The following is a 144,179-nucleotide window of genomic DNA, read 5'->3' as shown; positions in this document are numbered from 1 at the left end:
GTGATGGAGGCAGAAAGGGCAGGGGAAGAGAGAGAACCACAAAAACAGAAAGCGGGTGATAGAAGGAATAGGAGATAAAGAGAATGAGAGACAGAGACGAGAGAGTCGGGGACGGGGAAGCCAGGCAAAAATTGTGACTGGAGAGAGAAAGAAGAAGAAAACAAGATCATGAAAAAAGGGAAGAGAGGACCCAAGAAAGAAAGAGGGTGGAAGAGGAAAAGAGTACTCAGTTAACAGTCTGCCAGGGGCTTGTTCCTGCAGTTAGCGTCCTGGGAGAGCGCTCTGTTCCAGAGCCTGGTGCCCGCCTCCTTCAGCTCTGTAACACCCGCCCTCCCCCACCCCCCACCATGAGCCTGGTGTCAGGGCACAGCTGGCCTAGAATCTCCTCCCATCTTCCAGTCTTTTCTGTCTTGAGGTTCCCACGCCAACTCTTGGCAGCTGCTATCCACTTCCATCCCAGGAAAGGTTGCCTGCTGCCGTTTTTCACCCCAAAAGTCCACAATCTCTCCTTGAGGCTTGAGGCCTCAAGGCCAGTTCCTTTGTATATAACCAGAAAAGGGAAGACCTGCAGAGCTCATCTTCAGGTTTCTGATATAAACCCTTTCTGGGCAGCTCCATAGGCCAGAAATAGGACAAATGATTAGGGGCCACACAGAGAGATTTAGGTATAAGAAATACCCTTTCAATCGACCTGCTGCAAGATGGAATCCACTGTCTCAGGAGGGGGTGAGCTCCCCATCACAGGATGTATGTAATCATGCAAGCAGAAGCTGGATACCAAACCTACCTGTGATTGAGCTAAATGACCCGAGATCTCTTCTGTGACTGATTTCTCCTAAAGCCTTTGAAAAATAGCTTTTAAATCCGTCTTTACCCATGAAATCTTGCCCTATATATGGGATTAGAAAAATCCTTCCTTCACATGGACTTTAAGAGCAAGTTAATCCAAGTCCCTATTCATATACTCACAAATTCTGAATCATTGGGTTTTGAATTAACGGGGTTTCCCAGGGAAATTCAAATGTTCCACCTGGGAGACACAGAAAAGAAGGTTCACGCCTTCCCTGGGAACATAGCCCAAGGAAAGAAGAGGAGATGGCAGGCAGGCTGCCTTCTTTCCAATAGGCCCACTTCTTCGCAGAATCTCAATGTTCCAACCCTGAAACAGTTGGTGGAGACAGAATTTCAGGAAAGGAGTCACACAGAACTGCCAGTCACTCAGACATCTGGTGCCGGGAGGGCCATTTCTCCAGGGAATGTGCCAAGGCTGGGTTTACCCTGATCCTTCTGGAGGCATCAGTAAATGTTATTGCTTCCATACGCCTGTTCTGTCCCCTCTTCCTCTTCCCCCACCAGTACCCGGAGTTCTTGCTCACAGAGCGCTTTTACCCTGGGTGGTTTGTATCTGTCTCTCCGCTAGGCTGGGACAGAAGCCACGAGAGGGCCATTTAATACCAGGAATGGAAACGCTGCATGAGGTTACAGAGCACCAAAAGCAGCAGCAGTAACCCTTTCTCTTTGGGTTCTTTGGAAACTCTGAGTACTTTCTGATCTGACCGGTTTTGGGTTATTTTTAGGTCTTTTCTCCACTCTTCCCCACACAACAGCCTTCCTTACCTCATCTCTGGTTGCCTAGTTATTGTTCTCAGAATTGCCAGATGTCACATTCCCACCCACTGGCTTAGATGACCCTTCCCCTGGGTCTCCAGCCCCCTCGGGATTTGCTTGGCCCCTGTGCTGCCTAAAGGAGAGCTCCCTGAATCCCGGGCTCTGAGCTCTGCCTTCTTGCCCAGAGATAGCAATCAGACCCAGAGACAGCCCAGCTCCTCTCTGTCTGTGCCCCAGCCATCTGGGCACATTCCAAACTCCCCAGTGGCAGAAACTGTCTCGTCCGTCTTTGGGTCCCCAACCTCTACAGCAGTTGCCAGCCGTGAGGAGGTACTCAGGAAAAAATCATCAAATTGAAATTGAACGGAAAGGCAAGGGAAAGTTCATGCTTTCATCTGTAGTATGAGATTTTAGCAAGGAGGGCTTAGGAAAATCTGAGGAGGGAACTAAAAGACGTATTGGTGCCATTTGTTTCTCCCTCTCCTGCACAATAATTGATTAGCTCTATCATTACTTCTTGCAATGGCCCTTGGGATAGCCCAGCAGGGGCCAATTCGCTGGTCCAGGTCGATGAACCAGCTGCTACAGCGCCTGCATCACCTTCCTATTGCATCTTCTGAGTCTCCTCTGGGATTGCCCTAAATGACCCTCTTCATTGTAGGCACATGGGCAGCCACCATCCTGCTTTTCAGACCTCTCACTACTTGCAGGTGTTAGGGGAAGAGAGTGGAGGGAGCCCAACACTGTTATTTATTTGTCCTACAAACATAATCTCACTCTCAATCTGATTTCCATTTGCTAAATGCCCCGACAAATGAGCAGATTTCTGTGTTGCTGCACATCGCACTGAACTTGGTCATCTTCAGAAATACCCCACCGAATATACCTTCTTGCTCACTCACCAGGTCTTTTGTCATTACAACCCTTCCAATGAGCAGCACTGGGTTTATTCTATTCTGTAGTCCTCTCACTTCCTCATATAAAACAAAATCCATATAATCCCTGTGGATACTGGTTTAGATGCAATGAAATAGAATTTCATCATTGACTTCCAGCCCCTTGCTCAATGCACAGGTCCAATTTAGGACAGAATAATATATTGCAGCTGAGTCCAGCTCAAGAAATGTTTGTTGAATGCCTACTGTGGGCCCAGCCCTCTGCCAGAAGCTAGAGAACACAGCTTGTTCAGTGGTTGAGTTTTCTATTGCTTGTATCACAAAGTCCAGGAGCTAGATTAAAGTAGCATTAAGCAAAGGGTGAGTATGAGTATTGTTTGCTGAGGACCTGAAATTGGGTCAACACTCTAGGTTTTTCATTCAATAAAAATATCTTAGACTAGGCCTGGGCTAGTTGCTAGAGAAATGGAGATGAATAAGATAATTCATGTTTGCAAGGAGTTCACGATCTGAGGGTGGGGGAGATGGGTGAATAAAGAGATTACAAGGTTGTATGATGTGTGCTATGATAAAGGAAAATGTAGGATGCTGGGGATCCCTCTTGACACAGACTAGGTAGGACTGACAGGTGTGAGAGAAGGCTTCCCAATGTAGGTGATATTTGAGCTGAATCCTGAGGGGTGAATTAGAGCTTGGCAAGGGGGTACAGACACATGCAAAGTCACAAAAATGAGAGAAAGCCTGGCCAGTTCAGGAATGCTAATTACTTCAGCATCCAAGAGAAGGAAGAGGGAGAGATGCAACTGGAGAGGAAGGCAAGGGTAAAATTACAAGGATTTTTTAGGTTATGTAAGGAATCAGGCTATTGTTCTAAAATGCCAGAGTCCAGGAGATCAGTGAAAAACTGTTGTAATAGCCCTGAAGAGAAATGATGAGGGGCCAAACAAAGGGAGTAGCTATGAGAATAGAGGTAAGGGGGTTCTAAGACATCTTTTGAAAATTTAAACTACAGGACTTGATGAAGCATTAAAAATAGGAAGGGAAAAAGATAAGGGAAAAAATGAGAGATGGCTTAAGTGAAAGGTAGATTGCAAAGGCTTGTAGAACAGAACAAATAATATAATAGTAATAGTAATAATAATAAACATTTTAAAAAAATGACCAATGTAGGGAACTTGGGACTGGAATTTTAACAACTCCTAAATAAAAGAAAAAAGCCAGGATAAAGCAAAGGGGAAAAAGTCATATATGGAGGACAAAAAAAAAAAAATAAAAAAAGGGAACCCAGTTGAAAAATTAATGATATTTCCAAAGATGTATACAGAGTATTTATAACAGAAGCAATAATCAAAGACATAATTGAAAAGAAAAGATGAATAAAGGGAAAACTTTCTGAGCCAAAAACAAAGCTAAATATGTAGATTGAAAATATTTACCAATTTATGAGAAAAAATAAATAAAAGGAGGAATATTGAAATCTCTCACCACAGTTGTATTTCTCATTATTTATTCTTATATTTCTCTTTATTACTGGGCTTCAGCAGTTTCATTAGGATGTGCCTTGGTGTGATTTTCTTGTGTTTATCCTGCAAGACTCATTGAGTTTCTTGGGTTTGGGAGTTCATCAAATTTGAAAAATTTTGACCGCTATTTCTTTAAATACTTTCCTATTCTTCCCCCTGTCCCCACCTTTCTGAGACTCTTATTACATGAGTGTTAAATTTCATATTGTCCCACAGGTCATTAAGCCTCTGTTTAATTTTGTTCAGTCTTTTTTCTCTCTATGCTTCAATTTGGATAGTTTATATTGCTATGCTTTCAAATTCACTGGAGTTTTCTTTTGTACTATATAATCTGTTGTTAATCCCATTCCATGAATATTTCATTTTTATATTATATTTTTAATATCAAGAAGTTCCATATGGTTCTTTTTTAAAATTTTATTTATTTCCTTATTATAGTCGTTTTTCTTTAAATCCTTTAGTATATTCATAAAGTCATAGCTGTTTTAAAATTTTTGTCTGCTAATTCCATGATCTCTGTCATTTCCAGTTTTGTTTTTCATGGTTGGTTTTCTCTTGGTTATGACTCATGTTATCCTGTATTAGTTGTCTAGTAATTTTTTAATTGCATGCTGGAAATTGTGAGTGTTACATTGTTGAGTTCTGAATTTTGTTGTCTTTTAAGGAATTTTAAACTTTGTTCTGGAAGGCAGATAAGTTACTTGCAAATTAGCTTGATCCTTTCAGAGTTGAAGCTTTGTTAGGACAGGTCTAAAGTGAATTTAACTCTGGGCTAGTTTAGCCCTATAACTAAGGCAAGCCTTTCTGGGGTCTCTATTGAATATTTGGGCTATTTGAAAGGCCTCTTCATCCTGAAAGTTCAGAACTCTAACTTATCCTAGCCCTGGGTGAGTTCTCGGAATCATTCGGCTTACAACTCTCTGGTCGTTTTTTGCCCAGCCTTGGTGTAGCTCAGAATTCAGCAACAGACTTAAGGGGAATTACTTGCAGATTTCTGGAGTGCTTTTTCTGTGTTGCTCCCTCATCTATAGTATTCTGCTCTTCAAATTATAACTACTTCAGCCTCTCTCTCTCTCTCTCTCTCTCTCTCTCTCTCTCTCTCTCGTCTGTCTCTTTAACTCAGCAAGATTTAGATTCCCTTCCACAGAACCATGATCCAGAAAACACCTCCAGATAGTAATCTGGAGTAATTGTAGAGCTTACCTTGTTTGTTTTGCCTTTCTCAAGGATCACAGCCCTCTACTACCACTGTCCAATGTTTGACACAGTTATTTCATTTCCTTTATGTATATTTCTAGTTGTTTATAGAGGAAGGGAAGTCTGATCACAGTTACTCCATCATTACCATTAGTGGAAGTTCTACTGCCCTTCTTCCAAGCATGCATTTAGTTGTTAAGCACCCTCCCGCCCACCTTTTTTTTTTTTTTTGCTGTGCATAAATGACAATGTGCTACAGCCCTTTTGGTGCCAAATTGTACTTTTCTCTTAGGTTACGGTAACAGCTTTTTAAATGCTTATTCTCTCTAACTCCAGACTTACTCCATGCTGCTACCAGAGTAATATTTCTAAAACACTAATCAAATTGCATGGCAACAAATGCAAAGTAGAAGTGAATGGATAGCTCTCTCTACCTTTTGCGTTATGCTCTGTTATAAGGACCTCAAGGACATACAGTTGGTTTCTTCTCTTTTTTTTAACCGCATTTTAAGGAAAGTCATCCTTTAAGTCTTTAATTACAGTTTTCATGCTTTCCACAAAATTTAGATTAGAAAAATAACAGGGAATGAGCCAAAAGGAAAATCCCAATAATAGATGACACACTGGCCTAAGAATTAATTTGTCTTCTGGTGACTAAGATTTTTTTTCCAAGTCACACTTATTGCACTTGGTTTCTTTAATGATGAGCCTCCTAAAATCTCAGGCAAAAAGACTTTTGGCACAGGAATGCCTGTTTTCTCATAAGATATGCCTGGCCATATCTCAACCCCCACAGTGGACACAGGTTGAGTTCTTTCCCAAGAGACCCTTCAGCCTCTGTTTACATAAATTTCTGGTGTCCCAAAAGAAATAGTCAGAGGTTTCTGAGTCCTACACAGGCGAACACCAGGACTCTTTCTATGTGAAACAAGACTCTTTTTCTTGTTTAATTCTTTATTGCTCTGAAATATACTTTGTCTGATTAATATTGTGGTCCCTGATTTCTGTTCACCTGGTGTGCTTTTGCCCATCCCTTTTTTAAAAAATTCTTTTTCCTTACTTTGTTGTAGTTGATTGTCGTAGACATCGAATTGAGTTGAATTTTATTTTTTATAAAATCTTAGAGTCTTTATATTTTAATAGAGGAATTCAATACATTTATACACATTGTTATAGCTAGTTGTTTGGGTTTTTTTCCTGTCATCTTGTTATTAACTATTTTGTTTCTTTTTTTATGTGTCTATTGGTAGGTAGATTCTATTTTCTTTCTACTTATTTTCTTTAATGTATTAGAAGATGCATGTTGGCTCTATTGCCACTATTTGTAATCTTGACATTTTTCAAAAATAGTTCTTAATCTACATTTTTCTAATTGCCAGAATCAAGTGTGGATTGGACTCTTTTGAGATCTTTTCATTTAAGTAGTTAAGCGTACTTTACTCTCTTTTTCCAACTCCATTTTTTAAAAACTGAGGTTTTAGGAACATTATTTTATTACATTATTCTCTTTTTACATCATGTAAAACTTCTTTTTCAAGCTAAATGTTAGAAATGTGGCGGGGGGGGGGGGGAGTGTACCGAGACTTTTAACAATTATTTTTATTTATCCCAGTTTTTCTGGTTTCATTGTTCTCCTCCAGACCCTTTATACCATGACTTCTCCATCCTTGAACCCTTAATTTCTTTCACATCTGCGGGTACTGTAGCTCATGTTCAGGTGTTTTTTTGCTTAGCAATTGTGGCAGAGATTGTTAGTTGCCTACTCATTCTTTGCTTTTTCCTTATTAACAGAACACTAGTTTTGTTAAGGACAAAATGCAAAACACTGCAATAGCACACATTTCCCACTTTCTTTGCAGCTGGGGTGACCAATGAAATAAAAGCAAAAGCTTTAGGGGAGGCTTCTAGAAAAGCTCTTCAGCGTGGCTGACTTAGTTGGAAAAGACATTCTTTTTGCCTTTCTTCCCCTCCTCTTTTTTCTTTCCTGGAATGTGGATGTAATGGCTGCAGCTCTAGCATCCATCTTGTGACCATGAGATGACACTGAGGAGGGAAACCACACTAACGATGATGGAACAGAAAGATGGAAGAAGCCGGGTTCCTGATGACACCGCTGTGCTGCTGCTGGCCCTGAATTACTTATCGCTAAACGTCATGTTACGTGAAAGGAAAATAAACCTCTGTCTTGCTTAAGCCACTCTCATTTTGGGCCTCTGTTATTTCAGCTAAACACAATTCTTAGCTTTACAGCGAAGAATGCAGAAGGAACATTCCAGACTGACACACCGCATGAGCAAAAATATGGAGGTGTGAAAATATGGCAAGGTCAGAGAATAACAAAAAGTCCAGTGTGGCTGGAATCCAGCATATATGGCAAGAGAGAGTTACAGAGGATGTTGAAAACACAGGTGGAAGGGCATGTCCCAAATTTATTCTAAAAAGCAGGATAAAATCCAAATCACTTTATCTGGCATTCAAAGTCCTTCACTACTTCGTTCCTACTTCTCCAAACTTATAGGCCATTTCTCATGTACCTGGCATTCCAGACATGTGGAACTACTTGCCGTAGCTGGAATTCATGAATTTTTCTCCTTAGTGTCTTTGTACTTGCTTTTTCCTTTCCTCACCTTTCTGCCTGACTAATGTGTGCTCAGCACTTTAGACGGAGCCCAAGATTATGCCTGCCCCCTGCCCCACCAATCTCGTTGCAATGTTCCTCCTCTGACACCCCCACAGCTTTATATTACTACCTCTGTAAGAGATCTTGTGCTCTACTCAGGGTCTTACTTATCTGACTCTACTCTGAGATCACACGCTTCTAAAGGGTAAGAACTCTCGTATTTAATTACTCTGTTCACTAGATAGAAGACTGTCTACTACAGGCCAAATTCAGTCAGTAGTAGTTCATCAGATACATGGATGAGTATGGGATGAAAAGCTTTGAGTGCCAGGGTAAGGAATTCAGGCTTTCTCTTGCAAGCTATGAGAGGCAGGAGAATGAAATGGGAGGCATATGTTGTATTGTATGTGGTTCTGGAATTCTACTTCCATGACCAGTATGAAAGAGGGTCTGGAAAGCAGGGGAAAGCCCAGAAGTAAGGTGACTTATCAGGAGGCTGAGCTGGAGCAGCTCCGGCGATGGTCCCTGCCCTGTCCTGAAATGGTTAAGGTGACCAAGGCACATGCCTCTGCAGAGGAGAAATTTCCCTGTCCTTGCCTAAGTGAATGGCTGGGATTAAAGTGACAGCCCACCTTAGTGATGGCGGCATAATTGGTTGTTCAGCTCTGTCCTTGTCAGAGCGCTGACAGTTCTGCAGATGTCCTGTTCAGCTCTCCAAAGGTTAGCCTCAGCTGTTGCGGCTGTTCATTAATCATTCCTCCCTGACAGGCATCGGTGCAGCCCACAGCTGCCACACCAGCCCCCGCAGTCCCCACCCCACCCAGCCAGGCTGGAGGCAGCCTGAGCTCCCCTGAGGGGCTGGTCCCCACATGGGAGACAGGCGGTCTGTGTCCCCGCCACCCCGCCTGCTGCTACTGCTGAGCGAGAAACACTGATAAAGAAATTTCCCTGGGTTCCTCCTTCCCGAAACTAGGGTCTGAATCACCTTACAAGCTATCCTGACATCCTTGACTTTATCTGCTCCTCTCCTCCACCCTCACAGAAGCTTCTTACTGAGCTGAGGACAACCCTAGCCCAAGAGTTCCAGAAAGACAAGAAGGCCAGTGGATCTAGGCTACTCATGCTGGGAAGATGCAGAGCCCGGCTTAGGGCCTGAATCCTGGGCAGACGGTGCATTGCATCCAAGCTGTAAATTCCACAAACTGTAAAAGATGCTCATGAATCACTACTTATGACTCAAAACAGGACATGTATTTGTGCATTGGTTGGTTCTAGCCCCTGAATATTAAGGAAAGGACTACTCTTCTCTTTGCCCGCAGATTAAGCTGGCAGCAGCTTGGGGAATCTGATCCCCTGGGTTCAAAAGAGACCAGCCCCTCTCCTCAGCCCTCTCCCTTTCTCTTTCCCTCTAAAGTCAACATGATGGACTGAGCCAAGGATGGTGGTGGGATTCTAGTCATAGCAGAGAGGTTGAAGGAAGGGTTGGAGGTTCAGGCATGGGGGGAAGAATGCACAGAAGACAGGACTTGGGTTGGGGCAGAGCAGAAATTGCAGCTGGGTCAGGAAATATGGTCAGAATGAAGAGTGATGTGGTAGGGTTGGTTAGAAATAGCATTTGCCCGTTCCAAGACCATGACTGCAAAATGCCTCTCTGGGCATCTGCTCTCAGCCTCCAAAATTTCTCAAGACCTCTTCCCATTTTTTTTTCTTTCCTCCCTTTTAGTTTTTCCTAGTTTTCCAGGCCTGCTTTTGGCACTGTGCTTCTTTTCTCCCTCTTCTCTTTGCCACCTGATTTGATGCTCCTAGTGGATCAGAATTTGCTCCCAGACAACCAGATCCAAGATTAAGAATTCCACCACAGTTTTCTGCCCAGCCTCCCTTCAAGAGTAAAAGCATGTTTTCAAGGCCTGGGCCTCAGCTACAGGCTGCCAGTCGGGATGAGCACAAAGCAGGAGTCATCATTTCCCCCCATTGATTAGCTGTCCACCTGTAAAGTTTCCAGAGGAGCAAACAAGGGCATTGGGAGATTAGCATTCATTTAGTCTTTTGGACTCCAAACCACAAACACCTGCATTTTCACATTCAAAGACTCTGCGCACAGTCAGTCCAAAAACCAAGAGAGTGCAAGCTCAGCTCCCTCAGACTCACACCCAGATAAATAATGTTACCATCTCCCACATTACCGGGCACCCTTTCATATACATCGTTCTGCCTCATCTTCCCAATAGCTTCCCAAGGAAGGTAAGATTGTTCTCACTTTATGTTTGAGAAAACGGAGGCTTAGAGAGGCTAAGTGACTTGTTCAAGATTGTGCAGTGGGTTTATAGGCACCTTAACACTTAAAATAAAGTTCCTTGAGTTTGCAAATCTTGTATCCTGCCTTCTCATCATGTTGCTTCTAATGGACTTGCTGTGACTCTAAGCCAGGCTCTTTAAGAGTGGTACTGTTGACATTTGGGGCAGGATAATTCTTTGTTCTGGGCACTGTCCTGTGCACTGTAGGATGTTTAGAAGCATGCCTCGCTTCTACCCACCAGAGGTCAGTAGCATCTCCCCCCCCCCCCAACACTATAAATGTCCCCAGGAATTGCCAAATGTCCTTGGGGGAACGATTTCCCCTTTAATTGAGAACCGCTGTTTTATGCCTTTCCACCCTGTGGCCCTCTTTCAATGTTGTCTACCTGAGACAAGAGGCTGGCTATTTTCCATGTGTGGGCCAGAGATTCCTCACTATGAGAAATCAGAATAGAGCAAGGTCAGACTCCTCTGGAAGACTGTGCTTGACAATGATAATGAAGAATAAGCAGGGCAATTTTTTAGCAGAGATCCAGAAGACATATATTAGAGGGGAAGGGGAGAAATTGGGAAGCTGACCCAACCCTCCATCTTTTTATCTATGCGTCAGTCATTCCCTCCATCTTCCCATCCGTCATATGTCTCTCTGCCCAATCTGCAACTATTGCTTGGTATAAGGCCTGTGCAAGACACCATATGGAGGGAAAACGTCACCTATGGGTGATTCCCATGGAAATATGGAAGGTTGTTGGAGTCTCAGGCCTGCCACTAATAGCCTAAATATCTTGAGCAGACCTCTGAGCTTTAGTTTCCTAAAAGTAAGAATAATAATACATTCATCGCAAAATCACAGTGAAGACATAATGAGCTAATGTATGTGAAAAGTGCAGTATATGCTATACAAGTATTAGTTATTATTATGGGGAATGTTGGACAAGTACAAAACACAGTACAAAATATCAGGCATTAAGGATACAATAAAAAATGGGCAAAGGATTTGAACAAGGAACTCACAGAAAAAGAAATGCAAATGGCCAATAAATATAAAAAGATGCTCAAACTCACTACTATGTAGAGAAATGCAAGTTAAAACCATAAAACATCATTTGTCACCTAGCAGATAAGCAAAATTGTAAAATATTTACATTTAACATCTAAAAGCTGGTGAGAATGTGAGGAAACTCCCATATTTCACTGATGAACTATATCACTACATCCTATCTGGTAGTAACTATAAAAATTAAGTATGTCATACTCTTTCACCCAGAAGTCACACATCTGTGACTCTTTCCTACAGAAAAAAAAAAAAAGCACCATTATGAAAAGATGTGTGTGCGAAGATTGCAGTACAGAAAATAGTTAGGGTTAAATAAATATATGGAATATTATGAAGCCATTAAAATGAATTATATGTATGTGAATTGGCATGAAGGAATGTTCATAATATATTGATAAGTTTTAAAAAGGTAATTGTATATAAAGAGTGTGCCAAAAATATATATACACATTTTAAGGAAGAAAAAACTGTATTAAAATTATGCTGATGGTAACCACTTTGAGTACCTCTTGTAACTGCAGAAGTCAAACGTGACTTGTATTCATCTTTTCTTATCGGTATATATTGAATATTACAATTTTTTAAATTTATTGTGGTGACAATTGTTAGTGAAATTACATAGATTTCAGGTGTACAATTCTGTATTACATCATCTATAAATCCCATTGTGTGTTCACCACCCAGAGTCAGTTCTCCTTCCATCACCATATATTTAACCCCCCTTACCCTCATCACCCACCCCCCACCCCCTTACCCTCTGGTAACCACTAAACTATTGTCTGGGTCTATGAGTTCTTGTTTCTCATTTGTTTGTCTTGTTCTTTTGTTGTTTTTGGTTTATATACTACATATCAGTGAAATCATATGGTTCTCTGCTTTTTCTGTCTGACTTATTTCGCTTAGCATTATACTCTCAAGATCCATCCATGTTGTCACAAATGTTCTTATATCATCTTTTCTTGCCGCCGAATAGTATTCCATTGTGTATATGTACCACAACTTCTTTATCCATTCATCTATCGAAGGACATTTTGGTTATTTCCATGTCTTGGCCACCGTAAACAAAGCTGCAATGAACACTGGAGCACACGTGTCTTTATGGATAAATGTTTTCAGATTTTTTGGGTAGATACCCAGGAGAGGGATTGCTGGATCATATGGTAATTCTATTCGTAATTTTTTGAGGAACCTCCACACTGCCTTCCACAGCGGCTGCACCAGTCTGCATTCCCACCAACAGTGTATGAGGGTTCCTTTTTCTCCACAGCCTCTCCAACACTTGTTACTATTTGTCTTGTTGATGATATCATTCTGACTAATATCTCATTGTGGTTTTTATTTTCATTTCTCTGATGATTAGTGATGTTGAGCATTTTTTCATATGTCTATTTGCCATTGAGTATTACAATTTTAATACAGTTTTTTCCTTTCTTAAAATGTGTATACATTTTTGGCACCCTCTGTATATGTATATATTGTATATATGTATATAATTGTATATATACATATACACACACACATCTATATGTATATATGTAATTGTGTGTGTATATATATACATAAATATGTATATAAAGATATAGATATAGATTTATATCTATACCTTTATGTACATATATCTAGTATGACCCCATTTAAAAATGAGAAGAAAATCCTTTTGTGTATGTGAATATATGAATGAGTATGTTAGTGTGAGCATAAAGAAAGGCATTGGAAGGTGCAGACAAAACAAAACATTGATTACCCAAGGGGATGCAGGGAGGAGGGCAAACTGGAGTGGGAGAGTGGGGAAGATGTTAGCTTTTCCCTTATATAATTTCAGTACATTTTAGACTGGTTATAGTGAGCATTTTTATTTTGTAATGCGAGAAAAGTACTTAAGAGTCACTACGAAAGAACAGAGAAGGGACATGAGCATTCAGAGCCTGAGATTCCTTCTCCATGGGGAAGGTGGCTGGGCTGGACTGGAAAGGATGAGTCAACTTAGGACCTTCTGAAACTCGGGGTGGAGAGAATCAGGACTGAGACGCTGAATGAAAACTCCAACATTTAGACCGTGGAGAAGCTTGCCAAAGTGCAAGGGACCTGAGAGTACTGTCAGCCCTGGCCAGGCTGGGCTTAATCCGACAGAAAAAGAATGGCTGCCCAACAACCAGCCCTGGGGGCTACGAAATCAAGGATGAGGCAAAGTTATGGTCATCCCTAGCTTGATTGAGGGCACCACAGGGAATGTTCCACCCAACACCCTTTTGGAGGAAGCTTTCTCTGCAGCCCCCACCAATGCTGGAGGAGAGGAGAAAAGAAAATTGCAAAGCCAGTTGGAAAACCTTCCTACTTTGTCTTTTGTATTAAAGAAATGCAAAGGTGACGAATTAGGCAAATTGGTTGATGTCAAGTTGTATCCATCAGAATGATTCAGAGCCTGGAATGAGTAATAGTAATGGGGAATAGCTGTTACTAAGAGTAACCAAATTAGCATTATCGAAAAAGACAAAGGAAAAGCAGGCGGCCAGCAGGCACCCCATCCCTGAACCTGCTCCTCAGTCTGCACATCCCAGCTTCTGCACAGAGGCCCACCCTGAACTGAGGGGCTGCTACTCACCTGCTGGATTCTGCAGATGAGGGGGTGCTGGAGCTTCAACAAGAGCAAAGAATGTTTGCGTCCATTTTCTTATTAGAGCCTATTCTAGGCAGGTCCATGGTACTGACTCCATTTCCCAAGAGGGCTGTAGACGAGGTTTGCCGGGGCCATGTTCACGTAGTAGCTGGTTAAGTACCAAACTCTTGCTTTTAAACTTTGGGCCCAAAAATCTGAATGCAGGACCCAAGTCCTTGTACTTTTCACAGAACCTCCACTTAAAAAAAAAAAAAAAAGAAAAAATCTCCTTTTCTTTCCAGCCATTAGCCATGGAAAGTAGGAACTAGACTGATGCATAAAAAGGAAAAGGGGGAGAATGTGCAAGAACTTTCAGGGCCGTCATAGCTCTGTAGACCCTCCCTTTAGGCCCTGCCCAAGATTAGATGGGCTCCGTGGCCAGGACACCTGTGGGAGGTTTGCCCTCTTCTGGCCTTTCTGCTCTGTGCTCTGTGACCCCAACACATCGGTTACAGTTGACAGTCCTAGGGCAGCCCCCGAACCATCAAGGGCTGCTGATTCACAGGACAGCCACAAAAGATGACAGGAGCCACATTCTTTTTGTATCAGGAACTTGAACAAGAAACAAAGAAAGAGGATGCCAGTTGCCAGCAGGTCCCTGGAGGGTAGCTGGGTGTGTTTCCTGGGGCAGTTGTAACAAAGTACTACAAGCTGGTGGCATAAAACAATAGAAACTGTTTCTCTCACAGCTGTGGAGGCTAGAAGTCCAAATCAAGGTGTCAGCAGAGCCTGGAGGGAGAATCCTGCCACACCTCCTAACCCTCCTAACGGCTGGTACATGCTGGCAATCCTTCGCATTCTGTGGCTTCTCGCGGCATCACCCCCATTCTGGCCCCCATCCTCACATGGTCACCTTCCCTCCATGTCTTCTGTGTGTCTCTGTAACCCTTCTTACAAGGACACCTGGGACTGAATTTAGGGCCCACCTAAATTCAGTGTGACCTCATTTGACATTGATTGCATCAGCAAAGACTCGCCAAATAAGGGCACATTGGGGTTAGGACTTCACCATATCTTTTGGGGGGACACAAGTCAACCCACAACACTGGGCCACAATAAGTGTGGCATAGAAGCCCCATGGACAGTTGTTCCGAGGCCCCCAGAGACATCCTCCACTTACAACTCCCTTGAGCTCCAGCCGCAGGGAGGTTGACCGGTCGGCAATAGGTCCCTGTGAAAACCCCACTCTAGAGTGGATGTTCCCACTGTAAGTTTCCTCCCAACATTCCCCCTGTGCCTGTGATGACTTGGTAAGTGTTATTCCCTGCCACCGAAATGAGCCATAAACAAAACTTTATTTATGGTTTAACGTTTATTTTTCTCCCATAAATCTGCTTAATTTTGTAATTAAAACTCTAAAAGAATAAGATGCTTCAGAGATTCCTTTTGTTGGAAAGTAGAACATTTCTCCCATGTGCTGGGCCAGCCTAGTATCACTGTGATACTTTATTTTCTTTTTCTTTCTTCCTTTTTTTTTTTTTTTTTTTTTTTTGCTGACATAGCCACCTCCTGTCACTGGGGTAAACCAAGTATGCCCCCAGACACCTAGAGGAAACCCGAATTAACATCACCAGTGCATTTCTAAGAGAACTTAGGTTAGACCCCAAAAAAGACAGACCAGGCAGCACAGTATTCTGGTTGCAAGACATGAAAAGGCTGCCCTCAGTGGGGCTGGCCTGCCTGAGTCATCACTGTGTGGGAAGGACTGGAGCCAGCTGTCCCACCGCCAGCAGGGGTTTGAATTTCTCTGCAAAGTCACACTTCATGCAAGTCAAACAGCCCCTCAGCGATGGCTGGGGTCAGAATGGCAGCTCTGCTCTTCCACCCTTCCTTCTCTTCCCTAGTCACCCTCCCAGGCAGAGACCTCTCAGGGGACAATTCCCTCACCTCTCTGTGCTAAAAGTCCTCCCAAGGGGCAGATGCCCTTGGGGATGGTGCTGGTGGTGAATATTCTGACCAAGTGCTAAGAGATGGGAAGGGACACAAGGTCCTTGCACTCTGAGACGATCAGCTGCCATGACTGTGCTAATTAGATAAATTCTATAGCTCAGCATGTGTCTGTTAAGAAGACTGAGGTATGTATGTGTGTGTATATGGGGGGAGGGGTCAGCATTACACAGTGTCGAGGTTCACAAAACCCCCCTATCCTGTCCTTTCCTGACTTCAGGAGGCCCTCCCACCCAGTTGAGCACCCCAGAGTACCCCCGATGTCCTGGAAAAATTTCAGATCTAATGCTTGCAGCGATCCTGCTGCTTCCCCTATATGAGCTCTGTGCTTTTGTGGACAACTATGTACACATCATACTGCTTATCCCTTTCCAAGGGAAGTACAAGCCACAAATGCTTGGAGCAAGAGGGAAATTTGAGAATTGAGCAGGGAGCTATCAACCTCTGCTCCTATCTCCCATCTCAACTCCCATCTCCTTTCATGGCCCTGCTCATCCTCATTTGTACCCTCAGCCTCTGTGCCTCCATTTAACAGGCCTGCCTAATCCTGAGCTCAGGCAGCGGGAATTTAAGACACTGTAGCCAATGTTTGGGACTCACACCCACATTGTTGTCAAGTCAGGCCTTGACCTTGTTTCCCAGTTTTCAGCTGGTCTCATGCCTTGCTCCCTGAGCCTGAGCTACTCATATAATCCTGTGTGCGACCACCAAACCCTCTTGGATTGGAATCCAGCTTATTTTTATTGTCTCTCTCCCAGTGACTGCGGTCCTAGGGAAACTCAGATCAGAGACTAGGACATTGTCACCTTACAACAAAGCTCCCTTCCTGTCTGCAGAGTGGGTCAGGAGGGGTGGGGAGGAGGAATGGTTACTCAAAGTCTGCCTCCCAGGCCTCCCCAATCTGACTGTCCTGCTGCAGTGATGGGTGTGTGCCCTACCATACCTCAAGGCAAAACAGATTTCGCAATGTGTGGCCAGCACAGAAGTGAGTTGTCTCTGCTGCCCCTTTCAGGCCCTTTCCCTCAAAAGAATGCAGCACTGAATACTCAACAGCTGGTTGTCAGAATGTTTCACAGCGTGGGAGCGTGGGAATAAAAAGAAAGCCCCCTGCTGTTAGTCCAAAGTTTCTGGACCTAGAAGAGACCTTAACATTATCCAGTCCAATGTGCCATTTTACAGATGAGAAAACTGAGCCTCCAAGTCTGGACAGGGAGGTAAAATCAAAGGCAGAAGCATATTCATCAACTGCATCTGCTGAGAGCTACTCTAGACTAAGCATCAGAGATACAGCCTCTGCTCTTGTGGGGCACAATGTCTAGAGGAGGACAGACCACATGCAAAAATGCAATTCAGTAGAGAAAGTGACTGGATGGTGGACTGTGGAAGCAAGAACAGGGGCCTCTAACTCTGGGGAGCCAGAGAAGGCTGACTGGGGTCCAAGGACATGTGGTTTGCACCTTTGAGACAGTATTTGCCCAGCTTAAGGTGTGAATGTAGTGCATCTCACCTTTTCATTTCCAATACTAACCCAAACTAAATATGGTGAGACTGAACCAGAGAACTAGTTATGAAAATTGCATATTGAACAGTCTGAAATTGATGGCATATAAATAGGAAATGGCTTTATTTTTCTCTAACCTCCAGCCTTCAAACATGCTCTAATTTCCCCTTTCTGTCCCCTGGTACCATTTCAGGCAGAACGCAGAGCTGTCCTTTTCCTTGCAGTCATGAGAACATTCTCTGTTTGGTAATTGAGTCTTAGTTTTAGATATTAAAAATTCCAAAGCTATCCAAATCAAAACCACCCAAATTGAAACTTCAGTCTTGCATGTGATTCAAACGACTTCACTTTGCCCAGCTCAGGACTCATTCCTGGGTCTGAGAATTGCTGTGGCCTATGGAGAAGGGGTGTGGTCTCCTGGCCATGCTGAAGGGGTGTGGTCTCCAGGCCATGGAGAAGGGGTGTGGTCTCCTGGCCATGCTGAAGGGGTGTGGTCTCCTGGCCATGGAGAAGGGGTGTGGTCTCCAGGCCATGGCGAAGGGGTGTGGTCTCCTGGCCATGGAGAAGGGGTGTGGTCTATTCTTTCGCTCTTTGTTCTTCCCCTTCTCATCCTCATCTCTCTGCTGCTCTTGGCTATTCTAGAATCAGGGCAGAAGGAGTGAAGATTGGAAGGAAAGAGCAGAAATCCTCTCTTTAACTAACTGGTGTCATACCTCTCCCTTGGCCATGTGTTGTGCCAACAACAATGATGTCTTTCATGCGATAGGCCTTCAAATACTGGCTTTCCCACTGAGAGTTTCCTTCTGGGATCTCCATTCTGAACAGATTCCTGACATGAGCAGTGTGCCCTCCGGCTGACCTCTTACAATCCTCCTCCACTCCAGGACCTCTCTCTACAGATGAAGTCCCTTACCCGGGAGGCAGAGGGTCTTTACCACCTATGACTGCCTAAGCCCAGCCACACGCTGAAGCCTCCACTTCCCTCATGAAGTACTCATGTGTCCTTGCCACGTTCAACAAGGACATGCAGGTTGACCGTCCATTGTCTTACCTTTGGCCTCACAAATGACTACAACCACCACTTGCCTTCGGAATTCTCTAGGCTCCAATTTCTATATTCATGTATACTCCAGGGGATGAACGCCAAGTTCTCCAAGAGCTCTACCACTGTGCTCCACTCCTGGGCCTTACCCGGTAGGCTTGGAAGTTTCTGCTGCTTGGCAGTTATCCAGCCAGAGTGAAATGCTCATTTGCACTTTTAGTGGCACCTCAGGCTTGGAGTAATTCTCTTGGAATTGTTGTTACTTGGTTTGAGGGAAAAGGAACACCCTCTTCCCTTGTCTTCACCACGGGGTACAGAGGGGAATGGCACAGCTCTCCTTATAGCCAACAGCTCACTACTCCTCCAAATTCCCTTCTTCAATGAGCTTGTCCTTCTGTCTGTATGGGCTGAAGATGGATGGCAGAGAAAAAACTGGGGACCAAGTTCATCCCTCTTTCTGGAAGCTCCAGACAGGGCATCTGGCAGCAACTACTGTTTCCATCTTTGGTGCTTTTGTCAACATTTCAAGACAGCAGGAAGGTAATTTCACTTACATTATTGTTTTCGTAGATGAGGGTAGCTGGCTCAAGCCCTAGACTTTAGAAATCATCTAGCCCACCTCCCTATGTAGCAGATGAGAACCTGAGGTCCAGTAAGGCGAAGAACTTGGAAAAGAGGGGGTCAGGGCAAATCTGGGGCAGATTGGACTACGTCCAGAGAGCCTGACCTGAGACTTGTACTTCGCCTCATGCTTTTCCCTGGCTCACTTCCACCAGACCAGTGAATCACCTCCCTTTGGAAAGAGTATCCAGTACAAATTCTATGCTTACTGACAGTCAGGACTTCTGGAAAAGCCCAAAGCATGGAGTTATGGTGCCGACTGGGGGTTGGGAGTATAGAGTGGATCTCTGGCTCCAGGAAAGGGAGCAAAAAGCTAATGCCAAGCGGGTCAAGAGCCCTGAAGGGGAAATGTGACAGTAATTAAGGAGGAAGCTGGCCTTCTCGTCCCGGGTCATGACCACTCCCTGTAGTCGCCGTCGAGGTCACTTGAAGTGGAAGATTGTATCCGGCCAGACACTGGAAGCACAAGCCCAGTAAAATGTTCGGGACAGCTTTATTTAATTCCCTGCCCATATGGAAATGCCCTCCACTAACGGTTTGGAAGCCACAATTGCATTAACCGTCTGGAGCTCCCATAAGCTCAATCAAGCCATAATCAAGGATCTTCTATGATTGTCCATTATCTGCCTCTCAGCCAGAGAGGCACGTTCTTGGGGGAAAGTAATGAGAGAGCTGTGTTCCTGGCACTAATTACATGCTAGCCTGCATCTGTGTCCCGCCCGCGGCTGTCAGGAGTCATTGTGGACGCCCGGGGACATCTCACCCGCTTCTGCGCAGGTGACCCTGAGCACGCTCCGAACCCAAATAGTCCGCGCAGATCAGTCTGAATATGGCTTCCCAGGCAGACAAGGTCTTGCAGGTTTAAACGTGGCCGTATGTTTTACATTGAGAGCACCTCGGGTACTCAGGAAGGCGCTACTGCTGGGTCAGCAGATAATTGATGGCGGGAGCCCAGAGAACATCTGGAGATGCAGCAAAAACAGCCAGATGGGCACCTCGTGAGTACAGCAAGGAGGGAGAGGAGGCCGGCCCCGCCCAAAGAAAGGCCATCCTGTGGGGTGGGGAGCAGGGGCGAATGGAGAAGAAGCCCTGCCACGATCTGACTTCGGCTGATTTCAAGAAACATTCTCGCTCACCCCCCCCACTTCATGTGTCCTCAGCTCCAACCAAAGGGGCTCCTGCACTTTCTCTTCTCTCTGCCTGGTTGCTTGCTCATCCTCAGCGCTGCATGTCCCAGCTTTATCTGGACCTCATTTCCAGGTCCCGCTTCTAATGCCACCGCTGCTCTGAAGCCTTGCGTGTTCACCCAAGCGTGATGTGGCCTCTCCCTCTATTGAATTCCCAGGGCACTCAGCACAGCACTGGGTCTGTGCTGTGGCCACGGAGCCAGCAAACTGAGGACTCCTGGAGAGCAGAAGCTGTCCCCAGCTTTATTTTTCCTTTAAGAAATACGAAAAAAATCACACAAAAGGTCAGGGAATAATAAGACGATCACCCATGTACCCCCTCATAGGATCAAATGATTGTTAAATTTTTATTATAGTTGTTTCACTTTGCTGTTTAAAGATGAGAATCTTACAGATAAGGTTGATATTACATTAGTATAGCTAGTAAGAGGCTATAAAACTAGTCTGTGGCTTTGGAGCTTGGTTCTCTGGGTCCACATCCCAGGTCTGCCACTTATTAGCCAGGTGACCACAGACAAGTTGCTTAACCCTCTGTGCCTCAGTTTCCACACCTGTTGAATGGGTGTGGAATGTTGTCATGGAAATTCAGTAAGTTAATACGTGTAAAAGTCTTAGAACAGTGCCTGTCTGGCACATGGTAAGCACTCAATAAACACTGTTATTCGTCTTCTATCCCTGGACTTATTCCTCAGTGCTTCTCCCCTACCATCCAACAGCCAACCCTGTCATGAATTGAGTATATATGCTTTCAGTCCCTGCTTCGTACTTTTACTTCCATATGTATATATATTCATGGAAAGTATACAGTGTTTTTTGGTATGTGTGATTTAATTTGCATAGTATATTGGTTAGTACGCTTTGAGTTGCAAATAGAGAAAGCCCAACTCTAACTGACTTAAGTCTTAAGGAGGATTTACTAACTCTCATAACTGAAAAGTTGAGTGGCAAGGAGGACTTCATGATTTACCAGCTCAGCCATGTCATTGAGGACCCCGTTTCTTTTGTCTCCTGGCTCTTGTGTCCCTGGTGTTAACTTCATTCCAGGCCAGCTCCTCCTCTAGGACCCCATGCATCTAGGGACAGGGAGTCAGTCAGCAAGGGCTCTAAGAAGAGAGAGGAAACCTCTTCCCCAGAAGCTCCGAAAAACTTCTCAGTTCTCATGGCCTAAAATGGTTCATGCAACCATCCCTGAAACAGACATTATGGCAATGGATGGGATTATATTGGTCACCCTTGGCCTGGGACACAACCCCCACTGTAAGTGGAGGGTAGAGTCAGCTTCTTTCAAAGCACACAAGCTGCACAGGTTGCTGTGGAAACCTGCACAAAATTATATCAAGAGAAAGGAATAGATGCTGGTGAGGCAACAAGGTCTTCTACAGATGACACCTACCACTTATTAGCCAAGCATATATTGTTCTGCATCTTGCTTTTCTGCTTCAGTGTTTTGTTTCGACATCTATCCATTTAGTACATAGAGATATAGTTTATTTCTTTTAACTGAGTACTATTCTATCATATAAATAGGCCACATTTATTTGGCCATTTCCCCATTGATGGATTTTTAATTGTTTCCACTGCAAACAAGGCTGCTGGGAACACCTGTGCACATGTCTTCTTATGGATTGTTCCAATCATCCTCATGTTTGTCTCTGGTGCCTTCTCCAGTGGTCAAGCCCATGGGAGAACTTCACAAATACTTATGGAAAGAATGAATAAGTGAGTGGCTGAATGGATGTTCCTTTCTCCCCCAGCTATTGAAATGGTCGTTACAGGACGCTTGTCATGGAATCCTGCTCTTCTAGAGTCCAAACAGGACCTTTAATTTCACAGAGGACCAAATGAAAGCTCAGAGAGGGAAATGGCTGACCTGAAGACATCCCATATATCTGGGTAGAGCTAGACTTGAACTCAAAGTCACTGATTCCAGTAAAAAGTGCTCTTCATTCCCCTCCATTGTATCCCCTACTGCTCTGGGCTGCCCAGTTGCTCCTTTATTCAGCTTCTTGCACTCTTATGATCTATCTGCTCTACAAATTCCCCTGTAAATTACCTACAGCTTCGCATGTGCTTTTCTCCCTGATGGGTGTATGACTTCCCATGGATGAGGCTCAGGTCTGATACTTCTGTATTAGCCAAGAACAAGGCAGAGTGCAAATATGCCCCCCATACTGTCCTTGAAGAAGACCTACCTGAAGGGGGATGGCCAGGATCCACAGTACCTCTGGTGGGCGGAGCTGCCAAAGACTGTCTAGCCCAACTCCCTGGCAATTATCACACTACACACACCTTCTTATGTGTTCCTTCTTGGCCTCTCCTGTAATAAGGCACGTACAGCTCCCTCAGTAGTCAATGTGCTTTAGGACAGCTCTGTTTGAAAGCCCCACCTGCTTCTCACACTTACCCAGTGCTATCACCCTGCCTTCTGATGTCACTAAGAATAAAGCCAAATCCATTTTATATGTGTTAGTCTTTCAAATACCTAAGGGAGTCCGAGTCTGCTCTTCCTCAGGGGCAAAAATCCCCAGTTCCCAAATCCAACCTATATAAAATAGTTTCTACACATACACACACACACACTCACACACTCACACTCACACACAGATTGCACTTGCACGCTGGCTTTCTCCTTTACCCACTTTGGTTTGACTGGCTTCTTGATAGAATGCAGGCACCAGGACAGGACCCCCTCCTGATGGCCTGAGTAGCTTATACTCATTCTTGGGTATCAGCTTAATCATCGTTTACTTTGGGGAGCCTTTCTTGACTACCTAATCTGGGTTTGGTGCTGTTGTAGGTGCCTTCCCTGCATCCTGCCATTCATTCCCTATCCCAACAATAATCACCGGAAAGTGCACAGCCCATATATCCTTGTATGTACCCCACAACATGGAAGCTCCATGATGGCAAGGATAATGTCTATTGTATCCACCACTTCATGCCCAGAGCCCCGTATACTGCTGGGCAACTTGATGTATATTTATTAAACAAATTAATGAGTGACATCATTTTAAAATGGAAGAGAAAGTGAAAGGATAAAAAAAACTAAACAAAAAATTATTTTTAAAGGCATCTAGGGAAAAAATAAAAATGGAAAAGAAAAAATACGATTTGATTGGTGAAAAACAAAGAGAATTATCCCTTCCCTTGCTCCAACCTTAGTATGCCTATTCAGGAAGTCTGAAATGCCCTTGGCTTCAAGGCATTCCACAGTCTCTCATACTGTCAGCTGCTCCTGGTCTTACAGCAACTCGCTCCTGGAAGCCTTTCACTGGAACAGCTGGTCTCTTAATTTACTAGGAAAGTCAAGGCAAGAGCAAGACAAAGAGCAGTGTGTGTGATGGTATGCCAGGTGTACAGGAGGCCACAAGGTAACAGGGAGCATTGACCTGGAGCATCGATTTTACTTGAAATTTTGGTCGGGGTGTAGGGGAATTAATACAAAGTCTTTTTTAATATTAACATAAAATTGGATATGTATTATAGAGTAGAATGCAAAATCTGGATTCCTTTTAAAGATAAAACATAAGGCAGCAATGAAATGCCATTGTTGTATAAAATGAAACCACTATTTCTTCGTTCATTCATTCATTCATTCATTCATTCATTCATTCATTCATCATTCCTCTATGCCAGGCACTGTTCCAGGCATTGAAGATACAATAGTAAACAAAACAAACAGAAAGCATTGCCTTCGGGAGCTTACATTTTAGCAAAGGGAGGTCGGCAACAAACAAAATGCATAAGAAAAATATATGGTATGTCAGATGGTGATAAGTGGTATGAAGAAAAATAAGCCAGGGAAGGAAAGGAAATAGGAATGTTGGCAGTAATGTGTGAATGAGTGTGTATAGGAAGAGGACATTTGGGAAAGAACTAAGGAAGGGAGGAAAGCACAGAAGGCATGGGAGTGGACTGCAAAGGAGGAGCAGGTTTGGGTAAGGGTGAAGAAGAGGTCAGCTTAGACCTGTTAAGTTTGACTGACATGCCTGGGGGAAATCCAGGTAGGATCAAGAAAAAAGCCGAAAAAATATAGAGCTCAGAAAACAAGTAGAGTTGAAGGTAGAAATGTGTCGTGTCAGCAGGGAGGAGATAGTTAATCCAGAAGAGTAGTGAGCTTTCTAAGAGAATCCAGGGCATGGGTTGAAACTGGCAACCCATGGACTCAATCTGGCATATGCATGTGGTATTTGTTTGGTCTAATAACTGTCTGGAATATAGGGGTTCAGAGCTTAGTTTCTGGAATCAGACTATCTAGATTCCAGATGCTGCTCAACATTGACTAACTATGTGGCTTTGAGCAACTTACTTAACTCCTCTGTGCTTCAGTTTATTTGTCTGTAACAATAGTACATGTCACATAGGGTGTTGTAAGGATTCAATGACTAATTTCATAGATTCAATTAGTAAATTCATGTAAAGTGATGGCAAAAGTGGCTGGCTCTACAAATGTTAGCTGCTGCTATTATGGTTATAATTGTAATTATTAGGTATTTACCTTGGATCAAATGCTTTCCAGGTTACCAAGTCCTTGCAAGACCATTCTGTTTATTTAGATGACTTATCTGGTCCTCGTCAGTATCTGGCTTTGTGACAACTGGTGTGGAAAGAGGACAAGGACAATAATTGAGGGTCAACTATAATTTATGGGACCAAAGACAGAAGCCTATTTTCAACATTTAGACCTTGAATCCATTTAGAAATGTATTGGTACATGGTGTGAGACAGGGGTCCAATTCAGTGTTTTTTCCAAAGAGCAAGCCAGTTATCCTGATATCACATACTGAATCATCGGTGTTTCTCTACTGTTTTTACACGTCTCCTGTATAATATTGGCACGTTTTTCGTATACTTGAACCCATAGCGGAATTTTTTTATTGAGTTCCGTGGATCTGGGCTCCTGCAGCAAGTAGTACAGCTCCATGAGGAGAGGGATGTTATTTTATATCATCGCTGTATTCACCGTGTTAGAAAGTGCTTGGCACATTGTAGATTCTCAAATAATCATTGAAATGGTGAATAAATAAATGTTATTGTACTTTTGTAATTTTTAAAAATATCTGGTTGGGCAAGTTCCACATTTTTAACTCTGCTTTTACAAAACACCCAGGGCTAGACTCATGCCTTTATTGCCCCTAAAAGAACCCAGAATGAGGAGAGGAAATCAGCAGGAGCTGAAGCTAGAGAGGTAGAAGGGACAAACCGTCAAGGTCCTGTCCCCAAGCCACAGAGATCAGATTCCACTCTGTAAGCCATTGAAGGGTTGTAGGCAGGACAGAAATGGTCAGATAGATGGTTTCAGTAGATCCCTCTGGTCAGGCCCTGGGGTGAGTAAATGTGAGGAGACAAGCCTGGAGATTTAGGCTCAGAAGTCATTGCTAAGAGGAAGGAATGGACTTGAAAGCCACTTAGCAGGTACAACCAACAGGCTACGGAACCTATTCTGAACTGCATGGTAGATGTAAGGTTGGAGGAGAGGAGGATGAGCTCCAGTTGCCTGGCTGGAGTGACTGGGTGAAGAGTCCTTGATGCATTAGGGACCAGAGAAGAAGGGTTGGGTTGGGGGAAATGCACAATTCTGTTGTGGACTTGGTAAGTTTGAGGCACCATGGGTTGTGTATAGAACGCAGTTGGGTCTGAAATGCAGATGAGAGATTCGGACACAAAGGTTTCAGGCCATGAGAGGTTAAAATCCTGCATGAGATGAGGCGGCCAGGACAATGTGTTATCCAAAGATAAACTATGGAAAACATCTTTTAAAAAATGTTTGTTGAGCGCTTACTAGGAAAAGGGCACTGAGCTAAGTGCTTCGTATGCGTTATCCCACTTAATTCTTGCAGTAACTATCGTTACTCCTATTTTAGTGATGAAGAAACTGAAACTGAGTTTAAATAACCTTCCCAGAGTTACACAGCTAAGAAAAAGCAATTCTGTTTCAAGATCAAGTTCATGCCTTTAACTGCTAGGGCTAGTCTTTCGCTGAAGTCTTTCGTAGCATCTCCAAAGAGGTACTCTCACCCCATTCTGGGGTTTCAACTGCTACCTGACTCCATGCCCAGCAATGGATTTATTTTATAGGTTCAGAGATAAACTCCCAGCCCAGGTATGGCAGGGGACGGTGGGGTGGGAAGGTACTCCGCAGCCCTCTCCTTTTTAAATAACCAGAGACTCAAAGTCCTGAAGACGCCAGCAAGTTCCTATGTCATCTAAACCAAGTCACAGGGCTCCAGCTAGCTCTCTGCCTCATCACCCTTAAGCAGGTTCGGCCTGTGTGGGCTGTGTAGGCAGAAGAGCCGGTGAGAAGGGAACTGACACCCCTAAGCTTCTCTCTCAGTGACCCACAGCCGCCTGCCTCATAAATGTTAGAAAATTACCCCTGAGCATCCAGCCTACTCGCTCTTGCATTATATTTAATAGATGCAAATGCATGATTAATATTTTCCTTTACTGATTCTGATTTCATTCTGTTAGTGATTATACTGATGGCAACAGTTGAGGGGATTAAAAATCCCGTTTAATTCACATTAGATTTTTTTTTTAACTTTGCTGATAAATTTTAAATGTCAAGTGCTTTGGCGTCTTCCACAAGATGCAGAGGCCAAATGAAGAGGCCAACAGTCGTAGCAGGGAGCTAGGAAACAGCTCAGAGAAAGTCGGAACTCGACCGGATGACCCATATTCCGCACAGTCCATGAAAACAGCACCGAGCGTGACCTGGAGTAAGTCCTCAGCTAGCAGGGGCTCCTGAACCTAATACTCACTGTATCTTTTCCACTTAATGATTCACAATAACGAAGGCTCTAGGGAGACCTTGCCATTGAAAGACACTCCTTAGGGAATCCTTTCAGAAGGAACCCCTTGGTTGATCTCTTTATAAGTTTAGTGTGTTTTTTCAAAACTGAGTAAAGCGGTGCTGAGCGAGAAAAGATGAAACCTATAATCTTCTCCTTTCTACATTCCTTCCTTCACACCCCAAATTCTAGTAGTCTGTTCCTCAGCCCCTGATGAAAGTTCCATGAGAAGAACCCAGATCCTCTATGTACTCCCCAGTGTTCCCACTCTGGGAGTTGTGTTATTGAGGATCCCTGTAGCAAGTGAATACCGGAGAAATGAGTTTTTGTTTTTTAGCTTACCCACCAATCCAGAGCACTGCTCCTATTTTATTCCACTGATGACCAACCTGCCCAGAGAAAAGGTGACTTAGCCAGAAACATGCTCACTAATTCAGACTTGCTTTGGGTGAGATGGGCAGGAGCCTGAAAGTCGGTCTGATTTAGTAAAGTCCCACCTCAAAACTTCCTGGCCTCCCATTGTTGCCCTCCTCCTTCAGTCTCTGGGATGGCCCTGCTCATTTCCTGAGGTTTTCTTCTACCAATTCTCTGTGTCCACACCTTGTGGAGGTCAGGGACAGCCAGTCACTCATGACACAGCCCGCTGAGGAATAAAGTGGTTCCATCGATTGTCATCAGCTAGGCTCTGGGGCTAAAATCCCTGGAATCAGGCCTTGACCTCTCCTCCCTGTCAAGCATCTCCCCTTCCCCCAAACACCAGGAGCCCTTTGTGAGAAGTTTCCTCCCCCCAGCAGCAGCCCTGATTTTTTTATATCTATTATTACAATTACTTGTGTACAAGCGTCTGGTACAAGCTTGTACTGGTGTACAAGCGTCTGGTACAAGCGTCTGGTTTCCACTATTGTACTGACAGTTCCTCGGGGTACTTTCTATATAACACCCAATCCATCACCACCTTTTGCTATTTGCAACTTTTTTCAGGGTGCAACACAATCATCTATGTAAGTTAAACAAACAAACAAACAAACCAATAGGGTCAGACTTCACCTCAGACCAGTTGGTGAGAGAGGGCACTTCTTACAGACACTCTCACTCCACAGGTGATTCTGATGTAACCTCTAGGTTACAAACCTCTGCCCAAGGGCATGTTGGGCTCAGAAAGAGAGAGAAGAGGGAGACAGAGAGAAAAAAGAAGACGCATAAAGTAACTAATTGGAATTACTTTTAGTCTCCACATGCTCCCAACTTCATTTCATGTGCCTGTCCTTCCTTGATCAGGTACAAGACCTGCTTCTTCTCTTACCCCTTGATCACTTGTCCTCTACAAAGCTCTGAGAGTATCTTTCAAAGACACAAATTGGAGCATGTCTTCGCCCTGCTTAAACCCACGCCTGGTTGCCATCACATTTAGGATGCAGTATTCCTCACCATGGCCTTACCACTTAGCTGGCCCCTGCTCATGTTTTCCACTCCAGCCACACCACCCTCCCGCTTTCTTACTATGCTCCACACAACAGAGTTGCTGGTCCTTGAGCTAGCTGTTCTTTGTAGTGTGCCTCGCTCTTCCTTATGCCAACCTTGAGCATTTGCCTTAGAATGTTCTGCTCAGAGTGAGTCACACCATTGGTTCTGTCTCTATTCCTAGTATCAGTTCAAACGTCACCTCAAATAGATCCTCCACGACTACTAATCTAGGTGGCAAGCACCCCCACTCACACTGTCATGTGACCCTGTTTTACTGCTTCCATAATGCTTGTCACTATCTGAAATCATCATATTCCTTGAGCTGTTGTGTCTAGAACTATCTGTCTCCTATCCACTAAGAGGTAAGCTCTAGGAGAAGAGGGAGTTTGTGTGTCATGTCTATTATGTATTACTTTTGGTGCCGTGCACAATGCCTGGCACATAGTAGGTGCTTGATAAAATATTTGATGGATGAATGATTTACGTTGTTCTCACTGGTAAATATGATTTACTTTACAATAATTCACTCAGGAACTTGTAGCAAAAAATGGAAATTTTTATGTTTAAATTGCAAAGGAAAAGAAATGTAATTTTGCTAATTTAAAGTATATACTTTGTTAACCAATATTTCTAAATAGAAGTTCTAACCAGGTTACTTTAATTAGTAGACAAACATATCTATAATTAGTACATTGATTATATTCAAATGAAACTGCCAATATCCTTGAATACGTGTTGTCCCCTTAAGCAGTTGAAACATCCTGCCCCCACTTTTGTTTATAGGATTATTTTGCTTAGCAGTCTCTTAATTCATAAGCAGTATAACAATAACTATCAGTCTTGCACCAGATGAATTATCACACATCGCAAATCACTGAAAACCCAGTTATTAAGTGGTGGAATCATCTCTGAATATATGAAAAGTGTAGGATAGATTAGCCACGAGATAAGCCTAAATCACACTTGGGAAACATAAAGCTGTTTTAAGGCCATGATTTTATGTTTGAACACTTCCAGCACTTTCTTTATACATTGGTGGTAGCACGGAGAATGACATCTTAAAGAACGACATTATAAATAAGCAATCACCAGGAAGAAGATAACCTTCTGACATTAAAGGTAAAGATCAGCTCTCACCAACTGGAACAAGCTTCCCAGCGCTTGAGGGCCGGGGACTAACTAAAGATAATCCTTAGAGTTTGCAGACTTCCGGATACAGAAGAGTGAGCAGTGGACAAATGGAAGAATGTGATTTCCCAAAGAGGGTCCAAGTCATGGGGACATCGTAATATAACTTTATGTTGAAGAGATATTTACACATTCATGTTCATAGCAACATTATTTACAATAGCCAAGAGGTGGAAGGAACCCAAATGTCCACCAATGGATGAATAGATAAACAAAATGTGGTATATATACAATGAAATATTATGCAGCTTGAAAAAAGAAGAAAATTCTGACATGCTACAACACCAATGAATCTTGAGGACATTATGCTAAGTGCCAGTCCCAAAAATCACTGTTTGATTTCACTTATATGAGGTATTTAAAGTTGTCAAATTCTTAGAAACAGAAAATAGAATTATAGTTGCCAGGGGTTGAGGGGTTGGGGAAATAGGGAGCTATGGTTTAATGGGTACAGAGTTGCAGTTTTGTGAGATAAAAAATTTCTGGAGCTCTGTTGCACAACTGTGTGAATGTACTTAATGCTAGTGTGCTATACACTTAAAAATGATAAAGATAGTAAATTTTACATTATGGGTTGTTTTTTTTTTTTACCACAATTAAAGATAAAAAATAACTATAAGAAATAACTTTAAATTTAAGGAAAACCAACTGTAACCAAGATTTCAGAGGATCAGCATTACTGTACACTATTATAGAACTATTTAGACTTTTCAACCTCCAGAAGAAATATTTGCATGTTTGGTTTCTACCAATGTGACAGATTTTCTCAACCTAATGATTTGGTCACATAATTGTTCCCAGTAGGGGGTCCTAAAATCCTATTGGTTAAGCTGAGAAACATTGTGTTTGTATTTATTCTTTTGTCTCCAAGAAAATTCTTGACTTTAAAAAGCTCACTATTATTTTTTAAACTACAATGTAATAACATTAAACCTGGGAAAGGAAAACCTCACCCCATCATCTCTCCCCTTACATAACAACTATTCACCATTTACGTATTTACCCTTCCAGCCCTCATCCAAATGCAGGCATACAGTAAGGCCTCACTTAACCTCATCTATAGGTTGTTGAAAATTGTGACTTTAAGCGAAACAATGTATAATGAAGCCAATTTACCATGGCTAATTCGTATTAACAAAAGTTAAGTTGCTATGGCATAAATTTAGTTCTGGCCACAAACACATCACCAAACTTCTAAATAAGGACCCCAAACACTTCTAACATTAAACACTGAAATAAATGTGAGCTACCCATACATTTAAGAAAGATTAATAAAAATAAGTAAGATTAATATTTTTCAACTCACTAATTCCAGTTCAGGGTCAAGCATGGCCAGAGCTTCTCCTGGCAGCTCAGGGCACCAGGTGGGAACCAGCCCTGAACACGATGCCCCTCCTTGGTTGGGCACTCAGACACACCAGTTCACCTCACGGGCACATCTTTGGGATGTGGGAGGAAATCGGAGTGCCAGGAAAAAACTTACACAGACATGGGGAGAATGTGCAAACTCCACACAGACAGTGGCGCTAGCTGGGAATCCATTTTTTTCCTCATTAATGTTATTATGAAACAACATTATTTGAGGACCTGCTGTATTTTTATGCCGTTTAGTTATACTGTACATACCTTTTTTCATGTGTTTTATTTTTCATTTGCTATTAAGCTGTAGATATTTTTTCCAAGTGTTACATTTTGGTTGAAATTATTGTTTTTAATTGTTGTATAATATCCCATCGAGTCAATGACCATAATGAGGTTAGCCATTGTCCTATTCTGAGCAATTGTTTCTGTTCTGTTAATACAGATACAACAATCTTGGATATTTAAGCCACTGCTAATGTGCTCGGTATTGAAAGTGATTACTGGTAGAGACACGAGCTATCATACATACAGAATTGGAAGGGCCAAGGGGGCAACCACCCCTATTCCTCACTGAGAAGACTAAACCTATACACTGACCACCACTCATTATCCCAGTCGTATCTTCCTGGCGGCAAGTTCATGACCCCACAAAGGGCCAAGTAGGCTGTGGGGCCATGGACAGTTTTAACTGAACTTTGCTGTGGCATGCATCCAAATGACAGCAGCAACAACAACATGTTTCTGTTTAAATCACACATGTAACAACATTTGAATGCTTCAATTAGTCAATTCCTCCACGCTCCATGGTTCTGGGTTACCTTTGGAACTAGAAGATCCATTTGTAGGACTAGGCTTACTTGGCTATTTATTCCTTTTGTTATTAAGGGTAGATTTTGTTCATCTGTTATGAGGTTGTTCTCTTCCGCCTGGAAAGCAGGGCCTACTCCTGTTTTCCCTGGGCCTACTTCTGCAGTGCACTAGGATAGTGAAAGCCTCACCCCAAAGGCATCTTTTCCAGCCAGGAGACACTCCTTTTGTATTTAGACACACACTAAAAAGTCTCAAAAGGAATATCGAACCCTGGTTCCTTCCAGAGACTCACCAAATGGCAAGAACATGGAGGTAACACATGGACCCAATGGAGTCTACCTCGGGGAAGAGACTCCAATAACTGAAGAATGAGAAGTATTTAGCCTGGAGGAGAGACGTCTCAGAGGCAGATACTATCCGTCTTGAAGATTGCTCCATGGAAGAGGAAGCCTTGGGGTGTAAGTCCATGAAGCATAAGTTACAAGAAGGTAGATTCAGCTCAGTTATAAGAAAAGAACTGCAAGCACATAATACGCAGAATATGCAAGCACATAAAAAACTCATAGAACAATAAGTGATATATAGTAGGTGCTCAATAAACTGTAGCAATCATTATTAACAGATCACCTCAAATTTAGATAACAGACACACATACACACACACCATATACCACCCTGGGCTCTTTGGCACCATTCATCCCTAACACTGAACATTCTCAAAGTATTTCTGTTTTTAATATAGATGCACATAGCATAGCTAGTTAAAAATCAAACAACAACAAAAACTGTCACTAATGAGGAGGGTCTCGGACCCTACTCACTTAGGATAGGATAGCTTGAGACCTGTTTCTTCCTGTGGAGCGGCAGCCACAGCTCTAACGTGGTTCCTCCCATAGCTGGAATCCTCTGACCTTTGATGTCCTGGCAATGACTTCTATGCATTTTGGCAGTGACTGTTCGAATTCTAATTCAACCCCGATCTTAGCCTTTCAGGCTTTCTCTCCTTTAATTCCTTCCACGGATGATGGCCCAGACTTCTGCCACCCCTTCCTTTCCTGGAGCAACCTGTGCTTTTGAAAAAATGACCATGGCAAAGGAGAACTAACACTCCCCGCCTGCGGCAGATCTTGTCAATCTGATTTTTAAATGATGGAGAAGGTTTGAGGACAAGGCTCCTGGTGGCATTAACACTCTCCAGGATGATGCAAAGATCAAGTGAAAAGAAGGAAAAGATCTTTTGAATGTGAGCACATTCGCAAACCCAGAGGACAGAGAGGTATTTAAAGTGAACTGGAACAAACCTGCAACATCAGGTGCGTTCTGCCTTCAAAAATAGCTGCCAGTTAGAAAGGGTTATTTACATATTGATTTCATGCTAACTTTGTAATGGAATGTGCTGCCTGCCTGCCTGAGACCTAACAACTGTCATCATAATTTTTTCTAAAAATATAGTCAGAGAAAAACACTCAGCGAACCCTCCACTGGAAAGTGATTGCCGCGAAAGACCCCAAACCTATTCGACAGACCACTGCCAAGGGCAGGAGTACACTGCTACAGCAGGCCCTCCCTGCCTCCAACCAGCCTGCACTCCAAGCTTTTTTTTTTTTTTTTTTTAATCAAAACCTGTCTTGTTCTAAGGTGAGGGAGATGCTTCTCCCTGCAGGGCAGTCGTAATGGAAACTCCAGCTGGCCCCTTATCAGAAATAATGGATGAGAAAGGGGCCCGAATCAGCCCACCAGCTCCAGGACTCCATCCTGGGTGCGTTCTTGCCGTGGTTTCTCCTGATGTCTTTCTACCAAGGACCCCCCCTTTTCCTATCTCCTAAGCCAGCTTCCAGGGGTTCTCACTTCCTCTCCTTCTGAACACCCCGCCCCCTAGGTTTGTCTCTATGGATCTTACAGAGCTGATCCTTGGCAGGGCTGTCATGGCTCCCCAGTACAATATTAGCAATTTAAATGCCTCTTTGCCAGGCCTGATGGAACTGATTCGGTTGTGATCCTAGGCATATGGATGGCATATTTGCTGCGAGCTAGGTGAGATGAGTCCCAGAAGGATCACTGCCAGCCCTGGCGCTGCCTTCCCCAGCTGCTCCCGGGCAAGTGGCTGTGTGAGCAGTGAAGTCGGCCAGAGCCAGCCGTAACTGCTGCCCACTTTGTTTCCAGCCGGGCCCCCACTGCTGGGGACAAATCTTCCATTCATGAAGAGTAGCTTGTTAGGCCAACTCCGGGACTCTAAAGCTATTCAATTAAATTGTGGAAAGTCGCTTGGCCCATTGGCCCTGGTGGGAAATTTGCACACAAAGACACGGTGTCTGGTGCTGTTTCGCCAAATGGCTCCACAACAAAATTGTGACCGTCCCTGCTCCTCGGCCCCCCAGCTCTTCCTCTCGGCTCTCAGCGCCCCCTCATTAGAGGGTGTTTATTAGGGGATGTTTTCCCAGCAATTCACTGACAGGCCTTTCATTCCTCCCTCGGCAATCAAGGGTGGCAAGTACAGGCTGAGAGCCCTCCAAGGCCTGATTGCTGAAAGAATTTCCAAAAGTAAAGAGTGTAAACAGGTACATTGAAAAAGCCTCTTTTGAACAATTATGTAAACATTCCAAACACTATTTGAAAACTTTCACAGTGGAACTGTCAGATCGAAGCATTCTTGTTTAATTGCCTGGGCACAATGGTTGCTCTCAGGCCATCCCAGTTTCCTGCAGGTCCAGCTCAGAGAAAGGGTTTAGCCAAGACGCAGGGGCTTCAGATAAAGAAGTCAAGGGAACAGGGCCATATACAAATGAGTTTCGGTGTCAGGCCCACAACATCATTCTGTGTGTGTTCTCACTTCTTTGGCTTCTAGAAGAATCTCCTGGGAACGGAGCAAGTGTATTCTTTCTTCTGGCTGGAGTTCTCCGGGACCCGGTCCAGGGCTCTGCACAGGGTCGGTCGTTGGTCCTGGATGCAAGACACTCCCAGACTCACTTCTGTGTCGTTTAAGGTTTTTGTCAAAGCACAGAAGGTTCCTTCTGAGATATTAAGCAGAACTGTTGACAGTGTTGCCCTCACCCTAGGAATGGCTTGTCTTTCTCCTTTTTCTTCTCTCGTTTACTATTTTCCTCTTATCCCATGCAGCTCAGACTCTTAATGATTTTTTAACTTAACTGCCAGTGCCCCTGATTATCTTACCAGGAATTGGAAGAGTTTAGGCCACATGGTCAAAACTCTTTGCTCTCATATTTTACGGAAACACCAAGGTTTCAGAGGACTTTTTATACATGTTCTTCCTTGAACCAGCATAGCCAGTCTCCAGTCATTTGGGGTCTCTTCAGATTTATCTGAATAAGAATATGGTTCTGGCAAAAAGGCATGGCTTATTCTTATTTTTGTTTTGTTTTTAAAATTGTTTCTTAAAAGCTAGCAGGGTTGGTTGCCAGATGGGAGAGGGGTTCTGGGAATGGCTGCAAAAGGTCAAAGGGATTACCTAGTACAAATTGTCAGTTATAAACATAGTCACAGGGATGTAAAGCACAGCACAGGGAATAGAGTCAATAATATTGTAATAACTATGTATAGTGTCAGATGGGTACTAGACTTATTGGGGCGCTTGCTCTGTAAGGTATATAAATGTCTAATCACTATGTTGTACACCTGAGACTAATATACTATTGTATGTCAACTGTAATTGGAAAATAAATTAATTCAAAAGAAAAAAGCCAGGGGGAAAAGCCTAACTGTTCACAAGAGGGGACTGGTACATCAACACAATGAAGACATACTAACAGGTAGTATAAAGGCCAGCTGGAGGCACGGGAAATAGCATGAAAGCAAAGTGAAAAATCAGGCCACAAATCATATTTGCACTATGCTGGCAAACACAAAAACAAACAAACAAAATACAACCAAAACATGTCTGCATGTTGCAAAGGACTGAGAAGGGCTACAGTAGTATGAAAACATTTGTTCTGGGGAGTGGAGGTACCAGCATGTGTTGCTTCGCAAGCCCATCTTTCATGTTATCGCATTGTGTTGTTAAGGCAGGGTCTGGGAATGCTGGAAAGCACCCGTGTACATACAAAGGTGAACATAAAAGGCCACCCCAGTACCCTGCAGAGAGATGTACACACCAGCCTGCAGCACAGTACATCCTTACCAAGCATGTGGGTCACAGCTTCAGAGTAAATTCCTCAGGTCTAAAGAAGGAGCTAAGGCTGCTTGCTGAGTCCCCAGGAGGCAGGCACAGAATCACAACTACAAGATAAATCAGAAATGTGGTCGGTAGAAATGGGGATGATCAACAGGGTCGGTTGCAGAGCAGGAACCAGAGAGAAAAATCACCTGTCTCCATCTCACGGGGCTCCCTGCCTACAGAAGGGCTCAAAAGCTATCTTGAAACAGGACCCCGGTACTATGAATTGAACTAGTTGCTGCAGCTGCATCCAGACTCCAACCTGCCTTGCAAATCACCTCTAGGGCCCCATGTGGCTTTGGCCATAGTCTTCTGAACTCTAGCCTGGGCTGGCTAGAGTGGCAGGCACCGTGTTCAGAGGGTGTCCTGGGCACAGACCCTCCCAAATTTAGATAATCTCCTGAGCCATACCAGCCTATCTGATCAATCCTTGGGCTATCTTCCTAACCTCATCTGCTACCATTCCCACCTTCCTTCATTCCACTCAGGCCACACTGGCCTCCTGTGGGTCCTGCAACAGGCAGCGCGTGCGCCCATTTCAGGGCTTTTGCACTTGCTCTTCTCTGCCTGGAATGGTTCTCTCCCTGATCACATGGCTGTTTCCCTCACTTTATTTAGTTCTTTGCTTAAATATCACCCCTTCACAGAAGTCTTCTCTGACCACCTTTATAAAATAGAACCCTAGTCATATTCTAGCCCTCTGTCCTGCTTGATTTTTCCTTCTTTACGTGCCTTTTGTCTGTAGCCCCCTCCAGAATGGAAGCTCCATGAAGATTGGACACGGTTTTGTTCACGGATGTACCCTCAGCACCTAAGAGAATCTGCTCCCTAGCTGACACTTAATACATATCTATTGAATGAATGAATGAGCAAAAGAAAAAACAATTGATTATTTTATCCCATTTGAATATCCTGACAGCCCCGTGAGAAAAACAGATTATGGGCTTTGTCTTAGCTCTGAGGAATTTAAAGCACAAGGACAATAACTTACTTGTCTGTGTTCACAGAGAGTTGGGGGTGAAAGAGGAACTCAGGGGTATCTCCTGCCCTCTCCATAACGCCAGGGCCATGCCTTCTTCCCCACGTGAAATCCCCTGTTTGGAGACCTCCTGTAAGATTTATGGAAGAACAGCAGAGCCCAGGAGGCCAGCCGGGTCAAGAGGGCATGAGGGAGAGCGGGTCTAGAGAACTGGGACGATGGTACACTCAAAGGGAGGAGCTTAGAATCTCAGCACATACACCTGTCCAGCGGGCCCTGAGTGTGCCTTCCATCAGAGCAAAGCCCTCACTAGGGACTGCTCTGGATATACATGTGAACGTGCTCTACCTTGTTGGTCCTTGAGTAGGTCAAAGGGTCCTTAGAAGTTCCTGGGCATGAAGCTAGAACACCTGTGTCCTAGGCCCAACCTCACCACCTCTGTATACTTATGATAATAGGGCCAGGGTCCCTGTCCTACTGTCTTAGAAAGGAGGATGAAATACAGACGCAAAGCACATTTTAGTAAGTGACCATGACACGGATGGGCCCCTGCTTTCCTGTGGAGAGGTGTGTTGGTATAGTGGGAAGGGCACTTGGTTGGGAACTTTGAAACTCTTGCTGGAGTTCCAGTTCTCATCATTTACAAGCTTTGTAATGGACAACCTTCTAATTCCTCTGAGCCTTGATTTTTCTCAACCATTAAATGGAACTAATAAATGTGCCTCACAGAGAAGCTGTAAGGATTTCAGACACTTGAGCACTGTTAGTTAAAGGTTAATGTGATCTGTGAGAGCATGATACATTTTGTGCACATGACAAGCCTACGAAATCACAGGAATAATAGGGGAAGAAGAAAACTAACCAATCAAAATCAAGAGCACTCACTCCCTGCCTCAATTTTCTCATCTGCAAAGTGGGGATAATAACAGACCACATTGCATGGGATTGTTGTAAAATATTATATATATATATATATATATATATATATATATATATATATATATATATATATATATATAGAGAGAGAGAGAGAGAGAGAGAGAGAGAGAGAGAGAGAGCTCAGAACCCTGTCTGACTCATAGAATGCTCTTAGTGGAAGTTGGAAATTATTATTGCTATTATGATGATTATTATGTATCAGTATTATTACATTCTATAAATAATGGAATATCAATGCTGAGATGTTGACACACCTGCTTCCACTTGGGCCAGGTCAATGAACCATTCTACATCTATGCTCCTTCTCAGGGTCCTGTCACGGAGGCATGACGCACTTGTTATTTCAGCTCCCTCCCTGAACATGCATCCCAGCCAAAACCTGGCTGTGGTTCTCATATATAAAAAGCATTTAAGGGGTAAAATATTATAGTGCCTTTCCATGATAGGACAAGTTTGCTGATTTACATCTCAGTGTGAATTAATAAGGAAGTAGGAAGCTATGAAATAATTGGTTTAATAAAAATTAACTACCCATGAGGTATCCAACTAGAAATTCCAATGGTCCCTGGAGGAAGGGACAAATGATTGCACCCACAGGTTGCTTTTAACTGTAGGAGAGGGACAGATGCATTCTCTGCATCCAAAGGTAGAGCTAGGGCCAGGGCAGCACATATAAGGAGGCAGATTACAGTTCATTAAAAAAACAAAACAAACAAACAAACAAAACCCCACTTTCTACCAAAAGAGCTGCCTAGAAAATGAAATAGTCTGACTCAGGAGGAAGGGTGTTCCCTGTCACTGGATGTGATTAAGAGGACCCCTGATGCAGAGGAGATTAATTCATTGGGTGAAGGTCTGCGTTACATTACTTTAAGGTCTCTTCTAATTCTAAGATTCTACGACTCTGTAAGTGTATAAATTATCTAGATAGGAGAGAAGGAAGCCACGCTGACCAGGATCTCAGATCATGATTATATGTACAGAAAACCAAAAGTTCTCACCAGTTGCCTCTGGCTACCTCCAGTGCACCAGCCAAGGGAAACAGAAAGACCTCTTTCCTCCCCCCTCCAGTGTTGGGATCACATCCTTCTCTCTCTTCCATAGCAGGCCAACTGGAACCAACACACTCCACCAGCTAACTTGCTGCAGGTGAGAATAACTTAGGGGACCATGGTGATGCCTGTCAGCTCAGCTTGTCACAACTTCATTTATTCAGCAAATACTTACTGAGCACTTATTTTCTGCCTGACACTGTGCTGGGTGCTGGTGATACTAAGTCAAATAAGTAATTATGGTCCCTGTCCTCAGGAAGCCTACAGGATGGTGAACTGTTCATAAAAGTCAATGAGTCTCGTAGTACAGTGTAATGAAGATAAAGGGTACAGTGAGGAGGGGCGTCTCACCTAGACTAGAAAGCCTCCCTGGAGAAGGTGACACAAGCTGAATTTCTGAGGTCACATCTGATTTAGCTAGACCAGCATTATCTAATAGGACTTTCTGCAATAAGAGCAACGTTCTATAATTTACCAATATGATAGTCACTAGCCACATGTGGCTAGGGAACACTTGAAATGTAGCTGGCGTGACTGAGGAACTGAATTTTAAATTTCATTAATATTAAAATGTGGCTATGTTGGACAGAACAGATAGGCAAAGGAAGGTTGGAGATGCCATGATATAGAATTTCATGGGGATGGGATTGAGGACAAGCCAATTTAGAGCATGTATATTGGATCAGAGAAGAGAGTACAGAAAAGAGCCCTGGAGAAGGCTGATATTTAAAGGGTTGAACCAAGAAATTTAAGGAAACAAAAAGAAATCTGGAAGATTAGTGGCTCTGTAACAGGGAAGAGCTTCCTGAGAGAAGCCAAGACTGTCAAATGCTATAAGCATTAAAAGGTGACAATGAATCTGCAATTAGGAGACTGGGGGAGTGGGGCAGAAGAAATTTAATCGAGTGTTAGGGGACTTCACACCCATTTGGATTTGGCAATTCAGACCTGTTCCTCCCTGAGATAGCCTGGTCTCTGAAAACCCCAGGAGCTTCCCAGAAGGCGCTGGCTGTTCTGAGCTGTTTAAAAACATTTTGGAGTTTTTAGAAAACATTTTGAAGTCACAAATGCCATTGAAACTTTACCTTCTGTTTCCTGAAAAAATTCAACCACAAATAAAAGGTTGTATTTCGTTTCAGGTACCTCCTAAAGTTCATCCATGGACCCCCTGGTTTTATAAAGTCTAACTTGCTTCGAACTTACTTGCTGAGTTCTCACAGCAGATATCTGAATTGTAACAAAATGGTCAGCTTCCCTAGAATCTAAACCTAGATGGCAACCTTTAGTTCCTGCACCCTGAGGCCCTCTAGCCTCAGTTCAGTCCAGTTCATTCACATTTCTGGGCTTATTGTCCGGCAGCTTGTCAATCAACTCCAAACCATAACACAAATTAGCATCTCTAAAGCCCACCTCTGCAGTCTCTGCCTTGAGATGTGTGACTAGTGTTTCCCAGGGTCCTCAATCTTAGACACAAAGGGGTTACAAAAACAGTTACAAAACCAGAGGAACTGCTTGCCATCCCCCCAGAATGCCAGTGGGGCTAAGAGTAGCCTTGCTCCCTGGCACCTGAGGGCTTGTGGCCCAGGACCAGTGTGTTGCTATGGCCCACTCTTCTAGTTCTTGAACATACCTAGGAATCGCTGAATTAGCTAAAGGTTCACAGCTTCGTCCCAGTTTAGAACCCAGATATGGTTTGGGACATTTAGCCCAAAGAAGGAATGTGAAATCAATGTGTTCTTTCAGGAGAAAAGAGAGAGACCAAGTGGAGACATGGAAGGGAAAGAAGGAAGGAAGAATCACCTTGTCACTATATCTTGGATTCTTAAATCAGTCTTAGTTGTTAAACATTTACAGAATAAGATAAAACAATTGCCAAAACCCAATTAAAATACTACTACTACAATTGCTACTACTAATTATAATAATAATACTAATAATAACAATGGCCTCACGTGTTACCGTTCTTAAAGTAATTCCTTCCCACAACCCCCCCACACCCCTACCCCCGCAAAACAATGCCTCCTGGCTAGATGACTGTGTCCTGGCAGAGCTAAACTGAATGGTGATTCCAGCAAGCTTATGTTTGGCTACTGTTCCTGAAAGCTTGGGAAAGCCAGCAAACTTTCCCACTACCCCACTGCAAACAAATTCACACGTTAATTCCAGGATGCTATCTGCTACAACTTACAGTGTGTCAGTGTAGGATGGGGCTCCCCAGAAGGTGCTGGCTGTTCTGAGCTGCAGCAAGTGTGATATGGCCCTTTAGATTTCACAGACACCGTCTCCAAGTACAAACACACACTCACACACAGAGACACACAGGCACACCCACTCTGTCAGCAGGCTGCGTGGTGTGTGCAGTCAGAAGCCATGTGGGAAATGTGAAATCACACCTCGCTTTCAGAGGCAGTGAAATCTTTCTTGGTTTGGGAACGGCAACAGTTTGCATGCTGAGAGGGTACAGGAGGTTTCCAAGTATCCGTGTGGAGTTCGGTGCTCTGGCACAGTTCACCTAGTTCCCGTTTTGCCAGATCCTTTCTGGAGGCCCCTGCACAGCCTGGGGAAGGCCCTCAACAGAACAGAACATAAATCTGTAGTTCTTGTTAGTTTTCTTTTTCTTTTATTTTAACTACCCAGAGTCGGTTCCTTTTCCAACACCATATATTAGACCCCGTTTACCCTCTTCTCGAGTCCCCCTCCCCCCTTACTCTCTGGTAACCCCTAAACTATTGTCTATGTCTATGAGTTTTTCTTCCTTCATTTGTCTTGTTCTTTTGTTGTTTTCATTTACATACCACATATCAGTAAAATCATATGGTTCTCCACTTTTACTGTTTAATTTATTTCGCTTAGTATTATAATGTCAAGATCCATCCATGTTATCACAAATGGTACTATTTCATCTTTTCTTACTGCCAAATAGTGCTCCATTATGTATATATACCAAACTTCTTTTTCCATTCATCTATCGAAGGACATTTGGGTTGTTTCCATGTCTTGGCCACTGTAAATAAAGTTGCAATGAATATGTCTTTATGGATAAGTGTTTTCAGATTTTTTGGGTAGATACCTAGGAGTGGGATTGCTGGGTCATATGGTAATTCTATTATTAATTTTTTGAGGAACCTCCACACTGCCTTCCATAATGGCTGCACCAGTCTGCATTCGCACCAACAGTGTATGAGGGTTCCTTTTTCTCCACAGCCTCTCCAACACTTGTTACTATTTGTCTTGTTGATGATAGCCATTCTGACTGGGGTGAGGTGATATTTCATTGTGGTTTTTATTTGCATTTCTCTGATGACTAGTGATGTTGAGCATTTTTTCATATCTTGTTAGTTTTTGCAAAGATAATACATAGGTTCGTTTAATATTTGACAGTTTACACAGATTATTTTCATTTCTTATCCCATTTGATTCTCCCAAAGGAACTGGGAGGCATCTTAAACAGGAATTATTGATCCTATCTTGCAGGAGAGGAAAGTGAAGTGCAAAGAGGTCATATGACTTGCTCATGGTCAACGTGATAGTGTGAAAGGAAAAATTATTCTGACACTTGTTAAAAAAACGATAAGGAAAACTTTATTCAAGACTATGGTAACAGGAGAGAGAGATTGAGTTCAACTCCAAATATAGCAAAGACAGCAGGGGATTTATAGCCAAGGAGCAGAGTGAGGGGGTCAGTGGGGGACTCGGTTCCTCTCCAAACTCACCAATCGGTTCATTACCCTCCACCCTGGGGACAAAGTGAATAACATCAATTCAGGGTAAGGATACAGTTGCTGTCCTTTCCCATGGAAACTAAGCTGAGGAAAGGAGGTTCTTCCAACAAATTGTAATAGAAACAAAAACAAAAACAAATATAAAACACCCCTCCCCCACTTACTAAAGGTCTTCAGGAGACTTTATTAAAGGTTTGGGAGTAATGGAAACGTGTTTATAGCCCAGCAAAGCTAATCAATTATAATTCGTTATTAGAAATCTTTTTCTCAGTAGAGTGCCACTTAGTTCTATTGTCCTTTTTCCCCTCCTCCCTCTCCTTTGCCCCTTTTTTCTCTTCTCTGCCTTTTACCTCTCAGGAGCATTCCCCACTCCCTTTCTCCCATTTTATTATGTAGAACATTAAGGTTCTTTTCAACTTCGACCCCTACCCCCAATTTCAGCTGAGATTTTTTTTTTTTAATTTTTCTTCTATCTTCAGAGGATGTATCTCTTCCTATCACATAGAAGAAACTAACTTAAGAGTATGTAGATAATTCCAAGTCCTGAAAACTCCAAATCTCCTATCCTATTACCTCCTCCTATTACCCCTTATCCTTCGTGTCACAAAATAAAAACCTAAAAAAATAATTTTCAATTATGCCTATATTTGACAGGTGTGGAATTTCCCCCACAATATCTTTTTATAAATGTAATTGTTCTAAGCACTAACCCCAGCAAAGCTTAGTGTTCAAAAACACAACTATACAACCTCTGCTCTCCAAAATTAATGTTGATACATTAATCTTTAGAGTCTAGGCATAAGGTAGTCTCATCCTAAATCACTGATTTGCATTTCTCCTCTTCCCCTTATATTAAGAAAACAGTGATAGAAAGCTAAGAAATTCAGAGAAATCTCCAATGATTCTTTCTCCTTAAAGAAAGGGATCCTTTCTAATAGCTTTCAGGAATAACAGCTTGTTTTCCAATGATTAATCATAATCATGATAAATCTGGGGAGAAATGTAAATTTCAGGAAAAGTACACTTTGATACGATGCTAAAAACACATTTTAAACAGGGGATCAATAACATAATTCTGCCAGACAATCCTTTCTAATCCCTCAGGATAATAAAATGTGGAACTGAGGGATACTTTAGAAACCATCAGGTGCCCCTCCTTTGTGAAGACCTGGTTCAAATGGCTCACCCAAGGCCACCCAGGGAGGGAGGGCAGAGGAGGGACTAGAACCCAGGTCTCAATTCCCAGCCCTGTGCCTTCCCCCTTTTCATGCCTGTTGTCAAGTTCAGCTTTAAAATCCACCAGAACATCAGACCAGAAACTGGTATTCTCACCTCCCCTCATGGCCTATGATAATGATATTCTAATCAGTATAATGAAATGACACCCAGAAATAAAACTCGACAAAGTATTTGGAGTAGATGGACTTGGAACCTTTACCTCATTGCTCCCATCTATCCAAGAAGCCGTGTACTCTCCTCGCTGGAGATGTCCATAGAGCCAGCTCCATCCTGCTGATGTATGATGGACCTCTATGCGGAGACCTCCTGCCTCCTTACTTGCGCATAGTTCTAGCAGGTCCACCAGCCCACCCCTCTCAATGCATCACCCTATTTACACCTGCTGCAGGTGAGCGTGGCTTATACGCTTCTCTAGTGAAATGTTCACTCTTGCTTAATGAAGAGAAGAACCTCCCGCTTCATGATAGCTGCTCCTGGGTAAACTGGGGCTATTTCTGCCCCTTGCAGTAGAGATAATATGCTTATTAACTCTTTATTGGACCATGCAAAAGAAAAGCACCATAGAGCATGTACGACACAAGCTTTGTTAGTTCTTTCGATTAATGTCCAATTCCAATGCCCTTAAAGTCAATTTTCACCTAATCAATCTATGAGCTCATTTGTGTATTTGCTCTCAGAAGCATAACATGGATAGAGCAGAAACGAGACCCAATGGCTGCATTACGTGCATATCCTGCTAAAAGTCTAAGTTATCCAAATGCCATCAGATACATCGCATTTAACTTTGGGATCAGGGTCTGGAGTTATTCTTTTCATTTTAGAAGAGGGGAAATAAAGGCAGAGTGAGGAGGTGCATTTTGCCTGAAGTGACTCCCACAGAGGGGAAGCAGAAAAGCCAGTGTTGGAAGCCCAGAGTTCTGCTCCCAATCCAGGACTTAAGCAAAGAGAATTCGCTTCTTCACTTGGTGTCCCCAGACACTGGCTCTGCTGTGATCATGACTTGGGAAGAAGGAGGAAGGGCATAAAGGAGGATGTCACAGACAGTTGTCAAAGAGATAGGGAGTTATACTTGGGGAACAAACACCTTGACTTTGCTGAGGCACAAACTTCACAGCAGGAAACTATTATTTCAGTGACAAAGCTTTGTTCCGTTGACATTATCTCTTAATTATCTGCATAAGAATGCATTTGTCAAGTTTCATGAGATGGGATTGATAACAATAAACTTGCATTTTTGCACAATATTTTAATTCCAAAGGCAAAAAGCAGCATTGCACACAAGGAAAGCACTGTGGGAGGCTCATCTTTGCGGCTGCTGGCTGTGCACCTATTCCATCCCTTAACTATAACAAAGCTTGTCACCCGCCCAGCCAAACAAGGCCACCGGCTGTGTCAGAGTCCTGGGGCTACTAGGCTAAGGTAAGATTCTTGGAATGTCTGGACCAAATGTTCCACTTATTGGGAGACATCCTTTGTTGCCACCCTCCAAAAACACAGAGCCAGTCTGTGTGGCTCTCCTGGCCATGTATGTCACGATGCAACTGAGCGTGGGTGATAATTATAGAGTATTTGACTCCAAGCCATCTTCTGGCCTAAGTCAGGAGGACACAAAAATCTCAGATCCTTCTGCCCCATCCTTTTCCCCAAGTACAAATGGCTCCAGCTTCTTCCTAAACAGCTACAGTGATTTCTCCTTCATGTCACCGAGGTGGTCCTTCTTGCAGTATACTTATCAGGGCAAGAGCCAGCTGTGCTCAGAAACGTGGTAGAACTTCTGAGCTTGGATGACCTGACCTCTATGTGAACACAGCTTCTTCTAGAACTCCCTAAGACGTCTTTGATCCTTTCATTTTGCCAGGGAATTTAAAAGATGTTCCTCGAGGGGCTGGACCACATAATATTCTAGTCTCCACTCAAAGGACATTGAGACTTATGTGCACACCATACTCCAGTGATCTGCTCTGATATTCCACAGTCTGCAGGCTGGATGTGCAGGTAAGCGTCCCAATCTGACCCTCATTACTGGGAGCCAAGGACAGAACCTTAGAGATCAGCAGAATTTAAAGGATAGGCTGGGGGTAAGGAATCCACAAGAGACTGGGAAGGAACATGCATGTCTGCCCAGACCTGCCCTTCCATGCCTGGGTCAGAGAGAGCATCCTAGGGCACCAGGAAACTGTCTCTGACACATTACTGAAGAATGGTCTCCACTTGTTTACCTCTCCCTGTATCCACACCCTTGGGTAGTTCCCTCCCACACTGACTCGAAGCTTGCCCATGTGGCTCGCATTAGCCAAAGAAACTAATAGGATGGTAGCAGAGACCTGAAAAGCGCTTGCACTTGGAGCCCTGTGACTGCTGCCACGAAAAGACATCCTGTCTAGCCTGCTGCATGATGGGAGGCACCTGGCCCATCCTCTGCAGCTGACGGCCTGCTGACCCCCAGACACTTGAGTGAGTCCGTCCTAGATCATTCAGCCATAGCCAGCCTACCCGCTGACTGCAGCTGCGTGACGCTCAGCAGGGATCAGCCTAACAACCCAAACCAGAAGAACCTCACTGAGTGGTTTGTTTTGCACCCATAGATAATAACTGATACACTGACCAAGATCAATTCAGATTAGGGATCCCAGTGTGATGGTTAATTTTATGTGTCAACTTGACGGAGCCATGGGGTACCTAGACATTTGGTGAAATACTATAATGTTACACAAATATTACTGTGTCTGAGAGGGTGTTTCTGGATGAGACTAATAGTGGAATCCTAAGACTAAGTAGAGAAGATTGCCCTCCCCATGTAGATGGGCCTCGTCCAATCAATTGAAGACTCAATAGGACAACAAGGCTAAGTAAGAGGGAACTTCCCTCCAGCACCCCCATAAGTGGTATTCTCTTTTCAGGGCTGCTCCTCTATCTAGTTCTCCCCAGCATGCAACATTCTTCCCCGTCCCCCAAGATGGCTGAGACAGTCTGCAGGTGGAACTGGAACCTTCCTGACGCCTTTGTTCTAATTGCAATCAGCAGTGACTTTCCACTCCCTGGTGCCACCCATTAGCTCCTCTTCGCCTTCTCCTCCATTGTGGGAGTGTAGCCGTCACCCTGGAAATACAGTCCCTCGACTGTGGAGGAAGAAGGACAAAAGGAGGAAGGTTACGTCTGATTTATGTTGCATAGGGGCCATTCTTTTTCCGTCTTTTTCTTCCCCCACAGAACTGAATCCAAAATAAATGAACAGGCTCACCCATTCCTGAGTTTTAATGGAACTAATTATCTGACTGTAGAGTCCCAACTCTGTGACTGCTTCCATTCTGGCTGGCGTTAGATTGCATTACTATTTTCATTTGTTTTCATTATTATTAGCTTTTAGCAATGAAATGGAGTTAAAATTATTACAGTTTGTAACATGCTTTTTGTACTAATAATTCAAGTACTTTCGAGTAGGAGCTGAGAGCATTAATTTGTCAATCACTCCTGCTTTGTATCTAGTCCTACTTGAAATAGACTAAACAAAAGAAATGAACACTATATATTTCCCCAAGGGATAGAACTTGTAAACATTCAGATATGTTAGGCTTTCATGAAATTATAAACGGTAATTCCAAGGTATATTGCACAAATAATAGGGTATTTCAAAATCAGTGCAGCTGACACACAAAAGCTTCAACTCTGGTCCCGATAATAACAAGAGGCAGCCATCTGTGCTCAGAGCCTACTAACCTAGTCAGGAACCAAGGTGAAGGTGAATAAATGCAAACATTTTTGGAGGTTGAACAGAAAGTCCTCAAGAAGCTCTGAGTCAGGGACCTACGCATTAAGGAAAATGAGAGCCTTTTCCAGCTTCTACGCCCACTCAATCGGAAGCAGCATTTCAAAAACAACAACATGGGGATAGCCTGAACTACCACTAAGCAATGCCACATTAATTCTCCCAGGAGTGTTTACAACAAAGAGAAAAGGAAGCAAGATCCAGAGCTAGAAATGAACGTGATAAAAAAGATCAGCTTGTATCAGTGGAATGCCTGGATTACAAGGATGCTTTTTAAATAAAGAAATGCCGTCTTATTACCTTAAAGTACATACAGCACTCAATCAGATTAGGGCAATATTAGTCCTCTAGGACCTACTTTAATGAGTGAATAGGAATGATTTGTAATTATCAAATCAATTGTCTCTTGTAACTAGGCATTTGGGTAGTCTTGTAAACAGTTTATTCTCTTACTAGGTTAAGTGCTCTTGCTTTGAAAATTCTGTGTGTTTTTGTTAAAGCTTTTTTTTTTTTTTAATCCCTGAAGCAAAGGAAATCTTTAACCCAGCTCCATTGTCGATGGTTACAGGTCCTGGATTGGAAGGATCCCCAGAGAACAGGGGGCCTTGGGTGGCTCTTTTTGTCCCCAGGATTGACACAAGTAGGACAACAGAAAGGTCCGTTTCTGCAGATTTGACTTCTAATTGTTTTTATGCCAATTTTTCATCCCACTGGAAAAAGCCAGAATGTCAAACTGGGACCGTAAAATTAAATACTTCCAAGAAAACACAGGAATTGGTATATTACTGGATTTCACTCCCACGGTTGAAGACTGTGATTTTGATAATCTCGTACTTCTGACAAGAATATTTTGTCATTAGTAAGAGGCTGTGTTGCACCTGTTCACTAAACCAGGGAGGATTTTTCAAGCTTGGATTTTCTTTGGCAGAAGAGACCTTGGAAATTGACCAATCGGTTAATCCTGTTGACACTCTGGTCCCCTCCACATGCCCGGCCCCCCACCCCCACCTCTCAGGCTGCTCAAAAAATAGCTTTTGACTGTGGCCTTTAACAATATGATAATTTATTTAAAACAGATACAGTCCTGAAAGTGACCCACTTAAAATTATTAAAGAGATACTGTGTTTATTTTTGCTGTCCATAAAACAGAAAATGGTTTATGAATATGCAAACCGATCTGATGTAATTAGCATGATTGGCTCCTACTGCACTCCGTTTTATGTGGTTAGAAGAGTAGATGCAGAAACTAATGAGGTCATGTTAATGTGCCTGTGAAGAGAGCTTCAGCTGTCAGAACAAGGAAGGCGAATGTCTGGGAGGATCTTTTCCACAAAATCACTGAAAGTGGGTACGCATGGGGTGCTCTCCTGCCTGTGTACTGGGGAGCCACCAAGGCCGGGAGTCACTCTGCCTCCTGTACATGAGGAATGAAGATGCAAAATAAAAATCCATGTCCATTCGGAGTAATGATTAATGTGGTATTTAATTATGTAGAAAGTCTTCAACAAGTGCTAATGACCAAAATTCCTCTGGCATTCGGCACATGCCACACGGTCCCATTAGACACGAGAACACCCATCCCCTGGCCCCTCTTAATTAAAATAAGAGGCAAAAATGTTAATTGTGCACTGGCCACCTCTTGGGATTAATCTGCCCAGATCATTGGGCACTGCTCACCCGAGAAAGCAGGTTTCTCATTCAGGCATGAGGCTAGCTAGCACAAAGGGCTCCTCCTCTAGAAGTACAGCCACCCACTTGGGAGATTCAGGTCCCCGCAGGGGGAAGGGGAAAAGGAAGGGAGACAAGCACGGAATGGGCAGCGCGGCTGTTTAATCAGAATGCTGAAGGCATGTTGCAGAAAGCTTCTTAGATATTGAACAGGACACACAGACCGTCGCTGAGATTTTCTTTCTGCGTCTCTTCTAAAGCATAAGCACATGAACTTGAAAACCTTATTTTCAATTTCTGCCAGCTCCTCTATAGCTCTAAAAATACCCCTTGCCTCTTTGTACCCCCTCTCTCCAACACACACATACACATACACACACACTTTGCAATAGAAACAAAGAGCATCTTGAGAGCTCCAATGTTAAAAGTGGGGAGGAACCAGTTAAAAGTAAAAAATGAGGCTCTGGTGCTAATCAAAGACTCAGTGAGTTCAATGTAAAGGCAGCTGGAGGAGACTCCACTGACTCAGAGCCATGTGACTACAGGGCGTGCACTGGAAAGACACTGAATTGGCTCATTCTAAAGACACTTAAACTAAAAGAAAAAGGAAATTGGTATTCTTTGGCCTGCACCTGGCAGCAACCATGACTTCACCTTTGGAGAAGCAGCTGGTCCATTTGTGGTGGCCTCTCCAGTTACAGGATCTCAAAGAGAAAATTTTTTGAGTGTTTACTATGTGCTTGGCACTTTTCTGGATCTTACAATGTAGGGATTTTTATCACCATTATACAGATGAGGAAACTGAGGCTTACAGAGGGTAAATAACTTGCCATAACCAAAGAGCTGGTAAATGGCAGAGGCAGGCTCCAGATTCAGGTCTGTGTTTCTTAACAGTCCATGTTTTCTTTCTCTTTCTTTTTTTCTATATTATCTCAGGATGTGGGACAAATGGATAGATACAGGTGTGGGTCCCGCCTTATGATACCTAAAGTTTGGCTTGTTTAAGGAAAAGCACAGCATTTAGCCAAAAATGGCTCTACCACCTTGAAAACTGGTTAGAATTTGACAGCGGCAAATGACAGCTTATCTCACCCAAGTTACCCAGGGAAAGGAACTAACATGAAAAATGGAAACTGGATCTTCTTCAGCCTGGCCTCCCAACACTTTCGACCCTTGTACTCTACATCCTGGTCACGGGAAACTCGCCACTTCCCACATGCTGTTCCATCTGGCTGGATTTCCTTCCTTGTGCAGCACCGCTTTCCGCTTCTCCACATAGCAGTCAGCCTCATCCTTCAAGGATGAACCTGAATTTCCCCTTTTCTGTGGGATTACATTGCTACAGAGTCAAGCAGGTTGAACCTACCTCTTTTTTTTTTTACCTCTTTTTTTTTTAAATCATTATTACACTAGATTAGAGCTGCTTATTTATTATATCTATCTTCTTGGCTCGACTGTGTTCTTCGAGAGAAGGGACACGAATGTGTGTCTAGAGCACTTAGCCAGTGTGACGTACATACTAGAAGGCACTCCATAAACGTTTGTTGAATGTATGAATAAGTGGATGAATCAAGGAATAAGTAACATTTTAAGAAGCATCTGATCCCTTTCTTTGGCATTTCCACAGCTTTGGAGAGCATACTTATGAGATCATTTCTTTCCTTTGCTCAAGGGGAGCCCTCCCCATCGCCATGGTGCAGCACCCATTCATGAAAGAAGAGGTGTGACTGCAGAGGTGTCATAGGTCCCATCCCAAACGAAAATCTCTTGCCCACAAAACTGCCTCGTGTCTCAGTTTTCTTCCTAATTTCATGGTACCATGTACCTCTCTCATAAATGTCTGTCAGATATTTAGTTGTAATTTTGCATCTAGAGAGGTGATTCTTTGATTAATAGCTAGTAGCCACCGTCCCCACTGGACGATGAGACACACGACAGCAGGTTGTATCTTTTTTTTCTTCAATCACCATTGTATACGTCACACCTAACCAGGGCCTGGCAATGAGCAAGCTGCTCACAAATATCTGCTGAGCCTTCGTCTTTCCATCTCTGCTGCAGGGGCCCTTCTAACCCCGCCGTTTTGTGATGCTGTGATAGTCCCACATTAAGAGCCACTCCTGGGAGTGAACACTTTAAGTCTCCAGAAGGCCCAGCTTAAAATTCACATCTATGACCCAAGCAAAAGTATGCTAAGACAAGAGCGAATGAGGGCATAGCAGAATGGCCAACTCTCCTGAAGCAGGGCCTTGACAAAGGTAGGGATGGGTGTGGTGGTGGTGGCTGCAAGCACCGATGAGTCAGGGAGGGACCCAGCTGGAGGGCCAGGCCTAGGTGTGGCTGTCAGGGCCCAGGCAGCAGTGTGGTGGCACAACAGAAAGAAAATAAAGAGATGGGGGAGAGAAGTAAGGGTGCTGGCTGAGTTTCTGGGGGCTGCCATAACAAAGTACCACAACCCTGAGGCTTACAACAACAGAAATCTATTGTCTGGCAGTTCTGGAGGCCGGAGGTCTGAAACTAAAGTCCTGGCAAAGCCTGGAGAGGAGGATCCTTCCTGGACTCCTCCAGCTTCTGGGAGGCCCATCATCCCTCGGCTTCGAGCAGACTAACTCCAGTGTCTACCTTCGTCTTCACAGGGCCGGCTTTCCTGTGTCTCCACATCATCTTCCTCCGTTATGTGTTTCTTCTTCTCGTCTTATAAAGACACCAGTCCTACTGGAGTAGGACCCATCCTATTCTACTAGGATTTCCTATTAACGTGATTACATCTGCAAAGACCCTTTTTCCAAAGAAGGTCATATTTACAAGTACCAGAACCAGGGGTTAAAATTTGAACATATCTTTTAGGAGGAGGGACACACTTCAACCCTGAACAGGTATTAAGAGCAGAGTCTTAGTTCAGCAAACCTTGGAACACTACTATGCGCCAGGCTCTGTGCAGGTCTTTATGGAGAAAAAAACCAAAATGAATCAGATGTAAATACAAAGTACGGAAAGGAGACATCCTCAAGGACACTTACTGCTGTGAGGCTTTGAAGAAGGCAAGGTCGTGTGCAGTTGGAGGAACCTGGAAAAACTTTGCCGAGGTGGTTGGGTTTAAGATCACTGCTAAAGGATGGATCAGAGTTCAACAAGTGGCTCTGGAGAAAACAAAGCTGGCCGAGGAAAAAGGAACAGTGCAAGCAAAGCACGCAGCACAGAATGTATGCTCTGCCGGGTGGCAATGGAAGCTTTAAAACCAGGGAGTGTAATGTGATTTGATTTGGGTTTTAGCAAAAATCCCAGCCAACTCAGTAAGGCGTCCAAGGCCCTGCCCGATGAGGAATGCATCAAGTCCTTTCTAGCCACAGTCCTGGAGGCAGCAGACTTGCCAGGTCTGTCCTCTCAGGTACTTGCTGCCTAAAGTCTCCTTGTCACCTCATTGTCAGGCGAACGCCTACTTGCCTTTTATAGCTCAGCTCCAATGTCACTAGTTGGTTTGTTGTGACTTGCTTCATGCTTCCAAAGCAGTGTCAGCTAAACTCAGTTACAGCACTACCGATACCTTGTTGTCACCATCTGTCACAGTCTGAGTCCTCCACCAGACCAGGGGCTTCTGGGGCTCAGGGTCTGGGTCTCATTCCCTTCGGTGTCACCAGTAACCAATTCAGTGTTTGATACATGGTTGGCATTCAATAAATATCACTGGCTGCAGTGCTGAGAAAGGATGGGAGGATATGAAACCAGAACCAGGAAGTCCCATTTAAGTGGCTCTCACAATAGCACTGGCAAGAAACGACAAGGCTTCAAGTATTGCTTCGAGAGGAAGAGGAAAGACACACTCGCCCAAGCCTAGAAAGACAGACTTCATAATTTGGCTTCCTACACCTCAAACATCGCTTTCTAAAGCCCCAAGGACCTGGCATTACCTGAGCTTGTCTGCCCTGGTTCTGGGCTGGAAACACAAACTCTGAGCCTGAGGCTGGTTGGGGAAGTCTTGGGATCTGGCGCAGCCCTGGCCAAGGCCCCATGGAAGCTCTCTGCTGCTAGTCATGGGCCACCCCTTAAAGTCTCCTCTAGAGCCTCAGAATGGCCCTGTAACAGCCCTGTGGTGGGTCAATAGTGACCCCGATTGCCCAGGAGCTAGCCTGCTGGGCTCCCCCCTGCAGATTCTATATAAGGGGAAGTTAGAGCTATGCTCAAGTCTCTTGGTGATTAGCCCTGTGAAGACAGCCAGGAGCCCAGTAAGCACCCAGAGGGCAAGCCTTCCCCATTTAATAAGACCCCAGCCAGACCGGACTCACACAGGCCTTCTCTCTCCCTCCACATCTCTGACGTCTTTTGGGTTGGCCCAGCCTCTCTTGTCTTTTGGTGAATAACAGCCCCCCACCAAGTATCACAGTTTTACTTTCTAAAAAACAAGCCAGCTCTGCTGCACACAGGATGTAATGGGTGTGGAAGGCGGGTTCTGCAGAGGCTGCTGTAGGAGCCATTTGGGTACATTTCCTACAGAGCTCCAGGGGGAGGTCTATGCCAACCTCAACAGCTTGGAGTAAGGAAACCTGCCGCTGCAGTAACGGTGACTGCAGTGACGCAAAGGAAACAAGAGGGAGGAGAGGAGGCTATTGAGAATCCCATCCTTTCAATCTGCATTCACTCATCTGAACACAGTCACTCCTCCCGCTGGGAAAATCCGACTAGGGAAGGGAGTCCTGGAATAAAATCAAATGTTAGCCCTGCAACTCCTTGCATATTCTCTCTCTCTCCCTCTCTTTCTCTCCTTCTTTTAAATTTTTTTTCCTCTTTCTCCCCCCCTTCTTCCTTCCTTCCCTCCTTTTTTCTCTCTAACTCAATCATCCTCATATACCGTTGCCATTAGCTTCAATTGTGGATTCCCCATTTTCTCTGTTTGCAAAGATATTTTGGTATTAAATAAAGGCAGAGTTTCAGACAAGAAGCCAAAAAAAAACAAACAAAAAAAAAAAACGGAATGGGTTTTTCCATTCTGACAATGGCATGGAATTTGCCCTTTGTTCTGACGGTTTTAGGGTGGGAGAGAAAAGACAATTAGAAGACAGGGAAGGGAGGGGGAGCGTCTTGCTCTCCGCGCCCTCAAAAGCCAAGGAAGAGGCTCCCTTTGGCCACACAGACGTGGATACAAAGCCATCCACAGACAGCGGACACACGCCTTCAGCAGGCGTTAACTAAGCATTTATTATATGCCAGTCCCCTTCACACCTATACAGCTGCTAATTCATAAAGTACTTTCACATCTCTTATTTCTTCTGATTCTCACAATGACCTATGAGGCAAGTAGGATTATCCTAACTCCACTCATTAAGAGACTGGAGCCAGGGAGGCCATAAAGCAGAGCCAGGCAAGAAACTCAGGTCTTTTGACTCTTCATCCAGGGCTCTTTCACCAGCCAGAGAGCCATTGGTTTTCAAGTCAGCAGGTACTACAGTTCTCAAAGCCCAACACATCCAATCAGGCTCTGCCATCCTAAACAAAGTCACTGCTCTTCGAGAAGGCCAAAAGAACATAAAGGACAGTGAGAGTGGCTTAGTGTTGAACAAAGGTAGAGCAGGGGACAGACTGAATTGAACCCTACTCAGCAGGGTCGGAAGGCTCAGAAGTGGCAGGTCCCAATCCAGTCACTAAGGGGACTTAGTAAAATCCCACGCTCAGCCACCTTTAGGTACTTGCATTGGGGGTTCCCTCTGACACTTGGAGAAATCAATTTAGAAACAACATGGAGCCCTAACCAAACCAGAAAACACCTTTTGGAGGACACACCTCGGGTTGGAATCTGTCCCCAAATACCCCCTGGAGGCCCAACAAAAAGACAACGTGCCATGTGACTAAACATCCCAGGTTGAATGGCCTCAACTGTAAAATCACTTACGTTCTTTGAGGGTCAGTGTCCAGAAGAGGCACAAATGTATATCCCCTACTTAGCTGCATGTCTTAGAACCAAAGTGGTAGTAAACTGCTTGAAGGTATGGGCTGGCTTTGCAAACTATTGGTTTCCTGACTTTGGAAGTATTACCTAATGACCCTGGGCCTTAGTTTCCTCACTTGTAAAATCAGGAAAACCATACCTACATACACCTCCAGGACTCCTGCAAGGATAAATGAGATAATGAGTGTCAAATTCTTAACACAGTGCCTGGCACATATGCACTCAATACATGATATTATTTTAAAAGTGTATGTTTTTCTGGACTGTGCGTGCTAAATCTGGTTATGAGCCAATGAGATTTGATAAAGAAGCAGAGAGTCCGAAACAGTAGCCACTGAAACCTCTCCAACCTTTCTCATCTGCAGGCCCTTATTTCTAGTTCTAAACTGTATGTCAGAATGACCTGACATTGAAATGCTCATGCTCACTGCTGAATCCCTGAGTTCGTGGGAAGGAGAACCTTCCTGGGAAAAATCACCTGGGACCCGGATGCTGCACAGTCCAGCAATCTGACAAGCATGGCTGTGCGCTGGGGGACCCCCAGCAATGGTTCCAGTTGCAGCCCGAGAATGACATCATAAACTCAAAAGGTGAGCCAATGCACCTTCGTGGGAGGTTGTGGGAAGGGGTAGGGCATGATGTGTGTATTAGTTCCTAGGGCCGTTGTAACAAATTACTACAACTGAGTGGCTTAAAACAATAGAAATTTATTGTGTCATTGTTCTGGGGTGCAGAGGTCCTAAGTCAAGGTGTCATCAGGACTATCCTCCCTCTGAGGGCTCTAGAGGAGAATCCTTCCTTCTTCTATATTCTGCAGCTCCAGCCACTCCTTGGCTTGTTGCTGCGTAACTCCAATCTCTGTCTGCGTCTCAACACGGCCCACTCTTCTTCTCTTCCCTTGTCTCTCCTCCCTCTGTCTCATATAAGGACACTTGTCATTGGATTTAAGGTTCACCTGAATAATACAAGATGATCTCATCTCAAAATCTTTAGCTTAGTTACAACTGCAAAGACACTTTTTCCAAATAAGGTCACGTTCACACGTTCCAGAGATTAGGACATGGACATATCTTTTGGGGAGCCACCATTCAACCCACCATAGTGAGTGTGAAGGGTGGGTCCCAGCTCCTAGAGGCTTCTGGTCACTGATGGCTGTTTACCTACAAATGGACGTCCAGGCAGGCAGCCAGGCAGACAGCCTTTCTGCTTCATTGCTCTCCATCCCATAGCTTACCTTTGTTTGCCCCCACAGTTCCTATCCTTTTGTCCCTTTGCAGGAAGTGTGTAGTGATGGGATGCTAAGATATCCATTTTTCCAGGGTCCCTGACTGTTCCGCCTGAAATTACATAAGCTGTGGACAAATGTGCATCATTTTAAGAAGCCATCCGAAAGCAGGTGGCTTTGCTTTTTCTGAGCCATTCTCACTTAGAAGGGCAGACAAGGGTCTCATTATTTGTGGGGATGAGAAAGATACAGATGAGGAAATATTAATTCAAGGAAAATGTTCATTCTTTGTTTTTTATGTGCACATTATGCAACATAATTGTTTTACAATGATTAACATTATTTCAGGGGTCTAACAAACACCATTTACAATGCAAATCTCCAGGCTGCCGAAAGGTACTTGCAATCAGGAAGGGAGTGATGGCTGCTGGGACGGAGCGAGTGTGAAAGTCACATGGCTCTCCTTTGAACACAGCATCCGAAAGCACGTGTGCCCATGGTGGCTTCTCCCTTTCCCTCCCAGCAAAGGCTTCAGGAAGACTTTCCAGATATACGGAGCATGCCCTGGGAGCAATATGGCAATGTCTCCACTTCTACCTTCCATTCCTGAGGCTTCCCTTTACAAGGTCACCTGCTTTCACTCCTAACCAAGAGAAAGGCACATGACTAGGTGGTGGGAAGATGGGAAATTGGAAAATAACAACATGGGGAAATGTGTCAAAAGTACCCATCTGTTCTAATTTATCCCATCGTTAATAACCTCTCCTCCCCCATCAAGAAAGAGAAAGCAGGAGGCCTCCCTACTGTGCCGAATCCCCCCATCTCCTGGTGTCATCTCAGTCGCTCGTGTGATCTCATGCTTCGATGTCGTTTGATTCCTTCAACGTGTAATTAGCACACATTTTGCACTGCACACCCCATCGTAGTCCTTCCTAGAGCTGCTCACCAGTCAGAACCCGCCAAGCCTCAGCACCGCAGTGTCCTCTGTGAGATGGCTGCTCTCTCTCAATCAGCTTCCTCACGCAGAGGGGCTCCTCATGTAGGATGAAAAATCACCTAGTTCTGCCTATGCCCAAACAGCACAGAACACATCCCAGAGAAATATCCGCTGTCACCCTGGAATCTGATTTCTTTTTACAGCTTCACTCCCATCACTTTCAGTGTCCTGTGTTATAAATGTATAAATTCAATAAGTGTGAAATTTTCTAGAGAGGAAAAAACATTATAGTATGGCATATCCATTGCTGAATCGTTAATTTGTTAGAGCAACAATATCACTGCAATGTTGCAACTGGTTTCCTTAGTAACATGTTCAAGTATACAGGAAAACATTTTGGGGTAATAAAATGTTCCCATTTGAATAAACTTGCACATGAGGTAAGGAAGTGATATTCTAAAAATAACAGATTAAGCAATTGATTAACTTAGTCACTCCACGACACTTTCAAATATGAAAATATTATACTTACCTGAAGATAGGTTGAGCTACCAGAATTGTGTCTGACCGTGCCGGTCAGTTAAATTTCGAAGAATCACTTGGAAATTCTTTCCCATTTAACACTCAGCAATGTATAAATACAGCTCACCTTGGCATTCTGAAACGAAGAGGGTTATTCTTAAGGGTCCAATAATCAAAAACAGACTACTTCCCTCGTGCTAGAATTCAGCTGCCCAGATGTCCAAATCATAACTTCCTAGGGCCGTGGTTTTCAGACTTTGCTGTGCGTCAGAATCCCCGCGAGGGTTCTCCTACCAGTTTCCAATTCAGTAGGGCTGGGGTAGGACCTGAGAATGTGCATTTCTAACCAGTTCCCAGGGGCTGCTTATGCCTCTGGTTCAGGGGCCACACTCTGAGAACCACGTTCTCGGGGAAACCTAAAAATGATCACTCTGGCCTCCTAAACCTGAACAACAAAAAGGTGCTTTTTCATCTCACCCTAAAACAATCTGAGTCCTAAAACAACGTCATGGTCAGAGCGCCTCTTTTATAAAAATCTTAAGAAGATGGGTCCATTCTCCTGGAAGAGAGAGGAATGTGGGTGGGTACGGAGGCTTAATACTTTTGAAGAGGACAGTCAGGAGGTTGGGGACCTGCTAGCATCAGGCCAACATCACAGGCTGCGGATCTGGGCCGCTGTTCGTAATCATCTCTATCCCCAGTGCCCCAGACACCCGTAAAGTTGGTCAGATGTGCTTCCATTCATGAGTTACGGTACAGTCAGTGAATAGCTTGGTTTTGTTATGGATTTTACTAAATGTATTCGCAAAGTCATTGGTGACAGGAAAATGCTTAAATTGCAGTCCTCGCCCTTTGGCTCCTGATTTGATAATCCAGGGCTCCAGGTAGACAATCAGCTTATAAAATGGAAAGTGTCCTGGGCTGGAGTCAGGACACCTTGATCCTGATCCTGAATTTGCCCCAGTTTGCCCCGACTTGCAACTGACCTTGGGCTCTCCTCCATCTCCAGGAGGGTCAGACTAGTGTTCTCTGAGAACGTCTTCCCACTTTTGTAATGCAGGAGCAGTCAACCTCGATCCTACACTTGTTCTTTGTTTTATTTTATTTATTTCTCTTTCTGTATCAAACCTATTTCAGTTTGAGGTAAAGGAAATTCCCAAATTACTGTTTTGTATCTGGCGGAGGATCACTTCCCACAGATGATTTCTCAAGTTCAGGCTCCTTCCTCCAAAAGCTTGCTGTGTCCACATTTCAATTAATTGCCTATTGGCACACACCCGACTCCAAATATTTGTGCAGTCCCCGAGAAAGCCTCATTCAACTAAGTACCTGATCGCGTCAACCTGGTCTCTGGTTCCAACATCTCAGAATATCCGAGCGAGGAAATATGCAAATGCCAAAGTCACCCAGAGAGAATTCATCAGGGGAGACAGTCACTGTAGGCAGGGAGAGAGGCTCCGACGAAAGATATTATCGCTGGCTGGAGATGAGGGAAATTGGGGTGGGGGAAGGGAGAAGGTGAAGAATCTGAACACACTGGAAATGCTCGCACCTTAGAGCAGGGATGCTGTTTCTTTAGAGAGAATCTGAGCAGATCAGCTAAGTTGCAAATATTATAGAAGTACTTGCAGGGAGGCAGGGCTTGTCTTAGAAAAGCCTGCAGGAAAGGGTGTATTATTAAAGAGACTACCCCAAGTCTCTGTGCCAATAAATTCAGCATTCCTACTTGCTGATAAACTCCTACCATTAGAGTCACTCTTCAGTATGTTTGACAACATTGCAAAATGGTTGGGCTATAGTGCTCAGTAACAAAAGTGGTATGTAAAATTATGTAAACATAGGATCTCAAATGCATAGAAAAAAAAGACAGGAAAAATATGCCATCGCTGGTTTGCCTCTGGTAGTGAGATCATCGAAAGTTTGTCTTTTATTTATATTTTCTTCACTTTCCAAGTTTTCTACAATTAAAAAGTGTTGCTCTATTTACTGCTCTTAAAGTTTAAATTTTTTGTTTTGCTTTTTGACAAAAATATATGCTTTAAAGGTAAGCTACTGTCTTCAAAAGGCTCTTGGTAAAATGCAAATCTTCTTAGGGACTAAAAAGGAACTGTGCAGAAATAGTTTTGCATTGCTTAGTGTGTCATCTTGGTGACTGCCATCCTGGAAAGCAGGACAAGGAGTCGGGAATCTTGTTTTAGTCATCTTTGCACCCTGTGAGCTTATCACTGATCTAGGCACAAGATGGGCATCAATGTGGATTGAATTGCACCCAGAACAAAGGAGAGGTCAGACCTCCAAGGAAGTGGAACCCAGAATGAGTTTTGAAAGAACAAGGTAATGTGAAACAGCCTAGGACAGAGGGAGCCCCAGGATACAATGTACTATGGGACTCCCCGTGGAGAAAAAAAAAGTGTGAGGGTCCCTAAGCGTTGGTCTGGGGAGGGGAGTGGAGTCAAAGCAGCGTGAGGGTGGGGGACCACCAAAGCCTATGCCCCCTCACTACAAGCCACCCCTTGTCTTACAGCATCGTTGTTCAAGGGCATTAGAAATTCTCTGTTGAGCTCTGGTTTCAAAGTGACACGAAAAGCAAAATGGAAGTTAAATGAAGGGAAAGATGTGAAGCTTCTTCAAAGCTGGATGGGTCTGTTCCACCTGGACTGATAATGTGGTGCTGCTGCGCGCTAAAGAAATCTCCAAGGAAATGTCAGCAGCTTTCAAGTTTGAGCAGGATCCCACAACAAGACTCGGGAATATAAGGAAGAAACAGGAAGCGCAGCCCGGAAATCTAAGGCACAGAGTGGGAGAAGGACTTCGACAAAACATAGTGACATGATGTCGTCAGATTAACTGCCACTACACTTGGACCCGAGGGAAAGGACTTTCGTCAAGTAAATGGAAAAAAGTACTTCTTTGATTTTCTCATTTGGAACAAGCTGCTCACACATATAATTATACCTACTCATGTAGTAAGTATTGAGTGCCTACCATGTGCTAGGAGTTGGAAATTGGTAATGAATAAAGGCAATATTCCTTGCTCCTGCGGAATATGTGAGCTGGAAGAAACATTTACTATCTAGTTCAATAGCTGCAGTCCACAGATCAAGAAATCACAGCCTACAATAGGAAAGAGGTATGAGCAAGAGAACCCAGCCAATGCAGTTTCACTATTTTTTATACCAGGAGGTTTTACACCTCATGACTTCTCAGGGTTTTCTTTGCCTGCCTGCAATGCTCTTGCCCTAGGGAAAATGGTGCTGTGCCCATCCAGGGACGGGGCACGGATGGGGATGCTGAAACTATGCCAGAAACAGAGTATGTAGAGACACCCTGAGGAGGAGCCTGGCATACGGCACCGGGCTGAGTGTGGCTGCTAAGAGGAGTCACACTGGTTTAGACGCCCATTTCACTTTCTAAGTCCTGAGCCAAATCTAAGGGATTGGTTTCTCTTCCAGGTCACCACCAACTCCCATTCCCCACCTCAGCCCTCAGTCCCAACCCCCTGGTTTTGCCTAGAACACCAGATCCAGGGTTTCAGAAGCTTCGGAGCAAACCAGGCAAGGCTCAGTGGATCCATATTTTCTTCTTATCTCCTTCATCCTACTCCAACCAAGAAATGACTGCATCTCTGGGAAATTGATAAAAAAACACTGAGATTTTTTTTCCCCATTGGGTCCCTTCATTATCTCTTTAGTATTTACAAAAAAAGGGGGGGGGATCGACCTCTCCATGTACCTGCTTACTTTTATTGCATGCTGAGAACTAGACAACCTGTGATTTCTCTGTGCTTTACCTTCTAAGAAGCTCAGAACTAAATTCAGTGTTTGTGCCTCACTCCAGGTTATAAGTTCCTTCCAGGAAACAAGAGGGAGAGTGTTTCTCCTTTCGCTCCCACAGGGCCTAGCAGTGTTTAGCAAAGGGATTCACCGAAGGTGAAGGTTTACGGGAGTGAAATGTTCTAGCCCCATCTCCACCCCCAAGTTTTCAACCTTCCTTTTGATTTTTTTTAAAAAAAACTGTCTTATGCATATGTGTTTTTATTGTGACCTACCTCAAATCCTTTTTGCAGGTAGGCAGTGAATAAATGAATAAATAAACAAATAAATGAATAATGGACTCCCTCCTGCCTGGGGGTACGTTGTCAGCTCTGTTTCCAGAAAATCCTCTCTAACAGAGATGGAGCTAAGAAACAGCAGTTTGGGAGCTCAGCGGGTTCCTTTTTTTAAAAACTAGATAAGCTTGGGTGCCTCAAGTAAATTCCCCTTTGATTGGTATGTTTCATCAGTTGAACTCTAATTGGTGCAAACAGGTAATTTGGAGATTACAAGATTTATTCTTCTATAACAGTGATTACTGATTGCTAATGATAGTGCTGATTTTTAGGTGTTTAAAACCTTGACAGTTACAATACTCATGTGATTTACTACAGTGTCTTAGAGACAGCCTTCTATGGGTCATTGAACACAGAGACTGGGTCTTCCGTGAGCTCTGCCCCGTGTCCCACGGATATGTGCGTGTATGAATAAACCCTTATTCATATTATTAATAATAATAATAACCACAGACTACCAAGCAGTCACCCAGAATACTGAGTCATTTGATCTGCTTGTCATTCCATGGATTTTAAAATGTATACCTTCTTTTACCAAAGTCTAATTCAATGAGATATTAGGATTATTGGCTCTCGAAATAATTGGACTTAAAGGCACATCATAAAAGGACAAAGTCATAAACTCTCCTCCCTGACATTTGGAGAGATTCTGGTTTGGAAGCACTCAGAAGAGCTAGAACTGCTAAGTAACTGCCTTCCTGCCACCCCAGGGAGAGGAGCTAAATAAGGCTGCCCTGGCCTGGTGCCAGCTTGGGAGCTGGGCACCGCCTTTGGGCTCTCTCCCTTGTTATTCCATGTTAACAGGCTAGGTACTAACATGTCAAAACACCAGTGTGTGAAGTGAATGGAAAGTGGCAGTGCCCAGACAGGAAAGTTGCCTCCACCCAGGGGGCTGTGCACGCAGGGTGTGGGTTCCTAGTCCTACCAGGAGAAAGCGTGGCACCCAAGTACACTTGCCAATAAGGAGAGCAGAAGTGATAAACTCAGGCCAACTAATTCAGAAATGTGCACCAGTTACCACTGGGTCCAGCATTGTACCCAGAAGATAATAGCGAGTCCCTCAACCTCATACCTATTAAATTTTCCTTTTCGTTAAGACTTTTAAGTGAATAACAGAACATGCCACCTTCCATTTCCTGCCTCTAAGCCTTTGCAAAAGCTACTCACTATGTATGTTATGCTGCACCTGCAAGGCTTTCTCATCAGGTAGGTACCAGTTCAATGCCACTCACTTCCTGTTTCTCCCTTCGCCCTCCCTTCCATGATGTGTGAAGCCTCCCCTGCAGTCCCCACACTTTCTCTGAGCTGGTCCAGTTGTCTGGACACAGATGTCCTTACTAGATTGTGAGCTCAAGTTCTAGAAAACCAAAGACCTTGGTGTCATCCTACCATACTCTACGCACTTCCTTATTTGTAACTTGTGTTCCATAAAGCTATTCTGACTCAGTCTAAAGCTTTCCTCTAGGCTTGTGGAATCATACAACTTTAGAGCAGAAATAGACTATTAAAGAAACTTATTCAACCCCTTCATTTCAGGAATGAAGAAACAAAGGTTCAAATGAGTGGACAGAGTTGTCCAAAGACTTCCAGTAAATGGCAACATAAGGCAGAAGACTTTCAGCTAGAAGAGCCTGAGAAAAAAGTATCCCTGGCCAATTACAAGTAAAAAATACCCCCAGACCTTTTGCTCTCAGAAAAGAGCAGATCTTATCATTAAACCCAACGCTCGTGGCCATCTGGGTTTCTTGGCTATTGGCAATGTGAACATACCCTCTGCCCATTTGCATCCATATTTACAGACATATGTATTACTACACCCAACACTTGCACAGCACTTTATGATACCCAAAGTGTTTTCAAATGTATCATTTGATCTTTGTAACAGTTTTTAATGGACTTATAACTTCATTTTACCAAAGAGGAAATTTTGGTAAAATGACTTGCCCAAGGTCACACAGCTGGTTGTATGTAGAGGAGTTAGGCCTTGAACCCAGAACTTTTGATTTCATGCTCAGTATTTGTGTACTTTGTCCCAAAGGTTTCCCTTTCAGCTCTATTACATGAAAACAAAGTTCCAGTAACTTCCTTTGGTCTGTAGCTCCTAGGATCATGTGGTTTTAAGCTGGTTTTACATCTTACCTTCCTCAAGTAACCCTAAAACATGTCCATCAGATTTTTCCCATCTTGCTATTAAAAGCTTCTAAAAGGCTGGATATGTGAAGCTTTCCAGAGTGCCAGCTAGAAGTGGAGGACTATGGCTTGGCCTGGATGACATCAATACTTTGCCCCTTTAGACTGAATTATAATCTGTCACAGTATATTTTTTCCTGAAAAAATGGGAAAAGTTCACTCTTACTAGGGGTCCCTCCTATCACCATCTTCATGAGGTTACGACATAATCTCCATTTGAGATAGAAGAGAAATGTGGAACCATTTGGCCCACTTCCCACATCTGACCCAACCCTTTCCCCTGAAGGAGAAAGAAACAAGGTTACAAACTAACCTGTTTGACTCTAGTTGGCTCCCTTAGTTACTGCTTCAAGGGGTATCATGGCTTTGAAGCAAAAAGACATAAATCTACATGTCACAGCTGGAGTGGCTCTCAGCACAAAATAACATTCGTGCTATCCTGAAACTCTTCTAACAGATTGATCAAAAGGTCATGGTCATCCTCTGGAGTTTCCTGAGTTGGATCAGATAGGCATTTGACAGTGAGCTAACCCCCCACCGAGCTACGGGAAGAGGAAGAGACCCGGCCAGGTGGTTGTCCCTCTTTTCTCTCTTGGGAGGAGCTCTGGTCCTAACTGTCCCGTGTTGTCTCTGGTCATTTTATGATGCTATCTTTGATGAATCCATGAGGCTAAGATAAGTCTCTCTTAGTTTTTCTCCCTAAAGAACTTTGAAAATATCAAACAAAGTGTTTTCCAGAGGATATGAAGGTAAAATCAACCATGACCACCAATCTTCATTCTCTAGAAAGTTTCTCAGGTCACTGCTTCCTATTAGTATTGAAAGTTGCAATTATATTTTGTCTCCCCCACCACCCTCCTCCACACAGAGAGGCTTTGATGTAATCAGCAACTCCCCGACATGATTCTGAGCAATTCCCATTCACACGCACACCCAGAGTCTTGCTTAAATACAACATGAGTCATCATTATGCATTCATTATCAGCCACTTCAATGATCCCGAGAGAAGGCTGGTGTGGTAGCCCCTAAGGTGAGGAGTCTGGGTTTGCTGATTACAAGTGAGAACCCAGTAGAACTTCCCAGGTGAGCAGCTGGGCATCAGCCCAATGAGCTCACCCCACCACTTTGCTGCTGTGTGGCCTTGGGTATTTAAGAGCTCAGCTGCCAGGAACATGTGCCAACCTCTGCCATCCTGGTGGCAGGGAAGATTGAAGAGGGCAGTGAGCCAGATGATTTCATGAATCTCTTCCACCCCTGCTGTGGCTGCTCCTTTCTGTGACATCATAATAATGGGAGTGGGTGGGCCCCTGGAGCTTGTTTCAATTTGAGGGAAAGACTTTTAGCTATTCTCCTCCTCCTGTCCTCATCCTAACACCCACAAGCCAGGGCTAAGGCAGTGACACCTACCCAGATACCATTTCCCCAGAGAAGACAGGCAAGGGGCCAGTGGCCCACAGGGCACCTTGAGGTGTGCAGTGTGTCTTTCTTGATCAGGGAAGAACAGCCCTAGTGCAGACATGCCTTGGCACAGGAGAGGAGACACTCAGATCCCAGATGCAGTATCTCCTTCAGCATCAAACGGCACTGGCAGGCACAGGCCCCAAACTCCAGACTCCACTAACAACCGAGCCAACCCCTCAAGGCCATGACAAACCCACCCAATGCTCAGTGAGCTCACAAGCTAAAGTTGCCACTGGAACTACCCAGGAAGCCCGTGCTGAGGATGTCGGAGCCCGAAGTGGAGAGCTCGGGGCTCTGTACCCCTTGCCTCAGAGCATTTCCCTGAGACTACAGAAGGAAGAAGGGGCATACTCTACTGTGGCCAACCAGAGACCCTCCTGCAGGACTACAATCTGCACAGGGGTTTAGAGAGGAACTGCTGTGCACTGAATCCCCTTGGCAACCTGATTCCTCCCCTTCCACATCCTCCACTGTCTGGTGGCTCAATTCTAGCAGGAAGGTTTGCTAATAGATGTCATGGAGGTGGCAAAGAGAAAGTCACTATATCGTTTCTTAGGGCTGCCATAACAACTTAAAACAACAACGTATTCTCTCACGTTTCTGAAGGCTGGAGCTTAAAATCAAGGTGTTAGCAAGGTCACGCTCCTCTGAGGGCTCTAGGGAAGAATCCTGCCTTGCCTGTTCCTGGCTTCTGGTGGCCGCTGGCAATCCTTGGCATTTCTTGGTTTTCAATTGCATCACTCTAATCTCGGTCTGTGTTGCCTCGTGTTCTTCATCCCTGTGTGTTCACATGGCCTTCTTATAAGAATAGCAGTCATTAGATTTAGGGCCTGTCATAATCCAGTATGACCTCATCTTAACTTAAAATTCAATCTGCAAAGACCGCATTTCCAAATAAGGTCACAGTTTCAGGTTTGAGGTGGACATGAATTTTGGAGCGACACTATTCAACATACTACAGTTAACCCAGCTTGAGTGGCCTATGCCAGCTGCTGCTCTCTGTGCTTTATGCACAAAACCCAGTACTTTCAGCATCTCAGAAGATGGAGGGAGAGCCCAGGGTGTATCTGGGGTACCACAACATGGTGATCTCAACAGACCTGAAACGAAGAACATTCCTAGTGGGCAGACCACCATTTTGCCTCTGAAGCAACATCACCGTTTCAAAACATTTTCCCACTCCTCCTCTCATTTGAGCTTCCCAACACCCACCTCAGTGAAGTAGACATAGCAATAGTACCCTCATAATACAGAGGAAGATACTGAAATTCACAAAGATGAAATAACTTGCCCCAGGCCACATTGCTGAGTGGGATTAGGATCAGGGCTTTCTCATGCTCAGTGCAATGCATGCGCCACCATCCCAGCCAACTTAGCATCATATCTGTGCCTAAATAAGTCAGGGGAAAAGAAGACACCACCAAGCAGAAAAGCGTCACCAGGAACCTAGGGTTTCAAATGTACAAGCTATTCATGAAATACTCAGTATTTCATTTAGATAATAGACATTGGAGAGAGGAGGATTAATAAGATATGACCTCTGTTCTCAAGGAGTTTTTTATCTATTGAGCAAGACCGAAACCCCCAAACAAGCACACAAAGTTAAATGTTATGCACATTATGATAGAAGACTGAAGAGGTCAAGTGGAACAAAGGAGTAAGTGGTTAGGGCCACCAGACGAAAGGCTTCAAGGAGCAGATAGATCTGGAAATAGTTTTTACAAAAAAAAACTGGATCAGAAATAAAAATTCATTATAAAGAACTATATTCAGACCATTAAAAATATGACTATGCACTCTCTTATTAGGTAATGAATTGTTATCCATGTTAAGTGTCCAGAATTTGATCGTTATGTCATGAATATGTAAAAAAAATGTTCCAGGAGATCTTTTACTGGAGTCCTCAGGAGTAAAGGGTGCTGGTGTCTGCAATTTATTTGCGAGGGATTGACTAAGCAAATAATAATACCAATATGAGTACGTGTACATACAAATGCATACACATACACATCTAAAGAGAAAAGGAGAAAAAGACAGAGGCATATGTGGCAAAATGTTAACGACTGCTGAAGTCAGGTGAAGGATAAAAGGAAGGGATACTATTATTGCAACTTCCCCGTACATTTGAAATCTTTTCAACATGAATAGCTAAAAAAGATCAGGACTGAGTAACACAGGAACAAGTCATTTAACAAATACCATTTAACAAAGACTGAAAAATTATCGAATTAAGATATGACTAAATAACCTTGCTACTCAGCGAGAAAGGAAGAAGAGATTGATAGAGAACACTGGTGGCAGTTACTGGGAGAAATGAAACTATTTTATCTAAGAAAAATTATTTGGAATTCAACATGCAAGGCTGAAGGGAGAGGAGACGAGGAGGAGCAGTGATGAGCAGGAGGAACCACCTGCCACAAAGCCCAGAAGCCCGGCCACCCTGGATGTGTGATGCGTGGGATGGCTGGTGTATGAAGAACTGGAGCAAGAGCTGAAGCTGGAAAGGTTAGGAAGGACCAGATCACAGCAGAAGTTGCCAGCCGCACTGAGGAGCTTCTAACCCATTTGAGAAACAATTGGGAGTCACTGAAGGGTGTCAAGCAAGAGAGTGACTTAGATTTCCCTGTGTTAAAGTAGCAGCAGTGTGGAGAGTGGGTAAGAGCAGAGTGAGGATGGTATAGGAGATGTGTTACAAGTCATTTATCGCAGATAATAGGTAAAGACCAAAGAGGATTTACTTATTTTAATAAATTACACTGGATTCAAGGAGATGCTTATAATAGCACCACACTCATTCACTTGCATTCTAATTGCTTTATTGTACAACAGGTCTTTATACCAAACAATAGGAAGTTTACCCAGCATGTATCACAGCCAAGAAAAGGTTAAGAACCCGTGGGCTAGATGGGTGACAGAACGGAGAGCGTGATCAATGGAAGCCCTGCAAAAATACAGGAAAGAAATGATAAGGACTTAAAACCAACAGTTTTCAAATTTGTAGCCATTGATTGCTCTTCAAACAATATGCAAAACAGATAAACATGCTATTGCTCTGTTTAAATCTGGCTTGAGAATCCCTGACTCCTGCCTGCTCAATACCCCTTTCCACTCCAACTTCGGAAGCCCTTGAAAGGACTCCAGTAAAACAGTTGGAAAGCCAATGGCCTAGACCAAGGGGGAGAAGACAGTAATGAGAATCTAAGAAGAAGGTGAGATATGCAGAACATTAAGAATCAACTTCTCAGTTGGTGGGGAGGAGTGTAAGTAAGAGAAAGTTACTTAGACTAGTTGCTAGAGTTCTAGGTCTCTGGTTTGGGGGACTAGGAGGGAGACGATTGAGATAGGAGAAGCAGGTTTTAGAGAAAGCTGAAGACTTCCATTTACTGAATTGCAAGTGCATGTGGACACATACTCAGCAGGCAAGGGGACATATGGCAGAGGGAGCTCAGGAGAGAGGTCCCATCATCCAGGAAAAAAAGCAAACAACACGTGGTATGATAAGAAAACAGGAGAGAACCTAGGATGGGATCCTGACTGATACCAATATTTAGTAGTTGGTCAGAGAGGCCAGAAGATGATCAGGTTTATGATGTCTTAGGAGCAAAGGAGAAGAAAGAGAAAGAAAAGGAATAATCACCTCTCATTCTCTATGTTCCCAAGACACTGAGATTATACTCACAGTCTAAGAGCCATCATAAGGAATTTTGTGTCAAGTGCTAAAAACCTGACTTTTCCTTCATTTCAAATAAATTCTGAAACAGGGATTTTCTGATTTATAAATATATCCCATGCTTAACAGAGGCCCTGGAATGTAAGTGCTTTATAAATATTTGTTGAATGAGTGAATTAATTAATGAATCTTTAAGAACTATTTGGGGAAAGCATTACAATGGCTTTAAGAGCGAAGTAGAACTATTGAGAGGATCAGGATAAACTTGACCATCTGGAATGTTCCCCAGGAGAACAAACATACTAACTAAACTGTGTGCAGGCTCCCAGAAGACCCAACAGCCTTGTCATGTTCTACACGGGGCAAGATTTAAGGAAGAGCAATAGAAACAAAAGGAAGCTAGCTCAAGTAGGCCTCAGGGCTCAAGAGCACAGGTAGACAAACTGTTCAGGATTGATACAAAGAGCCAATAGGAAATGAGAATTATGAGATGTGCTTAAGAAAACCTGAAGTAGTAAAAATAGAAATTCTGGATTTGGGCTCTCACTGCACTAGTGAAACTGTATTTAAAAAGTGAGGCAGACAGCCTTGGAGGGAATAACGCCAAGTTAGCAGCATAGCTGCTTTGTCCCTAGAAACCGGGTTCTCTTTCATTCTTTCTCCTGACCCGATGAGCAAAATCTAAGGTCCAGCAATGTTTCCTACTTCTGAACAACCAAATGGAGGAGGAGAGTCTAGAATCTTGGAGGGTAAAGCTCCTTGAAGATCCCAGGTCCAGAGGCTACCTGCAGACCCTCTGATGCTCAGTGGGAAAGCCCCCCCCTCCACGGAGCAGAAGCTCATTTGCTCCTTAAAAAAGAAGTCATCAATTTCTCTTTTATATCATGGTAAACAGAGTATAGGCAAAAGTGACAAAACTGAAACTGTCCTACTTCAGGCATATTCATGAGAAGGCAGAGAGAGTCCTTTGGAAAAGACAATACTGCTGGGAAAAATAGAAGGCAGTAGGAAACGAGGAAGGATATGAGATAGACTGACTCCACGAAAGAAGGCATAGCCCTGAATCTACAGGAGCTGAGCAGGGCTGTTGAGGACAGGACATTGTGGACGTCACTCATACACAGTGTCACCAGAAGTTGGAGCCAACTCAATGGCACATAACACACACAAATAAGAAAATAACAGAAATCCAATCTGCAATTAGCTGGATAGAACCCTATGCATAATCCAAAAGGGAAGGGAAACACCAAGACATGATCCTGTTTGGGAAGACCTGGGACTTTAATTTCTGCAAATCAATAATGTGTTGACCAAGAACACAGTTAAGCAGGTTTTGTCCCTGCCCTGCACCCAATAAAAAGGCTAGAATGGAAGACAGGTAGGATCTAAAAAATATGAGTTTCTTCTGTGATATGCACTCTATTGAATGCGGCGGATCATTCCTTTGGCCACAAGTCTTAAGAATACTGGGCGTAGTGTGTTCAAAGTTGTCCTTTCCAACGCAACTTCCAAATGGTCTCAGCATGAATCAGAGCATTCTGATCACACATTTCTTGGCTTCTTTTCAGTGTTTTATCACTTCTCTTGGTTTTAGAAAGTGTTTTTCCACCCATTGGATGAGTTAGACCAAACTCTGATATAGAACTCACAAAGGAAAGTGACCTCAAATTTTCTGAAGAATAAAAGGGTGCAGAACTTCATCCAAAGGGAATAAAAGAAGAAGGAAAGTGAGAAAAGAGAGAGACAATCCGGAAGGACACTAAGGTTTTAAATGTGGCTATCTCTAGGATAATGAATATTTTAATTTTTCCCCTTTTGGTTTATCTGTATTTTCTATCAGGAACTGTTATTATTTTTTTTAAAGTGAAAAATATAATAAAAATTATTTTTGATGACAAAAAGTCAAATTAAGGTAAGATTTCTTACATGCTTTTAAAAAAATTTTAATGTAGTGAAATATACATAACACAAATTTTATTATTTTTAAGCAGGTTATGGGTACAATTCCGTGGCATTAAATACAATGCTGCACAATGCTGTGCAACTGTCACCATCATCCATTTCCAGATACTTTTCATCATCCCAAACAGCAACTTGTACCCATTAGACAATAACTTCCTATTCCCCGCTTCTCCCAGCACCTGGTAACCTCTCTTCTACTTTCTCTATGAATTTGCCTATTCTAAGTACCTCATATAAGTGGAATCCACAATATTTGTCCTTTTGTGTCTGACTTACTTCACTTAGCATGATGTCTTCAAGGTTCATCCATGCTGTAACCTGGAAATGTCATTCCTTTCTAAAGCTGAAAATATTCCATTCTGTGTCTATACCACATGTACCATCTGTTGACGGACACTTAGGTTATTTCTCCCTCTGGGTTATTATGCAACACGCTACTGTAAACATTGCTGTGCAAGTATCTGAGTCCTTGCTTTCAATTCTTTTGGGTATATACTTAGAAATGGAATTGCTAGATCATATGGTGTTTCTACATTTAACGTTTTAAAGAACTGTTTTCCATGGCAGCTGCATCGTTTTATATTTCCACCAGAAATGCATCAGTTTCTGATTTCTCCATATCCTTGTCAACACTTATTATTTTCCATTTTTTTTATAGCCATCCTAATTGGTGTGAAATGGGGTCTCATTGTGGTTTCGATTTGCATCTCCCTAATGATTTGCATCTTCCCTAATGATTAATGATATTCAGCATCTTTCCATGTACTTGTTGGCCATTTGGATATCTTGTTTGGAGAAGTGTCTGTTCAAGTCCTTTGCTCATTTTTGAATTGAATTTTTGAGTTGTATGAGTTCTTTATATGTTCTGGATAGTCATCCCTTATCAGATATATAATTTGCACATATTTTCTCCCGTTCTGTGGGTTTTCTTTTCACTCTTTTTTTAAATTATTTTTTTATTTTTTTTCCCATTTTGTGGGTTGACTTTTCACTTTCTTGATAGTGTCCTTTGAAGCACAAAGGTTTTTAGTTTTGATCAAAGTCTGGTTTATCTACTCTGCTGTTCCTTATGTGAAAGTTTTTTTTTATTTTATTTTATTAGGGAAGGGGAACTGGACTCTATTGGGGAACAGTGTGTATTTCCAGGCCTTTTTTCCAAGTCAAGTTGTTGTCCTTTCAATCTTAGTTGTGGAGGGTGCCGTTCAGCTTCAAGTTGTTGTTCTTTCAGTCTTAGTTGTGGAGGGCGCAGCTCAGCTCCAGGTCCAGTTGCCGTTTTCCAGTTGCAGGGGGCGCTGCCCACCATTCCTTGGGGGACTCGAGGAATTGAACGGGCAACCTTGTGGTTGAGAGCCCACTGGCCCATGTGGGAATCGAACCGGCAGCCTTCGGAGTCAGGAGCATGGAGCTCCAACCGCCTGCGCCACCCGGCCGGCCCTCTTTTCACTCTTTTGATAGTGTCCTTTGATATACAGAAGATTTTAATTTTGATGAAGTCCAATTTATCTAATTTTTCTTTTGTTGATATGTTTTTGATGCTATACACAAGAAATCATCACCAAATCCAATGTTATTAAGGTTTTCCCCTATGTTTTCTTCAAAAAGTTTTATGGTTTTAGCTGTTATGTTTAGGTATTTAACCCATTTTGAGTTAATTTTGTATAAGGCATAAGGTAAGGGTCTAACTTCATTTCTTTTGCATGTGGATATATAGTTTCCCCGGCACCATTTGTTGGAAAGACTGTCCTTTCCCCACAGAACAGTCTGGACACCCATGTTGAAAGTCTTATATGCTTTTTATATTGTGAAAGACTTTAGCTTTCAATGTACTCTTTGACTAAAGGTGAAAAATAAAATAGCAACTCTTTACACTTGTATAAAAGGGGAGGGTTGGTTAATATAACACTATATTTATACACTGCTACATGATGAGACAGCTTTATATAAATTACACAGGTTCATGGGTTTGGGAGTTGGATTGTCTGGGTTTGAATCCTGGCTCCATAACTTACTAGCTGGATAACCTTGACCAAGTCACTTAACCTTCCTAGGACTCAGCTTCTTCATCTGTAAATTGGGGATAATACAATCCACAGGGTTGTTGTGATGATTAACTGAGATAATTCATGTGAAGCACTTAGCACATTTCCCAACACATAGTAACTGTGTGATACGTGATAGTTTTTGCAATCATTTTTGTCATCATTAATATGATATCATGGAGTGGTTTATATCCATTATTTCTTGTGACTCCCTCATTAACCCTATGAGGTAAGAAGGACAGTAATAATAGTCTCGTGATAGAGATAGGTAAAGTTAGGTTCAGAATGTATTTTACTGTACCATATCATGTGGCAAGAAAGTGGCAGAACAAAATGAGTGGTTTTTTTTCACCACCCCATTAAAAGGGCAGTATCAGAAACAATGCAACATTAACTCAAAGATCTGGTCCCTGGGCCAATGCTCTTTTTTTCTGAGAATCATGTCTGTCTTTACTCATCCTAAAATAGAGATGGTTGACTCTTTTCTACCTTGAACTAAAAGGGAAACAATGGCCCAGAGAGGGTGAAGAGTCCCATGTCAAGCAGACCCAGGAATAGGGGCAAGAACCAGGAACAGATTCAGCACTACCAGAGTCTCATCAGAAGATTTCTTAAGAAATTATAGAAAGCCTTTAATGTGAAATAGCAAATTCATGCACACCACCTCCTGGCCAGATAGACCAAGTAAAGCACTGTAGACTTGAGCTGCTGTCAGTGCAGGGAGCTGGTTCTATCACGCCAGACTTCAGAAAAAGAAATAGCTGAGCTGAACTTAATGTAAAGAGGGCTGTTTACATTCTTTTAGGAGACAGTTACATATTTTCTAAAAAGAAACCAATCACGGGCAAGATGTGTTAGGAGATGTGCAGAAATAAAGATAGTAATCTTTGAGAAGTTTCAAAACTGAGGGAAAAAAAGAAAACAAGAAAGAACTATAATTTAAGGCAGCATGTATTAAGTGCCTTAGATTTTCTTGTGAAACTTCCCTAACGCTGCTCCTATTAACAAAGACAAGATTCTTAAGTTCGTCCCAAACAACGAACGTCCCATTGGTTACTCGCCATCAAAAGCCTGCCTGGTGGATTTAGTCCCTCGATATTGAGCCCCCGATATGCAAAACCTTTTCCACATCTTCAAGCACTAAAGGGAAATACAGCCTTTCTGATGCAGTAATGGGATGGATGGTGAGGCTATAAATTTATTTGGATTTATGAGCTGGCGCTCTCCCTTACCTCCATCTGTGCCAAACCATCCGGGGATGATCCTGATTAATCATCTGTGAAAAAAAGGACATTACCGAAAGGTGCATGTTCTCACTCAAGTGCTTTCAACAAGACCCTGGGCAGTTAGTGCCGAAGCTTTCAGGAAAGGAGCGGCTCACAGGGCATCAAATATTTGGCCTTTCCTGTACCTCACTGCTGTCTCAAACTAGAATGGGAATAAATGCTTTCAAGATCGGCGAGGGCAGAAAAGTTATGCAGGATTGGCGGTCTCAGCTTCAGCGTGAGGCGGGGTAGCTGTCAACCAAGCACCTGAACAGGTGACTCTGGAGGTGAAATGTGCTTAGAGACTTTCATCAGCCACCAGAGGCAGTGTGAGGTAGTGGGAAGAGGTAGGCTTTGGAGAAAGACTCGTTCAGATTCAAATTTGAACCACTCAAACAGGTGTGAGCCTGAGCAAGATCTCTGAGTTTCAGATTCCTTTTCTAAAAAAGGAGAGAACCCCTATCACATAGAGTTGTTGTGGTAGTGAGCTGCTAAAATACTGCCCAACGATCCTGCCTCTCGGTATCTACACCCTTGTGTAATCTCCCCTTGAGTGTACATTGTACCTACTGACAAATAGAACAGACCAAAAGTGATGGGATGTCATTTCCAAGACTAGTTTACAAGGGACAATGACTTCTGTCTTGCTTATACTCCCTCTTTGCCTCTTCTGCCTTGCTGTAGCTTCCCGAAGGAGTGGTCCACATGGCAAGGACCAGAGGGCAGCCTCCAGCCAACAGCCCATCAAAGAGCTGAATCCTGCAACAACTCTATGAGTGATTTTGGAAGCAGATTCTTCCCCAAGTCGAGCCTTAATATGACTGCAGCCAGGCCAACACCTTGATGGCAGCTTGTGAGAGGCCTGGGTTGGGAGGCCCAGCTAAGCCACGTGCCGATTCCCCGTTCATAGAAACTATGAGATAACAAGTACTTATTGCTGTAAACCACTAAGCTTTGGGATAACTTGTTATCTAGCAACAAATAACTAACACAGTGGTATTGAGGATTTAACAAGGTCCATTTACAAGAGCCAGGCCTTAAGTGGTAGCTATTATCGTTAGCATGAGATGGACTAATTGCCTTCCAATCTGTTTGTAGAAAAGATGGTGGTAGGAAGATCAAGGAGTGCAGGGAAAGAAGGAGATGACATTTTCCAGGAAATCATGAAATAAGCAGAAACTAAAAAGAGAAATATAGCCAAATGCCAACTATTTTGTGACATGTGATCATCTCCCTGCTCGATGGTCTCAAAATATTTCATTTGTGTCATGATTATAGCACCAGCATGCTGGCCGTATGTCATGCAGTTGTCCCCTTCTCCCTATCCTGTCCTCAAATATAAGGGCCATGCCTCCGTTTTCCTAATCCATCAACATCAAACACCATACTTTGCAAATAATGATAATGAAAATAGCCCACAATTGTTCTTCCTCCCGTTTTAAAAATTATTCTGGTAAGGGGTTTCTTCCCATTCTTTTCTTACTGAAATCCTCATTTTCCAAAGTCCAGTTCACAGATGTCCTTCTCTACATAGTCTCCCTGACTTCTAGCTCTTTTTTCAATGATATTCACCCCCTCAATGATTCCCTTCATAAATGATTTGTTCTTCTAATTAGTACTGGTCTTGTCTGGTTCTTTATTAGAACTAGTATGTTGTAGTCCTCTCTCCTTCTCTCCCTCTTGCTCCCTCAGCCTCCAGAGCGGCAAGGGTGATCTCTCTTATTCACCCTTATGAGTTACAGTGACCACCTCCAAGTTTGGGGTGGGTTATCAGAACCAGTGACTGAAGTAACAAATTATTTCAAACAATTCTCTGAGATTTAAGTAAATATCTGAGAACAAGACAAAGGGGGAAAGCTCAGAGGACAGGTCACAAATTTTAACAGTTTTTCAAAGCCACAGGGGGCCACAAGTGCCTTCCCACCCAATCAAGATTGCAGAGTTTGTGAAATCTCACCGTTTTCTTTTCCAAGCATGCTGTGGATTCCTGCTAGCACCATCCACACAACAAAGAAGATGGAGCTGTGAACATTGCACCCACCATGAAAGGAAGACCAGGTAAAAGAGCGCAGACAGATATTATTAGAAACACAATTCAAGAAACAAGCACTCCTGGAATTCATTCCTCAAGTCCAAGGCCAACCTATGCCCCCCTGCCCCACTCCCTGCTCCATTCATCAGGACCTGGGTCCCACAGGAATTACACCTCCACACAGAACATGGTTCTGTGCAGGACAGGACAAAGCTGCTGGTGATTTCACAGTTCTTATAGCTGCCTTCTTGTGCAACAGGACAGGGGCAGCCCAAGATGTCATAAACAGATGGGAAATGGGGAGTGCTAGTGACACTGCTCCGACAGCATTAGGCCATTAATGAAGATGAAGCAGGGCAGTAACTCCCACAACTCATGCTGGGTGAGAGAAGGCCCATCGCCTTGGCAACCCCTCCTCCCTGAGGCAATCTCAACTTGAGAATGACCAAGGCTCACCCAGGCTGAGGGAAGGCCAGATCGCTCCACCCCCAGGGTCCCCAATTTCTGAACATTGGGCCTCGGCCGCTCTGAGACACCAGCTGAGTCACAAATATATATACTGGGCCTCACTAATTTCAGTGCCCTCATTTCAAAGGTGTTGATCAGTATCCTGTGTTGGTGACTGGTCAGAATAACGCATGCAAGCTGGGGATAGTTCATCACCTGCCTGCCTGATGGTGATTGGTCAGAACCTACCTGCTTGGTGGTGGTTGTTCAGCACCTATCTGGTGGTGGTTGGTCAGTACTTGCCTTGGTCAAGAGCTGTCCATGAACAGGCCTGTGGATTAAGTAATCACACTTGTTAAGGAGGCCTGGTTCTAGAAGAGGGGTAGGGCTAGAGAGGAAAAGAACATCCCTCCCATGTAAAATTCTTTACAATTTACATGGCATTTTAGCAGCATACTTTCTTTTGGTCTTCACCACAACCCTATGGAGTAGATGCAGTCAGCCCACTTTTACAGAGGTAGTCATTCATTTATTCCACAGGCATTTTGGGAACATTTATTCTGGGCCCAATGCTTGGGAAGTTCCGGGGATAGAAAGATTAATAAAATGTTACTCCAGCTCTCAAAGAGTACAAGCTCCAAGAGAGGAGAGGAAGACATCATCACACTCATCCTAATAATAGCCAACATTACTGAGCTCTTCTGTACGCCAGGCAACGGCTGGGCACTTCATAAGTAGTGATACATTTAATCCTCACAATAGTTCTGTGAGGTAGATACGATACTTATCCTTATTTTACAGATAAGAAAACTGAGGCCTAGAAAGCTTAACTAAATTCGCCGTGTTCTAACAGCTAGCAAATAGCAGAGGCATCACCCACATTAGAACCCAAGCAGTCTGTCTATGAAGTCCGCACCCCTGGGCACCGTAGATAACCAAGCTCAACGTGACATGTAAAGTAAATACCAACTTAGAAATGTCCACCTTGTTATCGTAGTGAAGAGGAATGGGCAAAGCAGAAGATGGGAGAATCCAGGGCAGGAGGTCATTTAAATAATTTAAACAGGGCGCAGCTCTCCCAGAGCCCCAAAGGCCCACTTACTTCTATTTTTAAGGCTTTAATATATTAAAATAAGTACATAAAGTTAGTCATAGAATTTTGGTACGTTTTAAATGTTTACACTTAACAAATGATGGTAATGCACATGTGATAGAATGCAATGTAATTGTGTTTGTCACAAAATAATTTCAAGATTATGAAAACATGTTGACTTGTGCATTTTAGGTAGGATGGTCCAGTTAACAGGACACAGACTAAGGCTGCATGATAAACATCTTCCTCTTTCAGTCCTGTCAACGTATCTCTGTGATTAAAGTTTTCTCTTGGAAATAATGTCAAAAATTTAAATTCGGTGCTCTCTGTGATTGAGTGCCTGGCAGCCAATGGCCTTCTGGGTCTCCCGTGACTGGCCTTGGATGTTACCAACGTCTTAAAGCCAGAGAGACAGTGCACTGCAGTGGCTAAAAAAGACATTCTACATAAATGTCACATGGATTAGAGTCTCAGTCTACTAGTTGTATGACCTCGGGCAAGTGATCTTTGCCTCAGTTTTCCCATCCGTAAAATAAGGATAATAGGAGTACCTACCTCCTAGGTTGGCTGTGAATATTAAAGAAGTTAACACATGAGCGTGGCATATAGGAAGTCCTCAGTAAGTGTTAACCATCATTATCTTAAAGAAAGAGGAGGGACTTCAGGGGTGCAAAGAATAAAAGACATTCTAGTTTAAAGCATCAGCACATAAAAAGTCACAGGGGTGTGAAAGTGCAAGAAATGTTAGGGGAACTGAAAGTAATTGTTTGTGGCTAGATTAGAGATTACACATGAGGCAGAGAAAACCCAGGCTCAGGTGGGAGAAAGCTCTGCACACCAGGATAAGAAGTCAGAGTGAATTCTGTAGGAAACAGGGACATTGGTGAATGCTAAGCCTGACCAGAAGGTGTTGAGGCTCAGAATTATAAGTGATATCGTCAGGAGTAAATGGAAGATTTTGGACTCAAAGACTGGTCTTCTACTGCTTTTAAATCTTATGTTTTCTTTCCAAGAGAATGAACTCACTTATCCACCTCATCACTCCATCCCCCAACCCCACCCCACGCACCCACCCACATAACCATTTCATCCATCTTCTTGTAACACCATTCTGGTTTTCCTCTGGAAACCATGCTTCCATTCCCAGCCCGTATGGATCAGATATTACCACTACTCCCACTTCAGGGGTTAGTGACTCAAGTCACAGCATTGCATCCCCCAGAAATCATTCAGCCATCATCATCAGCACCCACATTTTCTGAGCACTTATTTTACGCCAGGCACTGTTCTAAAAGCTTTCCATGTATTATCTCATTTAATCTTCATAATAACCCTTGGTAGTAAGCACTATTGTTTTTTGGGGTTTTGTTTGTTTGTTTGTTTGTTTTGCTATTTTTTATATGCAGAAACTAAAGGCATTCTAACTCCCAAGCCTATTTGTTTAACTACCCCATTACACTGCCTCCTGCCCATTGGCCAGGAGGGAGATCAGCACCTCCCCAAAAGACAGCTCAGAAGAAGCACTAGAACAAGTTGCTCTCTTATTTCCAGGGTTACCAGTTCCATTATTTAAAATAAATGCACAAACCAAATGCATATCATTCTTCTAAATAATAAAGCAGGGTCTCAAATACATGCTTACCATAGAAGTTAAGGAACACACACATTCATTCTTCACACCTTTATTATCCTTCCTGGGCCAGGCGCAGTGCATGGACCTAGGAGGTACAAAAATGAAAAAGACAAGAGATCAGCCCAAGGCAACTGCACAATCTAGTGGGAAGCCAGACTCTGCAGTGGTTTGCTTTAGAGCAAGTGGCCCTCATCCTACCCATCCAACTGTCAGATACAGAATATGGGCTCTGGCCCAGCAGCTCCCAAATCAGAGTGTGGCATCAGGAAAGAGTAGGTAATAGCCACATGGTCAGGGTCCCCATGTCACATGATATGCCATGTGACTTGAGCTTTACTAGTGAGCTGCTCTGACACTTCCTAATCGATACCAAAGCATTTGCCTTCCAAAGTGCCCTCATTCCTTATATATGATCCCATAGTCTACCTGGAAATTGAGTTTTACTTAGTGAATTTTTAAAGCCACACTCTTTATCAATTGCAGGAAATTTGGAGGGGTTAAAAAGAAACAGAAGGAGAAAATCAAAATCACCCATCACCCCACCACCCAGCGGCAACCACTGTTCACTTCCTTCCAATCCTTTCTATATACATTTTTAACACAGTTGAGATCATACTGTATAATCAATTTTGTATCTTGCTTTTCAGAAACGTGAATTTAAAAGTCAAGCACCCAAGAACCCCAGCTATCTCATCAACACTTCAGATGCCTCAGAAATGCATCGGAATTTTAAAAAATTGATTCTACAAATCTCCCCCCTCCACTTCTCTTCTGACCGCATGGGATTTGCAGCAGAATACACACGATATAGACACATCCCCTGAAGTGTAATAGATTTGAATTGCACACAAGTTGGTGAATGAATGTCTAAATAATTAGGAGGTTAATTAATCTAAAATATAGGAGGATGAGAGAAATTTGGAGCTACAGATTCAACAGAGAGGTCTGCAAGCCTGACTTGCTAATGAGAATAGAGAGAGGTGAGAGACTAAGACAATTGAAGATGGTAACAGAGCGAGTTACTCCAAGGGGCATCAGATTTCTCAGGGCATGGCGACTTACCTGTGTGGTCAGGAGGCCTTCTGGCATCTCTAGCAGAAATGTGGCAGACAGGTTATGTACACAGAAGCTAAAGTCAGACAATCTAGGCTCAAATTCAGGCTTTGCTGCTTATTAACGTTGTGACCTGGGAAAAATAATTTCATCTCTTTGAACTTCAGTCTTCTCATCTGTAAACAGGGATGATATTAATAGTATCTGCCTCGGAGTGTTTTTATAATGATTAATGAAGCCCACATTCCAAACACAGTAAAATCCTAGTAATGGTAGCTCTTACTAGCTGGAAATTTATATCCTAGAGCAGTGGCTTTCACAAGTTTTTTGGCCATGACACACAATAGGAAATATATTTTGCCTCATCACCCAGAACATGAAACATATATGTTATAGTTACATATGTTTATGTGTATAGATATATGTACATATATACACATAAATGTCATTAAACACTAGTTATTTTTAACCCATGCAATGCAGTCATAGTTTCCATTCTATTTCATTTTTTAAAATGTTGGTTGCAACCCATGATTTCATGACTCACTACTGCGTCTTAGTCAGCAATGTGAAAAACACTGGCCTAATGGAAATCGTATAGATCTGGTGTTAAAAAAAAAAAAAATTCCCTGGGATCAGCTCTCATGTCTGCCACTTACTACCTGTGTAACTACAGGAAAGTTTTGTTTGTTTGTTTGCTTTTAAAAAAAATCTGATCTTCAGTTTCCTCATCTGTAAAATGAAGACAGTGGCCACCTTACCAGTATACGTAATATGGCATAGGACTCGGCACTTGGAAGGTGCTCCAGAAGCTGTAGCTTTTGTAATTGATCTGCTTTGCGATGCAGGCAGGACTCTGGGAGTAGCTGGCCCCCATTACCAATGCCTCTGGGACCTCCAAATGCAATTACCACGGGGCTTTGTCTCAGGGCTTGGTGTGGAAGCAGCTTCCGAGGTCTGTGCTACCCTCTCCTAACAGTGTGTTTCCAAGTCCTGCTATTTGGATTTGATTTTTTAAAGTACTTCCTTTATTTTAATTCAGACCCCAGGGACCTGGAAAGTACACCACTCCTTTTTCCCAATAGAAATCAGACCGGCAATAAGCATATTGCAGTTGAAATGGTGGAGATGGGCGCGCCTTCAAAGGACACCGCATTAGGACTTGGCTCACTCCCAGCCTGTGTTAGAGCCTATTTCCCTGGAGGAAACGCTGCCACAGCCTCCGCAGGCTGGTCTGCTGAAAGAAACCTTGGCTTTCACTAACTCTTTTACGGCTGGGCCAATGAGACACTAAGAGGAGAGACAGTCCCAGTGACATCAGTGGTAAATTGGGATTCACATCCGAAAACTCATGTCACATCCTGGAAACCCTGAGCAAGCAGCGCTCCTCCAGCCCTCTTGGTCCCCGAGCCTGAGCGTCAGAGAGCTCCCCTTCACTCAATAAGCTTCAGTTATCAGAGACATTTTAATTCTTGATGGGGACACTTTCAAGGTTGGGCGGCTGTAGACATCTTCATTCTAATTCTCACGGCCCTATGAGAGAGATTCTATTATCATTATCCTCATTCTAAGAATCAAAAAACCCCAAGGCACAAGGGGATTAAGTGATTCACCCAAAAAATGGCTAGTAAGTGGCAGATCAGAGATCAGAACCCAGGCAGACTGGCTCCAGAGTCTGTGTCCTCAACTACCATTGCCCCTTGGTAATGATTCCCTGTGGGCTCACCATGAGCCAGCCACTATTTTAAAGCTTTCATATGTGTCAACTCATTTCATCTTCACAATAACCTTATGCGTAGATATTATTATTACACCCATTTCCTATATAGTACTCTGCCTGTGGCCAGAGCTATTTTTTTCTGGAAGCTTCAAGGACCAAGAACCATGAAGGATCCTCCACTCTGAAACAAATTGTCTGAGAGAGAGGGTTTTATTTCTCACAGTGTCCTCCTGAGTAAGAGAAAGGTTGCAGCTGTTGACCCATTCATCAAACACACATATTCCAGAGACCTACTCCGTGCCAAGCACCTGGCTGAGCTCAGAGGACTCAAGGATTCACTCAATACCCGCCCTCAAGTAGCTTACAATCTAGGAACAAAAAGGTTGATAGCTACCATTTTTAAGCTTTTGCCCTAGGTCAGACACAACTTTCAGAGTTTCCCACACACAACGTCATTGTCTCCTCCTAACAACACTTATTGAGGTTGATACTATTTCCCCTGAAGTCAAATTTGGGTGAAACCAGGATTCAAACCTAGGTTTTCCTGACTGCAAAACCCATATCCTCAATCAACAAATCATACTCAACCCCCACCCCAGGGTGTAGAGCCAAGGTAAATTATCACTCGGACATCCAGCCTACACACACTCCATTGTGAAATAGCATGTGATTTGACTCCACCCTTGGCTCCATGGGTGATTGATTTAAATCAGTCTGGATGACATTCCCTTTCCTGATGATTGGTTCACAAACAAGACATAAGCCAATAAGCACGTGGCATACACACTGTGCACTGATTGACCCAGGTGATCCAATCAGAGAGAATCTCTGGACTCTTTTCTGATCATTCTTTCTCCCCTTGTGAATGTAAGTGAGAAAGCATGAGGCCCCTGTTTTCCCTTGGCAGTGAGGAAGAAAGCCAGGCTGAGAATAGAGCCAACACATGGAAGAGTACAGAGGTGAGAAAAGAACTGAGAAGCAGAGGTGGAGCCTGAAAAGCAATGCCTGAAGCTTACACAACCTACCTTTCAGTTTCTCATTCATGTGAGTCAAGGAATCCTCTTTAATGTTTTAGTTAGTGTACTTATTTGCAAATGAGAACATCCCAACTAATGTATAAGGTGTTTGGGAGAAATTGAGATTGATGAAGCTTACAATTATCCTAAACTTCTCATGAATTCACCAAGTAAATATGACAAAACTACCCAAAAATTCATAAATGAAGAAAAAGTATAAATTTGGCTAATAAAATTCTTTAAAAGAATGTAAATTCTCCAAAGCACAATATAAATACAATTAAAGAATATGCAGGATGATATCTTAAAAATGGCGATATGAGGTGAGCCTCTTGAAGTCTCCCATGTAATTTACAACAAATTGAACAACTATAACTCCACAAAGGACTCCCTGTGCAGCAGACAGGCAACAATAAGAGTCTCACTACTGAAATCATCTAAAGGTGGGTAAACTGCGTGAGCGGGGCAGGAGGGAAGGGAGAAGTGCGGAGACGGAGCCGCGTGGGCGCAGGACGCAGACCTAGCTTAGTGCTCCGAGCTCACTGCATTGCAGAACTACCACAGCTGTGGGAGAGGGAAGAACTCGGACTGCTAGGGCTCCATTTATGGCCCACAGGGCTGAGGGGGCAGCATATAACACGGCTGAACCCAACACTCACGGCAGAGACCTCGGAGAAAAGACTGAGACAAGAAGAAGGCTGAAAATGGTGGTTTAAGCCCTCATTGCCCAGCAGAGAATGGAAGCCTTAGGCACTGAGACTAGCCGCCCCCTCCCTACCCTCCCAGAGCTCGCCCTGCCCCCACCTGCCCGGTGCTAGAAGAGGAACAATAGCGTGTCAGATCAAAAGAACAGAATATTTGCTGTTATGAGAACTGTGGTCCGCAGGCACAGACTCGCAGCCCAACTAGTTCCGGCAAAGGGGAGGGAGCTGGGGAAGCAGGACTGGTTGTGGTGGTGGTCGCCACCATTGCTCTGGGCCACCTCTCACAACTCACCCCACCCCTGTCCCCACCTATCTGGGCAGATTCCTGCCAGAGTAAACAGAGCTGCTGAAACACACGGGCTCTGAATCTGGTGCAGGAAGAGCTTTGGAACTTCAGAAGCTCTCCATATCCCTCCATGGAGGTGGCACCCTATGACCCAGGTGAACTGTTAACAGAGGAGAAGCCCCCCCTTCCAGGGAATCCCCCCATTGTGTGAGAAGCTGGAATAGTGCAGAGAAAATATAACACTACAGTGTGAGAGAGAATAAAAGGCTACAGTCGGAGAGAAAATAAACCATTCTACAAACACCTACTGGAAAACAAAAGAAAGACCTCTTTCTATCAACCTGTTGCAGAACCCACTCCTGTAGATGTCTAGGAAGAGAAATAATAGATCATTAATTGCCATGAATCACCAAGGTAACAAGACAGCTCAGAAAGAAAATGAAATGTCTCCAGAAAATGAACTTAAAGACATGGAAATATGTGACTTAAATGGCAGAGAATTCAAGATTGAAGTTTTTAAAAACTCAGTGAGATGCAAGAAAACACAGACAGGCAGTTTAATGCTCTCAGAAACACAATAAAAGAACAAAATGAAAATTTTGAGATTAAAATTAAAGAGATTAAAATTTTGAAAAGAACCAAATAGAATTTCTGGAGATTAAGAACTCAATAAAAGAAATGAAGAATGAAATAACCAGCTTAGGTAGTAGAGTTGACCAGATGGAGGAAAGAAGCAGTGACATCGAAGATAGAAATCTGGAAATGAAACAGATGGAAGAAGAAAGAGACTTGAGACTTAAAAGAAATGAAAGAACTCTACAAGAACTTTCTGACTCCATCAGAAAGAGCAATATAAGAATAAAGGGCATACCAGAAGGAGAAGAAAGAGAGAAGGGAACAGAGAATATATTCAAACAAATTGTTGATGAGAACTTCCCAAACTTGTCGAAAGAACTGAATCCTCGAATCCAAGAAGCAAATAGAACACCTAATTACCTCAATCCCAACAGGCCTTCTCCAAGGCACATTGTATTGAAGCTGTCTAGAATCAACGACAAAGAAAGAATCCTCAAGGCATCCAGGGAAAAGAAGATGGTAACCTACAAAGGAAAGCCCATTAGATTATCATCAGATTTTTCAGCAGAAACTCTACAAGCCAGGAGGGAGTGGAACCAAATATTCAAACTATTGAAAGAGAGAAATTATGAGCCAAGAATAATATGTCCAGCAAAGATATCCTTTAGATATGAAGGAAGAATAAAGACCTTTTCAGACATACAGAAGCTGAGGGAATTTTCTAATACACGACCTGCACTACAAGAAACACTAAAGGAGGCTATTGGACCACCATCAACAGGGACAATTTGTGGCAACTTAAAAAGGGGGAGAGTAAAAGCCTGAACCGGAATGTGGGAATGGAGAAAGTAAGCATGCTGAAGAAAATGGAATACCCTAAATATGAAAATTTCTTTTACATAAACTTAATGGTAACCACTCAAAAAATATCCAGAACTGAAAGATATACTGTAATAAAAGAAGAAACAGAGGGGAACATCATAGAATACCGCCACACAGAAATAATAGACAACAACAAAAAGGCAAAGAAACAATGAAGACACAGCCTTACCGGAAAACTAAAGATATAATGACAGGAAATCCTCACATATCAATAATCACCCTAAATGTAAATGGACTGAACTCACCAATAAAAAGGCGCAGAGTAGCAGATTGGATCAAAAAACTAAATCCAACCATATGCTGTTTCCAAGAGACATATCTCAGCTACAAGGACAAGCATAGACTCAAAGTGAAAGGGTGGAAATTGATACTCCAAGTAAATGGTATCCAGAGAAAATCAAGTGTAACCATACTGATACCAGATGAAAAAGACTTCAGGGTGAAAAAGGTAACAAGAGACAAAGATGGACATTTCATAATGGTAAAGGGGACTATACAACAAGAAGACATAACAGTCATCAATATTTATGCCCCCAATCAGGGAGCACCGAAATATACCAAGCAACTACTAACAGAGCTAAAGGAGAAATTGACCAAAACACAATTATAGTAGGGGAACTAAATACATCATTGAAAGCTATGGATAGATCAAACAAACAGAAAATAAAGAAATAGCAGCCCTAAATGACACAGATGAAATGGACATAATTGATATTTATAGAGTACTTCATCCTAGAACATCAGACTATACATTTTTCGCTAGTGTACATGGAACATTCTCAAGGATAGACCATATATTGGGGCATAAAACTAACCTCAGCAAATTTAAGAAGATTGAAATCATATCAAGTATATTCTCTGATCACAAGGCTTTGAAATTGGATATCAACTGGAAAAAAAAAACAGGAAAAACCACAAATACATGGAGATTAAACAACATACTTTTTTTTTTTAATTAATTTTATTGGGGTGACAATTGTTAGTAAATTTACATAGATTTCAGGTGTACAATTCTGTATTACATCGTCTATAAATTTCATTGTGTGTTCACCACCCAGAGTCAGTTCTCCTTCCATCACCATATATTTGATCCCCTTTACCCTCATCACCCACCCCCCACCCCCTTACCCTCTGGTAACCACTAAACAATACTTTTAAAGTACGACCAGGTCAATGAAGAAACAAGAGGAGCGATCAAAAGATACATAGAAACAAATGAGAATGAAAATACATTCTACCAAAATTTTTGGGATGCAGCGAAAGCAGTTTTAAGAGGAAAATTTATATCATTACAGGCCTATCTTAAGAAACAAGAAAAATCTCAGACAAATAACTCACGTTACACCATAAAGAACTAGAAAAAGAAGAACAAATGAAACCCAAAGTCAATAGAAGAAAGGAAATAATAAAAATCAGAGCAGAAGTAAATGAAATAGAGAAAAAAGACAATGGAAAAAATTAATGTGACAAAGAGCTGGTTCTTTGAAAAGATTAATAAAATTGACAAACCCTTGGCTAGCCTCACTAAGATAAAAAGAGAAAAGACACTAATAAACAAAATCAGAAATGAAAGAGGGGAAGTTACCACAGATGCCACAGAAATACAAAGGATCATCCAAGAATACTATGAAGGACTATATGCCACCAAATTCAATAACTTAGAAGAAATGGACAAGTTCTTAGAAGCATATAGCCTTCCTAGGCTGAATCACGAAGAATTGGAAAATATAAATAGACAAATCACCAGTAAGAAAACTAAATCAGTCATCCGAAACCTTCCCAAAAGCAAAAGTCTAGGACAAGATGTCTTCACTAATGAATTCTACCAAACCTTCAAAGAGGATCTAATACCTGTCTTACTCAAATGCTTCCAAAAAAATTAAAGAAGAGACAATACTCCCTAACTCATTTTATGAAGCCAACATTACCCTGAAACCAAAACCTGGTAAGGATAACACCAAAAAGAAAACTACAGACCAACATCTCTGATGGAAACCTGGTAAGGATAACACAAAAAAAGAAAACTACAGACCAACATCTCTGATGAATACAGATGCAAAAATCCTAAACAAAATTCTAGCAAATCGAATGCAACAATGCATTAAAAAGATTATTCATCAAGGGGTTTCCCAAGCGGGTTTCATCCTGCTTGGTTCAATCCAAACAAGGGGGTTTCATTCCAGTGGCACAAAGATGGTGTCCCTGGAATGAACAAGTGTACCAATGTGATACATCACATAAACAAAATAAAGGACAAAAATCATATGATTCTATCAATTGATGCAGAAAAAGCGTTTGACAAGATACAACATTCATTTATGATTAAAACACTTAATAAAATAGGTGTAGAAGGAAAATACCTTAACATAATAAAGGCCATATATGACAAACCCTCAGCTAATATCATAATTAATGGTGAAAAGCTGAAGCCCTTTGCTCTACGTTCAGGAACACGACAGGGCTTTCCCCTATCACCTCTGCTTTTCAACATAGTGTTGGAAGTCCTTGCCAGAGCAATCAGGCAAGAGAAAGAAATAAAAGGCATCCAAATTGGGAATGAAGAAGTTAAGTTATCACTCTTTGTAGATGACATGATGCTATATATAGAAAACCCTAAAGACTCCACCAAAAAGCTATTAGAAACAATCAACGAATACAGTAAAGTTGCTGGCTACAAAATCAACGTACAAAAGTCCATTGCATTCCTATATATTAACAATGAAATCTCAGAAAAAGAAATACAAAAAAACTATTCCATTTGCAATTGCAGTGAAAAGAATAAAATACCTAGGAATAAACTTAACCAAGGATGTGAAGGACCTATATGCTGAAAAGTATAAGACATTTTTGAAAGAAATTGAAAAAGACACAAAGAAATGGAAAGATATTCTGTGCTCATGAATTGGAAGAATCAACATAGTTAAAATGGCCATATTACCCAAAGCCATATACAGATTTAATGCAATCCCCATCAAAATCCCAATGGCACTTTTTAAAGAAATAGAACAAAAAATCATCAGATTTGTTTGGAACAACAAAAGGCCCTGAATAGCCAAAGTAATCTTAAGAAAAAAGAACAATACTGGAGGCATCACACTCCCTGACTTTAGCTTGTACTACAGGGCTACAATAATCAAAACAGCATGGTATTGGCAGAGAAACAGACACATAGACCAATGGAATAGAATTGAGAACCCAGAAATAAAACCACATAAATATGGACAGATAATTTTTGACAAAGAAGCTAAAAACATACAATGGAGGAAAGACAGCCTCTTCAATAAATGGTGCTGGCAGAATTGGATAGCCATGTGCAAAAGAATGAAACTGGACTGCTATCTGTCACCATGTACCAAAATTAATTCAAAATGGATCAAAGACTTAAGCATAAGACCTGACACAATAAACTGCATAGAAGAAAACATAGGTACAAAACTTATGGACCTTGGGTTCAAAGAGCATTTTATGAATTTGACTCCAAAGGCAATGGAAGTAAAAGCTAAAATAAACGAATGGGACTATATGAAACTTAAAAGCTTCTGCACAGCAAAGGAAACCATCGACAAAATATAGAGGCAACCGACTGAATGGGAGAAGATTTTTGCAAACAGTGTCTCCGATAAGGGACTCATATCCAAAATATACAAGGAACTCATGAAGCTCAACAACAAAAAAACAAACAACCCAATTGAAAAATGGGCAGAAGATCTGAAGAGACCTTTCTCCAAAGAGGACATACAAATGGCAAATAGATATATGAAAAAATGCTCAACATCACTAATCAGGGAAACACAAATTAAAACTACAATGAGATATCACCTCACCCCAGTCAGAATGGTTATCGTCAACAAGACAAATAGTAACAAGTGTTGGAGAGGCTGTGGAGAAAAAGGAACCCTCATACACCGTTGGTGGGAATGCAGAATGGTGCAGCCGCTATGGAAGGCAGTGTGGAGGTTCCTCAAAAAATTAAGAATAAAATTACCATATGACCCAGCAATCCCTCTCCTGGGTATCTACCAAAAAATCTGAAAATATTTATACATAAAGTCACATGTGCTCCAATGTTCATTACAGCTTTGTTTACAGTGGCTAAGACATGGAAACAACCCAAATGTCCTTCGATAGATGAATGGATAAAGAAGTTGTGGTACATATACACAATGGAATACTATTAGGAAGTAAGAAAAGATGAAATAGTACCATTTGTGACAACATGGATGGATCTTGAGACTATAATGCTAAGTGAAATAAGTCAGACAGAAAAAGCAGAGAACCATGATTTCACTGATATGTGGTATATAAAGCTGAAAACAACAAAAGAACAAGACAAACAAATGAGGGAACAAAAACTCATAGACATAGACAATAGTTTAGGGCTTACCAGAGGGTAAGGGGGGGTGGGAGCCTCTAGAAGAGGGTAAATGTGGTCTAATATACGACATGTGATGGGAAGAGAACTGACTCTGGGTGGTGAACATACAATGTGAGATATAGATGATGTATTACAGAATTGTACACCTGAAATCTATGTAACTTTACTAACAATTGTCACTCCAATAAACTTTAGTTTAAAAAAAAAGAATATGCAACAAACCAGAAAACATATTTGCAACCCATTTGACAATTAAGAAGCATGTATCCATCAATTTGTATAAATTAATGAGAAAAATAAGTAGCACCTCTATAGAAAATATATAAAGTAAGGACAGGAGCAGAAGAAAGAGAAACAGTAATAAACATAAATTTATACCAACAATGTGATACCTTGATGCTTACCTAGGAGACGGGCAAAGAATAAAAGGGATACTAGTATTAAGGGCTGGAGGGGGTGTTTAGAAATGCACTCTCATGCCCTGCTGTGTTAAGGGGAAATTGGTACCACCCCTCTGCGGGACAATTTAGCAATAAATATCACAATTTTAAAAATATGCATACTATTCAGTTCACCCACTTCTTAAAATTTTATCGAAGGAAATAATCTAAATAACATGCAGTTACATGTTCGAGGATGCAAATTTTTTTCATAATAATGAAAATTGGAAATAATCAAAGTACACAACAGTAAGTTATTGGTGAAATAAATTGTGGGAGTTCCATATAATGGAGTTCCATGCAGCTATTTATAAAGACAAAATAACTATATTTAAAAAAATGAATGATATACTGCTTAGTTCTAAAGCAGTTTACAAAAGAAAAAGATATATGTATTATATATGATATACATGCATGTACACATGGTAAAATGTTTTATCTGTGAGTCTACAACTGGAAGCATTTAAAATCTTCAGAATAGCAAGTTTTATTCTGAAAGGGCTTTTTACAATTGCCTTTTAAAAACCTCACGGCCGTAATAATTAATGACAAGTTACTGAGTTTCCCAGAAGTTGGTGTGCATCTTGTACGCAACAGAATTTTCTGGGCAGAGAAAGCAGGTCGTCACAGGTAGACCAACAATAACTCCGGCAGAGGCCATTTTGTATACTGAGAATCCTGTCTTACGGGAGGCAGGTCACTTACCCCCCTGCTGAAGAGTGTCCAGATGCCCAGGGTAAAAGGAAATTTGAAAGGAAACATGTGGCAAGAGTCAGGCTTTGCCACCAATGGAGCTTTGCAAAAGGGCTGAAGTTTCTCAAAAAATGTTAGAACAAATCCTAATGACAAGTGATTTGTGCCATCTATAGCTCAGGAAGGATTTCCTGGCAAATAAAATTTTAATGTGCATTTTTATTGTTACGTAATACTTTAAAAATAGTTTGCTAATTATGATTTTCAGGGTGCAAATTCATTTAAAAGTGCAATGTTGCATTTACATCACGAAATACATTTATGTAAGCTTTTTTCCCATTTCCAGGTAAAGAGAGACATTTTTATATACAGTCACGGGACATAGTTATATTAATAAAAAGCTGTTTATATTTAGTTATTTCTTACCACATATTACACGTCGTATCTTTCATCTTAATGTATTTTTCCGTCACTGTGCTCCTTTGAAGTTAAGAATCTAAATCCCAGAAATATTGTTTGTGTAAAATAAGCTAGATTCTGGACCTTCTAGGTATCTAATGTGTGTGTGTGTGTGTGTGTGTGTGTGTGTGTGTGTGTGTGTGTGAATATTAGCAGTGGTTATCTGTGGGTGATTTAAATTATTTTGAATTATGGGTGATTTAAATTATTTTCTTTTACTTGCCAATATTTTCTAATTTTTATTTTTTTTTACACACTGAGCATACTAGTACCATGTTTCCCCCAAAAATAAGACCTGGTCGGACAATCAGCTCTAATGCATCTTTTGGGTCAAAAATTAACATAAGACCCAGTCTTATTTTACCATAAGACCTGGTCTTATATAATATAATATTTTGCGTGAGTGTGTGTGTGTGTGGGGGGGGGGGGGCAGAAACATAATTATATTCAAATGAGGTACTGGAGGCTTACAAAGTGCCAAGTCACCAGTGGGTGGGAGGTCTCTGGTTCATTGTCATCACGTTCTACCCACACTGGTCACTTCTACGCACTCCTTGCCTGAACCACAAGGCTCCTCAGGGCTGGCTCTCTCAGTGTCTTCCACCACACCCTGTTAGACCATGGTGAAATCTGGGAGACTCTCTCAGGTCCCCTCTCCTGTCTTCCTGTGCAGCCACTTCTGGTCAACTGCTCCCCACTATGCAGGAAAATCCTGCAAGACTCGCCTCTTCCAAGTCAAGAACTCTATGTCCTTGAATCTCCCAAGGCCATCAAGAGTTGCCATCACCCCCACTTCTATGTGCTTGTCTGGAGATCTGGGTGAGGTGAAGGGCAGGACATAGGGTTCCTTTGACCTGGAGATCATTTAACACTTTTGCTTTTTCTCTCTTCTTTCTGTTCCACTTTTCCCTGCTCACCGATTCAGTCCAGCAAATCTTAGCCAGTCAGGGAGGAATGCATGCCACAAAAATAAAACAAAACAACAACAAAAAAACAGATTCTGATCAATCATATACACTTCTAAATCTTTTTTTTTTTTGTAAATATAACCTCAAGAATTTGACTGCTGTTCTCTGGTTATACACTTTGCTACATGTCCTATTATATAAATATTGAGTTATTTAATTTAAAAAAGTAAACAAATCAACACAGAAAATCAGAGTTTACTCTCACTGTATTCTTATCTTGTACAATTATTATTGTACTATTATTATTGTAAAATAATAAATGTAAGTGGTAATTTAATGTCTTTTCCTACATACCAGGTAATGTTCTTGGTGTTTTATATCTATTAACTCTGATGATCCTCAAATCAACTCTTAAAGTACATGCTACTAGTATTCCCACTCTGTAGATGGGAAAACTGAGTCAAAGAGAAATTGTGTAAACTGCCCGGGATCACAGAGCTTCTTAGTACCAGAACCAGGATTCAAACGCAGGAGTTGGGCTGCAAATTCTGTGCCTCTCCAGACACTGCTAAATTTAACCTGTTAATCTATGTGCCAGTGAGAGATGAAGCGTCTGGCCAGATATCACTCAGCGAGTTTCGCAGGTTCACACCTAGGACTAGAACCCAGGTCTTCTGACTTCAGATGTCGTCATTTTCCCTTGCATCTCTGCTTTGCAAGATTGACAACGCCGATGACTTACCAGTGGAGACTGGTGCAAAACTACCAGTCACTTCCAGACAGGAAAGATTTGCTCTGATTTCTGAGTCTAATCCCTAGCGAGACTATCACTGCTGAAGATTCTTAATAGACAATGATTGTCAGGTCCGGCTCTCAGGTTTAAAAAGACAACTGCTCAAGTACAAGACCGGGAGGGAGAGACTTAGAAGCTAGAGCCAATGAGAAAATTCCCCGTGAGGATTTTACTGACATGGAGCTAAGGATGAGTCAACATTCTAGATGTGGGTTCCCAGATGCTCTTTGGCTGTATTAATGCAAGTTTCCCAGTGTCCTATATAAGGAATATGAGAATCCTGTTCTTGTGGGTCACCTGAGCCTATGCTCACTTCTGAACTCTTCAAAGGGGAACAACCCGCTGGAACCTTTGAGGAGTACAGCAAGCTTGATGGACAAAGGGATGGAAGCCACGTCACAGAAAGAATAAGGAAGGATCTGCACTGGGGCTCCTAAGAATGGAAAAGTATATCGTTCAGGGCACAGGATTGTTGTTTGCAAAACTTTGAAGGCCTATCATGGGAAAGAGTGAGAAGACTTTGCCTGTGGAGTCTAAAACAGCAAACCTAGGGCCAAGAGGTGTGTGTGTGTGTGTGTGTGTGTGTGTGTGCGCGCGCGCGTGCTGGGAGAGAGAGAGAGCATGTGCAAGTGGGGGGAGAGAGAGAGACAGAGAGAGAGAGAGACCATAAGGTATTTCATACTCATGCCTTGGAGTTAGACTACCTGGATTTGAATCACCACTTAACTGTTACTCAACCTTTGTGTGCATCAGTTTCCTCGCCTATAAAAGAGGGATCATAAAAGCATCTACCTCTTCTTTACCCAATTGTCTATTGATAGACTGCTTCCATATCTTGGCTATTGTAAATAATGCTGCAATGAACCTAGGGGTGCAGGGGTTGGGGGCTGGGTGACAAAGGTGAAGGGATTCAGTACAAATGGGTAGTTACAAAATAGCCATGGGGATGTGAAGTACAGCGTAGGAAATATAGTCAATGATATGGCCATCACTATGTATGGTGCCAAGTGGGAACTAGACTAATCAGGGGTTCGCTTCATAAATTATATAAATATCTAACCACTAGGCCGTACACCTGAAACTAATATGAAATTATATTGAATGGCAACTGTAATTGAAAATTTTTAAAAAAAAATTTTAATTGAAGAAAAGCATCTACCTCATAGAATTCTTGAAAGGATTAAGTGAGATAATCCATGTAAAGTGCTTAGCATATGGAAGTACTCTATAAACACTATGTGTAATAATTATTATCATAGTGGCACTATTACTATTATTGCCAGTGGTACTATTATTATTGTTGGCTATTGAGCAGTGAGATGTGCTACCTTTGGTAATAACAAGTGCCCTTACCCTGGACATGTGTAAACAGAGGTTCCAAGACTTAGCACGTTATAAAAATGTTGTAGATTCAAGCCTTGAGGCACAGAGAGAGTAAAGAATCTCCAGGGGGCCTGCAGCCTGCCTCTTTCTGCCAGAGGAATGCCCCTCTCTTAGTCTGTTCAGGCTGCTATAACAAAAACACCAGACTAGGTGTCTTCTACACAACAGAAATTCACTTCTGACACTTCTGAAGGCCGGGAAGTCCAAGAGCAAGGCACTAACATATTTGGGGTCTGGTGAGAGACCCTTTCCTGTTTCATAGACAGCCATCTTTCCACTGTGTCCTCAAATGATGGAAGGGTCAGGGGGAGCTTTCTGGGGGTCTCTTTTATATGGGCACTAATCCCGTTCATGAGGGCTCCACCCTCATGACCTGATCACCTCCCTGAAGGCCCCAAATACCATCACATTAGGGATTAGGTTTCAACATAAGAACTTGGGGGCAGGGGGCACACAAACATCCAGTTTCCAATGAGAGTCGCCAAGCCAGTCACCAAGAACAGCCTGGCCTTGGTCCAGGGGAGACGAGCAGAAATGGCTCGTTCACTGACAGTGACCTCCAGAAGTGATGAGAGCAAAGAGCTCAGTAAGGGCCAAGCCTCTGCCCACACAGGTGTGACAATGAGCCCATAAACACCTTGAAGTGCATGGAAGCAAATGTGTAGAGAAATATCAGGCAAAATGATCTGGGTGCTGAAGGCCCTGCTGGCAATGGATTCGTATGTTCCATGTGTATCTATGGAAAGTTTGGAGTTTAGCACAGTCTAATGTTGAAAAGGCTCATCACAGAATCCTGGAGGAGGGGGGAAAACAAGGAGGGGGGCGTCAAAAGGGGGAATGCGCACCCTAAGTGGGTGGGGATTAGGGAGGACAGTTTCTTTGGACCAGACTTGTAGATGTGTGCCCAGCCAGCCCTCATCCATGCAGGTCTCAGACATAGAGAGACGGGCAGCAGAAAGAAGCTGAAATGTGGTTGGCAGAGAGGACCTCAGTGAGACGAGGGGAGCCTAGAGCAGCCCGCTTAGGGCTCAGCACAAACAGGGCAGCCGGATGCACACTGATATGTGCCATGGGACTGTGGGGAGAAATGTTCTCCTCACTTTATCAGGGCAGCTTCTGCATGGTGTGAGGCTGGCCCAGGACAATTTCAGGACCATCGATAGGAGCCTGCATCTATGGTGATAAGCAACCAGGCAGCGATAACATTTTTGCTCATTAATAAATTAACTAGTTAATTAATTAAATGATATTTACTGATTACCTGTTGTGATTTTGTGTCAACTTGACTGGGCCATGGGGTGCCCAGATACTTGGTGAAACATTATGCTCGGTGTGTCTGTGAGAGCATTTTTGGATTCGATTCATGTTTGCGTTGGTAAACAGCAAAGCAGATTGCCCTCCCTAACATAGATGGGCCTCACCCAATTACTTGAGGACATGAATAGAACAAAAAGGCTGAGTAAGAGGGAACTTCTCCTGCCCAAGTATTTGAGCTGGAACGTTGGGCTTCTGCCCTCAGACTAGAACGAATACCATTGGCTCTCCTGGTTCTCAGGCCATCGGACTTAGAGAGAAACCTACACTATTGACTCTCCTGGGTCAACTGAAGATCTGGGACTGCTCAGCTTCCTTAGTAATGAGTCATTCCTTACAATAAATCTGTTTTTATTCATCCTATTCGTCCTGTTTCTCTGGAGAACCCTAATACACCTATTATGTGTCAGGTACTCTGCTCTGGGCTCAGAAAGCTTCGATTAACCATCTCATTATCAGGGACATCAGAGAAGAAAGAAATAGGTGGACACTACATTCATGAGTAGAGTTGTCCTGGAGCACATTAGGCATCCAGAAATAATTCCTCTGAAGGGCATTCTGCCTGTGGGGATGATCAAGAGGTGGGATATCCTAAAAGAAGAGGCAAAGGTCCAAGCCAGTGAAGGACGTTCCTTACTCCTATGGGGTTGCATTTAAAACCTCAGAGTGCTACAGGCTGAGGAAGCGTGTGTGTGCGTGTGTGTGTGTGTGTGTAGCTGGGAACTGAATCCAGACAATCAGGTCCTAGCACAAACCCCGACACTGTACATTACCTTTAAGAAAAGTGAAGACCACAAGCTTGGACTTCAAAGAAGGATGAGAAAACATGCTGGCACATAATGTTTGTATATGCATATGTTTATGTGCACAGACTGTGTATAGATGCACTCACACAATTACAGACACATACAGAATTTTTCAATTTCTTCAAGAATTGAGTCTTTGACTAAAACAGAGTCCTGGGAGTCACGTGACCCATTAGACAGGATCCGAGTGGAGAGAATGCTGCTCTCGGGCCCCAAATGCACCTCTGCCGACAATACGAAAGCAGGGCTTCCCTGTCAAGGTTTCCTTCTATTTGATAAGGAGTCACCTCCCCACCCCACCCACCCAAGATAGACCTGAGCTTAGGGTCAAACCTGCTTGGGCAGGAAGATAAGTCATCAGAGCCTGTTGGTGAGTCAGGTCTTCATGGGTCCTTGCGCATAGAACCTTTGTAAGAGCTGCAGTCTAGGTCTCTTGCCAAATCCCCAAAGCTCGGTTGTCAGATTTCTCAGGACAGCTCATGTTCTCTGTCCATTGTCCTGACCTGGATGCCGGAGCCAACAGTGGACTTTATTCTACAAACACTTATGGACCTATCATGGACCAGGAACTATATTAGGCATGAGAATTCAAACATAAACAAAACGCAGGCCTTTTCACAGAGCTCTGGAACTCAGTCAGCTTCTTTTTATTTTTTTAAATCATAAGAAAGCAAGAAAACAGAAGGACTGAAAAATTCAACACTAACCTTCATCCATTCATAAATGACTAATCATTTTCTGGTTAGTTTTTTGGAATGATCATGAATTCCTTTTCTGCCTTTCCATAAGTTAGTTTGGAACCAATCAAAATATAAGACATAGCATACAGATGGAAATCAAAATGCCATTTTTGAAGATGATTTGAAGAACATGGCTTTAGACCTATGGCCAAAAGTGGGCTTCCAGAAGGATGGAAGAACTTCACTAAATGAACTTCCAGAAGAACTTCACTTCAGTTGTCAATTTACCCGTCCAGTAAATGGGCTCACCACAATATGCCTATCACAAAGGGCAGGGCCTGCATGGGGAAACTTACACCTGGTGCTAGATCCTAAATGTGTCCTCTCTGAAGGCGGATCCAAGAAAATACAGAAAAGGCTGAGCTGAGCATGCTCAGTTCCTTCCTTGAAACTTTCCCATCAAATAAGTCACTCTTCCACTGGGGACTAGTTCATGAAGGTACATAAAGGTCAGAGTGCTCCTTCTGTTGACACTTAAGAACATCAAACAAAGGAAATGGAGGGTCTATTGATAGTTGGTATGTGTGTCTGAGTTTTGAGCTGTTAATCAGAAGGTGAATGTCTTAGTCTGCTCCGGCTGCTGTAACAAAACACAGGCACACCTCGCTTTATTGCACTTCACTTTATTGTACTTCACAGAAACTGAGGTTTTTTTTTTTACAAATTGAACCCTGTATCGAGCAAGTCTATTGGTGCCATTTTTTCAACAGTATTTGTTCACGTCATGTCTCTATGTCACACTTGGTCATTCTCATATTATTTCAAACTTATTCATTGTTATTATATTTGTTATGGTGATCAGTGAGCTTTGATGTTACTAGGGCAAGACTTTCCACCAGCAAAAAGATTATGACTCACTGAAGGCTCCGGTGACAGTATTTTCAAGCAATAAAGAATTTTTAAATTAAACCATTTTTTTTTTAGACATAATGCTATTGCACACTTAATACAATACAGTATAGTATAAACATAACTTTTATATGCACTGGGAAACCAACAAAATTTGTGTGACAATCTTTATTGTAATATTCACTTTATTGCAATCGTCTAGGCCCAAACCTGCTGTACCTCAAGGTATGCCTGTATTATAGCATTGGTAGCTTCAACAACAGACATTTATTTTTCATAGTTTCTGGAGACTGGGAAGTCCAAGACCAAGGTGCTGAGATATTCAGTTCCTGCTGAATGCTCTTCCTGGTTTATAGACAGCCACCTTGTTACTGTGAATTCACATTCTGGAGAGACAGCAGCTCTGGTCTCGCTTCCTCTTCTAATAAGGACACTAATCCCATCATGGGGCTCCACCCTCATGGCCTCATCTAAATGTAATGAATTCCCAAAGCCCCACCTCCTAATACCACCACATTGTGGGTGAGGTCTTTGATGTATGAATTTGGGGAGCATGCAACATTTTAGTTCATAACAGTGAACTAAGGGTGAATAGACGCTTAGCTCCCATAGAAACTACAACGGGAAGAGCATCGGACTTGATGTCTCGATGCCTAAGTTTAAATCCTGACTCTACCACGTACTAACCTGGCAACCTTTAGAAAATCATCTTCTCTTTCCAGGTCTCAGGTCTGTTCTCTGAGGAATGGGTGTGGTAATGCTCAGTCGACTGCAGAGGGTTGTTTGGAGGACAAAATTTTGAGCTTGGATATGGACAGATGAGAGAGGTTGTATTTGTTGGTGGTATTATTTCTGATGTCACCTGGCCTCAGCACTCTCCTTGATAGGGGAGTACAATGTGTAAGGCTGCCTGCCTTGAAGTCTAACCTGGACATATCTTGAGGCCCAGGTATCACTGAACTACTTGACAAAAGGAGGCAACTTCCAACCACAAGGTCTGTGGAACCTTCTCTTGGTTTAGAAGGTCTTTGATGAGCCTGTTTAAGACCAAACAATTGGACTGGACGTTACAGACTCTCCCACTTTCCAATCACCTCTAAGCCTTTGAGTGGCTCAGGGAAAGTTTTGGATCACAGTAGACTAAAGCACTCTCTGTCTCTGTCTTCTGGTCTAATAGCTACACACACACACACACACACACACACACACCAGGGAATCCATCTCAACTCTAATGGCTTAGTTGTTTTTCAAGTATAGAGAGAATTTATAAACAATTCCTTAGAAGTTAAAGGAGAGAGAGAGAAAACTAATCTTGTATCCGGCTCAGAATGGATTTTTTAAAAATCTAAGAGTCAAGCTTTCTCTTCCCCTGAGATATGATTATCATTTCTCTCTTTTTCTCTCACAGTGATTTCATGTGCATTAAATACGCAATGTGGAAGTTGTTGGTGCTGCTTGCTGATATCTGGTTCTCCTTCCCGGCACAGAATAGAGTTGCATTTCCTGGCTCCTAGTGGCTTGATGCAGCTAAGTGACCAGTCTTCAATGAGCGGTCAGCAGAAGTGACACATGTTTCTTCTTGGCTGGAGCATTTAACGGTATAGCAACCACGGTAGGTCCTCCAGAACTCTATCCTGCTGTGGTGACAGGCAACGTTCAAGATGGTGGCTGCTCCACCATGCAGACCAGGTCCCTTGTGAGGTGACATGCAGCAGAGCCTCCTGCTGACCTCAGCAACATGTAGGTGAGCAAGAAAGTAATCTTTGTTGTCATAAGACGTTAGAAATTAAGAGCTGTGTGTCACTGCAGCTTAACCTAAACCCTATTGCATCTGATATACCCCTAACAAATGAAATAGTTCAAATTGTCATGACATTGTTTTATGCCCTCAAGAATCCAAGTTGGCCACAGATGACACCAACTCATGAGAGACTGAAGCTGTCCTAGCTCCACAGAGTCCCCGGTGACGGCCTGTCCTAAAGAGAAGACCACGCTCCCCTGAGAACTGATTTAGCCTTTGCATTAAACATCAGGCTGCTTCCTCTACCGCATGGCAGGTTTTCATCTCCTCTGAATAATTTTTTAGCAACTTGAGAAACTGCAATCCAAACATATAGTATTTTTGGCTGGAAATTAAAACACGTCACTTTTAAAACATAAGCAGTATGCCCTGAATGTTTATGGTAAAAAAACTCACTCCTGGCCAGACTGCAAAGCTCACATTACCGAGAGGCAAACCCTGGAGCATGCTAGCAGTTTGCCTCCTAGTTCGTCCTTCCTACACGGTGCAACGACTGTGAATCATTTCTCCTCTGGCACATGGGCTCCCAGGCTTTATGACTGCTTTCATATCAGAGAGCGACGGGCTAGAAATTCCCCTTGCTGTAAGGGGACAGCTGTGGCGACAGAGAGACAGGTTTCTGTCCAGTGCGCTGCCCATGTGCTGAGCCAAAGCTGCCAGTTTCAACGAAGGCTCAGACATGAAGCCTCCTGTTTGGGGAGCCATCTTATTCCTTTGTTTACACATTCATTTATTTCGTTTATTTATGTACGCGTTTGTTATGTCTGCAATGGGTCAGTTTCTGTGAAAGGTGTGGTAAGGGACCCAAAGACAAAGACGACATGAGCTCTGAGTCTTAGGAGGCTGGCCCCCAACCTTGGAGGCACTTGTAGTATACGTCATAAGAAAGATACAATACACTGCGGGAATTTAGAGGAAAGTGGCATGGCAGGGGGTCCATGAGAGGAAAGGGAAAGAAATGAACATTTCTGACTGTCTATTACCTACCTTATGTCACTCCATTTCTACCACACACCCTGATCAGGTGGTAATTCACATATCAGGTGTGGACACTGAGCTTCAGAAATATAAAGGGATTTTTCCAACATCAAGAAATGGTTAATTGGAAGAGTTACCTTTCACATGCAGGTTCATCTGATTCCAAAACCAGTGTCTGTCGAGTAACAATCTCTCTAACCACAATTTACTCATCTCTAAAATGAAGATAGAATAAAAGCACTGATCTCATGGAGTTGTTTTGAGGATTACATGAGATAATGAAAATAAAGTTCTTAGTCTGGCACACAGGAAGTGCCCAATAACTGTGAAAATATTATTATTGAGCTCTTATTGTATCGTAGGCACTTGTACTTCACAAATATTATTCTTAGCTTTCTTTTCAGGATAAGGAGAGTAAAGCCCAGCTACACCAACCAACTGGCCCAGGGCCACCTACCTGGTATCAGTGCTGGGTCAGGACTGAGGTCTGCCTGACTTGAACGCCGATGCTCTTCCTGCAACACCAATCTGTCTCCCAAAGCTAATGCAGAGGATCAAAAGCCCCAAGAGAGTGGGTTGTATTGGTTACTGGGTAGTGATGAACAGTGCTCAAAAGTGTAGGCTTTACATTGACCATGCAGCTCCATATTTTACCAACTCTGACACCCTGGGCAAGCTCTTTAACCTCTGAGCTTCATTTCCCCATAAGCCTCATGGATCTCCCCCCTAAGGCTTATGAGGTATTAAACGAGACAATGCATACAAAGTACTTAGCAAGATACCTGGCACACAGAGAGGTCTCGATGAGAGTGAACGTTGGTGATGATGATGATGATGATGATGCTTCTGGCATCACTGGCAGCCTGTGTGACACGCAGATGGAAGCTGCCACAAAAGAAGGGAAATAGTATTTAGTCCAAGACTATTGCCTTGGCCAGCACACACTTCTGCTTAAACAAAGAATGTTCAGGATGCAACAAGTTAAGTAAGTGTGGAGAATGATGATACCTACCAGAATTAGCGTGGTGTTAAGAAAATGTGTTTTTAAGGCATTGCTTCTTCATGTGACTTTTTAAAATGTTGGTTGGCGATGAAGCAGAATTCTCTTATCAAAATGAAATCTGTAGAATTCAATTTTCAGCTCAAACAATGTGATTTATACAAAGCGCCACGCTTTCAAGTCAGATGAGAAAATATAAAACTGTTCTATAATGGACATATTGTTTGCACACACACACACAAAATGTGAACCCATGTTTTATGCCAGGCCTCATTTGGCATCTTCAACAAAAGGGGAACGCGCTCTTTTCTCTGGAGGAAACCCTCAAAGGAGACTTCAGCATCATATCAACTATCCCCTCTGCTCCTTCCAAAATGTCAGAAGACATCACCCCCCTCTTTACTCATGGGGACACCAGATTGCTGGGAGACAGGGACCTGACATTTATCTCCATTGGTCCTTTTCATTAGCCTAAGATGATTATGGATTGGCCACCTCAGTGGTGAATTCAGTTCCACTGAAATGTGCTGAGACCCCATTAAATGCTCAGCACTGTTCCAGGCACCGTGAAAATGCCTAGAAAGGTGGGTAAGACCCCATCTTGACCTCAATGCACTCAGCATCTCATAACATGAAGAAAAAGCAAGTCTATGAAAGCAAGGCAAATCTTTACTGTCACAGACAACCATGCATGCAACTAACAGTTTCACCACTGCTTTACAGAATACCTACTGTGTGCAGGCAATGTGAAGCATGGACGAGAGAGAAGCAAGAAGCACACTCCCTGTCCTTGGGAAGATCAGAGCCCAAGTGCTTTAGCAATGCAACGGAATGAGAGAGCATTTAATTGGGAACCAGAGAAGGTTTCTTTGGAAATGTCTTCAAAGAATGACCCAAGCCAACCCATGGCAATGCTTTCTGTCTAGGGATCAGGATCCAAAGTCACAAGGCACGTTCTGATCAGTGGGGTTGCAATCATTGACTGCTCAGGCATTCATTCCCTACCACTGAACTTATAGCCACTATAGGCTTATTTTGACATGTTGGGGCTGTCAGCATTCAGCTCTCCCTGGTTTCCTATGAGAGTTCCCTCTTTATGAAGACTTATTTGGAGAGAGGACACAACTCTCTTCAAGGAAATAGAGGGGGCTTCATCATCCCTCTCTCTACCCAGGCTCAGGTCCTCTGCAAACGCCTCACTGAGGAGATGATATCTGAAGGATTCCAACCAGGTGAAGAGCAGGAAGAAGAGTCTTGCAGGGTGAAGAAACAGCAAGTCAAAGACCTGACACAGCCATGAGTTAGGGCATTCAAGGAAGCCAGAGTACAGTAGAGATGTAGAGATGAGCACAGAAGGCTGGGTCGGGGCCAGATCCCTAAGCTCTTGAGGCTATTGCCAAGGGTTTGGAGTTTCTTCCTCAGCCATTAGAGAATTATAAGCAGGAGAGTGGGGTGTAATTGTTTGTTTTGAAAATATCCCTCTGGCTGCCGAGTGGAGAATGGACTGTGGAGAGGTGAGCCAGGAAGCAGGGGAACTAGCAGGGGACTTTTCTGTGACCCAGGGCATAGGTGAGACGGCCACGGGGACATCAGTGACATTGAACAGGAGGAGATAGAGCCAGGCAATAATTGACAGGTGATGTCCACTGGACTTGCTCATTGGTGTGAGAGGTGAGAGAAAGAAGAATCCAGAAACTCCTGAATTTGCAGGTTGAACAAGTGTATGGATAGTGCGATTTAATGAGTTAACAGTGGAGAGTGCTGTTACTGGGGGCATCTTGGAGAAGGCCGTATTTGATAGAGAAAAAAAGCAGAGTTTTATTTTGAGCGTGTAAGGTTTGAGATGTGTGTGAGACATCCAAGCAGGGGACACCAAGCAGAGAATTGTTACATGGTACTGGAGTCGGGTGCTCAGGAAAGGACTACAAATACAAGTTCTGTTATCGTAGGCATAGAGATGATATTTACAGCCAAGGACTGGATGGCCTCCTAAGGAGAGACCTACACAGAATGAAAGAGGTCCGAGGGCTGAACTTTAGGATTCCGGCGTTTAAAAGTCAAGCCCTCTCGAACAGGAAAAGTCTTAAATGGGCCTCTCCCTCCACACTCGCGCACCCCGCTGCACTGCAGCAGAAACTGCACAGGGAAAACCGAAACCGTTTTTAACTTAATTTGAATACTGTATGTACATAATTAAAAACATTTGGCCCCAAAGATTAATAACTCTTTTTACATCTTCTTTTGACAGTCGCTCTGATTTGTCGGGCGGGACGGGCGGGGCGGGTGCTTTCTGAGTTGATTAACACCTTTACGTTGCTTTGAGCAAAGTGTGGGGTGGCGACAGAAAATGCCACATTGCAGATGCCTGACTTGGGGATGAAACTCTGACTTCACACCTCCCGATAGAGGCAGAGACTCACTTCTGACGGAGGGAAAGTATTACAAAAATATATATGTAACACATATTCTATTCCTGATTTAGGTCTATAATCTTATGAGCCAGACTGTAATGAATAAAGTTATAATTAGCTGTAGATGAAGAACACGCAGCCGTGTTTTCTAGGGTGCACTTTAGGGCTCCAATCCAATCTGCACATTTACAAGCTGTGCTATTTGCATCAACTTCTACGGACTCCACTCAGAGACAGAAGAGGCTGCATTATTGATGACAGTGTTCGCATCTTGCTTATCTCTCTACTACACCCTATGGGGTGTGGAAGTGCAGGAGGAAGGAACAGCCAGGAAATCCGGAAAACACTACCCCATCCTCACAGAACAGCTCCCCAAATAGCAGCACCAATGTCTAATCTATGCCAGAAAACCTCTGGCATTTTCCCCCAACTAGGTAGATCTATAAGCTTGGACTAAATGGATATAAAGTGACATGAATTGCTGTGACATGTGCTGTGTGACCTTAGGAAATTCACTTCCCCTCTCTGGGCACTGGTTTTCCATCTGTGAAATGAGAACTTGAGCTTGCTATCTCTAAGAGCCTCTCTAGCTTTAACATCCTGAGGATCTGTGATCCCATCAAAAGAAAACCAAACAGGATGGCCATCAGGCAAGCTCCTATAGGACCAGGGCCCACCTCCTGCTGCCAAGGAGCCTAGCCCCCATTCACCTTCTCTGTGTTTTGATGAGGTATGAAGCAGCGTACTGGTAAGTGTTTAACAACTGGCTCTCCAGTGAAAAAGCTCTGATTTGCAGTGTTGACCAGTTTCTGGGGTGTAATACTACTCCCATAGTGGCTTTCAACTTACCCACGTGACGTCACTGAATACAGACTTGGGAAAAGATGCACATAATCAGCTCTTGCAGGCTGGCACTCCTACTGAATGGGGCACGTCACTCAGGGTATGCGTGGGAATACTGGCAAGTCACCCGCGTCTCTTCTCCTCTACTGGCCCTGGTCAAGAGACTTGTAAGTAGGGGCTAACCCCACAGTTGCAGGTGACGAAGAGAACGACTCTGATCTTTGGGACCGTTTCCCTGCCATGTTGCTCTTGAGGTGACTGTGACCTTGAGGTTAAGGACACAGGCTCTTGTCAGATACGCAGGGTCCAAATTCTGGCCCTGCCACTTACCAGCTGTGTGGCCTTAGTGAAGAGACTTCACCTCTCTGTCAAAGCTGTCAGGTGGGGATAGTAAATGTCCCTGCTGCATAGGTGCATTAGTCAGCTTGAGCACCATAACCAAATACATAACAGAAACTGATTTCCTCGGTTCTGGAGACGAGAAGTCCAAGGGCAGGGTGCCAGCAAGGCTGAGTTTTGGTAAGAAGTCTCTTCCTGGCTTGTAGATGGCTGCCTTCTTTCTGTGTCCTCACATGTGGGAGACAGCGCTGTGGTGTCTCTTATTGTTAGGAGGGCACTTGTTCTACAGGATCAAGGCTGCACGCTCATGATTTTATTTAAGTTTAATCACCTTTTTAAAACCCCCATCTCCAATATAGTCACATGAGGGGGTGGGGCTTCAATTTATGAATTTTGGAGGGACACAATTGAGTCCATAGCAATAGGTTGTTATGAGAATTGGGTTAATATATGTCATGTGCCAGTGCATGGTAAGCACTCACTAGATTAGATATAGATATAGATACAGATGATATAGATATAGATATAGATATATGTCAATTTGAGGTTGATCCACAGAATCAAAGATAAAGACCAAAAAAAAGGAAAAGAAAAGTAGCTTTGGCACACATTCTATAAGCCTAGAATTCCATTTTCTTGGAAGTGCCTAAGACCCGTCCTGGACCAACAAATGTTCAATCTAATGGTCATTGTAATCCAACTGTTGGTCAAGAACCTCTGCACTTGGGTTTTGTGTTGTGTTCTGTGCAAATCATCAGTTTGGAGTCAAAAATCTGAAGAGCAACATCTAGTGTGCCATCAGCTTCATCATCCTTTTTTGGGAACCCATGGATGATAACTGGACAATTGGAAAGGCCTGGAGAACTTCCTGCTTCTCTTACTCTCAATTTCAGGACATCCCAGTCCCCACACTGAGAGTTAATCTCAGTACTAATTCTTTCAGTTTCCCGGTGAGCGGCAGACGACATCTGAGCCTGCAGCAACCTGAGGTGGCTGCCTCCCCACTGACCTCCATAAATCCACATGAGCTTTGGCAAGGAATAAGGTGATGAAAAGAGAAGTCTGATGAGAGGAAAAGTAAGAAAGGAGAGAAGGGAATGCCCAGTTTTCAGCATCTCCTAGTTATTAGGCCACATGCCTGTATCCATCCCAACTCTAATATATTCTCCCAATAACCCTGAGAAACATTCAACAGAATTTCCACGAAAGCCCAGCCATTCTACCCCTAGGTATATATCCAAAAGAATTGAAAACAAGCACTCAAATACATGTGTACAAAAGTTTGTAGCAGCACGATTTCCAATAGTAGAAGATGGAAACAACCTAAATAAGTATCCATCAATATATGGACAAACAAAATGTGACACATACAATGGAATATTATTCAGTCTTTAAAAGGGAACGATACATGATACATGCTACAAAGTGGATGAACCTTGAAAACATTATGCTAAGTGAAAGAAGCCAGATACAGCCACATGTTGTCTGATTTCTTTTATTTGAAATATCCAGAATAATTAAATCCGCAGAGACAAAAAGCAGATTGGTGGCTGCAAGAGTCTCTGTGGAGGGAAGGGGTAGGAGTGACTGCTTAATGGGACCAGGGTTTCTTGGGGTGATGAAACCGTTTTAGAATTTGATGGTGGCAGATGCACGTTGTGAATGCACTAAACCCCACTTAGTTGTACACTTCAAAATGGTTCATTTTATGTTACGTGAATTTCACCTCAATTTTTTAAAAAGCCATTGCACACTCTGGGTATTTTTGAATTTTACTTATTTGTTCTAGAAAGGTGATTTTTAGTTATTTACAAGAAACCTAGAGCTCCACTCAAAAGTGGAGGCAGGAAGTGACTTCCAGTTTCTTTTTCTAACCATCATCCTGGGAAAGGAGAGGGAGGAGGAACTTACAATTATTAGCAACTCCAACATACCAGGAACAATGGCACATATTTCATCTACGTATTTTTATTACAACTCTGGTTGATTCTCTCAACAACTCTAAGAAACAAATGGTAGGACGATGATTCCCATTTGACAGATGGGGAAACGGAGGCTCTTCGGTGTCAGGACCTGGTCTGGAATCCAAGTCTATCTGACTCGGGACCCTCAGACGCTTCCATCGACAGGTATCCCTGAAGGGTGTCAGTAGAAATCACAGCTAATACTCTTACAGCCACAGCCACAACCAGCACGGACCCTGGAGGAGAAGAGAGGAGAAAAGGGGGAGCCTCTTGTTGTTCAGCCACATTTACCTCTCTCAGGTTGCCCCTTCCATGTCCTGTCCTCTAATCAACAGGTAGAAGAAATATGGGTCCTTAAAGAGTAAATGTCTTCCTCGGAAACAGCTGGGTTAGCCCCTTATTCATCTGAAGAGAGAAAATTCCCCTTGGCAACCGAAGGCCTGGGAGTCGTCTGTCAGAACTATTTAGCATGGTTGGTGGCACCTCTGCCCCCAGTGGTACAGGTTCCACGTCAGTTTGAAGAATCCTTTTTATTGGATGCACTGGTGTACCATGGTCTTCTCAAGAATGCCCTGGTTTCTCAGAGTGCGCCCAGGTGGGCTGGCTGGAACACGCAGGGCTCAGTAGGGGTCATTCTGACTTCCAGTCTTCACTCTTCTGCAGGCGATCCACCTCACCCTTGGTAAGCCTTTTCTCCTCACAAGGCCTCATTTCACCCATGTGGAAAGAGAAGGCGCACTTCCAACTTTGAAATGTCGAAGATTCTCCCTCAACACCTTCACATTTGCCGAGGAACTTGGCAGTGTTATACGAACATAGGTGTCCTCAAAAGTTGTGCATGAATCAGATCCTTGTTATGAAACCACTCATGTGTAAAGCAGAGGGTACTGGTAGAATGTGAAGAACCAGCCTCTCATTCATGGTTAACTTGTAGATGTTTATAGAAGCCAGGAAGAAAGAAAGAGGGAGAGAAGGACGGGAGAGAAGGGGAAAGGAATGAAAGTGTTAAAAGCAGGTAGTTTGGAGTCAGACGTTGTAAGTTTGAGTCTCTGCTCTTCCACTCACTGGCAGCATGACCTTGAATAAGTCACTTGACCTCTCTTGGCTTCAATTTTCTCGTCTGTAAAATGGGGATAAAAATACCTACCGCACAGGGTTCATCTAAGAACTGTTATTAAACATTTAATGGAGTAAATGTAAAGATTTTATTGCCTTTATTCAATGATTCATAAATCGAGCAGCATCCGATCTAGAATACAGAAAGTTGTCCCAAGGAGATGCACAAAATGTCTTTTCTAGGCAGAAGGGAGCAGGAACAAGCAAGTTACATTGGGCAAAAAAACTGGGTTGGTTATTGCAAGGTCACTTTTCTTTAGGAGATGGCAGTGGTCTATGAGGCAGATTTCCTACCTAATGCCGATTAAGAGATTCCTAATTGACTGGTTTAAGATTCCATTTCCGAGGAGCTGAAACTGTAATTAAGTCACCATTTGGTGATGTGGGGCTTAGCACAAGCAGCTCCACTTTGGGCCTGTTTGTCTTGTTTTTAACAAGACTAAATGAAATAACGTATTTGAAGGGCTGGATACAATCCTGGGTACTTAATAAGCACCCAATAGAATATCAAGTATTAAGCAAAGAGGGAGAGAGAAAAGAAGAAATGAAAGAAGGTTGTGGGAAGGGGGGGATGGAAACCCTGATTGAACACCCACTCGGAACGAGCCAGGAACTTTTATCACCATAACCACATGAAACATGCCCAGAATCACAGAAAAGTTTGTTGTGGAAACCAAGAGACAGGGCTGCTTTCTCTTCTTTCTCAAATTTGGAGACGTGAAGTGAAGAGGCAGAGATGAGATCTTCTTTAGGCTAAGCCCAGATTCCTATTGCTGCCACTTATGTTGCTTTGAAATATACCCCAAAACAATCAGTGCGTGTCCTATGGAAGAATAATTCCCCATTACACCTGAGATCCACACAGACACACGCTCTCAAGCACACGAGTATGCACACTCACGAGGCATTTTCAAATTCTTGCTTGCTCACCCTCCCGCACATTCACATGCATACCCGACGAGGTCTGAGCAGCCAAGGTCAGTGCTTCTCCTTGTGGGAATCAAAAGCAGTTACCCTTTGATCACTTTGAATTGATTATCTCAGCATTCTTTTCCCCGACCTCCCCCACCCCCGACGAGGTCCAGTTCCTCTGTTATGTGCTGTCAAAGCCCCTGCTCCTTTCTGTCATGGCACTTGGCAGAGCTCATCATCACACATGGATGTGCACGGTTGTTTGATTAGTGTTTGCTTCCCGTCCTGTATCTGCTGCTTCAGAGCTTGGGGAACCAAGGCTGTTGGGCTCGTCCCGCACCCAGCCCCACACCTGGCGTACAGTAAGTTTCATAAATATGCATCGAGTGTTGAAATGAATGAATGAGCACGTAACAATGAGTCTTTTCAAACACAAACTCTCAGCACTTCAGACCCCCTGAACCAGCCTCATTGGAAGGCCTTTGACCTTGTAAGACACCCCAGCCCCAGGTACTCTCTAGCTCTCTCTGCTCTGTAGCCTGTGTGGAGTCCAGAATAGCTGCCTCCTTCCTCAGGAGTGATCCTCAGGGCCTCTCTCCTGGAAGGGTGAGCAGGGGTCCCACCTGGCATTCCCCAATTAGGATCTAACTACCCCAGAGGGGTCTTCCGGCCAGTGACCCCATTTCCTTTTTCTACCTGCCATGCTCAGCACTTTCCCTCCATTCCTTTATACCCTTGACTCAGGCCTCAGATTCCCTTGGAAAAAGCATTTACATTTCTGCCCTTTTTCAGGGGACTCTGCCCTGTCTCTAATAAACAGAACAGGCGCGGCTACTAATGCCCAACCCTGGAGCAGCACGGGAGGATCTGGGTGAGCCCCGGCTGCTCCAATCCTTTCCTGCAGGCCTCCCTGTCAGACCTATCCCTTCCACAATGCCCTGGCTCCCCCACTTTCGGATTTCTGTGCCCTCCCCCTCATTAAATCAGCGGCCATCAGGCTCCTAGAGACATGAGCTGCCCAGCTTCCCAGACCAGAGAGGGCCCAAGGGGTTGATTAGCATATTGTTGCAGGGGAAGGAAGACGGAGTCATCCTTTTTCCTATTGACACAACAGGGCCTGAAGGCTCCCCACCCCTCCAGCCAGCCAAAAGCAGCCATGGAAATGAGAATCACTCCCAGTCCCTTTCCAGAACTGATACTCCTCTCCTGTCCTCACCTTCATCCCCAGCTCCCCTCTTCTTCCTTTCTCTTTCCCTTCCTCCCTCTCTCCTCCTCTTTCTTCTTTCCATTCTTTTTCTCTCCCTCTTTCTTTTCCTCCCTCTGTGTCTCTCTCTGCCTCTCTCTTTCTCTCCCCCCCCAACCCCCAGCTCTCTCTTTCTTTCTCTTTAACCCCTTTCTACCTCCGCCTTAGCTCCATCCCTTAAAAAAACTGCAAACAGAGAAGCCCCAGGAAGGGCTTCTCCCTTCCAGAAACCGAAGGCAGGCAGGTGCCTCCTTTACAGCTGGGAGCGTTTGCACAGGAGCAAAGCTTTGCTCTGCCTGGAGAGCCACTGGAATGACAAATCTTTGGACAAATTACTGATTTCTCATCTAATTTACATCCAATTAGTGTGAGTGAAATGAATCATGTGGTCAGCCCCTCAGGGGAAACATTGAGATAACAAATGCCCAGGGCTTCTTTCCTGGGGAACTGACGGGCCCTCGGGGAAGTCCATGATTTACCCCTCAGGTCAGAGGGCCCCTCCCTGCCCCCAGGCAGGTTACCCAGCTCATAGATCAACCCCGCCCCCTTGCTGCAGCGGGGACAGGCCCCAGAGAGTTCAGGCTGGTAAAAAATAGGTGGACAAGGACCAGATCTGTTGATCACCGCCCACCCCATAGAGATCCACTTCAGATTAGAATACAGCAAGTGCCAAATTCTGGCCTCAAGACCCTCGGGCCCAGAATGTCTACCACACCACAAGGACCTCGTGAGGCAGGTGGTCCCGGGCTCTGGTGACTATAACTGGCATTTGCTGCCACTCACCGTGTGCCAGGCCTTGAGTTCAATGCTTTGTAGTATCATGGCTCTTAACCCTCACAAAATACCCTAGAAGGCAGGCACTACTATGACCTCCACTTTAGAGGAGGGGAAACTGAGACTCAGAGAGGAGTTGCTCAAGTGTAGTCAGGAAGATGCAGAGCTGAGGTTTTTGAACACTGGCCATGTGATACCAGAGTCCAGGCACGTAACCATTGTGCTCCGTCCATTTTGTAGAGGAGAAAACTGAGGATCAGAGAGGTGAAGTCATTGCCCAAGGTCACAGCGCAGTTTTGGCAAGAGTGAGACTATCAAGTCCAGTGTGCTTCTGCCCCATGCAGTCTCATCCGCTGCTCATCCAGGGCAAGGATAGAGCACCTCTGAGTCTGGACAGGTGGAAACTACTTCCGGGAGTGAACACAGATAAATCATCCGAGGCCCTCCCCACTGCGGAGAAAAACCCAAACCAAACGCACACCTTGCTATCTGTGACTGGGTCACCACTTGCTTCTTCATGCATAAAGTGTAGCAGACAGAATTCAGAAACGTTTTTCTAAAACAAGAAAGATTACCCTCTGACACTGTTTGAAGTGGGAAGACAGGGGTGCGCGGGCGGGGTGGGGTGGGGGGCACGGGTGTCTTGTCTGAACAGTGCAGTCGCTGCGTGTTTGGGATGAGTTTGCTCTTCCTGTGTAAACTTGTTTCTAGTCTGCTATTTAAAACCTGGCATATGGATGGGCTCTCAGCTTCCAGTACTGGCAGTTCTTAACATTCACAGCGACTAAATAAAAAGGGAATTTTAAAAACCAAATGCAGTTTTACCCCATAACGAGGCAAAGAGAGAACTACTAAGAAGTTAGCAACTCTTGAACTTGGGCCCAGCCGACCCTCTCAATGTGGAGGCTTCTCTCATGGAGGGTGAGGAGGGAAGGGACCAGCTTTTCTGAGTACCTTATGTAGGCCCAGCTTTCTGTGCTGGGGACTGAACCATAGGGTCAGGCTTCGGGTCATGGCATCGGCTTTGCAGTCAGCCTGCCAGGCACTGAAGCCCGGCTCTGCCACTCACTAACGGGGTGACCTTCCTGAGCTTCAGTTTCCTCAGCAGTAACACAGGCCTGAAAGAGGACCTCACACACAGGATGTTGTAAGGATTCCATGAGCTAACACTTGTAAAGCATGTAGCACGCTGCCCGGCACATACTAAGTGTACAAAAACACGGTAGTTATTACCTGCACATTTACTGGGGCAGTGATGATTATTTTCCTCATTTTTCAGTTTCTGAGATTGCAGACGATGCTGCACATGGAAGGGAGTGTCCAACCCCTCTCTTTCAAGGGGCCGAAGACAACCTGTCGTCCCAGGAATGTGGTGAGCAGACTAGGAAGAGAGGCCTGGGGTGGCAGGAGGAGAGAAAAAAGGACGACTCCAGGAGGCATAGGACTTAGGTCACCAAGGGCAGGCGTGGAGTAACAAGGCTCCTAAGGGGGACAGCCAGAGAAGCGAAGGCACCAGGTCACACGGCCAGACAGTGAGTGAGGAGGCTAAGACACCAAGCCAGGCAGTCAGTCTGCAGCGCCCGGCTCGATTTCCTGCACAGGTCTTGGCACCACGGGGCATCCTGAGCAGAGAAGAAAGAATTGAACCCAGAGAGAGAGTAGAAACAGCCCCTTTGGTCCAAGTAGACAATCAAGTCAGCTGGAAGCCTCCTAGTAGCTCACTAGGGCAGAGGCCCCTCGGACCGGTTTGAGACTCCTTGAATGGCCGCCGACAATCAGAACAAGCCCCCTGAACCACGAGTGAGAGCCCATTACCTGACCAGCCTCCCCAGAGTGGACCACCATTCCCCAGATGTGTGGCGGATCCAAACAGAGTGACATCGTGGCTCAGCAGCTTTATGTGGCCTCAGTTTCCTATTCTGTAAAATGGGAAGATCCTGGCACCTACACCATATGATCATCAGTGAAAATTAAGTTAAGCAGCTGTACCTGGCACAGAGTTCTCATTTCTGTTGTCGTTGTCGTTGTTACCAGTGAGGAAACTGGCTCGGAGCTGAGGAGTGACTTGCCGACTCAGCAGCAGCAAATGAGGCCAAAACTAAAAATGTTGAATTTGAATACGGCGTGGTCAGCGGGGCTATGAATGGGCCGTGAGTGTGCGGAGGTGTCTGTGTAGGCGAACCCAGTGGCCTGAAGAGCCCCACTGATGTCATGGGTCCTCTCTGACTCAATTGCCCCAAAACCCACTGAACACCCCAGCTTCTGGGGAACTGCACCCAGACACATCTCATCGCCGCTCCCGATTTCTCCAGACCATCCCTTGGGAGGAAGAACTTTGTCCTGACTCGGAGATTTGCCCCAGGCACCGAGGACATGGCTGCTAGTAGCTCCTGCTTCAGAGCCTGCCACTGTCAAGACTTATGGCTGCCTCGTCGCTCCCCCTCGCTGGGTCTGGCTACATCACTTATCTCCCCAACGCTGACCTGCCAGCAGCTGCAGGAGGCTCTCTCCGGTAAGATTTGATTAATGAGGTTCAGCGGCAACAAATCAGTCTTATGGAGCAGCCCTCCCCTCGCTGGGACACACTCTCACAACAGCCGCTGCATACAAACTGCCCGGCGGGTGTGGGGCTGCCTCCAGCCCTCCCGTCAGCAGCCCCTGGCTCTGCACCCCCGTGCCGTGAGCCAGACGTGGCTGGACTCACCCTCACCCACCAGTATTCACTGCATCCCAGTGCAAGCAAGAGGGGTTTGCTCTTCTTCCTATCTTCAAGATAATAATATAATTACTATAGTGGCGTAAATCATAATAGCTACTATTCCTGGGCTTGCTGTATGCAAGGCACTTTGCTAAACACTTGATGTGATTTTATTTAATGAATCCTCTCAACAGCCCTATGGAGTGGGTATTTTATGATCCCCGTTTCACAGATGGGGAAAATGAGGTGCAAGTGGGCTGGAACTTGCCCAAAGTCACACAGTTAGAAAGGGGCAGAGCTGGAACGTGAACCTCAGCGTTCTGGCCTTTACTATTTCCTCCTGCGTTTCAAGTCTTATCACACTTTGGAAATATGATGAAAGCTGTGGTCCTTCTCCTTAGAGAAATATCCATATCTATACACACGGAGACACACAATTTCACCACGCACCTTCCCCCCTATATATCCTGAGACCTCAACCCACACATCGCTGGGAAGCTTAGGAAGGGCCCTTCCCCTTCCGGGTCTCAATCTCTTCTGTAAGGACAGAAGACTGGGGGGGGGGGGGGCCCATCTCCAAACGCCCATCACTGTCCTACCCTGTGTCAAGTGCAGATCCCCACTCCTGCTTCCCAATCTCATCTCCTCATTCCCATTTGGAAAGTTCTTGTCATGGGAAGGCAGAACTGTTTTTCTCTTTGAGTTTCCACCCGCTGTATGTGATCACCCCACTCCACCCCTTCTCCCTACCCCGACTGTTTTATTGGAACTGTTTGCTTCTCAAGCAGTTACAGGAAGCCCATAGCACATTGCGGTCCGTCCACTCCTTTGTAGCATAATCTACACATCATTCAAGTGTGCGTCCCTCCAGCAGCTGGTGACCCCACGTCACCATCACCGGGAGCCTTTCTGAAGTGGCTATCTGCTCAGCTGCTCCTCGGGTCCCCCATAACATCTCTTGCTCCCAGACTCCAAGGCCTTGATCCCCACTTTTTCCTTGCAAGCTGAAAAGACTGTGGATCTCCCCCTTTTGTTCCCCTCTTTACCTTCCCCAAAGCCCTCACATCCCAGAAACATTTGTCAGGGATTTGCCAATAATCACTTTTTCATCTGCTGGGGCAAGAGTCATCTTTGCATATAGATGTTTTCTAATAGATGCTGCATTGATTATGTAAAGTTCTTTTGGGAATCGCCTGGCCACTTATGGGTCCTCACTGACCAGTTCCCCCTCCTACACCCATCGCTGATCTCCTGGGTCAGTATGCTAAACCACCTGAGCCAGGAATGGGGGAGGGGTCACAGGCCTCACATGTGGCAGGGACAAATGGCTCTGCCCACCTGAGATGGACTTGCATGGCCCACTCTAATTTGGATAGGCTGGCAGAGGAAGGTCCATTTAATCTGAGTATGGCCAGTCCCTCAGTTGGAAATAACAGTGATGATTCTGGTGATGAACATTTTTGGTACTTTGCAGCTTACAAAGCAAAGCGCACTCCTCCATCAGCTCATACTATCCTCACAGTGACCTTGGGGGGAAGGGGTTATTATTGTGCCCACTTTATAGATATGGAAAGTAAGGCACTGAGAAGTGACTTGCCCAAGACTGCATGGTCCATGTGTGGCATTTCAAGCCCTTAAGCCCAACTCATCGAACTGTGAGATTATACTTTTTCTCTTGTGTCATTTTGCTTAAAAGCTCATGTGGGGAGGGGGCATTGACACATGGTTTCAGATGTCCCTCCGGAATGCGCAGGGAATGGCATGTGGTTTTGTGCATTTGTGCAGGGGAGAGGTGTGAATAGCTATGAGTGAGATATTTGGGAGTGGGTGGGTATGTGTCTCTGTGCAGGTTGTGTGTGCATGTATGTGAGGCAGTGGGTTGGGTGAGTATGAGTGTGCAGAGTGTAAGGGGGTGAGCAGAGCGTGTGAGTGTGTGCACATGTGGTGTGAGCTTCTGGTCAGCTTCCTCCTCTGAGCGATCACTCTGGAGTTTGTCTTCAGAGCCCAGAGCCTATGGGTTCAGCCTCGTAGGATGAGAAGACCAGATGGATCACCATTTGCAGACTATTTGGGGATGACTATAAAGTAAACACTTCTACAAACATGCCCAGTCTCCTCAAAATCGGCTCCCTCTGCGAGCTCAGGACGTGCCCCACATTTTAGAGTTGGCCTTTGGAATCAGTGATCAAGGCACCCAGAAAAGGCGGCCCATCATCTGGAGGTGTGGGATGTGAGCACAGAAAGGTCCCTGTGGAGTTAGGCCAATAGCCCCAGGTGGCAGAGGTGGAGGGAGGGAGGGGCAAGTGTGCCGAATCCCTGCAGGCCCCTGAGTTTGCAGGGACACGGAGGCAGCTCAGTTGGGCTACTGAAGATCCTCTGTCCTGAGAAGACCAAGCCCTGGTGGGGCCTGTTGGTTGGCCGACTATCTGAAGACATGGTGGGTAGTCCCTCAAGTTTTCCTCTAGCCAACACCCAGCTCGTGGGATGACGAGGTCCAGAGAATGCTCCTCACTGGGTGGCCCCTGAGGTCTTATAGTGCCAGTTAGTCACAGAGAAGCCTGGAGGTCCCCCTGGACCTCTGTCCTGGCCTCTGAGACACAGAGCAGACACTTGCTGGCTTCTACTGGGCCTACACACCCTGGAAACAGCCCTGAACCCTCCCTAACACCAGGTCTGCGGGAGAGAGACAAAGTCCATCAAGTTGATGGGGTACCCACTATGGCCCCGCCCAGGCCCACAGACGGACTTCCCTTTCTGCTGCCCTCAGGTTGGCTTTCCCTACAGCAACTCCGGAGCTTTCCCTGCAGGTTCCTGCTCTGGTTCTACCTGAACTTGGTATCCCCGTGTGCCAGTTAGAGTCACACCTCCCCTTTAACCAGAAGCACATTTTCCGGCTTGTTCTTCCACCAGGCTGGGCTCCAAATGCCTCTTGTGGTTGTTTCCCGAAATCCAATCCAACCTCAAAGCATGAAGATTTGCCATTACTAAAGACGAGCAAAAGCATATGCCCGGGGCTCTGGAGAGAATTTCTAATGAGGATTCCAGAGATCACAGCCGGCTCATGAGCCTCAGAATCCGATGGGCCCTTAACAGTCATGAAGCCCCTAATTACGCTCCCTGCACATCTCACAGACCCACCGCCACCCGTTGCCGTACCGCTCCCAAGACACGAGTCTGTGTGATGTAGAGACGATGTTTCAAGTCGGCGCATAAAGGGAAAAACCAGGCATGGTCAAAATTACCTTTACAAATCCCTTAGGAGGGAGACCAATGCGCCATCTCTCAGTAAGTCCAGCACAGCCGCGCTTTCCTTCAGCGTTGGAACAAATTGCTTTTCTTTGGGTTAAGCACCAGATGAGGTTATTGGCTTGATTTAAGGGACCACGGTACGTGACAGATGTGTGTCTATAACACTAGCTTCACCCTCATGGTGACACTCACAGGAAAAGAGGTGCAGAGAACCTGAAAGCCACTGGGGAGACAGCAGTTGCCACCTCCCATCTCGTACCTGCTCTGGGGCATAGCTCCTTGAGTGAATTGGGGGTCGGAACCCCCACTTTATTCTCCATACACACTCTTTGTTGTCGTTGTTATTATTACACTGTGCATATACAGGGTTGCATTCAAATACCTGAAGGGCGATCTCCCTGGAAGAGTCATTCCCCGCATTACACTATATTTGCATTTTTCAAGCTACTTTTGCAGTCTAAATGCCACTTCTTCCAGGAGGCATTCCCTTACTGCTGCAGCCGGAAGTGGTGTCCCCAGCTATAAACTCCCACGCGACCTCCTCTATACTCAGCTGATGGCCAGTGCCACCCTGTGTCTCATATCCTAGTAACTATGTGTATGTCTTATCTCCCCAGATATGCCATACGTCCTTGGGGACAGGGCCCTTGTCTGTTTCACCTCTGGGGTCCCCACAGTACTTGGTCTCCCATATATCCGTTAGCAATAAACATTTATTGAAAGAATAGATGTGTGAATGACTGAACTACAAAATCGGCTCATCTTGGAAAATGAAAACATTACTACTTTGCTGACACAGAAGTGCCATCTATACTCCGGGACTCAGAACAGGCTGGAGTGAGGATTTCCATCCTGATCTGACCCCACAGATTACATACCTCCATGCCCTCTCCACTCCCTTGCTCCTCTAAGCTGCCTTCCCTACCAGACTTCTTCCGTTCTAAGGGACCGTGCCCTGGCGACAAAAGCAGAAGCCTTACCCCAGCGCCCTACTGGGTAGGGAGGGCAAACATTAATATGCCCATTTTACACATAAAGAAACTGAGGCTCAGAAGCATGTGTCTGACCCATTGTCACATGGCGAATGAACAGCAGGGCCTGGATTTGTGCGAACTAAAACTTGTTTTGTTTTGTTTTGTTATTTTCTATTTAATCACATGCTACCTCTGGATAGAGATGCCATTTAGTTCATGATGAGGATCCAGTTACGGAGGGGGGCTCCACCCCTCCCTGCCCAATAAGAAGCCAAGGGACAGTGTTGTGGTAAGTCTTGTCCCACTGGATGAAGTGCACTGTTGGGAAATAATTTTCGAGGCTCCCTACTAAAGGGCTGAAACCTGTGTCGTGGGTAACAGCAACTCCAAATGATCCCCTGCAAATACCAGGTCACCTACCTGCCCTTTTTGCCGAGGTCTCTTGAGGTGTTGCGGTTTCAGTGTTTTCTTCCAAGGCCCTGGCACCCAGCTCTGGACTATACACCACTGGCTGGGTCTCCCTTCCTTAATCCTTCTTCCCACCCATCTCCCTGTGACCGACCACTGTCAGCAGTCCCCCAGAGGGATGGCACAGAATGAGTAATGAGGCTTTGGAGCTAGAAGATCTGGATTGAAATCCTAGCTCGGCCTCTTTAATACTCGGCTGACTGTTGACAAGTCACTTAACTGCTCTGAACTTAGTTTCTTTATGTGTAAAATCAGGATCATAATACATCAGTGCTTTGCTGGCATGAAGTTAATGACATACGTGTAGCAGGGGTCTCGGCTCTGACCTCATTTAGGGGATGGCATGCCCCACGGCAAGGTTCAAAGTCAGACCTCCAGATTCCACTCTCAGCTCCTGCACGCACTCACCAACTGTGTGACTCTGGGAAAATCACTTACTGTCTCTGAGCTTCAGATTCCTCACCAGTGAAACAGGGATAAAAATAGTACCTAACGCGTGGGGCTGCTTTGCAACGAAATGAGATAATTCACACTAACACTTTAGCAGAGTTTGGCACTTAACCAGTACTCAATAAATGTTACCCATTAATTATTAGCCATTATTAATTATGCCAGTGGTCTGGTGGGCAAGTCTGGAAGGAGCTGATTTACATGAGGTTTTTGACTAAAGGAATGGGGATGGAAACGAGATACTGTCTGGCGTGTGGGTCCTTGGGCTGCCTGGTATCTGAGCCCTACTGAGGAGTGGGCAGCAGGCAGCATGAAGGTGAAAGAGCCATTCTCAGGTACCAGATCACAAAGTGCGACATAGGATGGTTTAGTGCTGTGGATCTCCAGGGAATCTAAGATGTCTATTTATTGAGCAACTACTATGTTCCCAGGTCTGTGCTTGGTGCTGAGAACTGAGTGGTGATCAGGAGACACAGCCTTACTCTCACAGAGTGCACAGTCTGGCGGTGTTTCTGGGCCTGCACATCCACCCAGAGGCACCTCCCTGAGGGCAAATCTAGAGGACGTGGGGGACCCAGCAGCATCAGCAAGGTGATATGTACACCTCGACCAGTCCCAGGCTGCAGACATGCATGGAGGAGGTCGCAGGAGCAGAATATCATGGGACAGTTATTGAGCTCACACAAGACACCCCAGGGGGCTTCCAGAAATAACAGGGTAAGATCAGGAGAGGGATCAGATGTTCTACAGAAGGAGCATGAGAGAGGGAATTTAGGACTAGGATGGTTGAGGGGCCACATTATTACCTAACAGCCTGTGAGACTCGGGGAAATGAAAGTGTGGAATGGGGAGCTACATCCTCGCTAAGGGAGGGTGCATGCCCCTGGGCGGGGCGCTCTCACAGACACAGACTCACTCGATTCAACCCCCCCCACACACACACCATTCCTTTTGCACACGTGTTTAAAACACACAGCGAGCACACAGGGATCCCCACAGAAAGTCACAGGACACGCACCGCGGCGCTCAGCATGCACACACCTCAGGAGCCCTACACATGCTGCAGGATCCTGTGCCCGTCACATCTCACCCCTGCTCTCTGTTCCCTCACTATAGCACTCGGTGGGGTTTGGGGCCTGTCAGACCCAGACGCCATCCCTACTCTGCTGCTTAACTAACTGTGTGACTTGGTAGAGTTATCTAAACTCTTTGAGACTCAGTTTCCCTTTTCTGGAAAACAAGAATGGTATGAGTCCCTCCCTCACAAGGTTGCTGTGACAATGAAACGAGCTCATGCACGTGACGTCCTCAGCACTGTACCGGTATCCCCCTCTTTTCAAAAGTTTGCTTTATGCCACGTTGCTTTTATGAAAGACCTGCATTTAGTACCTGTTTTCACTCACTAAAAGAGAGCTGGAGATTTTCACTTTTCCCAAAAAAAAGGTGAAAAGGGAAAACGGCTGTCAGCAGTTGTTTTGCAGGGAGTCCTCACAGAGGCAAGAGCAGCCCCGCCAAGCTCCTCCCCAGGAACCACACTCAGCATCTCAGCACCAACCCGCCATAGCTCTGAACTGCGTCTGTGAACCTCTGTGCTTTATCTCGATTTATTTTGTGCGTCTGTTAGCAAGATGTGTCCTGAGGTGATTCCTTCTTCACTGTATGTTATTTTGGCTGACTTTTGGATAGCAGAGGAAACCTGTACCTGGCACTTATCAGGTGCAGAATAAATATGAGTACCCGGCTTACACCCACCCCAGTGTCATGAGCACACCTACACTCCACAAACAATGCATCCCTCTGTAACCCATACCTGCTACCAGCCACACAGCACCTAGGGCACACACAGCGCTGGGCGTCACAGCTCTGGCCTGGAAGACCACCCCACCAGGAGAGGATCACACCATGTACACCACCCCAAAGACCCCGAGTCTGGTTCCCCTTCTCTACGCAGCCCCATGGAAAGGCCTGCAGAGACACTTTTCCCAGAAATGCCTGAGTCCCCAGAGGCACCCCAGGACCCACTGTGCGGATGGGGCAGGGCTGGGTGGCCACGGACCCTGAGGTGCTTCACTCCCCTCCTGCCCATCCCAGCAGGACTCATTCAAGACTCCAGCCAAGCAGCTGCCTCCCCACTTCCCCCATGCTCCTCAGCAGCCTGTTATCTCCACTACTTGAAGAGAGTTCTCTTTTCTCCCCCTTGACTCCTCCGATGCTAATCTCTCTCCATAAATCATAGCCTCTAATCTTTTCATCACCTTTCTCTGATTAAAGCAGCCTGGGGGTTGGGAGCCACACTCCTCAGAGACTAAACTGCTTTGATGTCCAAATGCAGACCCGAGGCTGTGGCCCTGGCTGGAGGTCAGGCCTCCCCCTGGCTCAGACGCAGTCTACACCTCACCGACACATTCCTGAGTTGTCCTGGGCTGCTAGCGAGGCCCGCACCTCGAGGATTTCACAGATCTCTTCATGAATATTTCTCACTACATACTGGATGTCATTATTCTATTGAGAATCAATTAGCCCAAATGTTGTTATGACAGCTACAAAAAAAATGATATTTTTAGCTTTGCTTTATGCTGCTCTGTCTCTTAACAGAATTATTGAAAACCTTAAAACTGATCTGGTGGTGACAGGGGCCTCCGTGGCAAGCCGGGGAGCGATTGATCTGGGAATGTGGAATTGTGCAAAGCTTTTCTCAATGAAGTCGGAGCGCGTCAGAAATAACTCCCAGGATGGAAGGCTAAGCGTGACCTTGGGCAAGATACTGACCCTATCTGAATCTCAATTTCTGCATCTGTAAAATGGTAATAAAAATTGTTCCTACCTTTAATGTTGTGGTGAGGAGGACATACGACACATAAAAAGCTCTCAGTAAGCCACATGGCAACATCACAGCAGGTGTCCAACATGCGAATGGCACTATTGCCTAGTGGCTAAGCAGGAGGGTCCTGGAGCTCGGCTGCCTGGGTTCAAGGCCCTGCTCTGACACTTCGTAGGGATGTGACCTTAGGTCACGTAACATCGCTGTGCCTCTGTTTTATCATCCATAAAATGGGATTTAATCCTATCTACTTGGTAATGTCATGAGGAGTAGATGAGCTAATTATTACAAGTAAAACACTTACAAATCCTGCCCAGCTCAAAAAAGAAAGTCAGCTCTTTTGAAGATAGGATTGCTATCACTGTCATCAGCGACCCACCTTTGTCCAGCTCACTACTTGGTCTAACAGCTTCCCCTCCCATCCTTACATGTTCAGATCCTCTCCGTGTTAAAATCTAGCTCAACTGTCACCTGGAAGTACCGCTGTGCTTGACAGAGGGAGATGGGAATGCTGGTTCCCGTCGGGGCTGTTGAGCACGAACAAGGCAGCTTTGTCTTGTTTCCTCATCAGTAGAAAAGGATAATCATAGTTTCTTTACCCCCCAGGTGCAGGGCTGGCCCTGTCCAGTTCTGAGGCTGGGTGGGCAATACCTCATTCAAACTCCAGTTCTCCTTGGATGGCTTCTGAAGATCACCTGCACGCTTCTTCCCCTACCGGGAGCAGTTTTACAGATTTACAGTACACAGGAAGCTGTTTTATCGGAAAAAGAAAAAAAAAATCATCTTCGGCCAAGAGGCCCCGGAAGAGAGTGGAGGAAAGAGGCACTTCCAGGATACGTCCCCTGCAGCCACAGGCTCTGCCAAGACAGGAGCTGGTGTCGGGAAAAGGTTGAACCCATCGGAACACCTTTGCTTGCAGCCACGTTACACCCCACTCTCCTGTCCAGTGCGTTTTGTCCAGCTGGAATTTAACAGCACCTGATGGCTGACATCTTAGCCGAGAAAGGGCCAGAGGAGCAGGCTGGTAGGATCCCCCAGGGACCCCCAGGGTGCCCTGTATCCTGGGCTCGACACCCCTGGCTCTCTGCCTGAATAAATCCTTGCTATGTTCTACGGCTCAGTGCAAATCAAGCCTTTTTATGCAGCCTCCACAGTCCCTTCATTTGGGATTACCTTCTGCCTCTTCTCCATGTCATCCCATTACACTCTCTCTGGCTGCTGCTATAGCGCTTGTCATAGCCGCCACCTCTGACCCCAGTTCTTTGTGTGCAGGGCTGTCTCCCCGGCTGGACTGTGAACAAATAGAGACGCAAGACTTGGCTCTTCTGTGCTGAGTGTTTTCTGCTCTGTTTTCCTTGTTTCCTCAACACACTGCTTCCAGAGCACAACTGTCCACCCTGGAGACTGTCCCACCCACTGCCATCCCCTCTTTGGCCCTCTGGAAGAGCACCCTGCCCAACCTGGCATCCAAGATCACCTCGTACAGCTGTGTAGGCTGTGCACTGCACAACTCGATGGTGCCATTCACGTAGCCCATGATGTAAATGACGTCCCTGTGTACACAGTGGCCATGCCTGTGCTTGGGGCCTTTCAAAGACTTCTCATGATTCTGGAAAACTCTGACTTTTGAAGGCCCCCATCCCACATAAAAATGCATTCATATACTTCAGTTAGTATAATTTCTTGCTGTAAAAATGTTTTGAAAAAATTTTATCATTTGACTTTTGAAATTATCTGGCTATGAGCAGCTGCTCTATGTTTGGCTATAATTTCTAAGCAGTCATTTCTGAGGATTCTTGAGAAAAGAAAGAATTGATTCTGCAAGCTAGCTTCAAATGTGAAGCAACTTTTATGAATTTAGCACTTAACAAAGTTGACCTAATGTTTTATAGACATTTAATTATACACCTATTCTTTTTTATCTTGCAGTTTGCTTTTCACATTTTGGAGTCAATAATAATTTCTTTCAGCGTTCATGTATTGTCGTGGGCCTTAAACACGAGCACAGGCCTTCCCTATTTCTCCCCAAATGATAGAGACCAGTTCATAACTTTGAAAGACACTTTACCGAAGGGTTGTGATAAGAAAGTGGTTATTGCTCCCCTTTATTCTTGCAGTCTAAGCGTAATTATTAACAGCCCCTCCCATTTACTCTCTAGGATCTGCCAGTTTGAACGATCAATTGTGTGGTCACTGTGAAATATGAGAAGAAAGTACCATAGAGAGAAGGCTGGCATAGGTCCAGATGTGCCCCAGAGACCCTTTCAGGACAGACTCATGACCTTTCTCTTGGCCTGCTTCCATGTGGTCCAGGGAAGCTCATCCTCCACCCTCACTCCTACCCCACCACCTTTAGGAATGTTCTGGTGATCACCACACCTCAGAATCCAGAACAATCTGCCCCTTGCACCCCAGATAAGAAGTCTTTTTCTCACCCCTACCTAATACCCGCTTGCCAAAGTCCTCATTTCCTGCTGTACGAATGACATCTTTCTTAGAAGACTGACAATGGACATTTTCATTTCCTTTTGTGAAAACCCCACTCCCTTCCATAAGGATATGCTCTGGCCCTATGACCCCAACAATACAATTGAAAAATAGTTCCACGTTGCTACACGTCCCAGAGTTTCAATCTACATACCTTGAAATCTTAAATCTTTCATGGAACAAGGCGGAATATCAATTAATCAGTCTATCAACTTCTCTTTTAGCACCAATCAGATTATACTGTGATTGTAACCATGGGTCCCCGTCCCTGGACTGTGAGTTCTTGGAGAGATGTGGGTGCCTCATTCATCTCTGCATTCTCAGTGCCAGCCTCAACCTGGCACAAAGAAATGTTTACTGAAGGATAAGGCGATGAATAAATGACAGCAATTGTCTGATAGACTGTCAGTGCCTTGAGGGCAAGGACTGTGCTTGTTCATCTCCGTCTCTATCATAGTGTATGATAGCCCGTGGCAGAGGCTCCCTGGGGGCAGGAGCTCATGCAACATTGGATTGGACGGTGGCTGGCTGGCTGATGGTATAGATGGTTGGATATATGGATGGTTGGATGCATGCGTAGGTGGGTGGACCCTCAGCCTGAGAGATTGGTGTCCAGGAAGAAGACAGAGCTGCTTGGACCTCTAATAGTTTTTCAGGTCCCGGCTCCAATACCCATGAGTCCTGACTGCCCTATATGGTTCCAATCCTTGGATTCCCAAGAGAATTTTATGTATGCTTACAATAAACTCCCTTCTATATGACGCAGTTTGAGTGGATCTCTGTTTCTTCTAACCAAAAGAGCCTGACTCGATAGAAGCCCTGTTTCCACATAGGGGGAAGGGAGGTGGGGTCGGCAGGAAGTAACACCTCTTGATTGTACCACACATGGGTCTGAGGAAGCATGGCTTATTTGTTCCCTCTGTTGTCTTCCCCAAGACAGTGCTAGAAGGCTGGGCTGGTTATCAGAGCCATGACAGCTCAGTTCAGTTTAATGAACTTGTTCTGAGAGGTTCCGGCGCAGGTCTGTGCCAAGTTCTGGTGGGCAGCGTGCTCCTTGCCCTGGAAGCCAACCACCAGCTCCCGAGCATCAGCCCCCAATAGTGGCTGTGTCAGCTCAGGTAAGTCACCTCCTGCTCTGGGCCAAATTCTCCATCTATGAAATGTACAGTTTCAAGGAGGTCATCAAGCCTTTCCTGCTTTTAACATTTGTGTTATGTGACTTGCTCAAGGTCACCCATATAACCCTGCTGTAAACGTTCCCCATCCTTTGGGTAGGACAACAGGCTGAACTCACCAATACTGATGCAAAATCCCACCTCCTTTACTAGCTTCCACAAAAGCAGAGATCATGTCATGATTTGTCCTTTCTCTGAAGCCATGTGTGACACATTTCTCCTGCTATCCAGAACTCCACATTTTCACGTGTTTAAACCCAGCCTACCTTTCTAGGCCAGTATTCTCCTGCAGAATCCGTTCCCTTCTCCCTCTTTTGGAAATGTCTTCTCCCTCCTAGTACCCCTGCTGCAGGCTTAACACACCTGTCTTGTGTTTCAGAGGGCCCGATCTCTCTAGGTGATCGGATTTCCTCTGCAGGACAGTGAGTTCCCAGGGGGCAGACGGCACGGTTCTACAGGTCCCTCTCCCTGTGAGGGGCTTGCTCAGGGCTCTGTACACAGTAGGTACCACTGAATGTTTAATGGTATGGACAGCTAGGCAGGGATTCTTATCATGTTGTAGGAGGATAGTTTATGATCAAGTAAACATTCACAAATTACTGCTAGACTATTTTTTAAAGCAGATCACAAAACAGCAAGTATTACATGATATAACATTTTTCTAAAATATATTTGAAGGAGTGTGGGGGAATGTGTGCCTACCCAAGACATTGATTCATGGGTGCAGGATGGGGGGGCGATTCCTATTTTCTTCACTCGGCATGTCTATATTTCTAAGTGTTCTAGAATGAGCATGTATTACTTTCAGAATGGGAAAAGGGAGAAAAGCTATTTTAAAATAAATAAGTAAATGTTTGTTTAGCGAATGAGAGAACAGGGCTCTAGGTTGTTACTGGAGATTCTAATTTGAGCTGGATCTTGGAGTGGAAGTGCTCCTCTGCCAGCCAAGTCCCCCTACCACCCCGCCATTGACACTAGAAGCACTGAGGAGCTTCTGACTCTAGCATTGCTCCTAAAGTTTGCAATGATCGTTTGTGGTCCAGTAGGAGTCATAGCGCTACTGCTTATGCTGACAGCAGTGATCACATCCTTCCACGGACACTGCACTTTACAGTTTACAAAGAGAGCATTTTTACACAAACTTCCTCATTTTTCCCTTACAATCCTGCAAAGCAAGTATTAACGCAAACTGAGGCCTAGAGAGAATAACCAGAGAGGTCAAGGTCAAGGTCACGCAGCTAGCAATGGGGAGAGCCTTCTGCTGGAGCTAGGTCCTCCTCCCCCAGTACATACAAATCTCTTGGCCCAGGGATCAGGCAGGGTATCGGGGTAACAAGGCACCCACGTTTCTTTGTGCTCCAGAGTGGTTCAATCCCCGGGCAAGCAGGTTTGGGGGATGGGCGTGCTCAGGAGCGCTCCAAGGAAGGGCTCAACCCCAGTGAGGGAGCCTCAGCTGTGCCTGTGTCAACCATGGCCGTGGCTGCGTAGCAGCAGCCGTGTCCTCTGCCGTCAGGGAAGAGAGCGCCGGCGGTGCTGGAGGAAGCAGGGCTCATTTCTGCCCCGAGATACAGACAGTGTCTGGAACTGGGGCTGGGAATCCAGCCGCTTGCAGCGGTATCCCGGCTTAGCTTGGGAGGGAAAAGCACAGGCAAGGCCAAAAAGCTGGGGCTGCCACAGCCAAGAACAACTTCCCATTCTTGGGAAAATACCCTCTGACCTTGACGTGGCGAGATCCTCAGAGATTTCCCATTTGCTGCCACCATCTATCTCACCAAAAAGCTAATTCGCCCGCTCCTCCACAGACCTCGTGTAGCTCCATTGGGAGGCAACTAAAAATTAATTACATTCCCTTTATCAATATAATTATAACAAGAAAAATAAAATACAAAGTAGTAGAGAAGATATTAAATATTGAGTTTGTATATAACTTCCAAATTAAATCCTTTCGAATGTTTTAATGAGAAACTTAAGTGTGCTTCTAGAAACAGTTTTTTAAACATGTGAGGTTTTATACTGGAAATGATTACACACAATTGATCAAATGAGTCCACACAAATAATCAAAACTTTTGATGAGGATCTTTTCAAATTCTTGACAGGTACCATCAACAAGATAGCTTGTTCTCACATGAAAGTGATAAAATATTTAAAACCATTTTTAAACAAGTCTTCAACACAACGATTGCAATTATCTTTGCAGACTCAAATAGGTCCTTATTGACAAAAGTTGTGTTGGGATTCCTTGTACTAAAGCAAATGGCCATAGGATCTAATAGAATTTGTTCACACAGAAGTGTTTCAAAACAATGCAGCTCTAATCTGTAGACCAGGCATGCACCATTAGAGCAGGCAGGCTGCAGAGAGCCTGGGTGCCTCTAGAAGAGCAAAGCAGGTGAGGAAGGACAGAAATCTGCACACACCAAGCTCCAGGGTCACTACTGGAGCTTCTCCACTCCCCAGCCCCAGCCTTGACCCTCCCTGGGGGGCGGGGGGTGACACCCGGGACACAAACTCCAGCCATCACTACCCTAGGCCCCTTGTTCACCATGAACAGTGGTACACTCCAAAATCAACTGATACAGCCGTCCAGGTGGGGGGCACCTCCTTACCAGGCCCAGCCCATTTCAGCCTGCTGGCCACTTGCAGGAATCTCAGAGTGACCCCCCCAAGGAATCCCTCCAAGGAATTCCTTACGTCCCTCCAAGGAATCCCAGCCCATGCTGCTCCCCACTAGAGAGAAATAACCAGCCCATGAGTTCCAGATGCCCCAGAACCACCTGGCTACTCTGAAGACAGGTGGGGGTGGGGCATAGTATTTCCTGGCAGATCAGGTGGGTGGCTCTGGCTTAGAGGTCCCACCTGGTAAGAGAGGCTGGAAGGTCAGGAATTTCCTAGAAGAAATTCCAAGCCCACTTTGGGACTGTGTGGAGAGCTGGTACTGGGAGAAGAAAGCCCAGGGGAACCAATGGGAGCAAAAAGGCAAACTGGGCGCATGCCCAGAGCTAAAGCTGTTGGGCTGTTCAGCCTGCACTGGTTGTCCCAAAAGCCACCTGGCTTGGCCCAAGTGGGATCTAAGATCCTTTCCCTTCTACTCTCCTAACTCTCCAAGGACCCTATGAAAGGATCTGAAAAGAACCCTGGAGCCAAGAATCAGTTCCAAACCATCACGGAGGCATCAACCGTGGGAATGTGAGGCATGAGCTAAAACCTCCATCCTTATTGTTCCTGTGGAAGGAGAGGAGGTGGGAGACACTGGAGGGCAGATACAGCAGGAGGGAATGGGAGAAGACCCAGTGGAGGGGGAGAGAGGAAGATGGACATGCGGAGAGACAGCGAGCTGGAATTGGGGAGAGAGAGAGAGGGAGATAGGGAGAGAGAATCCTCCTGGGTTCCTCAAACACAGGATGTAAGCGCCCTTTGGAGAAGTCGCGCTTGGCGGAAACGCTAACTCAACGGCCCGGGCGAGTGCAAATGTAAAGTGGCCCTGAGAGCACTTTGTGCAAATATCAGGCCGGGAAGTGCTGCGCCCACAAAGCTGCCGGGCACCTCCGCGGCCCCTCGCCCTGGACTGCGCGCTAATTCACTTTGCTTTCACCTCCCGGGGCGGGGTCGGACAGGTGCCGGCAGCGGGTGCGTGCAGAGGGCGCAGAACGTCTGCGAGGGCCAGGAGCCGCGGCCCTGCCTAATGGAGCAAAAGACAGATCAGCAGAAGCAAGGCAGGTGGGGCTGGAGGGGGAGTGAGGGCACCAGGGAGGAAGTCAGAGCAAGAGAGGGGGAGATGCTGATGAAAAAATGGGGGGCTAGTAAGACCTGGGCTTAAGTTCTGCAGCTTCCACCTACTGGGTGGGAGACTGAGCAAACCTCCTGAGCCTGTTTCCTTGTCTATAAAATAGAAAAATAAAGCCTTTCCTGTTTACCTCAACGTGTGTGTGAGGCGGAAATGTGAAGGCGTTTGGAAAGCAATTAAGTTCATAAATGGTAACTTATGGTGATAATAATAATAGCTAACCCTTTTCCAACTATGTAGGTTCCTGGCACTGTTCTAAAGGCTTTACATACATTTGCTCGTGTAATGCTCTCAACAACTCCACTTATGCCCATGTTGCAGATTATAACATCGAGGCACAGAGAGGTTAAGTCACTCATCCAAGAATACACAGACAGTAGCTAGCGGGTGAACCCTGACAATTTGGCTCCAGAGTTCATGCTATGCTATAGTATAGGGGCACATTTTATTAATGCCCACATTTTGCAGATGAGGGAAAGGAGTTTCGAAAGATTGGGGCCTTGCCCTATGTCCCATAGGTGGTAAGTAGCAAAACCAGGATTTGTGCTTTCGGGTGCAGAGGGGAGGGTGGAAAGAACATGGATTGTGGGGCCAGTAGACGTAGGTTTGATGTCTTGTTCTGTCACTGTGTGACATTGCAAGAGTTGATTTCGCTTTCTGTGATAGGGAACATTGACCAACCCCACAAGGTTATTGTAAAGATTGAACGAGAAAAAGCATATGAGGAACCCGACACATACGTGGTGCTCAATAAATCCATTCGGTCAATATTTATCAAGCATTATGCTGGCTCCTGAGGACACAGTGATGATTAAGACAGAGAAGATCCCTGCCCTAGGGGACTTGCCTTTTAATAGGGAGACAGATAACAAAGAAACAACTCATTACAGATTGCGACTAGGAAGGCCAGGAAGAAAATGAAGAGAGTGTTATAAAAGATTCATATAGGGAAACTGACTCAGAGAGGAGATCTGGGAAGGCCTCTCTGAGGAGGTGATATTGAAACTGAAAGATACAATGGGCTAACTAGGAGAGTTGCTGGGAGTTGTGTCCGAAGAGGGAGGCCTGCCAATGCAAAGGCACTGAGGCACTCTCTAGGAATTGATAGCAGAAGCACAGTAAATGCGGAGGACAGTGATAAAAGAGGGGTTCAGAGAGACAGGCAGGGGCCTGGCCTGGAAGACTGTGTACCCTATGGGTTTTATCCTAAGCTCAATGCGAAATCATGGAAGGCTTTCAAGTAGGAGTGACATGATCCAATTTAAACTCTCAAAAATCACTCTGGCTGCCAGATGGAAATTGGAGAGAAGCAAGAGTGAAAGCAAGAAGTTTTAGGAGGTGAATGTCTATCCAGGCTTGAACCAAGAGGTGTCAGCAAAGATGGAAAGACATGGATGGATGCAAAAATATTTTATTATAACATAAATGCTAACTGCTGCTCACCTTTTCATCACTGAGCAGTGCTATCTTATCTCAGACTCAGTTTCCAGGTCTGGCAGAATGGACTTCACTGTTACACTGGGAACACAGGACAGTGCCCCCCCAGATATCTTTAGCTGACCCCCTGTCCAATTGCTTCCTAAGCTGAGTTGGGGGTCAGGCTGGCCCACTGCCCTGTCAAAAGCTATAGGTTAACTGGCAGATCTTGGGACTCTGGGCACTGACCCCAGGACCGGAGAACAGCCAGCTCTCTCTCCTCCTGTCTGCTGTGTTAGATCTGTGAGGGTAGGAGAAACGGTCAGCCAAGGTCCCTGACTTCAAGGTGGGGTTTTCTGGGGAGCAGGTCACTCTGGAGATCTCAGGAGAACAAACCGGGGATTATCCTGTTGTGTTTCTTTAAGCATTTGTTGTTGAAATGGATGTTACAATCCAAGCTAATTTGAATAACAGAATCATAGGAAAAACACCCTCTAACCACGAAAATGAATATTCAACATTCCCCCCTTATCTTCTCTGCTTTGTAGGGCTGTTTCTCAGCTGCATATTAAACGGCCCCTTCAAGTGAAGCTGGCAGAGTGCTGGTTTTGCAAGACAGAGTGCTGCTGGGCGAAGGTGCTCAATTCAGAACAGAAGTCATTCCAGGCCCCCAGAACTTGAGGGATTTTACAGAGACAAGCCTAGTGCCACGGGGAAGGTGGAAGGACTAGGGAAAACTTGGATTAAGACCACGTTGGGTGAGAAGCGAGTGATCCTGCCCACCTTTCATAAGCCTAGAGGCCATGCCTGCCCTAACCTGGTGGGGCACATAGGCAGACCTCCAAGAGCATCTGTTATGTGGATATCTCAAATGGTAGACCCGCTCGATGGGAGCTGTATGCCTAGAAGTGTCCCTGCACAAATCCCACAAGTTTATTTACATTGAAATCTGCGAGATCCCTGGATTCAGTTGGCCCTTGGGAAACACTCAGGAAGACACTGATGTTCTCGGGAATATCTGATCAAGATGGCGGAGCAGGTAAACTTTGTGCTTGCACCCTCTCAGGACCACATCAAAATTACAGCTAAACTACAGAGCAACCATCATTGAGAAACACCCGAAGTCCAGCTGAACAGAAGTCCTGTAACTAAGAACTTACAGAAGAAGCCACGTCAAGACTGTGTATATAACTGAAAAATTTAAAAACTTATTTAAAAAAAAAAAAGACACTGGTGTTCTCTTTCACCCACTTTTCCAGCCAGACAGAGCTTCCATGTACTCAGCTACATGCACTGACGTACCACACCAAGAGAGGTTCTCTGAACATGACACTAACTGCCCTGTCTCCTTGCCTTTGTATTTGCCGTGCTTTCTTCCCAGAATGCCTTTCCTTCCAATTGGACTCCTGAAAACTACTTGCTCCGTGTCACCTCTGCTTGCATTTCCCACTCCTACCTGGTTCCCATAGAACAAACACACTGTGCTGCAAATATCTGTTTTCACATCCTCCACCAAACTACATTGTATGTTCTCCAAAGAAATGTCTGTATCTATAGCACTGAGCCAGAGCCCAGCACAGAGCTGAGGCTGACCCAGACTTATAAACGCACACATGAGATATGGGTGGCTTTGGGCTGAGACTTGTGGGTGACATAAAGTAGAAACATAATAAATATGTTGGGTGACAGAATCAGAAATCTCAAAAGGTCTGACTTGCTGGATCAGTGTGCTTAATCCAACAAGAGGACATTTAATAGAAATAAATGTCATGTCTTGCATTTATATTTCAAACCAAAGAACTCAGAATTGGAACAGGGGTTCCCAAAGGGCCATGTAACATTAAGATTCATTGGTTGCAAGCAATAGAAACAATGCTTGCTAATGGAGGCAAAAAGGGAATTCAACAGAAGTAATGGGATAGTTTATAGGGTTGAAGGAAAGGGTGTTGAACCAGACTTCAGAAAAGGTAGGAAGCAGACATGACTCCTCTTGGCCAGGGAAAGTGAGGAGAATTTGACTGATAAGCTCACCAACACTGTCCAAGATGGGAGATGGGGTTGCCCAAGGGAAAACAACATGCTATTACGAGACAAATGGAGAATGGGCCCTAAATAGGCAAAAACAAGATCAGACCCACACAGATGGTAGGTCCAATCCCCCCGTGTTGCAGAAGCTCAGAAAAGGCAAGTGTCTGCCTGCAGTCACCCAGGAACAAATAGAGGCTCCTAGCTCCCAATATGGCATGAATATCAATCAACTGGAGGTAGATTTTGGTATCCACATGCTTTTTCGTCAAAGAAGCCCTCAGGAACAAGTCTTGTTCTCATCATATTTGGAGGTCTTACCATCACCGTGGACTTCTTACAACAGTCTCTGATTCCAGGCCCTCAAACACATGCACATAAAGGCTTTCCTAAACTTCTTTCACTGCAACTCTGATGGCCATTGGATCTCAAGTGAGAACTCGCATTGCCAACTTCAGGAAGTGACTGTCATAACTAATTTATTTTCATGTCTACTATGAAGGCCTCCGGGGTGGTATAATCCACAGATACAAGCCTGTTTCACCTCTACTAGAAGAGTTTAAAAAATGAAATTAGACATGTTTTTGAGGCAAAATCTCTCACAGTTAACTCCCTGGTTCGGCACAAATTCTTTTAGCATTCGTGACCAAAGGAGACTCCTCCAAACCATTTCCTGTCATCTCCTCTGAGCTGTCAACTTTGATTATTCCTTTCCTGGTGCTATGCCTTGTCTTATACTAAAGGAATAATAAATACCTTCTTCCCCTTTCTGAATCTAGGGCTCTGGCACTTTTTATTTCCTGCTTTACGCAAAACTTTTCAGAAAAAGTGAGAAGGCAATGACAGCAGCTTCAATAAATCACTAGGGAAGGAGATTGAGACTATTTGTAGGCAGTGACCCAGAAACTGGCTTCTTTGTCCAACATTTGGTGAGGTCTACTGTGGCAGGCCTTCCCCTTGTCCCTGCCCTGGGTCACTGCACTGGGCCATGAGCAGTCAGGTCTTGCACCCATCAGCCCACCAGAACTACCCTCTATGGTCTCCCAACCCAAAAGAGGGTTGAATGGCCTCTTTTCAACCCTCATCCTGATTAGTCAATCTCTCAACATTTCTCCGCCTTTTTCTTATGTGTCTTCTTCACCACCAGCTGCATGTGTGGAGACTTTCTTTGATCACCACTGACCTCAGTATCCAGAACAGTGCGTGACACTCAATAAATAGCTGCTTAATAAATGGATGGATGAATGAATGAATGAACGAATGAACAAACGAATCCCTCATTTCCTTGAAACTTTTTGGATCGCAGTACACCAGCATCTCTGAATTCCAGCACAGTGCCTGGCTATAGTCAGTGCTTTAAAATTTGTGATGTGTTCGAATTAAATTCTCCTCCCACCTCACTCATTGCTTCTTGCCCTGGTCCCTCATGGAATGTCATTCTCTCCCTCTTCTCTTTTGCCCCTTATTAAATGTTTGCATTCCTTAGGGTTCTATCCTCGTTCCTCTACTCTTCCCACTCTACAGAGAGAATGCTCCATGAGTGATCTCATCCACTCCCACACTTTCAACTTCCATCCCACACTGATGCATGAAGCCAAAAGTGGGGGGGGGGGGTGGAGGAGAAAAGTAAAATTGTCAAGTTGGAAGTCCTTAGACACCTCAAAGCTTGGCAAGTTGAAGAGGTGGCAGAATAATAGATTGAAATTTTAATTTACATTTTGTTTTCCCTGATGTAGGAGAATTGGAGAACTATGTATATTTTATCTCTGTAATTCCTTACCAATTCTAAGAAAATACCCAGGACTTCTTGCCTCAGGGATGTTGGCATTGGCGAGGCTGAAATCAAAAGTAGCCTGAAGCTTGGCACTTGCCTTTGAAAACATAAGCTCAATGAGAAGATTACTCTAGATCAGTGTTTCTCAACCTCAGCACTGTTGACATTTTGGGATTGAATTCTTTGTTGTGAGGGGCTTTCCTGGGCATTGCAGGATGTTTAGCAGCAGTCCTTGCCTGCAGATGCCAGTAGCTCTACCCACCCCCGCCCCAAGTTATATGACAACCAAATGTCGCCAGACATTGCCAAACATCACCTGGGGGGCACACTTGGTCCTGATTGAGAATCGCTGTTATAGATTATGGGGGAAAAAAGATGGAGGAAGAGCCCTGTGGAAATTGCCAAACTGGGATAGCTTTCCCTAGAGTTGGGAAGGGAGGATGTTTCCAAGTTCCAGGAGTCACAGGGAATCCTTGCCTCCTTTCTGTTGTGCAATAAACCACAACCAGTAAAAACCATAGCACCCTCCTGGCATAGCATTGCCCCCAGGTCTTCCAAGGTGACATTAGTGCGCAGGGGAAGGGAATTTTGGAGTCCCCAAAGGCATTTGGGGTGCTGTCTCCTCAGTCCCACCCTGTCCCAGATGCGTGCTTACGTGCTTCCCCACCTTTCCCTACCTGGGTTCATGTACCAGTGATCCTTTCCTCCCTCTGTGTCCCCAAGCTGCTCTTGGCTGCCCCCTTGCTATCAGGAGGCCCTACTGCAGCCAGACATCCTCGAATCAAATCTGTGCCAAGTTAGGTCATTAACATTAGGATAACTTTTGACAAACTGCCTGAAACACTCCCTAAATCACCTAAATGGCTTTAGTCCTGCAAGACTGAATCTTTGGCAAACACTGACATCTTCGCTGGATCTCTGCTTGCTCCTTATCAGAAAGTTGTACTCTACTGAGTGGAAGAGAATGAATACTGTTCAGTGAGTGATATTTCAACTCCACCACCTCAGGATGATCCAGTACTTTACAGAACCTCCTGCTCCATTGAGTCCTCATGAGCAAGTGACATTGGACAGGTACATCAGCGCCTCCCACCTCCACCACTCATATGTTTTGCCTGGATCCCGCCCACTGGTAAGCAATGGGGACCTGCCTTGCTGGGTACCGGGAGCCCCACCAGTGCTCCCACCAGCAGATAGAAGATGCAAGTAGTTGTGCAACTCTGAGTTTGACCTGTGCCAGGCCACCAGGAGACCAGTGAGCTGCAGTTCCCTGGGAGTGGGACACCTGTCTTGAGTTCCTGCCTGGTGGACTCTACTCCAGTCTTCACAGCTTCTTCTTCACTTACATATCGAAATTCTTGATGATAGGAGGAACCCTGGCCCAGGAACCTTGCACTTAGAAGTCTCTGCTGATCACGTCAACCTGCTCTCTCTCTGGCCCGTGGGTTATGACTCCTGCAGGGCAAGCCCCCAAGAGAGTATTTCCCCAGCATTGTTCAAGTTTCCTCCCCTGTTCCTACACTCTCCAAACCCTAGCCCCCAACAGAGAGATCCTAGATTCCCAGGGTAGACATGACACAGATTGGCTGATTGGTAATGTAATCCCATGGGTTTAGAAATAGTCCACTCTCTGTGCTACTTAATGGGTTACTGTCAACCTGGAGAATAGTTTAAAGACTTCTGTTAATGTCTCCTTTTAATGTCCTAAACCCACACACAGTTTTTTGGGGCAGTCTGTGTGCTGGGCACTCTGCACAGCACTTACACAGATTCCATCTCTCTATGACCTGGATAAAAGCCTCCAGAGCTGATAGAGCAGGAGGCTGGGAGCCAGAGTCAGACACAAAAAGAACTCACTGGCTGCAGCAACCAGAGAAGATGGAATGCACTGGGGACCCATTGTGGGCCCTGGACTTCCAGCAATGCAGTGAACAGAGCTGACCTCAAAAGGGCCTCTCACCTTCCACAGGCACCTAGAAAGGCTAAGGAAAATGCAACATAAAGATTATAAATACGTAGTTAAGCTTAAAGAAAGACCTGGAATTCCCAGGAGTCAAAGGAGACAAGAGACCTCAAAGCAGGAAGGAGAAAGAGATACTATAGTGGTCCACAGGGGTCTTGGATTTAATAACTTGGGGGCTGGGATTTTAACAGTCACAGAGCAAGTGGCCTCCGGACTGTGTAGGGTGAGAGTACAGACCTCTCATAAAGGGTCAAGAGAAACTTTTTCCATGAGCCCAATAAAGCATTATGCAAACAGGGCCATGGATGGAAACAAATTTTAAGTAGTCTGCAAGATTCAAAATCCCAGGTGACTGTCTTGTGTACATCTGGTTTATATTCCCTAGGTGGTACAGAAGCCCCAAGCTCGCTCTCTCTCTCTCTCTCTCTCTCTCTCTCTCTCTCTCTCTCTCTCTCTTTTTCTCTACACACACACACACACACACACACACACACACACACACATACAAACACACGGATGATTTGAACCATTAAGGACATTCCATGACCCAGGAAACAACCTAAATACATGTATCCATCAACAAGAGAACTAATAAATTATAGTGTCTTCACACAATGGAAAAGTATTATGCAGCATTTAAAATAAATGATATATAACCATATGAATAAGTTTTTTTTTAAATATATAATTTTGAGCAAAAGAAAGAAATTGCAGAAGGATTATGCCTGGTTTTTTTTCTATATAAAATTTATAAATACCTTGTCTAGTTCCCAATTCCCCCTTTCTCTCCCCACAAAATAGCTATTGGTATTTTTATTAGGATCATGTTAAGCTTAAACATTAACTTAGAAAAAAATTAAAATTTTCCTATCCAAGAATATAGACAGACTTCCCATTTGTCCAAGATTATTTCGGTATCCTTCAGAGAAGTTTAAAGGGTTTGTTTATTTTATTCATATATGCCTTGGACATTTCTTGTTAAATTTATTACTAGATATTTTATCATTTTGTTGATATTGTAAATAGCTCATTTTCTTCCATTATATCCTTTAACTGTTGTTTATATACATAAAAGTTAATGATTTCTGTATATTTGTCTTGTACGCTGCTATTTTATTGAATTTTCTTATTGTTGACAGTAGTTTTAAAGTATATCTTTCTAGGTTTTCCAAATATACAGTAATATCATCTGATAACTGTAATTTTATTTTCCCTCTTACAACTTTCATACTTCTAATTTTTTCCTCTTATCTAATTTTATTAACTGATGCCTTCAGAACAATATTAAATAATAGTACTGAAAATGGGAAGTCCTCTCTTGTTCCTGATTTTAGTATGAAATCTTCCAGCATTTTACCATTGCAAGTGATGCTGGTTTTTTGAGCTGAGATAGATTTCTTTTCATCTTAAGGAAGTATCCATCTATTCTTTTTTTATTGAGTGCTTTTTTTTAAGTCAAAAATTGATCATTCCTTTTTATAGATGAATCATTTCAATATAATGAATTGTTTCAATTGGTATTTATTTATTTATTTAAATTTATTGGAGTGACAATTGTTAGTAAAATTACGTAGGTTTCAAGTGTACAATTCTGTAATACATCATCTATATATCACATTGTGTGTTCACCACCCAGAGTCAGTTTTCCTTCCATTACCATATTCAACTTGTTTCTTAAGGTTAAACCATCCCTGCATTCCTAGAGCAAATTCCACTTGGATTTAATTTATAATCCTGTTAAGTGCTGCTAATTCTGCTTGCTAACGCTTTATTTAGGGTTTTAAAATTGATAGTCATAAATAAAATTATTCTGGTATTTCCTTGGTGTTCAATCTTTACTGGGATTTGGTACCAATGTATTGCTTAATTCGTTTAAACAATCTGGATTATTTTTTTCCCTTCTTTTCAATTATTAGAACAGAATAATTAATATTGGAATTATTTGTTTTTAAAGCAGATAAAATTCTTCTGTAAAACCATTGGCTTAATTCATTTTGGGATACAGTTCTTTGACAAACTTCTTCCATTTTTTCGTGGATATCAGTATGTTTAGAATGTTTTTATGTCTTTGGTAATTATTTTGGTAAACTACATTTTCTTAAAAAATTTCAGTCACTCTGGTTTTCAAATTTGTTTTTACAAGTGGAGCAAAAAGGCTTATTGATTAATTTCGTCTCTGTGTTAATTTCTCTTTATTGTTTCTTATTTTGTGTTTATTTGCCTTCCAAATTTTTTCTTTATTAGAGCTATAAATTTATTTCTTACTGTTGGCCTTTACACCTTTTTTTTGGGGGGGGGTATTTATTCTACTATGATTCTCTTTTATAATTCATTAAATTATTCTTTCATGTTACTTTATTACCTTTTCTTTCTGCTTTCTTCAGGTTTATTTTGTTATTCTTTTTCCAACTTCCTGGGTTGGATGCTTTGTTTACATTCTCATTTACTGAACTGAAGGTGGAACGTTGAAAGCTATGCATTTTCCTCTGGCACTTCTCACCTGTTCCCACTGACCCTCACAGCAGGGCCTTTTCGTTTTCTGGTTGTGTTATTTTCTACCCTTGTTGAATTATGATCTGAAAACAATGCATGTTGTATTTTCATTTGAGGGGGAGATTTACTGAGGTTGAATTTGTAGCCTTACATATGGGCAATTTTGGGAAATGTCCCATCAGTACTTAAAGGAAAAACTGTAGCAGAAGAGTTCTCTCTCTGTCCTATGTATGTCATACTTTGCTAATTATATTATTTGGTCTTATTTATTCATATTTACCTTTTATCCATTTAATCTGTCAAATAGAATAAAAGTAAAATCTTCTACGGGGAGTGTATTTCTTTCTCTCCTCGTATTTCTCATAAGTTTTGTTGTTTTGCATGTGGCTGCTCCTTTATTTGGTACAAAGAGAGTTCATAACCACATTGTTTTCACTGCCACTAAGTATATGACATTTGTATAATATTATTAGCATATACATAAATATATATTATATCGTTAGAATTAGAAAGTTCTCTTCTTTGTGTCATTTCGTGACTTTTATCCTAAATTCTACTTATTCTAATATTCAGATGGCAATCCCAGCACCCAGGCCTTACCATTCGTTTACTAGGGCTGTAGTAACAAAGTACCACAAACTAGGTGGGTTAAAACAACAGAAATGTATTGTGTCACAGCTCTAGAGGCCAGAAGTCTGAAATCAAGGTGCTGACAGGGCCATGCTCCCGCTTTCTGTTCCAGGGGAGAATGCTTCCTTGCCTTTTCTGGCCTGTGGTGTTTGCCAGCATTTCTCGGCCTCCCTTGGCTGTGGATTCATCATTATGGTCCAGTGGACATCTTCCCCCGTGTGTATTCACATCTTCTCCCCTCTGTGAGTGTTTGTCTCTGTGTCCAAGTTCCCCTTTTTATAAGGACACCAGTTATACTGGATTAGGGCCCACCCAAATGACCATCATTCAGAAACTGTTTGAGATGTTGCAGCAATGAGTCCTCTCATTGCTGAGATTTCTCTGTTCCATTTTCTGTCTCCTCTTCCTTCAGGGAGAGCCCGTTTGGTTTCAGTTGGCTTTGGCAGCCCTTTCACATCAATTAGAATCTGGGGACTAACCTTGTCTTATAGTTTCATTAAAAATGAAGTTTACAGACTTTTTCATTGTATTGTTTTGCAATGCTTTCCAGGAGGAGAAGGGGAAAATGCTGTTTTACACAGTCATATATCAAAAGTGTTTACCAATTTCTAAAGAATAGTGATCAATTCAAATTGCTCTTAAAAGAGCGTTCGATCAAATCAAATGTTTCTGTGAATTCAGCTCATGGCATGTCAGTGTAGGACTTCTTCGTTAGGGCATAGTAGTCAAGCACAAAGCATGGAAAGAGCCAGACCCAATGGAGTGGGTTGAATGGTTCCCCCGCCTCAACCCTCACCACCGAAAAAAAAAAAAGAAAAAGACATGTCCACTGGGAACCTGTGAATGTGACCCAAGTTGGAAAATGGGTCTTTGCAGATGTAATTAAGTTAAGAATCTAGAGATGAGATCATCCTGGATTATCTAAGCGGGCCCCAAATTCAATGATAAATATCCTTAAAAGAAGAAGAGGACACCCATAGAGGAGAAGACCATGAGAAGACAGACAGACAGATTGAAGTGATGCGTCTACCATCCAAGGAACGTTGTCACTCACCGGAAGCTGGAAAAGGAAAGGAACCAATTCTCTAGAAGGAACCAATCCTGCCAACACCTTGATCTCAGAGTTCTGGTTTTACAAACTGTGAAAGAATACATTTCTGTTGTTTTAAATCACCCAGTTTATGGTCATTTGTTACAGCAGCCACAGAAAACCAATACACCCAGTTTGAATCCTGCCTCCACCAGTTTCAAGGCAGGTGACCTTGAGCAAATATCTGGGATGCAGTGAAAGGAATTGAGCTGGAAGACAGCGTGACTGGACTCAAATCTGTGCATGGTTGTTGTGGGACAGCAGTTGTGCCTACATTGTGTGTGGTCACAGAGGACAGGGCCAAGATTAGGGAGCAAGTTTGGGCCTCCCTAATCTTTACCCTAATCAAGGTAAAGGAAAGCCTTTGTAAGAGTCAGAGTAATCCGGGCATGGACAGGTGCCCAGCTTGCGTGATTGCAGGGACCCATCACTGGAGGTGTGTGAGGAGAGGTGAGGACCACTTACGGTGTGAATATTAAGAACATCGGGCTGGAGTCAAGGAAGACCTTACCCCTCCTGCTTACTGCTGGTGACCTCTGGTAAATTACACAAAGTTCCTGGGCCTCCAGAATCTTATCTATAACTTAGGGTTAATAATAGAACCAAGAGTTGTGAAGTTTACATGAGAATTACAATCATAAGAGCACTGACTATGTGCCAGGCTCCATGCTAAGCACCTCTACTCGTGTTAACTGCTCAGATGCTTAGTGCAGTGACTAAGTGCTTGATAAATGGCACCTATTAGGATTTTGTTGCGGTAGAATGTTCTTGACCTGGAGGGGTCTTGTGGATTAAATGTAGGGAATCCACAAATCTTTTGCAGGTATGTGCACAAGTTAGTATGTATGTGTGCTTTTTTGGAGCTTGGATCCACAACTATCTTCTGAGTCTCAAAGAGAGCAGTGACCAGAAAAGCATAGAATACCTGCTGTAGAGGGATTTGGCTTCTGTGGCCTAAGAAATCCCTTCCAGCCTGGAACAGAATAAGAGGAAGCAAAGGCTGCTGCAGTCAAATGTGTGTCCAAGACAAAATGAGCCTGGTGTTCTATCTGACATGGGGAGCCTGCTGCCTCCCACCGGATTCTCCTCTCTACTCCCTCCCGCCTGTTAGCTATAGGCAAATTTTGGTGGGGGGAAGCAGCAAGAGAAGAAAAAAGAAATTTGCAATTTTGATGCACAAAGGGCAATTTCTACAGACAATTTTTGGTGCCCGTAAACGCCCACCACCTCCGGCGGCTCCACCTGAAACCCAAGGAGCATCATTTTCCATTCTCGTCTACGAGATAATAAGTTGGAGAGAAGCTTCATATTTCAAATCAAAACTATTTTCCAACTAGAGGAAAGTGGAAACTTTTCAGGCAAATTTCATATGCAGTAACACAATTTCCTCCTGTTCCACTTCTTTTTCCACCTAATACATGATAAATATTCAAGATCTCCTTGAGGAAGCAGGAACGGAGAGCGGGGAGGTGGGATCGTCATGGCTGCTGGGTGGAGGCAGCCAGCAGGGCGTACAGAGGTCCTTCTCCTTTGAAGCCTGACCGGATACCTCCCTCCTCTACTGGCCACCCTACCGGTCCCTGGGAGAGCCCTCACTCCCATAAGAACTAGTCCTGGCAGCGCTTAAGGAGATCACTGAAAATTATGCATTATCCTAATGGCTGTTCCCTATATTCTTCTTAGGTAAAAACCATGTTCATTGGGAAACTGCCTTGAAGAGATACTTGGGACAGAAGGTGAGACCCAGCACAGACATTATTAGGATGTTCAGTGATGTGGAGTCTTCCTCTTTCACGGGTTAGAGGTCAGGGGACAAGAGTAAAGAGACACAATGACCCTCACCAAGGGGGATCAGTGGGCTCTAGCAACATGGTAGAAAGTTGATGAGTGAAGAGAGGTGGCCTGTGGTTGGGGACACAGAGAGCACCCCTTCTGCCAAGGGTAACATAACTTGCTCCCCTCTATTGAGCACTGGCCATGTGCCCGGTACTGAGCTAATGCTCTCCCTGCGTGATCACAGTTAAGCCTCACAAAATCACTAGAAGGTAGGAACTATTATTATTCCCATTATACAGGCACAGAAACCAAACTTCAGGGAGCTTAAGGAAGTTGTCTGAGGTCATGCTGCTAGCACAAGATGCCACTACACACCCACTAAAACGATACGATTAGAAAGACTCACCACACCAAGTCTTGCCAAGGATGTGGAGCAACGACCACTCTCCTACGCGGCTCGTGAAAGTGTAAAATGCACAACCGCTTTGCAAAACTGGCAGTTTCTAAATAAATGTCAACATACATGTATTCTATGGCCCAAAAGTCCACGCCTAGGTTTTTACCCGAGAAATGAGTACGTGTCCATCCACAACACAGCAGCGTTGTTTATAAGAGCCCCAAACTAGAAAACTCCAAATGTCATCAACAGGTAAATGGATAATGATCGTGGGTATACAGTACAAGGGAAAACTGCTCAGCAACAA

This window comes from Rhinolophus hipposideros, assembly GCF_964194185.1.
Source record: "Rhinolophus hipposideros genome assembly, chromosome: 8".
Lineage (NCBI taxonomy): Eukaryota > Metazoa > Chordata > Mammalia > Chiroptera > Rhinolophidae > Rhinolophus > Rhinolophus hipposideros.
This window is presented reverse-complemented; position numbering follows the sequence as displayed.